The sequence below is a fragment of the Coturnix japonica genome, chromosome 3 (assembly GCF_054131305.1).
Source record: "Coturnix japonica strain WE chromosome 3, WE-NBRP24, whole genome shotgun sequence".
NCBI classification, from domain to species: Eukaryota; Metazoa; Chordata; class Aves; order Galliformes; family Phasianidae; genus Coturnix; species Coturnix japonica.
In genome coordinates, this window is record NC_140665.1 from 76986361 (window position 1) to 77104901 (window position 118541).

Below are 118541 nucleotides of genomic sequence, written 5' to 3' on the forward strand. Positions count from 1 at the left end.
CACAGCCTTCAGGCGTGTCAGCCAATGCTCCCAACTTCGCGTCATCAGCAAACTTGCTGAGGGTGGTCACTATCCCCTCATCAAGGTCGTTGATGAAGATGTTGAACAAGACCGGACCCAGTACAGACCCCTGGGGGACGCCGCTAGTTACAGGCCTCCAGCCAGACACCGCACCGCCAACGACAACCCTCTGCACTCTGCCAGTCAGCCAGTTCTCCACCCACTTCACCGTTCACTCATCTATCCCACGCTTCCTCAGCTTTGTTATAAGGATGTCACGGGGGACAGTATCAAAAGCCTTACTGAAATCAAGGCAGACTACATCTACCGCCCTTCCCCTGTCCACCCAGCTAGTGACATCTTCATAAAAGGCCACCAGGTTGGTCGAGCACGACCTCCCCTTGGTGAACCCATGCTGAGTACCCCTGATAACCTCCTTATCACCCAGTTGTCTGGAGATGGCATCCAGCACAAGCTGTTCCATCACCTTCCCTGGGACAGAGGTGAGGCTGACTGGCCTATAGTTACCCGGGTCTTCCTTCTTGCCCTTTCTGAAGACTGGAGTGACATTGGCCGTCCTCCAGCCTTCAGGCACCTCCCCAGTTCTCCAAGACCTCTGACAGATTACAGAGAGGCTCAGCAACAACCTCCGCCAGCTCTCTCAGCACCCGCGTATGCACCCCGTCAGGTCCCATGGATTTATGGACCTTAATGTTTCCTAGGCACTCACGGACCACCTCTTCCCTGACTAAAGGGGAATCTCCCATTCCCCGGTCTCAGGAACTTGCTTATTAAGATCAGAACTGTTTACTCCAATTAACGCCATTTAAGAAAATTTTAAAACTACATTGAATAAAGATTCGCATAAACAAGAGACTACAGTTCTGATTCAGATCCTGGAATATCCAGTAATACTCATTAAGAGTTGCCCATAATGTGTGCTATTTAGTCTGTCGTGATCCCTTAAAGGAGTAAAAGAATTGGTGAAAACTAGTCTAACTGCAGGCAAACCTAAGGGAGGCCCTGGGAACTCAGAAAAACATAGACGAGGCTCAAGATGGACAGGCCCACTTTATTTACTGCTCTGCAGACAGGCAGAAACACACTCGTCTCAGAGATCCCTCTCTTGAGTCAAGAAGTCAAGAGTGGACAAAGATTGAGATTTAAAGTGGACCTGATAATGAAAAGAATATTGCATCAACAAAAACTGAAGAAATTGAAGCAAATGCCACCAAAAAAATCAGGTTAAGAACAAGACGTGTTTAATCTGTAATCGCCCCTTAGGGTAGTACAGTATATGAAGCCAACTGCTTTCTCTGCAGTAAAACCCGAGGGAAACAAAGGAAATCCAGTCCGGCCACGCGCCTCAGAACAGGGCCGATGCCGCGGCCATGGAGGCCCAGGGCAGCTGAGGGGGGGCCGAAGGGTGGGGCCGAAGGGTGGGGATGGGGCGTCTGTGACGGCACAGCGCGTCACAATGCGGGGCTGGCATCGAGGCCAGCAGCGGGCAGCGCTGCTGCACTTTGGCCTGGGCCAGCGGTGAGTGCAGCAGCCGGGGGAAGGCTGCGCTGGGCCGGGCGCGACCTGCGGCCCGCGAGGGGTTTGGGAGCCTGCAGTGCCGGCAGCGAGCGCTCAGGGGAGCCTGTGAGCGGCTCTCTGGGCAGCCAGCAGCGGCGCTGGCCTCAGCCCCCGCTGCCTCCCAGCTCCCTCGGCCCCGCTCCTACCTGAGCCCAGGGGCTGTGGCTCCTGGACCCGCTCCCCCAGCCGTGCTCGAGCTCCCACCCAGCCCCACTGACCTCCCCTCTCTCATCTCTTCCAGATCATGGCTTTGGCGTTTTTCTTCGCCTTGTTGGCGCAGAGAGTGGCTTTCGTTGGTGATGAGTTGGACGTGGAAACGCTGGAACGCATGCGTGAGCGTGAGGTGTTTCTGCAAGAGCAGATGACACTTCAGTGGCAGCACGTAGAGAACCTGGGGCAGAGCTGGATAGGCATTCGAGCCTTGTCCTCTGTGTTGCCTTACCGGAAGGTCTGCAGCCTTCTTGAACGCATGCGTGAGGTGTTTCTGCGAAAGCGGATGGAAAAGCTTCCGCTTCCGCTTCCGCTTCCGCAATTGGAAGAGAGCAACCTGAAGAAGAGCAGGGTGGATATTCAAGCCTTGCTCTTCTCTGTGTTGCCTTACTGGAAGGTTTGCAGTGTTCTTTGCATTCTCTTCCTTTTTCTCTGGTTCATGTGGAAGATCTATAAAAGGTTCCAGAGAAGTGAAGACATCAGTGATGAGGAGAGCTCCATCAGTAAGCAGGAGCAGCAGGAGGAGCAACAGGTTGATGCGCTCTGGCCAGACCAAATTCATCGAGACAACTGTGAGCAGATACTCCTCCTATTTGGTCGCCTCATCAACTTATGCCAGTATCTCGTGTCAGATACTTTCTTTCCGGTGCCAGAGCGCCCCATCGGGGTGGGCAGTGCCTATGAAGGCTGGTGTCCCCCTGAGAAGGAACCCATCTTCTGCCTGCTTGTGCCCCTGTCGGCCCCCCGTGGGCACGTTTTCCACCTTGATCTGGGTGCCGCAGGGGAGCTGCCAGCAAGGAACTCCCGCATCCATGTAGATCTGGAATGCACGTGCGGGAGGGAGCCGGAGATGGGTATGCGGTGCTTCCTCCACACCTCCAAGGAAGAGCTGGGAAATCAGCACCCCAGCCTACTACGTGACTTCTGCGAGGACGCCTACCTAGATGTGGAGAAGACTGTCCGAAGGTTCCAGGTGCTGATCACACATGCCTGGAAATACATGCCTGAGGCAGAGACGTGCAGCATGAATGTGATGCCGTCCGGGCGCTCCTGCAGGATTCATCTGACAGACATCCACAAAACAGCCTGCGTTGTTGAGATTGTGTTTGGCGTCCAGCAAGAAAATACGGACATCTTTCTGAGCAGCCAGGAGACAGAGGCTGCTTTTACCCCCAGCACAACCTGGCCACAGAGTTGTGCGGTGGCTGAGGCAAAGTTTTTCCAGCACATAGCCACCCGTGACCAGTGGAACACTTTCAACCTCACATATGTGCAAGTGGGTGCCCACATCCTGGCGGGACAGACTTTTTCTCCCTACCAACTGAGGACAGTGCTCATGCACCTCCTGACTGACATCCCTTTGAAAAGCTGGCATGGGAGCTATTTCCTGCAGCGGATGGATGACATCTTGCACTACCTGTGCTGCTGTGTGGAGGAAAAACGCCTGAACCATTTCCTCATAGGAAATGAGGATGTGCCTGCGGAGATTATCTTGCCGCAGGAATTCCGAGCGTCCCGACCGCTCAACCTCCTCCAGCACCTGGTGCAAGATCCAGACAGTTATGAGCAGGCACTGCAGGAGTTGTGGGAGCTGCAAGATCAGCTCACAGGCCTGCTGTTCTATTGGAAATGAGAGACGCCCACTTGTCCTACAGACGAGCACTCTGGACATGGAGAAGACACCACTCAGCAGGCAGTCGGAATTGCTCCCAAATGTTTTCTCCACAACAAACCAACAGTGCAGTAGCCAGAGTGCCGAACTGAATATGCACAAGGGAGCAGCTGGTGTGAGACTACACTGTCCTTCCCTCACCAGCCTGAGGACCACCTGGGGAGAGAGAAGATGCTCAGCCTCCTGTACAAACTCTCCAGGATATGGAGAAAACTGCAACCTGGTTCCAGGAACTGGTGAGAGAAGCCTGGGTAGCTATGCCTCAACTGTCAACAGTGCAGCGCGAGTTGAGGCCCTCCGTCTGCTTCTGCAAGCTCCGGCTGACAACCACCTCTTGCAGAGTCCTCTGGATTGAGCTCAGGCTCAGGGTACAGCAAGAGGACTTGGACACATTTCTGTCCTTTGAGTAGGCAGGGGCTGTTGACAGCAGAAGCACGAGGAGGCCGCAGAGATGCGATGCAGCAGAGACTTCTTTGGGAAACAGCCGCTACCGCAGGCTACATCTGATGGATTTCAAAAGAAGCTGCTTACTTAAGGCAGCGTTTGGAGTGCAGCAAGACCATGAAGACATCTATCCGAGCAGCCAGGAGACAGAGACAGCTAGACCCATATCCTGGTAGCCACCGGCATTTCTACATATGGGACCACACGGAGTGAAGAAGAATCATCTTTGTCCACACTGAAAATATAGTTAAATATAGTTAATGTAGATCAGAAAACGCATATTATTAAAACATATACATCGATGCTTCATCGATGTATATGTTTTAATTAAAATTTAATAAAAAATTTATAAAAATTTTTTAAAATTTTTAAAAAAATTATAAAAATTTTTAAAAATTTTAAAAAAATTATAAAAATTTATAAAAATTTATAAAAATTAAAAAAAATTAAAAAACAAACAAAACTAGTGGTGTATGTGCCCTTCTTTTGGTGAAACTAATGCATCAGCTTTGGAACACCGGTGGATGGCAAGCTGAGACTAACAATTGCAGAAGCTAGCTTTAAGCTTGACTGTGTTCGTTAGACATTATTTTGGGGCTTTGTAACTTGGGTTCATGGTGAAGGCATGGCCAGGACCCCCTTTTCTGCAGAGCTGGCACTGACATCGGCAAGGAAATAAAGTAACACAAATACATTAATCTGACTTAAGGCAGGGTAAACCCATGTCATTGCAGCTGACTTTCCTCCCATTCATCAAAAATTCTGTAGCAACTAAGCAAATACAAAGCAACTAAAAACCGCCAGCTAGGCCAAAGACAGTAAATGTTCCCATGCTTTTAGCTGGAGAGAGAAGTAAAAAGTGTTGATCTGTAAGCCAAAGTAACACTCCTTTCTTCCTTCTCTATACAGTCCTTCACATGTGCCACCATTCTGTTGTAGCATCATGAAGGAAGTAATCCAGAAAGTGACATAGGTTCCTGTTAACCATGCCATTTCTTGATTCCAAGAATCATTTAACAGCCATTAGGAGGGAAGAAATTTTGGTTTTCAGATTTTATGTAAGACCACCATACAATTCTTGTCAGCAATATACATCACAGAATCACAGAATTGTAGGGGTTGGAAGGGACCTCTAGAGATCATCGAGTCCAACTGAAAAGCAGGTTCCCTACACCAGGTCACACATGTAGGCATCCAGGTGGGTCATGAATATCTCCAGAGGAGACTCCACAACCCCCCTGGGCAGCCTGTTCCAGTGCTCCGTCACGTTCACCGTAAAGAAGGTCTTGGGCATATTTGTGCGGAATTTCATATGCTCCAGTTTCTGGCCGTTTCCCCTTCTCCTGTCTCCATGCACTACTGAGAAGAGTCTGGCCTCGCCACTTTGTCCCCCACACCTCAGGTATTTATAGACCTGGATCAGGTCCCCTCTCAGACTCCTTTTCTCAAGGCTAAACAGACCCAGTTCCCTAAGTCTCTCCTCATAGGGGAGATGCTCCAGGCCCTTCACCATCTTAGTCGCCCTCCGCTGGACTCTTTCCAAGAGATCCCTGTCTTTTTTGTTCTGGGGAGCCCAGAACTGGATGCAGCATTCCAGATGAGGCCTCACCAGGGCAGAGCAGAGGGGGAGGATCACCTCCTTCGACCTGCTGGACACGCTCTTTTTAATACACCCCAGTATGCCATTGGCTTTTTTGGCTACAAGGGCACACTGCTGGCTCATGGTCAATCTGTCGTCCACCAGGACGCCCAGGTCCCTCTCTGCAGAGCTCCTCTCCAGCAGGTCTTCCCCCAGCCTGTACTGGTGCATGCAATTATTTCTACCTAGGTGCAAGACTCTACACTTGCCTTTGTTAAACCTCATCCGGTTTCTTACTGCCCAGCTCTCCAGCCTGTCCAGGTCTCGCTGAATGGCAGCACAGCCTTCAGGCGTGTCAGCCAATGCTCCCAACTTCGCGTCATCAGCAAACTTGCTGAGGGTGGTCACTATCCCCTCATCAAGGTCGTTGATGAAGATGTTGAACAAGACCGGACCCAGTACAGACCCCTGGGGGACGCCGCTAGTTACAGGCCTCCAGCCAGACACCGCACCGCCAACGACAACCCTCTGCACTCTGCCAGTCAGCCAGTTCTCCACCCACTTCACCGTTCACTCATCTATCCCACGCTTCCTCAGCTTTGTTATAAGGATGTCACGGGGGACAGTATCAAAAGCCTTACTGAAATCAAGGCAGACTACATCTACCGCCCTCCCCCTGTCCACCCAGCTAGTGACATCTTCATAAAAGGCCACCAGGTTGGTCGAGCACGACCTCCCCTTGGTGAACCCATGCTGAGTACCCCTGATAACCTCCTTATCACCCAGTTGTCTGGAGATGGCATCCAGCACAAGCTGTTCCATCACCTTCCCTGGGACAGAGGTGAGGCTGACTGGCCTATAGTTACCCGGGTCTTCCTTCTTGCCCTTTCTGAAGACTGGAGTGACATTGGCCGTCCTCCAGCCTTCAGGCACCTCCCCAGTTCTCCAAGACCTCTGACAGATTACAGAGAGAGGCTCAGCAACAACCTCCGCCAGCTCTCTCAGCACCCGCGTATGCACCCCGTCAGGTCCCATGGATTTATGGACCTTAATGTTTCCTAGGCACTCACGGACCACCTCTTCCCTGACTAAAGGGGAATCTCCCATTCCCCGGTCTCAGGAACTTGCTTATTAAGATCAGAACTGTTTACTCCAATTAACGCCATTTAAGAAAATTTTAAAACTACATTGAATAAAGATTCGCATAAACAAGAGACTACAGTTCTGATTCAGATCCTGGAATATCCAGTAATACTCATTAAGAGTTGCCCATAATGTGTGCTATTTAGTCTGTCGTGATCCCTTGAAGGAGTAAAAGAATTGGTGAAAACTAGTCTAACTGCAGGCAAACCTAAGGGAGGCCCTGGGAACTCAGAAAAACATAGACGAGGCTCAAGATGGACAGGCCCACTTTATTTACTGCTCTGCAGACAGGCAGAAACACACTCGTCTCAGAGATCCCTCTCTTGAGTCAAGAAGTCAAGAGTGGACAAAGATTGAGATTTAAAGTGGACCTGATAATGAAAAGAATATTGCATCAACAAAAACTGAAGAAATTGAAGCAAATGCCACCAAAAAAATCAGGTTAAGAACAAGACGTGTTTAATCTGTAATCGCCCCTTAGGGTAGTACAGTATATGAAGCCAACTGCTTTCTCTGCAGTAAAACCCGAGGGAAACAAAGGAAATCCAGTCCGGCCACGCGCCTCAGAACAGGGCCGATGCCGCGGCCATGGAGGCCCAGGGCAGCTGAGGGGGGGCCGAAGGGTGGGGCCGAAGGGTGGGGATGGGGCGTCTGTGACGGCACAGCGCGTCACAATGCGGGGCTGGCATCGAGGCCAGCAGCGGGCAGCGCTGCTGCACTTTGGCCTGGGCCAGCGGTGAGTGCAGCAGCCGGGGGAAGGCTGCGCTGGGCCGGGCGCGACCTGCGGCCCGCGAGGGGTTTGGGAGCCTGCAGTGCCGGCAGCGAGCGCTCAGGGGAGCCTGTGAGCGGCTCTCTGGGCAGCCAGCAGCGGCGCTGGCCTCAGCCCCCGCTGCCTCCCAGCTCCCTCGGCCCCGCTCCTACCTGAGCCCAGGGGCTGTGGCTCCTGGACCCGCTCCCCCAGCCGTGCTCGAGCTCCCACCCAGCCCCACTGACCTCCCCTCTCTCATCTCTTCCAGATCATGGCTTTGGCGTTTTTCTTCGCCTTGTTGGCGCAGAGAGTGGCTTTCGTTGGTGATGAGTTGGACGTGGAAACGCTGGAACGCATGCGTGAGCGTGAGGTGTTTCTGCAAGAGCAGATGACACTTCAGTGGCAGCACGTAGAGAACCTGGGGCAGAGCTGGATAGGCATTCGAGCCTTGTCCTCTGTGTTGCCTTACCGGAAGGTTTGCAGCCTTCTTGAACGCATGCGTGAGGTGTTTCTGCGAAAGCGGATGGAAAAGCTTCCGCTTCCGCTTCCGCTTCCGCAATTGGAAGAGAGCAACCTGAAGAAGAGCAGGGTGGATATTCAAGCCTTGCTCTTCTCTGTGTTGCCTTACTGGAAGGTTTGCAGTGTTCTTTGCATTCTCTTCCTTTTTCTCTGGTTCATGTGGAAGATCTATAAAAGGTTCCAGAGAAGTGAAGACATCAGTGATGAGGAGAGCTCCATCAGTAAGCAGGAGCAGCAGGAGGAGCAACAGGTTGATGCGCTCTGGCCAGACCAAATTCATCGAGACAACTGTGAGCAGATACTCCTCCTATTTGGTCGCCTCATCAACTTATGCCAGTATCTCGTGTCAGATACTTTCTTTCCGGTGCCAGAGCGCCCCATCGGGGTGGGCAGTGCCTATGAAGGCTGGTGTCCCCCTGAGAAGGAACCCATCTTCTGCCTGCTTGTGCCCCTGTCGGCCCCCCGTGGGCACGTTTTCCACCTTGATCTGGGTGCCGCAGGGGAGCTGCCAGCAAGGAACTCCCGCATCCATGTAGATCTGGAATGCACGTGCGGGAGGGAGCCGGAGATGGGTATGCGGTGCTTCCTCCACACCTCCAAGGAAGAGCTGGGAAATCAGCACCCCAGCCTACTACGTGACTTCTGCGAGGACGCCTACCTAGATGTGGAGAAGACTGTCCGAAGGTTCCAGGTGCTGATCACACATGCCTGGAAATACATGCCTGAGGCAGAGACGTGCAGCATGAATGTGATGCCGTCCGGGCGCTCCTGCAGGATTCATCTGACAGACATCCACAAAACAGCCTGCGTTGTTGAGATTGTGTTTGGCGTCCAGCAAGAAAATACGGACATCTTTCTGAGCAGCCAGGAGACAGAGGCTGCTTTTACCCCCAGCACAACCTGGCCACAGAGTTGTGCGGTGGCTGAGGCAAAGTTTTTCCAGCACATAGCCACCCGTGACCAGTGGAACACTTTCAACCTCACATATGTGCAAGTGGGTGCCCACATCCTGGCGGGACAGACTTTTTCTCCCTACCAACTGAGGACAGTGCTCATGCACCTCCTGACTGACATCCCTTTGAAAAGCTGGCATGGGAGCTATTTCCTGCAGCGGATGGATGACATCTTGCGCTACCTGTGCTGCTGTGTGGAGGAAAAACGCCTGAACCATTTCCTCATAGGAAATGAGGATGTGCCTGCGGAGATTATCTTGCCGCAGGAATTCCGAGCGTCCCGACCGCTCAACCTCCTCCAGCACCTGGTGCAAGATCCAGACAGTTATGAGCAGGCACTGCAGGAGTTGTGGGAGCTGCAAGATCAGCTCACAGGCCTGCTGTTCTATTGGAAATGAGAGACGCCCACTTGTCCTACAGACGAGCACTCTGGACATGGAGAAGACACCACTCAGCAGGCAGTCGGAATTGCTCCCAAATGTTTTCTCCACAACAAACCAACAGTGCAGTAGCCAGAGTGCCGAACTGAATATGCACAAGGGAGCAGCTGGTGTGAGACTACACTGTCCTTCCCTCACCAGCCTGAGGACCACCTGGGGAGAGAGAAGATGCTCAGCCTCCTGTACAAACTCTCCAGGATATGGAGAAAACTGCAACCTGGTTCCAGGAACTGGTGAGAGAAGCCTGGGTAGCTATGCCTCAACTGTCAACAGTGCAGCGCGAGTTGAGGCCCTCCGTCTGCTTCTGCAAGCTCCGGCTGACAACCACCTCTTGCAGAGTCCTCTGGATTGAGCTCAGGCTCAGGGTACAGCAAGAGGACTTGGACACATTTCTGTCCTTTGAGTAGGCAGGGGCTGTTGACAGCAGAAGCACGAGGAGGCCGCAGAGATGCGATGCAGCAGAGACTTCTTTGGGAAACAGCCGCTACCGCAGGCTACATCTGATGGATTTCAAAAGAAGCTGCTTACTTAAGGCAGCGTTTGGAGTGCAGCAAGACCATGAAGACATCTATCCGAGCAGCCAGGAGACAGAGACAGCTAGACCCATATCCTGGTAGCCACCGGCATTTCTACATATGGGACCACACGGAGTGAAGAAGAATCATCTTTGTCCACACTGAAAATATAGTTAAATATAGTTAATGTAGATCAGAAAACGCATATTATTAAAACATATACATCGATGCTTCATCGATGTATATGTTTTAATTAAAATTTAATAAAAAATTTATAAAAATTTTTTAAAATTTTTAAAAAAATTATAAAAATTTTTAAAAATTTTAAAAAAATTATAAAAATTTATAAAAATTTATAAAAATTAAAAAAAATTAAAAAACAAACAAAACTAGTGGTGTATGTGCCCTTCTTTTGGTGAAACTAATGCATCAGCTTTGGAACACCGGTGGATGGCAAGCTGAGACTAACAATTGCAGAAGCTAGCTTTAAGCTTGACTGTGTTCGTTAGACATTATTTTGGGGCTTTGTAACTTGGGTTCATGGTGAAGGCATGGCCAGGACCCCCTTTTCTGCAGAGCTGGCACTGACATCGGCAAGGAAATAAAGTAACACAAATACATTAATCTGACTTAAGGCAGGGTAAACCCATGTCATTGCAGCTGACTTTCCTCCCATTCATCAAAAATTCTGTAGCAACTAAGCAAATACAAAGCAACTAAAAACCGCCAGCTAGGCCAAAGACAGTAAATGTTCCCATGCTTTTAGCTGGAGAGAGAAGTAAAAAGTGTTGATCTGTAAGCCAAAGTAACACTCCTTTCTTCCTTCTCTATACAGTCCTTCACATGTGCCACCATTCTGTTGTAGCATCATGAAGGAAGTAATCCAGAAAGTGACATAGGTTCCTGTTAACCATGCCATTTCTTGATTCCAAGAATCATTTAACAGCCATTAGGAGGGAAGAAATTTTGGTTTTCAGATTTTATGTAAGACCACCATACAATTCTTGTCAGCAATATACATCACAGAATCACAGAATTGTAGGGGTTGGAAGGGACCTCTAGAGATCATCGAGTCCAACTGAAAAGCAGGTTCCCTACACCAGGTCACACATGTAGGCATCCAGGTGGGTCATGAATATCTCCAGAGGAGACTCCACAACCCCCCTGGGCAGCCTGTTCCAGTGCTCCGTCACGTTCACCGTAAAGAAGGTCTTGGGCATATTTGTGCGGAATTTCATATGCTCCAGTTTCTGGCCGTTTCCCCTTCTCCTGTCTCCATGCACTACTGAGAAGAGTCTGGCCTCGCCACTTTGTCCCCCACACCTCAGGTATTTATAGACCTGGATCAGGTCCCCTCTCAGACTCCTTTTCTCAAGGCTAAACAGACCCAGTTCCCTAAGTCTCTCCTCATAGGGGAGATGCTCCAGGCCCTTCACCATCTTAGTCGCCCTCCGCTGGACTCTTTCCAAGAGATCCCTGTCTTTTTTGTTCTGGGGAGCCCAGAACTGGATGCAGCATTCCAGATGAGGCCTCACCAGGGCAGAGCAGAGGGGGAGGATCACCTCCTCCGACCTGCTGGACACGCTCTTTTTAATACACCCCAGTATGCCATTGGCTTTTTTGGCTACAAGGGCACACTGCTGGCTCATGGTCAATCTGTCGTCCACCAGGACGCCCAGGTCCCTCTCTGCAGAGCTCCTCTCCAGCAGGTCTTCCCCCAGCCTGTACTGGTGCATGCAATTATTTCTACCTAGGTGCAAGACTCTACACTTGCCTTTGTTAAACCTCATCCGGTTTCTTACTGCCCAGCTCTCCAGCCTGTCCAGGTCTCGCTGAATGGCAGCACAGCCTTCAGGCGTGTCAGCCAATGCTCCCAACTTCGCGTCATCAGCAAACTTGCTGAGGGTGGTCACTATCCCCTCATCAAGGTCGTTGATGAAGATGTTGAACAAGACCGGACCCAGTACAGACCCCTGGGGGACGCCGCTAGTTACAGGCCTCCAGCCAGACACCGCACCGCCAACGACAACCCTCTGCACTCTGCCAGTCAGCCAGTTCTCCACCCACTTCACCGTTCACTCATCTATCCCACGCTTCCTCAGCTTTGTTATAAGGATGTCACGGGGGACAGTATCAAAAGCCTTACTGAAATCAAGGCAGACTACATCTACCGCCCTCCCCCTGTCCACCCAGCTAGTGACATCTTCATAAAAGGCCACCAGGTTGGTCGAGCACGACCTCCCCTTGGTGAACCCATGCTGAGTACCCCTGATAACCTCCTTATCACCCAGTTGTCTGGAGATGGCATCCAGCACAAGCTGTTCCATCACCTTCCCTGGGACAGAGGTGAGGCTGACTGGCCTATAGTTACCCGGGTCTTCCTTCTTGCCCTTTCTGAAGACTGGAGTGACATTGGCCGTCCTCCAGCCTTCAGGCACCTCCCCAGTTCTCCAAGACCTCTGACAGATTACAGAGAGAGGCTCAGCAACAACCTCCGCCAGCTCTCTCAGCACCCGCGTATGCACCCCGTCAGGTCCCATGGATTTATGGACCTTAATGTTTCCTAGGCACTCACGGACCACCTCTTCCCTGACTAAAGGGGAATCTCCCATTCCCCGGTCTCAGGAACTTGCTTATTAAGATCAGAACTGTTTACTCCAATTAACGCCATTTAAGAAAATTTTAAAACTACATTGAATAAAGATTCGCATAAACAAGAGACTACAGTTCTGATTCAGATCCTGGAATATCCAGTAATACTCATTAAGAGTTGCCCATAATGTGTGCTATTTAGTCTGTCGTGATCCCTTAAAGGAGTAAAAGAATTGGTGAAAACTAGTCTAACTGCAGGCAAACCTAAGGGAGGCCCTGGGAACTCAGAAAAACATAGACGAGGCTCAAGATGGACAGGCCCACTTTATTTACTGCTCTGCAGACAGGCAGAAACACACTCGTCTCAGAGATCCCTCTCTTGAGTCAAGAAGTCAAGAGTGGACAAAGATTGAGATTTAATGTGGACCTGATAATGAAAAGAATATTGCATCAACAAAAACTGAAGAAATTGAAGCAAATGCCACCAAAAAAATCAGGTTAAGAACAAGACGTGTTTAATCTGTAATCGCCCCTTAGGGTAGTACAGTATATGAAGCCAACTGCTTTCTCTGCAGTAAAACCCGAGGGAAACAAAGGAAATCCAGTCCGGCCACGCGCCTCAGAACAGGGCCGATGCCGCGGCCATGGAGGCCCAGGGCAGCTGAGGGGGGGCCGAAGGGTGGGGCCGAAGGGTGGGGATGGGGCGTCTGTGACGGCACAGCGCGTCACAATGCGGGGCTGGCATCGAGGCCAGCAGCGGGCAGCGCTGCTGCACTTTGGCCTGGGCCAGCGGTGAGTGCAGCAGCCGGGGGAAGGCTGCGCTGGGCCGGGCGCGACCTGCGGCCCGCGAGGGGTTTGGGAGCCTGCAGTGCCGGCAGCGAGCGCTCAGGGGAGCCTGTGAGCGGCTCTCTGGGCAGCCAGCAGCGGCGCTGGCCTCAGCCCCCGCTGCCTCCCAGCTCCCTCGGCCCCGCTCCTACCTGAGCCCAGGGGCTGTGGCTCCTGGACCCGCTCCCCCAGCCGTGCTCGAGCTCCCACCCAGCCCCACTGACCTCCCCTCTCTCATCTCTTCCAGATCATGGCTTTGGCGTTTTTCTTCGCCTTGTTGGCGCAGAGAGTGGCTTTCGTTGGTGATGAGTTGGACGTGGAAACGCTGGAACGCATGCGTGAGCGTGAGGTGTTTCTGCAAGAGCAGATGACACTTCAGTGGCAGCACGTAGAGAACCTGGGGCAGAGCTGGATAGGCATTCGAGCCTTGTCTTCTGTGTTGCCTTACCGGAAGGTTTGCAGCCTTCTTGAACGCATGCGTGAGGTGTTTCTGCGAAAGCGGATGGAAAAGCTTCCGCTTCCGCTTCCGCTTCCGCAATTGGAAGAGAGCAACCTGAAGAAGAGCAGGGTGGATATTCAAGCCTTGCTCTTCTCTGTGTTGCCTTACTGGAAGGTTTGCAGTGTTCTTTGCATTCTCTTCCTTTTTCTCTGGTTCATGTGGAAGATCTATAAAAGGTTCCAGAGAAGTGAAGACATCAGTGATGAGGAGAGCTCCATCAGTAAGCAGGAGCAGCAGGAGGAGCAACAGGTTGATGCGCTCTGGCCAGACCAAATTCATCGAGACAACTGTGAGCAGATACTCCTCCTATTTGGTCGCCTCATCAACTTATGCCAGTATCTCGTGTCAGATACTTTCTTTCCGGTGCCAGAGCGCCCCATCGGGGTGGGCAGTGCCTATGAAGGCTGGTGTCCCCCTGAGAAGGAACCCATCTTCTGCCTGCTTGTGCCCCTGTCGGCCCCCCGTGGGCACGTTTTCCACCTTGATCTGGGTGCCGCAGGGGAGCTGCCAGCAAGGAACTCCCGCATCCATGTAGATCTGGAATGCACGTGCGGGAGGGAGCCGGAGATGGGTATGCGGTGCTTCCTCCACACCTCCAAGGAAGAGCTGGGAAATCAGCACCCCAGCCTACTACGTGACTTCTGCGAGGACGCCTACCTAGATGTGGAGAAGACTGTCCGAAGGTTCCAGGTGCTGATCACACATGCCTGGAAATACATGCCTGAGGCAGAGACGTGCAGCATGAATGTGATGCCGTCCGGGCGCTCCTGCAGGATTCATCTGACAGACATCCACAAAACAGCCTGCGTTGTTGAGATTGTGTTTGGCGTCCAGCAAGAAAATACGGACATCTTTCTGAGCAGCCAGGAGACAGAGGCTGCTTTTACCCCCAGCACAACCTGGCCACAGAGTTGTGCGGTGGCTGAGGCAAAGTTTTTCCAGCACATAGCCACCCGTGACCAGTGGAACACTTTCAACCTCACATATGTGCAAGTGGGTGCCCACATCCTGGCGGGACAGACTTTTTCTCCCTACCAACTGAGGACAGTGCTCATGCACCTCCTGACTGACATCCCTTTGAAAAGCTGGCATGGGAGCTATTTCCTGCAGCGGATGGATGACATCTTGCGCTACCTGTGCTGCTGTGTGGAGGAAAAACGCCTGAACCATTTCCTCATAGGAAATGAGGATGTGCCTGCGGAGATTATCTTGCCGCAGGAATTCCGAGCGTCCCGACCGCTCAACCTCCTCCAGCACCTGGTGCAAGATCCAGACAGTTATGAGCAGGCACTGCAGGAGTTGTGGGAGCTGCAAGATCAGCTCACAGGCCTGCTGTTCTATTGGAAATGAGAGACGCCCACTTGTCCTACAGACGAGCACTCTGGACATGGAGAAGACACCACTCAGCAGGCAGTCGGAATTGCTCCCAAATGTTTTCTCCACAACAAACCAACAGTGCAGTAGCCAGAGTGCCGAACTGAATATGCACAAGGGAGCAGCTGGTGTGAGACTACACTGTCCTTCCCTCACCAGCCTGAGGACCACCTGGGGAGAGAGAAGATGCTCAGCCTCCTGTACAAACTCTCCAGGATATGGAGAAAACTGCAACCTGGTTCCAGGAACTGGTGAGAGAAGCCTGGGTAGCTATGCCTCAACTGTCAACAGTGCAGCGCGAGTTGAGGCCCTCCGTCTGCTTCTGCAAGCTCCGGCTGACAACCACCTCTTGCAGAGTCCTCTGGATTGAGCTCAGGCTCAGGGTACAGCAAGAGGACTTGGACACATTTCTGTCCTTTGAGTAGGCAGGGGCTGTTGACAGCAGAAGCACGAGGAGGCCGCAGAGATGCGATGCAGCAGAGACTTCTTTGGGAAACAGCCGCTACCGCAGGCTACATCTGATGGATTTCAAAAGAAGCTGCTTACTTAAGGCAGCGTTTGGAGTGCAGCAAGACCATGAAGACATCTATCCGAGCAGCCAGGAGACAGAGACAGCTAGACCCATATCCTGGTAGCCACCGGCATTTCTACATATGGGACCACACGGAGTGAAGAAGAATCATCTTTGTCCACACTGAAAATATAGTTAAATATAGTTAATGTAGATCAGAAAACGCATATTATTAAAACATATACATCGATGCTTCATCGATGTATATGTTTTAATTAAAATTTAATAAAAAATTTATAAAAATTTTTTAAAATTTTTAAAAAAATTATAAAAATTTTTAAAAATTTTAAAAAAATTATAAAAATTTATAAAAATTTATAAAAATTAAAAAAAATTAAAAAACAAACAAAACTAGTGGTGTATGTGCCCTTCTTTTGGTGAAACTAATGCATCAGCTTTGGAACACCGGTGGATGGCAAGCTGAGACTAACAATTGCAGAAGCTAGCTTTAAGCTTGACTGTGTTCGTTAGACATTATTTTGGGGCTTTGTAACTTGGGTTCATGGTGAAGGCATGGCCAGGACCCCCTTTTCTGCAGAGCTGGCACTGACATCGGCAAGGAAATAAAGTAACACAAATACATTAATCTGACTTAAGGCAGGGTAAACCCATGTCATTGCAGCTGACTTTCCTCCCATTCATCAAAAATTCTGTAGCAACTAAGCAAATACAAAGCAACTAAAAACCGCCAGCTAGGCCAAAGACAGTAAATGTTCCCATGCTTTTAGCTGGAGAGAGAAGTAAAAAGTGTTGATCTGTAAGCCAAAGTAACACTCCTTTCTTCCTTCTCTATACAGTCCTTCACATGTGCCACCATTCTGTTGTAGCATCATGAAGGAAGTAATCCAGAAAGTGACATAGGTTCCTGTTAACCATGCCATTTCTTGATTCCAAGAATCATTTAACAGCCATTAGGAGGGAAGAAATTTTGGTTTTCAGATTTTATGTAAGACCACCATACAATTCTTGTCAGCAATATACATCACAGAATCACAGAATTGTAGGGGTTGGAAGGGACCTCTAGAGATCATCGAGTCCAACTGAAAAGCAGGTTCCCTACACCAGGTCACACATGTAGGCATCCAGGTGGGTCATGAATATCTCCAGAGGAGACTCCACAACCCCCCTGGGCAGCCTGTTCCAGTGCTCCGTCACGTTCACCGTAAAGAAGGTCTTGGGCATATTTGTGCGGAATTTCATATGCTCCAGTTTCTGGCCGTTTCCCCTTCTCCTGTCTCCATGCACTACTGAGAAGAGTCTGGCCTTGCCACTTTGTCCCCCACACCTCAGGTATTTATAGACCTGGATCAGGTCCCCTCTCAGACTCCTTTTCTCAAGGCTAAACAGACCCAGTTCCCTAAGTCTCTCCTCATAGGGGAGATGCTCCAGGCCCTTCACCATCTTAGTGGCCCTCGTTATTGTGTTAAGTAAAAACAAAAAACAAACAACGAAACAACAACAACAAAACCCTTGAGAAATCCACATTCAGAAGAAATTTCAGTATGAAAGTTAAAAATTGTAGTGGTTAATAATTAAACACATCATAAATCTGTATTTTCTACTCCTGAGCAGTAGGAGGTTCAGGCCCTAATGTTCAGTTTACCATGATATTCATGTATTATAACAAACCTCTTAGAGACCCCACCAAAACACAGACCACACTGCACTTATAGAAACAGAAATGTGGACTCAATAGATTCTGACTTAACAAAAGATGTAAAGAAAACTTGGAACAGCACTCAAGTAAAGCAACAGAGAAGGTTTATTTTTTAGTGTTTTTACCACTATTCAGATAAGAGGCTATACAATCCCTGTGGAGGACAACTTCTGTTCTATCAGGATCTTCTAGCAGGCTTGAAGGAGGTTTAGGAGCTCCTTCTCATCACCAACAGGTAAGGCTCCTTCTGCTGCTGTATCTTTGTGATTGGCAGTGACTGTGAAGTGGTAACTCTTTTTCCATCCAAGTATCAGTCCTTGGCTGTGTATTCTAGCATGCTCACAGAAGTGCTGAAAGATTTGCCTTTGTATATCACATTCTTTCCTAAGATAGCTCATGTCTGATTGATTGTATGTTATGGATGAACAACGCACTGTGTACCTACCACATGAACAGGTACAAATAAGCTCAGTAAAAGCATCTCTGAACAGTGCTGCTGTTACTCTGATTGTCATGAGTATCACAGCAAGTGTCTAAAATCAGTGCCTGTATGACCATTGAGCTTTTAAATAGGATTTGGGTGGCTGCTTTTCAAGAGATTGTATTCTTGTGAAAGGTAGCTTTACTAATACAGGAGCAGTAATTACTTAAACTCAGTTCCTAACTATTATCTGCTAATAATGAAATAAGATGTTTCTGAAGTTGGGGAATGAATTAAGTTATATTTAGATAGATCCCTAGTATGAATGAGCAACAAGAGCTGGGCACACTAATGCTTTTATAACTGTCCTCATGCATCCTTTTCTCTCCCTTTAAAAATCTTGTTATTCATCTCCAAAGCCCTCTTCTCTTAAGAATGCTTTTATACTAACCTGGCAATCAGGCTGTTAATCTACTGTGTCTGTGACTTACTCTTGCTTAGCAGCTTCATATCTTTTCCCTTTACTAGTTTTGCCCTCCTTCTGTACCTCCCTACAATATCTTTTTAATGAGTTTGAACAGAATTAGATTTACTTTTTCCTGATCCTCAGTTACTAGACACAATAGTAATCATCAGGGATACCTGTGCTTCCTAAAGCAAATAACACGAAACATAAAATTTAATACAGTTGCTGACAATTATTTTTTTAATTTTTATGCAACTGTATTTGTCAAAGCCAGATGCTCCCAAGATGTTCCAAGTTTGTTCAGGTGATATCTCTAAACCTTGCAGATGTTGGTGCTGGTGTATGTGCCAGCAGAAGCAGCCTGAGTTTGCTTGGATAACACTGCCACATGCTGGTAAGTAAGGAAAAGTCCCAGCTGGCTGATGGGACAGGAAAAAAAAAAAAAAAAAAAAAAAAAAAAAAAAAAAAAAAAAAAAAAAAAAAAAAAAAAGCAGATGCACTTTAGGTTGCAAATTACTTTTACTTTGTGACAGAACACAAGGCAAAGCCTCAAATTGCACCAGGGGAGGCTTAGATTGGATAGCACTAAAAAAAATGAGAGTGTGATCAAGCACCAGAACAGTTGCTCACATCAGTGGTGGAGTCATCATCCCTGGAGCTATTTAAAAGACGTGTGGGTGTTACTCTTAGCATGTGACGCTTTGAACAACAGACTTGCAAAGTTAGGTGGATGGTTGGTCTTGGTGATCTTGAAGTTCTTCAACTTAGATGATTCTGTTTCAGTGATACATAATGAAACATATACAGTTCTGTATAACCATTTGTTTCTAGTAGTAACTGTAACTTTCAGAGTAAATTTGGTGAAATTAGCAGTATTTATAGCTGGGAAGAAGACAATCAACCACTAAACTAGTTTCCAAATCGTATGTGAATAAATACAGTGTTGATAGTATGCCTGGGAGGGCGGAGGGGGGAATAAAAATTAAAAGCAAAACAAAGCTATCACAGAACATTCATAATTTTTTCCATCACACTACTGAAAGCAGCAAAGTACAGGATTGCAAGGATCAGGGGGAAAGTTGAAGGAAAACAGATCCACTCTAGAAAAATTTACACGCTATTTCAGATTTAGTGCTCCTCCGTTTAGACAGCCTTTGCTGAAAAAAATTTATCCCCTAGTTATCTCAAGCTCTGGGATTTTCAGTATAAGTTTCATGATTCAAATACTAATTCAACATGGTTCCTGCTTAAAGGAGAAATCTCACATGCTCAAATATCAATATGGAGTGGTCACAGCAGGATCCTAGACGACCAACTGCTTCTGAAACTTTAATTACTAGATGGCTTGAGTTAAGTAAGATTAAACATGCTTAGAGATACTACTTTAAAGAAATGTTGTTAAAATAGATCAATATTGTTATGAAAACCACTTGAATTTTCTGGCAAATATTTGGGGTTTTTTTTTTGTTGTTTTTTGTTTTTTTGTTTTTTTTTTTTTTTGGATTGTTTGTTTGTTTTGAGAAGGGAGGAGAGGCGTTTTTTCTTTCCTAGCTTCCTATACCCTCACTTTAAAGGCATTGTATTGCAAGGTATTTTAAAGTTATAGGCAGGAAATAGAATTTCATTCCATATCCTCTCCCAGTATCCATGTATTCTTGGTCTTTCAATACCTAAGACACTATATGAAAACAGTATGGTGACTGTAAAACAGGCTCTTCATACTCCTTTCTTTGCGGTCCTGTCAGAAAAGGGTCAGGGTATGAAATATATCTTGTTGCAATATTTGTTTGGAAAGAAGGTTCCCCATAAACATTCCTTCCAGTGGCTTTCATTCCTAATGAAATGCAGATCTCTACACATCCCATCCGGACTGAATAATTTTGCTTACCACAGTACATATTTCCTTTCATTTTCTAGGGAAGAAAAATATAATTTTCTTCTCTTTTTTATTACAAGTGTACCTGAGTCCCAGTAAGAGTCAGGGTATGCCATTTTTACCATATTAGAAATGATTAAACAGATAATGATCATATATTATTACAACATAATTTTCTTGGGGTTCTTGTATTACCTCAATGCATACCCAAACAGTAGAAACTACAAACATGTTTGGGTGTTTTTCAATGACATTTTAAGAACAACTTCATACATTAAGATTTCTCTTCTTTCATTTGCACACATTTCTTCATGCTGGGGGTAAGTTCAACAAATACTTTAATAATATCTACTAAGTAGGAGAAAAATGAAGTTTATAGATATTCACTTTTTTTTTTCTGGTCTAAGCATTGTTTTTTCCTTTGGCGTGTTTCTACACTCCTGGATTAGAAAAAAAATAAAAAAAATAAAAGCACACACAAAAAAAAACCAAAACACCTAGTATTTTGCAATAATAAGGATGAAACTTTATGATGTCATGATTAAAAAGTAATTTTTTCAATTTCATTGCAAACCTTGATATCTACTTTCTTCTTCTGCACTATCAATTATTTCTAATTATAATCTCATCTTTCTCAGTATGACAATAATAAATGCTTTCTGCGACATTTTTTTTCTACTAAATCTGCATGCACTTTTGTTCAGTCTAACTGCACTATATTTTCACATAGGGGGTGGTGACACACTGGAGCAAGTTGCTGAAAGAGGTCATGAATGCCCCATCCCTGGAGACATAAAAGGCCAGGCTGGATGTTGCTCTGGGCAACCTGATCTATTGTTTGACAAACCTGCCCACAGCAGGCAGGATGAAACTAGATGATCACTGTGGTCCTTTTCATCCCAGGCCATTTTATGATTCTGTGATTCTGTGATTCTATAATATTTCCTTATGTTGCTTCAGAAAATGTCATGCAGTAAAGCATAAAATGTATTATTTAACTCAGAATATATCTCATCTAGCATGCACCCTTCTATTATCAATGTAGCCACTAAACCGGTAAAAGGAGAAAATTAGATTTATTTGTATGAGAAAATTAGATTTTTTAAATATGACCTGTCCTTTATAAAATCCACTGACTAGTTTTTGCCTTCCCTTCTAGCTGTTTATATTCTTATTGCCCTATCTTTTGTGGAGATATCTGCATAACTTCTTAAGTCATCGTCATGAGGCCAAAATGGTTGTGTAGTTCATGATTTTTTGTTTACTTGGTTTCATTATGCAAAGTTAGCATTATGTTTTTACTTCTCTTGTCATTTTTTCCTTCATCATCATTAGTTCTTTATGAAAAATGATTGCCATAACTATCTGGAAACACAGAGACACAGTCATGGATGCCATGAAGGCTACTCTCTATTTATAGCTGTGTCACACTGCTTATATACCAGCAATGGCTTCCACACAGGCTCACTCCATATACACAGTAATGCAACCTTGTTCCACAAAAACCTCCCTGGGTATCCCATTCTAGTGGCTGACCATTATTTTGGAGGTTATTTTTTTCCTAATATCCAACCTGAACCTCCCCTGATGCAACCTGAGGCCATTCCCTCTTGTTCTGTCACTAATCCCCCAGGAGAAGTGGCTAACCTCCACCTCACCATAACCTCCTTTCAGGTAGCTGTAGAGAGCTATGAGCTCCCCCTGAGCCTCCTCTTCTCCAGAATGAGCAATCCCAGTTCCCTCAGCTTGCACCCCTTAAGACCTGTGCTCCATTCCCATTGCCAGTTTTGTTGCCCTTCTCTGGACACACTCCAGGACAACGATTTGAAGGCTGAGGGGAGGCCCGCAGCATATTACAGAAAGTGCAGATTTCTGCTCTCTGTGACAGTGACAGGACCCAAGGGCATGAAGGTGTTAGGGGAGGGTCAGGTGGGGTTTTCTTCATCAGAGGTGGTTAGGCACAGGAACAGGTTCCCCGGGTTTAATTTTTAAGGAGATCTGTATGGAGTCATAAATTGGACTTGATGATCTCTATGGATCCCTTCCAATTCAGGATATTCTAGCATTGTGTAATTTTATGATTATATTATGTTAGAGTAAGTTGGACAAGACCCCTGGACTGTCAACTAAAGGTTCAAATTGGGGTTGGGTTCATCATTTTATCATGTTGAGCAAGGCAGTGTCCTGTCACGACATCAGAGAAATCAGAAATGGAAAATCTAGAACTTTTTTGGATAGTTGATCCAGGCAAAGCAAATCTTCATGCATTATGTATTCCAGATTCCTATCCATCTTCATCAGTTTATTTCTCAGATGTGAAACTCAGAAATTAATGACGTATTTTCACAAATGCTAAATACAAGAAAAAAAAACACCATAAAAACACTTCTCATAACTCTCTGGAAGCACACTTTGTTACGCATTCTTATCTTCCTCAGCTTTTTAAAAATGATTTCTAAAATGTAGGGAACAGAGAATTAAAATTTTAGATTACGTATTCAATTCTGAGCTACAAAAACAAAAAAACAAACAAAAAACCTACTTAGATAAATAATGCAAATATAAAGATTAAAATAATAATAATAATCCTTTAACAAGGAATCACATTTATAACAAACAATTCAGCTCAGTTCATCTTTCCTGTAACTGGAGAAAGATAATTGCTGACAACAAAAGTTACCCATAAGTTCAAGTAAAATAATTCCAAGTGCCACAATTTCAGATTTTTTAAAGAGTAATTGGCTGTTCCTCAGCATTGAAAAATGCTGAGTTTGTGCACTGTCTTCATAAACAAATATGTTTGTATATGAGCTTAGTGTGTTTGCATGTTTATCAGTCAAAGTGAGTGATCCTTATAGAAATTCTCATTGTGTATGTTAACAGAACAAATACCAGCACCAACAGGCTGCAATTCTGTGTATCCATAGCACTAGGAGGGATGAAGAATTTTGCTAATGCCATTTAAAGCTGATTACTGGAAACAATATACGGTGAAACCTCCATATTTCAAGGTCTGCAAAGCTATGTAACCCATGGAGAAAAGCATCCTGCCTACTCCCTCTGAAATCAAAGGGAATATGCTCTCTGATATTTTACCTGCTTCAGTTTTCCTCACATTGGTATACCTTAGGAATCACGACACTGTGAGACTACACATACAGCAGTGTTGAGTGAAACTCTAGTATCTCTCTTTAAGTCCTTCTCATCTTTTCCAAACCATCAAATCTCCCTGACACAGAACTCAGTGTATCTTCCCACTTTCAACTACAACCTCTGTTCCTGCCTTTTATCTCAGGTCATTTTCTCAGCCTCTTTGACAAGTTTGTTTATATCTTACACAAGTCCCAAATGTTTTTTTTTGTTGTTGTTGTTTGTTTTTTTCTGTTTTTTAATATTCAAATTGTAGCCATTTCAGCTCCATTCAGTTTAGGTTTTCAAGGCTAACAGCAACAAAATATCAAATGGTCCAATAAAGACTTGGCAGCTCTAACTTATTTGTAGAAGAAACAGACTTGCAAACGCAGGTATCAAAAATAACACTTCCAACTAAAGGAGATCATTTTATAAAGGGAAAAACTCATCAAAGAGGAATGTATCACTCTTTTATGGATTTTTAAAGGTATTTCATCTTGTTCTTGGAAAAGGATAAATAAGAATGGTAGAAATTTGGCAAATAATGGGAAATTGGAGAAGGTTTCCATTAAAACATAATAATAATAAGTATATATATATACATATATGAAAGAAGTGCAATATGTCTGACACGATCTTCATCTTACTATCTGGAAAACATTTTATTATTTTATTTTGCTGTAGGATCTGCAGCTGGGAAAAAAAAAAAAAAAAAAGAAGTCTTATTTTTAATTATAGAACTAAACACTTCCTGTAGTCACTGTTTCCTGTGGAAAAAAGATCTTTCCCTTACTTCAGAGAAGTTCAGCTTTATGTTATGTTCTGTGATGAATAAATATCCAAAATACTATGTTTTACTTGGAAGTAACAGTATAGGTCAGTATGCACAGCTGGGATTTTCTTCCATGAATCCTCTTTCTTGAAAGTAAACACATTTTTTCTGTAGGAAATGTAAACAAAAGGACTAAAAACCCTGTGGGTTCTTTCACAGAACTTGGTTGGCCAGGGAAGATGAAGTACAGTCTTTCTGTGACATGAAACTGTTTGGGATGTTAGGAAATAAACCATTCAAAGACTGCTTTCCAGGTGGAAAGCTATTTGATCTGAACTATAAGCACATACCAGAGAAATTTTAGTTTAGAGTCAGCTTTCCAGTGTGAAGCTGTATTAAGCTACTGGGACTGGTTACTGGAGAACAGTCATGAAAAAAAAAAAAAAAAAACAACCAAAAAAAAACATATATGAGAATGACACTGTACCCAGCTTCTTTCTTTTTCCACACTGCTCAAACTCAACAATTTGTGTTAAGATCTGCCTAGAACCATATTTTTCTATATACCTAGTAAACATTATGATTATTGATGAATAATTGTTTCCTTTTTTTTTTTCCCATCAAACAACTTAAGCTTTAGGGGGTCCCAATTAATCTTGTTAAATCTTTGAATCAGCCACATTTGACAACCTGGGTCCTAGCTGCAAGCTGGTCATTTCAAGAAGAATAAAGCAGCAGCTTAATGTAAACGACACAAGAGGATCTTATTGATGCCAAAAACATCTAATCTCTACATGACAAGCATATGAAAGTTCTGCAGCATTCTTTTTTCTTCAGCCCCCCATTGAAATCAAAAAGGGAGAAAAGCCCACTTCTCAAGGCTGTTACACTTTTTCAAAGTTTGGATTTCAAAACATCAGGAATTCCCACCTTTAACGTTTAAAATGTTTGTTTGTTTTAGGAGTGATAAGCAGGAAATCCTAGGAGGTTACTACACACTTCAAAAAACATCCAGGGGCTGTTCTTTAATATGATTAGCATCTAACAAGGATTTGAGCAATAAAATGATCAGCTAGTAAATTCCAAATTACACTCTATTTATTTACACAGGTTTCAAACACTGAAAATTTCAGGCCAGAGAAGGCCTACAACCTTGCACCACTCTGACTACTTACAGTACTGTCTGTACTGCTCTCCAAGAGAAGGCTGCCTCCAGCATGTTCAGAGCTCTGCTTCTTTACTTACAAAACTAATCGTCCGGTGTCTTTTAAGAACAGCTTTAAACTGGGGGCAAGACAAGCAGGTGAAAAATCTAGATACATCACACCTAGCCAAGGGGTGGCAGATGGACTGTTGAAGATTGGTTATTTATTATGACCCACAACACCAAGCTGTACTGAAGAAAATTAAGCATTATCTACAGCTGACAGAAGCATGAAGATGTTAAGAATGACACTGTGCTATAACTACCACTTGCAGTACCATGGCTGTAGTTCTTTTCAGAAAGCATAAAACCAAGTCTATGAAAATCATTTAACAACAAAGAGGGGATGATGCAGAGAAGAATCATAGAAATCACAGAAATACACAATTACAGAAAATATAGCTTGTTCAGAAAGATTTAAAAAATCAAATGAACAGTGTTAAGGGACTGAAAAAAACCACCAAGAGAACTGCCCTGAAAAGCTTTAGCCAAAGAAGGGATATTACATCTCCTCCATGACAGACAAAGGCATAATAAACTGCTAATGTGCTTAACATTCCAAAGAGAAAAAAAAAAAAACAAACGAGAAACCTAACCTATTAGAACTGATAGGTTTATCCAAGCTCAAGAAGGCAAAATGATGGCATTTTGTGTTTATTTTCAGTTTACTTTTAAAAATGTTCACAAAAACATAAAATGTGGTATAGCTGTCAGCTTTCCAACATGGGAGCCTTCAGGAAGAGTGCCTCAGACTCTTGTGAGTTGGACATTAAATACTACAAACTCCAGAACTGATGAGCAGGGGTTGTTCAGTACTTTTATTAGCATGTATCAAGTACTCAGAAGCAACATAAATGATTTCATCTGTTATTGATGTCAGTTCAAAAAAGACTGATTTTGTACTTCAGTATAGCTTCAGTTTTGGTGAGAAGAAAATGGCATTTACAGACCCAAATGCATGGATACTTGAAAAAGTATTATTGAGAGATATTGAGAAAGCATGTCAACTTTTTCTGGACTTTTCAATGGAAAAGTCTGCAAATAAGTTGCCATGGTATTCTTTGGGGGCTTTGATGAACAAGTAACTTAAGTTTACTAGGAAATATTACTGAAAATAACTACAGATGTGAAATACTGAGCAGACAGCATTAAATTAAATGTTAACATTTTTTATTTGTTTACATTTTAATTCAAGGAAATCTATAGATGGAGATTCCATTAAAACTCTTTTAACTCAGTCCGCAAGTCTACAACAAATCATTTAACCAAGTTTTGTCCTAATTTATTTATCTATAAAATGAATACTTTAATCTCCAGTCTTATAAGATTCCAGAAGTTACCTCATTTATCTTTTGAGAAAAAATTTGTATGAAATGACAGATACAGCCAAGAGTGTATAGCCTTTTTATTCTTTTTATTCTTATTTATTTATTTATTTATTTTTTAATATGTCAAGTAATCTTACACTGCAATAAGTCAACTTACTGTAGGCAAAGTTGTAAGTTTTATCTGTACTCAGAAAGTTTGCCTTCTTTGCAGTCATATTTTAAGGTCAGCACCTTAACACTGTCAGCATAATTTTTAAAACAATACAAGTAACAGTTTTTCCCAGTATGCTTCTCTGCAGGGTCTACTATTAGTCCAGTATTATGTTACTTGTCACAATATAATGAGTTTTCTGAGTGATGTGAGACCCTTACATTCTTCACATTCAGATTTAGAAACATTTTATTTTTGCAAGCACTTTACAGAGAGAAAATAGTTTCATTCGGTGTTGCTCTCACAGACTATTCATTGTATCCCACCAGCATTAAATACTGAAATAATAAAATTACTTCCACACTGTGTGTGAATATACACTCAGCTGTTTCAGTGAATAAACACTGACATTCAGGGAACTCAGAAATCTTCTTCAATCTTATCTGATACCTGAAAAAAAGCATCAGTGTTTCTCATTCTGTGTAATAGGAGAGGTACTAAAAGGAATATTGCAGGCTGCAGTTGCTAATAACATGTTCACAGGGACACCTATTTTACTTCAAATATTAAAAATGTAGACTTTATCCCTAGTTATCATTTCTGACAGTTTTCTAGTAGTGCTGGAACACATTTCAGCTGCATCAGCTCTGCTTTTGTACTGTACTTTTATAACATACACGAAACACACTATCTATGATTAAATATGACTGAGCCAAACACTGTTATGGTTTTCCCTGATAGAATTTTTTGAGATGTTGTCAGCCACTGCACCACTGTAGTAAGTGCATCCAAATACTGAAAGAGAAGGGAGCAAGAGAAGAGAGAGAGGTAACAAAAAGAGAACTGAAAGTAAAAATGGCACGTGAATATGAAGAGTGATCAAATTTATTTTGCAAATATCTTTTAGCCCAAGAGTATATAAGATAATACATTCATGTACTAGAGTGGGTGTAGTATATAATATGCCCATATAAATGTTTACTTTAGTTTAGTTGGTCCCACATCACCACATAATTGAATGTCACCCACATTTTTGCCAACCAAGACTAGAATAAATCAGGGCAAAATGAATAGTTAAATTATGTCTCCACAAAACAAACTATTCTTCAAGTGACCCATGGTGGGAGCATAAGTTCAGGCAAAATGGGCTCAGTTTTAGCTACAGAGAAAACTTATTATTTACCATGAGGATAGCCCAGCAGAGGACATTTACCCAGAGAATCACAGAATGGCCTGGGTTAGAAGGAACCATAAAGAATATCTATCTCTAAACCTCATGCTGGGGGCAAGGATACCAAATTGTTATTCTTAAAAATAAATGCTATTCTCAATTAACACATTATATTCCATGAGGACTTTTAAAGTCATTAACTAAATCATGTGTATTCCTACCCCTATTTCATGATCTTCCCAGGCACGAAGGTGAGGCTATTTTTGTGTCTTTTTATGTCATCTGCTGAGAGAAATCTCATGGATACCTCAGCTTCTGCTTACAAAATGTTCCTATCTTTCATGAACATAGAAGATGTCTTGAGCTCATGAGCATCTTAGAAACAAAAAGGTAACCATCCAGTTTATTGTATTTTTAAATATAGTGGTATTTTAAATCACTCTAACAACTGCTGAAATCAACTGTGGAACTTTTTTCTTTTTCTTTTTTTTTCCTTTTTTTTTGACTTGATTTAGACATTTTAACACAGCTGGTGGTTCTCAGTTTCCTTTCTTTTTGACCTCACTTTTGCAGGCAAGAAGATTGGAAAATACTAGTGGATGTATTTTATTCACTCAAATGCTCTGAATTCATCTTCAAAAGATGATAAGTGAAGTACAGCAAAGCAAAGATTATCCTGGGTTTACAGATAAGAAGTGATGTAATAAAAGAAGTTCAGACTGCCCAGATCTTGTGCCTTGAGCACAAACCTTATTTGAACTTCAGATATGATATTTCATTAACGAGGTTGAGAGGACTTCAAAGAAAAAGGATACATCAAAGCCACACTCTGGAAAAATACTCATATAGGGTACAGGGCTATGCTGGGTATGCATTTCTCCATATATCAGGGTTACACCATATCTGATATCTTCAGGCAGGATGTTATTAACTCTCAATATTTTTCTTTTAGCTCTCTTCATCTCCTGGTACTTACTGTTAAACTTGTTTCATCCCCAGTACTCTCATTCAGAGATAAACAAAATATCACTTTGGGATAAATAGGCACTTTTTAATTTTTTTTATTTTTAACAGATAAAATCTCTGCTAGTTTATGGACAGCTCGCACAAGTAACTGTTCACATGAGTGCCCTTACAGTCAAATTGGAATACAAACACCAGACCACCACAGTGTAAATACTACAGGAGAAGTGATCCAAAAGTAAAGTCTTGGACTGAAGTACAGGGTGTATTTTCTGAACCATTTGTGATTTTTCATATCCACACTTCAACAGTTATGGGTCCCATACTGCTTGCTGTTCATGATTTGGGATGATAAAACTATATTGCAGTGTTGTCTTTTGTGCAGAAAGTAAAAGGAATAAATGGTGCTTCCTTCCTGAGCAGAGCATTATTTGCTTTAATTACAGACCAGGCCCTCAGATTGCTAAGAGTGATGGGACTGCAAAATTGTTTTGACAATGGGAAAGCATATTTTTCATAAAATAAGAGTATAATTCAGGTGGGAGGAAACTTCAGTTAACCTCTAGTTCAATCTCCTGGTCAAAATAGTCATCTGAGATCAGATCTTGTTGTTCAGAGCTTTAACTAATCAGGTCTTGAAAACTTCCAAAGAGTAAGAAATAGGAAGAAATGCAAACTGGGCACATAGAGATGGGATCAGGAAAGATAAGGTGCAGATGGAACTGAACACGGTAGTGGATCACAAAAAATAAATCTAATAATAACTAAATAAAATAAGGACAAAAGGACTTCCTCTGATAAGTGAGAAGGGAGAACTGACAACAATAGACATGAAGAAAGTTGAGGTACTCAACAAGTTCTTAGCCTCAGTCTTCAATGGCAGTCAGTCTTCCCACATTTCTTACATTCCTGAACTTCTTGGCAGAAGTTAGGGGACTAAAAATTCTCCACTGTAAGCAAAGAGCAAATTCAAGTCCACCTAATCAGACTGAACATGTACATGTTAATGGGGCCAGATGATGCACATCCCAGGCATGACATGAAGAAAATAGCTGATGCAATTGCCGAGCCACTCTCCACCACATTCAAAAGGTCATGGTCATCAGGTGATGTGTCTGATGACTGGAAAAAGGAAAACCTTACTCCAGTTTTTAAAGGTAGAAAGCAAGACCCAGGAAATTACACACCACTGACCCTCACTCTGTGCCTGGAAATGTAATGAAACAGATACTTCTGGAAGTAATGCTAAGGCGCATGCAAAAGAAGAAAGTGATCCAAGACAGCCAGAATGGCTTCAGCAAGCATAGGTCATGCTTCACTAGTCTGGTGGCCTTCTACAATGAAGTGACTGTATCAATTTACAGAGGACGACCAGTGATTGTCAACCCAGATTTCTGCAAAGCTTTTGAAACGGTCTCTTCCACAGTTCATTCTTATCTTTAAATTGCAGAGGTGAGGATTTGAAGAAATAACTATTAAGGGGACAAGTAATTGGTTGAATGATTGCAGGTGTTGAGGTGTTGTGGTTAGTGTCTCTATATCCAGATGGTGTGTGCTGCTTGAAACCCAGAAGGATGCTTCAAAAGAGTAGTTGTCAGCAGGGTGAAGAAGGTGATTGTCCCCTTCTGCTCTGCCCTCATGAAGCCCAGTCTGGAGTACTGCATCCAGGTCTGAGGTCCCCAGCAAATGAAAGATGTAGAGCTGTTGGAGCAGATCCAGACGAGAGCCATGATGATGATTAGAGGGCTGGAGCCCTTCTCCTATTAAAAAACAAAACAAAAAAATGCTCTCAGGAGACCTCATTGCAGCCTTACAGTGCTAAATTGTCACTTACAAATATAAGAGAGACCAACATTCTTCTTAGTCTGATAGAGACAGGGCATGGGGAAATGGTTTTAAGCTAAAAGTGGAGAGATTTAGATTAGGGGTTAGGAAAACATTCTTTACTTGGTGTGATGAGGCACTAGAATAGGTAGCTCTGAGAAGCTGTGGATGGTTCATCCCCAGAAGCATTCAAAGCCAGGCTGGATGGGGCCCTGGGCAGCCTGATCTGTGGGTGGCAGTCCTGCCCTTACCAGGGGGATTAGAACTACACAATCTTTATGATTCCTTCCAAACCAAGCCATTCTACAATGATTAACTCCTATGTGCACCGGGAAGACTTTTAAGAATTTTACTTAGAAAACATTTTAATGAGAAAAATTATTAGAACTGGGCAATTATATTCATGTTTGGAAAGAATAATATTAAATCAAAAATCCCATTAGACAACCAGTGAAAGTAGAAAAACACAGAATTTAGCTAAGCTTCTTAAGTTTGCAAGGAGTATAATGGGGAAATGGAGAAACGCTTATTTTTAAGAATAACTAGTTGGATGGGAAGAAGCAAAATCTATACCCTGAAAACCTTCTTTTCTACTCATTTATTCAGACATATATGTGTAGAATAAATGAATGCATATTCACATTTCTACTGGTTTCAATAACACATAATAGTAATGGCCTACACTTTGTCACTGATTGTCTTTTTCCATATCTAAATGGAAACAATGTTTCTTGGTTGGAAATATGCAATGTGATCTCTAACCTAAACATCTCGCACAGATGCACATAATGTCTTTACCAATGGAATGTAATATAATTACAGCACTTCTCAAGTCTCTATAATCCATAATTAGAGAAGGTTGCATTTTTCAACCATTTGTTTTAGTTCTTGAACCCTTTTTCTCAGTAATATATCTCTTTGACATCTGGACACATCCCAAGAGTTGAAGTCCTGTCCTAAATCTCTGTCATAGACTAAAGGTACATTTCCATTGACTTCTCAGGATTTTGGATCAATACCTACATTTCAATCAAAGCCTGAAGTATACCATGTATTATGACTAAACTGTTGTCTTAGTCCCTCCATGAGAAGTCTTTGACTTTTTTTATTATTGCTTTTCTTGGATAGCTTTGTTAATCATGGAGCTTCTATCAGATACAGTTCCCTCAAATTGTTTCCTTCAAATTTCTTATGATTTTCTTAGTTTTCTTCACAATTACTTTCTAATTTGTAGCAACAAATTTATTACTTTCACAGAATCACAGAATCACAGAATATCAGGGACTGGAAGGGACCTTTAAAGATTGTCTAGTTCATTCCCTCTGCTGGTGATCACTTAATTGCCCCCACTCCAGCCTCTTTTTCCCCAGTTTGTATGCAGATTCTGCTCTGCCCCATTGCAAGTGAAGAATGTCAAAATCTTGCTCCCGTTAAGCTTCACATAAATAGTGATTGCCCAGGCCTCTAATTCGTCTGAATCTCTCTGCTAGTCTTCTCTGCCCTCAAGGGATTCAACAGCTTTCCCGTTTAGTGTCCTCCACAAACTTAATATGTTTTCAAATCCTGTATCCAAGTAATTGATGAAAACATTAAAGAAAACTGACCCTAAAATGGAACCCTGGGAACTTCACAAGTGACTGACTGCCAGCCTGATGTAACTTCATTTACTAAAATCCTTTGAGCCCAATTCATCAGCCGACTGTTCACCTGTAATATTATATATCTGTCTAAGTGTATACTGGAACATTTTGTTCAGAGAATACTGTAAGAAGCAATTTGGAAAGCTTTGTTGAAATCCAGAAAGTTTACATCAACTGCTTCCCTTGGTCAACTAGGTGGCTAATCTTGTCATAAAAGGTATCATCTTGGTATCATCAATGCATTTAATGCTATGTCGTGTCATTTTTCCTGCTATTAAGTAATTTTGGGAAAAAAAAAAAAAAAAAAAGATTGCTTGTTATTCTAATTCCACTCACTCATCACTTAGTTTTAGGCCTTTTTTTTTTTTTTTTTTTTTTTTTTTGGTATAACTAAGGTTCAGATCCCTCTGTACTACCACTATCTACCTTACTTTATGACTTGAGAAAATAATGCCAAAATTTGTATGCATTTCTGTCCATCTAAGCACAAGAGGAGTCCTGAAATATATCTGATAAAATAATGATTGTGAGAAAAGGTTACTATTGTTTGTAGTCTGGATCAGTCTTTGTACATGTCTATACAAAGTCACATCATACAAAATAGATCAAAATTCAAGGGCCAAGGTCCAACCTGGTGGTCCCATTAGAAAAAAGTAAGGAATTAGGACCAATGACATGGTTGGAGATAATCTGCAGACAAGCAGTCCATTCAGAAGACCAAGTTAACAGGGACAGAGTTAGAAACTCTCAGTGTTACAGTGTCACTCGGGCAGGAATTGGTACATCTGGGTTGGGCTGAAACAGGGTCCTGTGCCTTGGGCAGCAGTAAGGGGTAATCACAGTGGAGTCTTGACAGGGTTGTTACGGAGTTTTGGTGCCCTCAGAGTCTTTACAAACTGTCTAGCTTTATGGTATTTTCTTGCCTTTGACACATGTTGTTATTACCAACTATTACAGTAGTGTGCCCAGGTGAACTTCATTAGGTTCAACAAATCCAAGTGCAAGGTCTTGCACCTGGATCATGGCAACCCCCACTATCAGTACAAGCTGGGGGATGTAAGTACAGAGCAAAGCCCCGACAGAAAGAAGTTAGGGGTACACAAGATGGACATGAATAAGATGGACATGAGCAAGCAATGTGCCCTTGCAACCCATAAAACCAACTGTGTCCTGGGTTGCATTATAAGAAGCATGATCAGCATGTAAAAGGAGGTAATCCTGACGCTATGCTCTGCACTGATGACATCTCACCTGGAGTACTGTGTCCAAATGTGGAATCCTCAGTACAGGAGTGATGTGTGCCTGTAGGATTGCTTTCAGAGAAGGAACCAAAAAATGATCCAAGTGATGAAACACCTCCCCTACAGGTACAGATTGAGAGATCTGGGGCTGTTCAGTCTGGAGAAGAAGGCTCTAGGGAAATGTGAGAGTGGACTTTCAATATCAAAAGAGGGCAAAAAGAAAGAAGGGTACTGATTCTTTAGCAGGGTCTGTTGTGATAGGGTGTTTGCAGATGACACCAAGTTGTGAGGAAGTGTTGATCTGCCTGAGGGTAGGAAGGCCCTACAGAAGGACTGGATCACTGGGCTGATGCCAATGGGAGAAAAATCAACAAGACCAAGTGCTGGGTCCTTCACTTTGGTCACAACAACCCCAGGAAATGCTACAGGCCTGGGGCAGAGTGGTTGAAAGACTGAATAGATGAAAAGGACCTGGAGGTGTTGGTCAGTGCTCAGCTGAATATGAGCCAGCAGGGTGCCTAGGTGGCAAGAAGGCCAATGGCATGCTGGCTTGTATCAGAAATAGTGTAGCCAGAAAGAACAGGAAGGTGATCATCCCCCTGTACTCAACACCACTGACACCGCACCTTGAGTACTGTATTTAGTTTTGGACCCCTCACTACAAGACATCGAGGCCCTGGAGCATGTCCAGAGAAGAGCAACAAAACTGGTGAGGAGTCTGGAGCGGCTGAGGGAACTCAAATTGTTTAGTCTGAAGAAGAGTTCAGGTGTGACTTTATTGCCCTCTACCTGAAAGGAAGTTGTGGTGAGGTGTGGGACTTCTCCTAGGTAACCAGCAATAGGACAAGAGGGAATGGCCTCAAGTTGTGCCATTTCCCTGAAAGAGTGGTCAGGAACTGACTGTAGGTGTCCCTTTTCATTGCGGGGGAGTAGGACTGGATGATCATCAAGGATCTCTTCCGCCGCAGAAGATTTGGTGATTCTATTATTACTTGGATACCATATCTCCTTTAAGTCCTTGAGAAGTTATAGATAAATCCTAGAACTGAATTCTGAAATATATGTTATGGGCATAAAAAGTCAGTGCAGCAAATAGGCTCTGACAGCTTTGTTGGTACCAGTAAAGGAGACAGGTGATCTCTAGGATAGGCACTTCAGAAGCCCGGAAACTCAGATAGCTAAGGTATATTCTACAGCAACTCAACAGATAATCAAGCATCTACTTAATGGCATAGTATGAGCAGGACATAAGGATCCACAGAAGTCACCAGACAGTTTTCTGTTGGCATGGAGCTAGGAACCCAGGAAACATTTGTCACACAATTTGTCTAGTGAGACACTATCAGGGTTGGTAGACTGGCTCTCAGATCCTTGTCAGTCCACTGAGCAGACTTCCTGAACCTAAGATCTGAGAGACCCACAGACACACTTCAGGAAGAACCTGAGAGGTCTCTAAAGTCTCTGTTCAGAGCTGAAGCAGTCAGACTGACAACAAATCATAGCTCATACAGAAATCTTGTAACTGGTAGAGTTTTTTTCTGAACATGAAATCTTCAGGTTGTAGTGAACTAAAAATTTCCAATGAAAATGGTGATGCTATCAAAATTTCCAATTGGCTTAGCTGGATTTCTGTGTTTAACCTCAGTGGTTTGCCACTGATTACAGCCAAGGACCCCAATTCTGAATAAAGGCGGGTTATTTATGCAGTTTTCGCAAAGGAAATTGAAAATAAAATTTCTGAAATATATGACCATTCTTTTTACAAGCACACATACACTAGTAGAGCAAACATATGTTAACTTCTGAGAACTAAAAGCTGATGTTTACTTTAATTCAACTACGTATGTTCCTAATGCTGGTACAATGAATAAAACTTCTCAGTGCAGAAACTTTGAACAATAAGTTCAATAAACAATTATTCCTTATTTGAAAGACTAATAATGAAATTACTTCAGATTCTCATGTGACAGTATCTGGCATACTGTGCACTTCCCCAGGGCAAGGTACTTCTATTGGAAGATAAATTAAGTTGTTGATGCATTATCTTATTTCCTGTGGCAAAAGTTTTGCTCCTGGCTCTGAAAGCAGACAAGCCCTCACAGTCAGCTCTTAACTCCTTGTGGAATCTTGGCAGTGGTTAGCAGGGATTTTATTGTGCATTTCTTTCATACAGACCATTTCTACAGCATATGTAAATGTTTTATGAGGATTTAAGGACTAGGGAGCTGGCTGAGCTAGGAAAGATAGCCCAAGAAATGCATACGCTGATTCCAAAGCTTGAAGATGGGGCAAAGCTTCAATAGACCAGAGTTGTAGAATTAGGGTCCTTTTGTCCACATGATAGTGAATGCTGTTTACTTTGTAAATGAATGAGGTAGCTCACCAAGACACAAATAACAAGTGCAATTTTTATATCAGTCAGTGATAATTCTGCAGTGGTGCTTATAAACTGTTGGTGTTGCTTTGGCAAGCATATCTTCTTGCTTCCCAGAGGTGTTTGAAGTAACAGTGCTGGATTTTCCACTACCCCAAAGAATATTAATGTTTTAAAAACATCTCTAGATCTAGGCAGGTGAATGGGCCATATGTTTCTAAGTTGCTACACTCAACATGAGTCAGAACTTTTGCAATTGTCAGAAAACAAAGGGATGCCTTATGTAACTTAGTTTTATTTCCTGACTAGATAAGGTAGATTTTGTGAAATGATCTCTAACCAAAATATTTACTGTATTACAGCTGATCCAGGAGCTGTTCAGACATCTCTTCAGAAAATTTTAGTGTTCCATGCCATTTGTAAGCAAGACACTATCTCACTTACAGATTTGATTAAATGCGTCCTCCTCATCATCAAAGTTTTACTTGAACTCATGTCCCCAGATCACTATCAGATTTCTCATTTTCTGTTGAAATGCATTTTCTTCTTTGGGCCAATACAGAAATTTTAACTTTTAATTCACTTTTAATTTACTTAAATTTTTAACTTCTAGCTGACATCTCTTCTTCCACATGCAAAAATTCCCAATTTGTTTTTTGTATAGAAGAGATATAAAAAAGATCACAGAATCACAGAATCACAGAATTGTAGGGGTTGGAAGGGACCTCTAGAGATCATCGAGTCCAACCCCCCTGCCAAAGCAGGCTGCCTACACCATGTCACACAGGTAGGCGTCCAGGCGGGTCTTAAATATCTCCAGAGAAGGAGACTCCACCACCTCCCTGGGCAGCCTGTTCCAGTGCTCCATCAACCTCACTGTAAAGAAGTTCTTCCGCACATTCGTGCGGAACTTCCTATGCTGTACTTTCATCCCATTACCCCTAGTTCTATCCCTACGCACTACTGAAAAGAGACCAGACTCACCACTATGGCTCCCCCACACCTCAGGTATTTATAAACCTGGATCAAGTCCCCTCTCAGCCTTCTTTTCTCAAGGCTAAACAGACCCAGTTCCCTAAGTCTCTCCTCATAGGGGAGATGCTCCAGGCCCTTCACCATCTTAGTGGCCCTCTGCTGGACTCTTTTCAAGAGATCCCTGTCTTTTTTGTACTGGGGAGCCCAGAACTGGACACAGTATTCCAGATGAGGCCTCACCAGGGCAGAGTAGAGGGGGAGGATCACATCCTTCGACCTGCTGGACACGCTCTTTTTAATACACCCCAGTATGCCATTGGCTTTTTTGGCTACAAGGGCACACTGCTGGCTCATGGTCAATCTGTCGTCCACCAGGACGCCCAGGTCCCTCTCAGCAGAGCTCCTCTCCAGCAGGTCCTCCCCCAGCCTGTACTGGTGCATGCAATTATTTCTACCTAGGTGCAAGACTCTACACTTGCTTTTGTTAAACCTCATCCGGTTTCTTACTGCCCAGCTCACCAGCCTGTCCAGGTCTCGCTGAATGGCAGCACAGCCTTCAGGCGTGTCAGCCAATGCTCCCAACTTCGTGTCATCAGCAAACTTGCTGAGGGTGGTCACTATCCCCTCATCAAGGTTGTTGATGAAGATGTTGAACAAGACCGGACCCAGTACAGACCCCTGGGGGATGCCGCTAGTTACAGGCCTCCAGCCAGACACTGCAACACCAACGACAACCCTCTGCACTCTGCCAGTCAGCCAGTTCTCGACCCACTTCACCATCCACTCATCTATCCCATACTTTCTCAGCTTTGTTATAAGGATGTCATGGGAGACAGTATCAAAAGCCTTACTGAAATCAAGGTAGACTACATCTACCGCCCTCCCCCTGTCCACCCAGCTAGTGACATCTTCATAAAAGGCCACCAGGTTGGTCGAGCATGACCTCCCCTTGTTGAACCCATGCTGGGTCAATTTGACATTGCTGATGTCAAATGTTAAACTTACTTCTCTACAGTATACTTATTTTCCTGTTTAATATTATTATTTTTAAAGCATCATAGCTGTTTAAGTACTATTCTGTATGTTTTGTCCAGTTAAAAGCACTTTAAAAAACAGCATGCCATGAAGACAAATAGTAGAAGTATGGGCAACAACAGAGAGCTTTTACAAAAAAAAATAATAAAGGAAAAGATAACACAATTTTTATTAGGTAGTAATTTCAAGGTCCCAAAAATCAAGCATTTCTGTGTTCCCCGTCTAAAACATTACATTTCCCTTTTCTTCCCTAATACTCCTACTTCCATCCTTCTGTTAAAAAAAAACCTATCCATAAAAAGTAAGGAAGGAATGCTTAGGTACAACTCGAGTTATTCCTGTTTTCTTCTTTTTTTTTTTTTTCTTTTTTTCTTTTTTTTTTTTTTTAAGATTTTAAGCTGATTCGGAAGAGGCCTCTGACACCTGCTTGGATCATAACTGAGAGACTTGTGGATCTGTATCGGACTTCTCTAAGAGTAAAATTTAGACACTAGTAAGCAACAGAAAGTGGACACAAAATCATTAGTACATCAGAGGGCAAATGCCAGTTGTATTCCACTTTAAAGTTTAGAATGCTGTATTTCATTTGGACCTAATTTCTTTGTATTTTACTCAACCTCTTTTTCACAAATAAAATTGAAATGCAGTGTACAATTTCAGTTTCCACTAGTGAAAATCAAATTAGTAAATTGACTGAGATAACAAGAGGTAAACTGAGTGTATGATATCATTAAAAATTCCCCTTCACTGTGTTAGGCATTTCTACAATTGCTAAAATTTGAGTGTCTCTGTAGGAACTATAAAACTGTAATAGTTTCCTAGCAAGGAAAATAAATTCTTGCATCTGGTTTCTCTAATACTCATCTACATTTGCCTTTGATTAAATTAGGAACCATTGACTCATGGTCCCATTGTCATGGCTGCCTCCTTGCTTTATTTTTAGTATTAAGATAGTACTAGCAAGTTTTCCTATGCATTTGTTTTTGTGATATGATTTGAATAATGTGTGTAGTGCTTTAATATAAAATGCTATCAGAAAAAAAGTAATCACCCTTTAAAACAGGCATGGGATGTTTCAAGATCACAGAATCACAGAATCACAGAATTACCCGGGTTGGAAGGGACCTCAAGGATCATGTAGTTCCAACCCCCCTGCCTAGCAGGGCCACCAAACATACACATTTACTAGATCAGGTTGCCCAGGGCCCTGTCCAACCTGGTCTTGAACACCTCCAAGGACGGGGCATCCACAACCTCACTGGGCAGCCAGATAAGATAATGTAGAATTTGTGTTCTCTTTGCCTAGACGCCATAGAAGTGGGGGAAAGAAGGCCATTAAGGGAACTTCAATCAGAATCTGCAATGTTTTCATTAATTCTGAGAGTTCAGCTGTATCCAATAAATATAGACGTAGGCAGCTGCACTGAAAAACATCACAAGAGTTGCACAGGTAGAACTGTAGAATACTTTGGCAAGAGGCCTCATACTGACCTGGGATGACATCATATGACTTCCATTAAATCACTTCCACTTAACAGCGTATCATAAGGCTGAAAAAGTGTTTTCTTTGTACTGCATTGTCAAATTGTCCCAGTTTTGATAATTTTTTAAGATTCATGCAATGCCAGGTTTACCATGTGGTATTTCAAAGCACTAGTACACCATGCATTCCCTAACACAAAATTCTCATGGTTGGAGACTCTAGTCCAGCAAATTAGCAAGCACATTTTTAACCTTAAGAAGCCATGGAGACACTAATGAAACTCTACCAGGAGGCAAAGATTTTCTTCAGCTTGTTACTGGCTGTAGTCCCAAAGATAGGATGTAAAGTTCAGAGATGCAACAGAAGTTTGCATGTGTTTTAGGAAAGATTGGATCTGGTCCTTTTCATTTCAGCAATTTTGTGAAGTATTCCTTTCTGGTTTCAAACAAATTTTAGCTACAGGTTCTTAGCAGATTTAGAGGACCACTTTATAATGCCCACTTCAAGGCAGAACAGGATAATTGTTGTTTATGTAACTATGACTTGACTAAGGCTCAAGGAAACTATGTTCAAGGAGCTAAGAAAAATCTGAGAAGTACATTTGAGACCCACACAGAAAAAGAATTAACTAAAAATAATTATTTTCACTACCTATAATGAAAGAATTGTACTGCGCTTAGTGTAAGTACATATTGCATAATTCAATATCTTTCTAATTTAATTTGTTCTGAAATAATATTTTCATAATGAAACATAATGATATGTATTCACACAATCAGGCAGTAAAATGAATCCTTTTCTTCATTTAATCCTTCAGCTGAAAGCAACATTTTTCTAATATTTGTAGTAACTTTAGTACATCTACATTTGGAATTTTCTCTGCATGCAAACTGAAGATGTAAAATAGTACCCTGTATTAGTTATAAAGTAATTTAGGAAGACAGCTCACAACTTGCTTTGTATTATTGTTTCAGTGTCCTCCAAGGATATGACATAATGTTGTGATCATCTAACTGTATCATCAGCAGAAGCAGAACAGCACAAACCTTTAAAGAATGATAGTAGAACTGAAATATCCCCTGGGAGCCTGGTTCTCAAGACTGAAATCTGATGATAGATCGTATGATCACAACAGCAGCATTGTCCCTGTGGGAGAAGTTGCCATAATCATGCCTGATACATAGAGAATTGTGTTTGCAAAGGAACAATTCAGTTCTTAATTGCTCAGTGATTAGAATGTACAGAAAAGTGGAAGAAATTTTAAGAAGATGATATAATTCTCAAAAAACAGGAAACATCATAGCAATGCTGGAGACTGAATTTGAATTTAATGACAAATAAGCCACAATGTTCCAGACTGGAGAACTTCTGAGATCATTTTAAAAACTGTCAGTTTTCCTTAGATTAATTTTCAAATAGGAAGATTTTTTTTCCAGATTTTCAAGCCTTGTGCTACTGTATGGTCTAGGTTTCAAAATAATATACAGATATGATATATATGCAGATGTGATGTGTATGCCTACTATACCCTCAAGACCTTCTAAAAACACACCTGCTTTACCTTTTACTTAAATACAGACCTATGACTACTTTTGGCTAATTCCTTTGAGATTCTCCAGTAAATCTGGTGGAATAATTCCATTCTTACTGAAATGAAAGTGAAATAGAAAGATAATTTGTTTTCTGACAAGCAGTTTAAGAAGACAACAAAGTAACTTAGCTGAGTGCAGTTGCAGAACCCACTAAATTTGGCTGAGACAACAGCTCTCCGACAATGGATACTCTGAAGACAAAAGAGTTGTCTGCAGAAAACTAAGAACTGAGTATTTTAAAATTCACAAGGGATCTGGAACACAAAAAACTGGCATAAATTATTGAAACATGTCAAACCAGAACACTTAGATGTCTATTAACTTGTGGTACCCTGTCTTTGACAGGTATTCTTATTCATTGACATGAGTAGTTTACTTCTTTTCCCCAAAGGGTTAATATTTTATACTTTCTCTTGTTTCAGGTTACAGGTGCCATTTGACCTCAGCAGGAACCATGAAGAAGACACTCCCTGTGGGGAAAAAAAACACCAGAGGTGGATGTAGAGCAGACTACAAAATAGACTTTGCAATGATTTACAAAACAAAGAGATGCTGAAGTTTAGAGATCACTTTTTCACAGAAAAATCACTGGAAAGCTCGAAAGTTCCTGAAAGATCCAGTCGACGTCAAAACAGTAAAGCGTAGATACAGAAAGGGAAACAAGTCAAAAAACTGAAGTTCAGAATTGGTTATTTTTTCATAAATCACTCCTCTGCTATGTAGAAGACAACTGCAAAGAACTTCCAAGAAATCAGCATACGTGTATTTACAGTCAGGGTCAAAGCAAGAAGAAAATTTGCCTCCATTCTGGATTTTGGATTAAGTTTGTCTGGAAAAAGACATATATAAATGATTTCCCTCCCCTATTCCAGTTTTTTTCATTTTTTAAGTGTGTTCCAGGCATAAACATATTAACTGGCATAGCAATCAGAGAAGTACAATTAAATCAATAACATCTTTTTTTAAAATAATTTAATAATTTTAATCATTATTTAAAATCTGCCATGCCCATTCATTTTCTCCTTTTTTCTTTTTTTTTTTAAATCTCCTTGTAAACAAAATGATGAATATATCCTCATAGAAAAGTAACCTGGTGACGTGAGCAGCAGGGCTAACACACATCTTTCATCTCATGATTCTTGGCTGCCATTTGCAAGGGAAAGATATATAGCTGATGCTTTTATAATCTTAGAAATACACAAACTATTTTGCCTTGAATTCTGTTTACTAGTTTGAGAAACTCCTAACTCTTGTGAACTCTTACCAAGTATGATGGTATGATGTGTTTTGCAACCTTTGCATCTAGAAACCCTTCACAAATGCCCATGTTATATTTTGTTACTTTCCAAAATGACAACAGGCTGTGTTCTGTATTCATTCTGCACCTGGAATTTCCACTGACGTCAGCTGATCTGTAAAGCAAAATTAGAAAGAATAGTCTGACAACTAGGTAAGTAATTAGACTTCTTTCAGTGGAAAGAACACCAAGCTCACTTTATTTCTTCTGTCTTCATTCCCCCTACCCTGCCCCTAAATACACACACAAATATGTACATACTGCAAAATATACCCAGCATGAAATTGCAACAACATGATCGGTAAAAAAGGCAAAAATACTTTATGATAAACAGGGCTGTCTCCCTGTAGCTTATTATCTTTAAGAAATGCACTCTTAAATAAGAATTGGAAAGGCTCCTTGGATGGTGGATGTTTATAAATTAGGATGTTGCTTACTCAGAAGATTGTTTATTGGAGTCTTTAAGTCTTCCTAACAAAAATGGTACTCCAGACATTTCAAGAAAAATGTATATGGTATGAGATGAAGTTCCAGACAGAATCAGGCATGATCATTATCCTTGAAATTCCTCTCTAGATTTCAAATTAATAGTCTTTTTCTAAATGAATGACTGCCTTGAGAAAAAAAAAATATATATATATAGTATTTTTTCCTGCAACATTAAGTCTTTTTTTCATTATTTTACTATTAAGTTTCTTATAAAAGTGTACTTTTAAAAAAACTGAGAGTTTCTAGGAACTTTTTGTTTCACTTTCATTGGCAGAGGGAGTCCAATACTCAGAACAGTCACATGCCTGTTATGTTTTCCAAATCTAGTACCAGAAAAAACTGTAAATTCATTGGTATTTATGATACCAAATATTTAATCCTGAATAGCGTGCTAAAATTACTATTTTTATCACCATACAAATGTGGACACACAGAGCTATGGAAGAGAAATTGCATATATTTGCCTTTTTGCTAACTGCTGTTCTTTTGATGTTTCACACATTAGAATTTATCACAAGTAGAATTGCTTTCTCAAATAACACAAAATAATATGACAAAATAATGCTTGTTAACCATAAGTTGAGATCCATGATCATACAATGATTATATATTTATATGCAAAAACAAACAAAATATCTGTGGAGGAAATAGACAATTAGCTAGCTGGAAGGCCTTAAAAGTAGGCAATGAAAAAGCACAGTGTATAGTATATTAATATAGTACATTTTTATAATGCAGTTATGTCTTCCCAAATTTTATCATGGAAAGGCTCACTATCCCTCATCCCCCTTCACACCTAGGATAAAGCTCTTCCAACAAGCCCTGCTAGCTTTTCCCCAAGGACTCTTCTCCCCCTTTGAGAAAGGCAAATCTCAGTACCATGTAGGCCAATTTTAAAAAAATAAGAATAAAAATAAAAGTTCTGATGATGGCCCAACCATGAAGCCAGGTATTTAAAGATCTGATGCTTTGGTTTGTTTCTGTGTCTCTCTTCTCTGTCTTCTCTGTGAAGACAGAGAAGAAAAGATGGTCTGTGCATTCAGTTCCTTTAGTCATTGTCCCAAGGCCCTGAAGCCCCTTTGGATAACCCTTGACCCACACATACTACATCACGTCTCCCTTCATGGAAAAGCAGTGAGGGGTTGTGGTCTGTCAGCTGGTCCCTCACCTGAGCTCCAGGAAGAATCTCAAGCTGAAATGGTATGGTAGGTCAGCTGTGGTACACAGAAGGAAAATATATGTGCAGAAAAATGTAATAAGGATAACATTAAAGAGGAGAATTACAGGCTTACAAAGCACAAGCTGCAGTTAGTTATTCAGAGAGATTCCACTGAAATATTTTAAAAGTTATTTTTGTTTGCTGGTTTGTTTTTTTTTTCCCAAAGATTATATTCCAAAAGGCACAGTTTTGGAAGTGCTGCCTAACAACAACTTTTAAATTTCTTACACCTGAAGTAGACATAGGAGTTGTATTGCAGTATCAACCGTGCATATGTCTGTAGTTCTTCCATATTAGGAGACAAAGTCATACAAATTGCAGACAGCTTCAGTTCTGCTCTCAGGAGTAGTTCCTTACTGGCAAGGGGGTCTCACCAGATGCAGTTACTTCATTCATCTTTGTATCTGCATGAAGGTGTTATGTATTCTGCTTTCACAATGTTTGCACACAAAATTTGAAGTGTGCTTCCCTCTTGTATTAACATCCAGGCCTACTTCTCTCATGGCTAATATGAATAGAGGAATAATATACACAAAACACTAAAACACTCACACACTTCACTGAATAGGAATGGACTTGGATGTTTTGGTAAATAGTCTGATGATTTAAAGCCTTAAGCTATTTCTGATTTTATCAGTTGTTTCTAGTGGTAGTGAGACAAATTTTCTCAGTGAAGTCAGAAAATACTTTCCATCACCAAATTCAGCCACTAGGTCATTTAACAGCCTCTGTTCCAATCAAGACTATGGCTTTGACTCTGCCCCTGCTTTTTGTTCTGCTGGATCTTTCTGATCCACTGCACAGGTCCTCCTGCTCCTCCTCACAGGACAGCTGCAGTCCTTGCTCATTCCCTGACCTGCAGAAAAGCAACAGGACTGCATCTCTGACATGATTTCTGTTTGGTCATCCTCACCAGAAGGAACACAGCACATGTAGGGTTTAAGGCTTAGGATTTGGAAAGCTATTGTGCGTTTATTTTAAAGAACAAGAAGTGGAAGAAAAGTTTAGAGCTAAGATAGAGACTGGTGATATATTTTGTTCCTAGGGAGCAATCTTCATCTAAATTTTGAAATCAGGCTTTTGGTATTTTGGTGCTATATTATTTTTCCCCAGTAGCAGAAACTGCTTTAATACATCCAGTGTTAATAACAAACTTCATGAAATAGGAAACACAGCACACATTGTCCAGGCAGAGTTTACATAGATCACAGAGGCTATTCGGAAAGTAACAGAAATCAGTAGAATTAAAATGCTCCCACCTTGTACTGACAGCAGAAGGTTAAAGTTTCACCCAAACCTGAATTTCCCATGGTCTACCAGTTAAGATAACATTTCTGTGATGTCTCTTCTTTGCACTGTTTTTCCTCTAAAAAGCAACCATTTGTAATAACAAAAAGGCCAGGAATTCTTTAATGCTTTCAGGGTCAAAATGAATTTGATTTCAACAGAGCTAAGGCAAAGAGTCTTAGCCAGCTGGAAAAGCAAGCTAAGAAAATATTTTTGATGGCAATATGAGACAACCTAATACTTCCATTATTGCATGCTGGATTTACTGGACCTGCTGGTAGCCATGCCTTCCCTTTGAGAATGTCTTTAATTCTAACATGCTGACTGGAGGAAAGGAGGTGTCCCACATCATCTGTTTACATTCAGTGATTAACAAGAATGAGCAGCATCCTGTACTGAAATTATAATTAGACCATAATAAAGAAATGCTGTGAGGACACACATAGTCTTTTTTGAAAGTAAATTTTAGGGCTTTTACTGTTTCAGTGTGTGAAAAATTTGTAATAAGTGTACAGGATATCATATGTTATCACAAGCCCTAGAAAGAGTAAGTTTTTAGTGATTACTGTTTTTAGCTTCCTCTTAGAGAGGTTACTAGGAGTTCCAAAAGAGGGAGGGAAGACTCGTACCAAGTTTATTTTAGGAAGATCTAAAACTAATAGTTTTTATTTTCTTCATGCTATTTTTCTACACAAGAATTGGAAATGGAAAGAGTCCAGAATACATTTTTACATTAATATCAGCTCCAGAAATATCTTCTAATGCATGTTTCAATGCAGGGGATTTATGTATGTCCACCAATGTAAGCATCCACAGTCACTCACAGTCAGTGTTTTAATATCTGCATAGAGTAAGCCTCAGTAAATCAGATGGAAATTTTACAATAAAGTATATTAGACTGTGAATCTTTTACAGTAACAGAGAATGTTTGCATGATTATGAAACTTCTTTTCCATTAAACCTATCTACATCATGTTCTGGTAAGTATCTTTGATGTATTTCAGAACTTCATCCAGATGGAAGTTAAAACACTTACTCTTCCTGTTCAGGAAATACCACAAAAGGAATTAATGTAAGAAGGATGAGAGCTTCATTCCATTCAATGATAAGTTTTGAAACACCTTAGAAAATAGTCTTCATTGTTCACAAAAAAAAAAAGTCATCTATATCTCCATAGTAACATGCATGTCTAGACTTGAGTCTTCCATATACAAAGTCTGCACTTCATCATTAACCTTCTGGAAGTTTTATGGGAGTTGGAAAAAATAAAATAAAATGAGTTATTCTGCTATTTCAATCAGTCTACTGCTTTGATCCCTTCATTACCAGTGATATCTTTACATCAGTACAGTTTTCTGCCACTGAACTCAAAAGGATGAACATTTTATCTTCATTGGTAGAGCCTTGTTTTCTGCTTTATGCCCTCTACTCACTCTGTAATGCATTTATTGACATTTTTGCTACTGGTAACATAGCTTAATGTTTCTACAGAACAAGTTAAGCACCAGTAAGTTTGACTCTTTCTGCACTCAGGAAAGATTTTTCCAAAATAATACTAATTCAGTATTGTATTATGTATAGTACCAGAACTGCAGATGACGTCTTTTGCTGGGCCATATAGTTCAGTATCTATTCAGGATGATGCAAACAGCTGCTTTCTCAATCATAGTCATTTTGAATTGACAGGTGCTAATATTAGAAGGAGAACAGAGCTCATTTTATCCAACTCTACAAGTCTTCAGATTCTGCTGAATCAACTGAAGGAGTATCAGATACAGATATATGACTGCACACCAGAAACAAGATTTAAACTGACAGTGAATGTCTCACAAGTAACCAGCAGATAGGCAAATAGAAATATACTGATAACCTACAAAGAAGAAAAGAATAAAATTCTAGCAAGTGATTCCTAGCACAGCCTAATCTGTCCTGATCAACCTTGTTGAGAAATTTATGTATAACTTAAATTGTATGTATTGTTGCTCTTTTTTCACTTATAAAAAATGTTACAAACATTACAGAATCACAGAATTATCGAGGTTGGAAAAGACCTAGAAGATTATCCAGTCCAACCATCGCTAATACTTCCCAGCTAAATCATATCCCTCAAAACAACATCCAAACATTTCTTGAACACCCCCATGGTCGGCGACTCCTCCACCTCCCTGGGCAATGCATTCCAGTGCTTGACCACCCCTTCCAAGAAGTAATACTTCCTAAAGTCTAGCCTGAATATCCCCTGCTGCAGCTTGAAACCATTCCCTCTAGTTCTATCACTGATTACACGAGAGAAGAGGCCAAACCCCAGCTCACTACAACCTCCCTTCAGGAAGTTATAGAGAGCAATAAAGTCTCCCCTGAGCCTTCTCCAGGCTGACCAATCCCGGCTCCCTCAGCTGCTCCTCATATGGCCTGTGCTCAAAAAGTTTGTTTCTCAACATCAAAAAGAAGCACATAAAGGAAAAGCATGATACTAACAGGAGAATATCAGCACAGCACCATTATTTCAGCTGTTTTTGGTGACCATCGGGTTTTCTCCATCAGATTCCCTTTGAAATATGAAGAAATGGCTCATTAAGTTCTTCACTATCCAGGATTCTTTCAAACATCCCTGCATATTCTACCACAGAAGAGAGAAAAAATGATTGAAATGTGTTTAAGGTAACTAACACAATCCCAGCAACTCTCAAAACTCAAAAATCATGAGTTAGTTCTTTAAAGTCTTAGACCTGTCTCCAAAGTCTGATTTTGGTTGTTTTTTTTTTTTTTCTTTTTCCTCTACTGGAAATTAATGCTTCACTTCTTACCTCCCCAGAAAATTACATAAAATACTTTTTTCTTTCCAGAGCACTGGTCTACTGATGTCAACAATAAGAGAGTCAGAAAATTCTAATTTCAAAATACTCCATCTGTAGATGGAGAAATTACCTGAATAGTTCTATTATTTCCATAACTACATATATAGTGACACAAACTTGTGCTCTCAGGATTTACAGTCCTTTCTCTTGTTCCTTAGTTCTTTCTCTCTGTCTCACCGATTGCTAATCTCCAGATGCAGGATATGTTCATACTGTTTAACAAAATCAGAAAAAAAAACCAAACAGATCTTCCTAACACACCTTGGCTAAGACAGCAGCCAAGTCAACATTACAGAGGTTTTACAAGTTAAGTTAGTAGACTCAAGTTCAGTTCCTACAAAGTGTCATGGAATCTTAGAATCCTTAGATTTGGAAGGGACATCTGAGGGCCACCCAGTCCAGCTCCCTTGCAATGAACAGGGACACCACAGCTACATCAGGTTCCCCAGGGCCTTATCCATCCTCACCTTGAAAGTCTCTAGGGAGGGGGCATCAACCACATCACTAGGTAACCTGTTCCAGTGCCTCAACACCCTCACTGTAAAAGATTTTTTTCCTTATATCTAACCTAAATCTACCCTCCCCGGGCTTGAAGCCACAAGCTCTTATTGTTCATATAATTTAAAAGCCAGGTTACCTGTCTCAGCTGTTATTTCAAACACAGCTAGCTAAATTACACTTTGCTAGGATAGAAACATTATAAAACAATCACAGGAGTCCAGCAGCAGTCCCACTGCGCAACACATTCCAATGGTACAAGGCAAAAGCACAGGTTGGGAAAGCAGCAGCAGCATGGCCAGCCTTGGGCCACAAGCAGGTAGCAGGAGGAAGGCACATGGTAAGTCCAGGAGGGAGGCAGAAGAACTCTGGTAGCAGGCCCAAGAAAGTCCATCAGCAAGCAGGACTTCTGTAGTGAGGGATCTGATGGCAGACACCTTCATGTTCTTCTTCAGCATACAGGAATCATATCGTGAGGAATCTGATGACAGAAACCCTAACTTCAGCATGCAGGCATCCCATTGTGAAGAACCTGACATCAGAAAACTTAACATCACAGTTGCCAGTCCCTCTTTTATCCTCCCTTTTTCCTGCCTCTGTGACATCCCTGTGTGCTTGGGTAAGAGTAATGTGCATCATCCCCTGAGGTGGCCATCTTCCTTGAGATAAGCCTACACAAAATACTCCCTCCCAGCCATTCATCTGCTTATCTCTCTCTCATTACCCCTCGCCTTGTCCATCTGTGTCCCTCAAACAAAGGATTTCTTAACCCTTGACCAGGACTTGCTTGGACTTGTACATCTGTGTCCTTCAAAAAGCTTAGTCAATCAATGGTATAAAAGAATAATCTCTTACAAGAACCCTTCATACTCTTCTGAGACATAGATACTTCCAAAGTCTTTCATTAAGGAATGTATTGATAAATTTATAGCATGATGTGCAAGACCCATATTCTGGAACATTTTTATCAGATCCTGTCTTAGGTATTACTACTGATATTGCGTATGAGTTTGAAAGCATAACAGACAAAAAAGAAACTGGTATTCAGCTGGAGGATGGCTTCCTGCACACAAAAAGGAAAAGAACTAAATCATAATGCCTTGATCTTAAACACTTCCAGAGATGTAACATGTATGAGCACACATCCAGTATGCCCACAGTCTTTTAAAAACAGAGATACAAACTCAATTTTAATTTTAAAACTTACAGTCTGCACACAAAATACCCTGAGAACACTGAGTACCATGTTCTTGACATGCTTACATCAGGAGTTTGGAAGACTATAAACAATAAGATCCCAGGCTGTGATAAACAGAGAAATGTCTCAAGACAACTGAAAAATACTATTTCCTGGAGAGCAGCCAGATTCCAAGGTTGTTCATTGAATCATTAAGGTTGGAAAAGACATCCAAAATCATCTAGTTCAACTGTCCACTTATCAACAGTGTTGCCCCCTAAACTGTGTTCCTTAGTACTACATCTACACATTTTTTAAATCTCCAGGAATGGGGACTGGGCAGCCCATTACAGCACCTGTCCACTCTTTCAGAGAAAAAAATTTCCTAATATCCAATCTCAATCTATCCTGTTGCAACTTGAGGCCATTTCCTTAGCATCTGTAGTGTTTGCTAGAAAAGTGAGCAACAAAAAATGTGCTTATCCTCAAATATAAGAGTTAAGGTAGCCAGCTCAGCATGTATGTAAGGTAATGAACTAGCCAAGGCACAGGAAGGAAGTAAGATCTCTGTAGCACAATGAAATTTAGCAAAGAAGCTGTGAACTGGAAGTCAGTGGAATGATAAGCTATTAGATGCAGTTCATATAAGCATGCAAATTGTTACATACATTTAAAAATACTGGTTTACTGCTACCACATGACTGAATATGTTCCTTCTATAATAAGGGTGATTTGTTTTGGCTATTATTGCTCTTGGGACAAATACTTTCAATGAAGTTTCCTGTCGAGTCTGAAGGACTATTGTTTTTTTTTTCTCATTATTAAAAAGCCTACAATTGCATTTTTCCCCATGATTTTCCTATCACTTACAACGATTAGCTTAATCTATAAAGCTAAGCTTCCAAGAAAATATCACATCTGTATAAGACAAATCATAGCAAAACTAGACAGCAGTTTGAGTTATGACAGAACATGTCATGATCAAGTAGACCATTATGTGAAAAAAGTTTTACTGGGGGGGAGGGTGACAGGAGGAATATAAATATATATACAATACAATATCTAAGTTCTTCAGTGGTGTGAAACAATTTCTTCTAAAAATGATAGCAATAGATAAAGAAGGAGCATAGATGAATAAATGTTCTGAATCATTTACTTGAATTCATAGACAGGAAAAGTACAGAAACCACAATGGTTTTCCAGTACTACCTTTTAAGCAATTTGCTTTCCTTTTCGCCTTGGGTTTTAACATGATTACTTCTGCATTTCACCTAGAAAGGCCTTTGCTCATCATTGGATTTAATATGATACCTCTGAAATATATGCTGGCAGGCCAAGATGCTGCTCTCAGTTTACACTGATGTTAAGTCAAGTCACACATAAAGGTTTTTAACATCTTTAGTGAGTACAGGGAATTAAATAGCTCCCATATCAGACTGCATGGATAACTGTCAGTGCTTCAAATGCACATCAGCACTGAGGTTATAAATTACAAGATAAAAGAACAATGGAGGAACACTGAATATCATAATTTCAAAGTATGTTTTAAATTTCACACTCATCTCTACACTTTTAGAAACTGAAAAACATACCACATTTACTAAGTTATTCCAACAATAGTGTTATTTTTACAAACATTTGTTTGGCTTAATGAGATTAACACTGTGTGGAAAAGAAGGAGCTTGTCAGTCATAAAGTTCATCCCAGTTCTATGGCCTATACTCACATGCAAATGATTGTGTGAGCTTAGGCTGATAATCAAAACCTTTTTTTTTTTTTTTCTGGGGCTCCTGTAGGCTTGGTAGTTCATTAAGTAATATACTGGTGGGAATATGTATGCTTGTGTGCTTACTTTGCATGAAACTATACTTATTGGAAAATTTTATCAAATAAAAATGCAACACTGTACCTTCTAATGTGATCTATTCCCCTAGTTTGATACAGATATTTGTAAGATATCAACCACTGCAACAAACTTAAAGAGGTTTATGGTATTGCCTTTCACAAAAGATGACATCCAGTTTTCAAAATCTATTAAAGAAACATAGATATGTACCTCTACCGAGTGCTACTTACATATCCAAGTCTCTGCTCACTTTCTAATTAGGTCTAAGGTTCTCTCTTTCACATGGCATCCCAGCAGCAATCTCCAGCAGGTTACAGATCCTGCTTTAGTTGCAATTTAAACATTCATGAATTTCATGCCAAGATATATCAACTGACGGATTTCAACCATATTTTTTCAGAAGCTATGTTTTTTCATGACCCAATTCATCTAGGCTTTATTGCTTAACTGATGAATAAGATGGCTACAAATTTACACAAGGTAGACCTGTGAAACCTCTAATTTCCAGTTGCTGTAAAAATATGACTGCAACTTTGTTTCCATCGTCAATAATGGAAAGTGGTTACTAGAAACTGAAAATCTGAAATTTGGATAGAAGGTTGGAGAGATGGTTTTCACAAAAAGAGAAGGATTTAGGACCAATGTGCAGAAGAACACACACACACATGCACACATTATTTGTGAACTTTTTTGACACTTCTGGAATTACAGCAAATAGCTTCACTCTTTTTTTCTTCCTTTCCCACCCCTGCCCTCCGCTTCCCTTACCTCCCCTTTCCTTCCCCTCACCTCCCCTTTCTTTCCCCTCTCATTTTAATATTTTTTTTCACTAAACTCTACATTTTTTATGCATATAAAGATATTTCTCAGCCAATGGTCACTAGAAGTATAGGAAACAACTGAGGTCCAGTTTGATACTGCAAAATAAATGTTTATTAAATTAGGAATTAAAACAAAATCTTGTTGCTTTCATTTCTTTTCATTTCATCTCAAGTTCAGTCCTGAGAAACAATATGCTTTCAATGAATTGATGTCTCTTGACCAAAAACTTTTCTTTTTTAATATTTCTTCATTGCTGTAATTGTGAAACATTACCTCAAGCAACTCAGATGCATATCAGCAAAGAATCGATGACGGATTTCTTATACATAGGTTTCAGACAAAAGTGTGCATTAACCATGGGAATGATAGAATTATTTGGTTTTCTATTAATTGAATTTAAAGGGGGGAGGAAAATCTGAGACACTGTGCAAAGGATGATATGTTTCAGATCAGACTTCAAAGATGGCTTTGGATATTATAGTGAATGATTAAGCTGAAGTGGGTTACAGATAGCAGAATAGTCAGATAACCTAACTACTTGCATGTGTGTATTAGATACTCATTGGTAAGAGATGATTTTATCACTGAAATTTTATTTTCTTAGTATTGATTATAAAAACATCCTGGCAAGAATTAGGCCTGAGTCATGAATTAAAGTAAATGTTTTTTCTGACAGACATTTCATCCTGCTTTGATTTTTTACTATGCTTCTCAGCTGTGTGACAGCATCATTTACTGTATTCATTATTATTAGTAAATAAATCCCACTCATTAATATAAAAGTGATGAGGTAATTGAATAGCACAACCTGTTTGCCTTTAGGGAAGCAAGTAATGCCTAAGTCACTGTATTTTTCAAGATTCAGGGGATAAAACCCTTGCATTGAAGTCAGCAAGAGCTGAGCAAGAATCTTATTCAATTATTAAAAAAATCATCAACAAATTTCATATTTCATAAGTGGGCTGATTAATACTGATTTGTCAGAAGCTATTTAGTAGGTAAGGGAAGTGACTGTGGCATGGAAAGCAGAAAATCAGGACTAGAAAAGAAGGCAATAACTGCCATACAGGTTCACTGGTGCTCCTATATGGCAGCCTCAGTGTCCTGCTATTTTTAGTTCATAAGTTCAGGTCAAGAAGTACTCAGGCTAAAACCATACAGTGACCCATATAGCCCTCAGTCTTATTTGAATGTTTCTCCTTCTTTTTGCTATTCCAGTCTTTTGGCAGACTCCTATCTATAAAGATAATGGAGTCAGAGTTTTGAGTTTGCAAGGGTAGCAGAATTTAAATTTAACTACAAGAGCAAATTTATAACATAGAATTAATTAAATATAATTAAATAAATAGAATTAATTAAACTATAGTCTAGCCCAGGTATTTTCTGTCCCAGGATACCTACACAAAAACATTTATAATATCCTGTTGTTTATCATGTAAAGTCACGTGAACTACTTCTTTTTACTTTTCTTTTCTTTTCTTTTCTTTTCTTTTCTTTTCTTTTCCTTTTTTTTTTTTTTTTTTTTTTAAACGTATTAATGGTTGCCACAATATCCAGGCATAGGAGAGAGAAGCCTTCCTAGGAATCAACCTGGCATATCCTGTGGTGGAATATAATGTTTCTGAGCTGTCTCATGAATTTACAGTAGCCTACTGCTGTGCCGGCCTTTGGTCATGTCCAAATGCTTGGGCTTAAACTGTGAGGTGGTATAAGGACATAATCTGAAGTCCTTTTAGATGAAACCAATATGTTCTCTATGGTCCAATGGCCATAAAGGCAGACTTACTTGGAAGTAAAATCTTTTTGAAATGCACATTCTGGATGTTAGGATGTAACTACCTATGATTTTGTACTGCAAACCCAATCCTGTTAAAGTAACGTGGTTTGCTATGTAAGAAAATCCTAAACCCTTGACCTCCAGGGCCCAGTGCAGCACAGGGACACGTTCATAAATATCAGTGGGACAACATGTGAGATGCATATTCATGCCAGATATAGCTGGCAGATTGCACTGTACTTTATTACATGTTGCCCAGAGTACTTCATGTCCTAAGAGTTATTTTCATTATTATCCACACTGTAGAATCTCTGCATGTCTAACGTGCATGATAAATATTCTGTTCATCACTAGTTTTATGGGTTGAGTTAGATAGAATATTAACATTTCTACAGAAATCAGTAGAATGTTCTTATGTTGTTAATCTAGTGTTGTGTTCAACATTCTTCTGAGCTTCTTAGTATTTTATTGTATTTTCATAATATCATCCAAAGTAGAATAGAAATGCACTTCTGCAAATTCTTAAACAAATTTAAGGAAATCAGAAAGAAAAGTGACAGAACATTCATTTCTTCACCAGAATGTGTTGGTTTTTTTTTTGTTTGTTTGTTTTTTCCCTTGTGTTTCATCTTGTAGCACAAGGCTGTTGTTGCCCAAACTGTTCAAGCTATAGAAGGCATTTATCCATACAACCTGCCGTTCTGGTTTCTTTGCAGTGGAGCTCAGAAGGTCAGACAGAAATGCAAAGGGCAATCAAGGACATAAGCCTTGTAAAATACACGTAGAAGCATATTTGCAGAATTACACATTATCCTGCTAATACTTCAGTGTAGCACCTTCTGTTCCCACCTTTCCACAGAATGACTGAACAGCTAAGGTTGGCAGGGATCTCTGAGTCCACCTGCCCCAACTCCTGCTCCATCAAGGACACCCAGAGAAGAGGTCCCAGGAACACATCCAAGTGGCTTCTGAAGATCTCTGAGGAGGAAGTTCCACAGCCTCTCAACATCCTAATTCTCCACCATTTGTAAAGTGCCTCCTGATGTTTAGAAATAAATGTCTTTTTATATTATTTTTCTTCTTCTGTTAAGAAATTGATTAGGGAGAGGCCATTAGCTTACCTCTGGAAAGATACCTGAGACAGCAGTGTAGAGAAAAGGACCAGGATTTAAGCATTACCTTGAATTTTCTCCTTTAGAAGTACTATGTTGACACATAGGCTAGGGGCACTGTTAACCAATCTGGTAAAAGACTAGCTGAGCAACTTCTTCAAAACTCATGTTGTATTTCTGGATATTCCATTATTTCAGATGAAGTCAGGCAGCATGCTGTACTTCTTTCCAAATATTGACCAGGTTCTGACTGTACTCCAGCCAGCTGGCTGCACAATGGATCACATGTTTGGACTGGCAGGTTGGAACAATCCACGAGGAAAATGAGGGGAACTAAATGCTGGATAGGAAATTAAAGCAACACAGCCGTGATCTGGCCTGTACCTTGAAGAAGTTTGGATTTGGCTGCTCACACAAAGGAGATGGTGTGTGAGGGGAATCTGATACCATCAACAGCCACAGATAGGGAATGGCTTCAACTGGTTATGCATTTTCCTCAAACCCAGATGAGTATCAGTGCACTACGTGTCATCTTTCAGGCCACACTTGTCCCAGACAAGATCTGTTTACTGAGAATGAAGTAAAAATTTGACACAGCAGGAGAGCATGCACATGAACTCCTCATGGTGTGCAGCATCATTAGCAGTCTCCTCATGTAAACTCTGACTAGGAGCTGTTACAAAACAAAGCAAATATTAGCAGTAATTAGGAAGCTTAAAGAGAATTATTCGCATCAGCAAGACTCTTTCTCTGAGCTCATAGGAGACAGTCATAAACCCTGCTGATTTCATCCAAATCAACAGAATAGCAGCTAGAAGAGGGAGCAAAGTAAGAGGTGAGAGATCAAGCTGGAAAAAAAAGGCATGGCTTGTAGAAGGACTGGAGAACACAGACCAGGAGATCCTAGGCCGCACCATGGACAGTGACTGATTTGTGAACTCGCATCTTTGGCTGTCTCACACCATATAAGCAGCTACACTTGCAAATTTCCCCTTCAGCTGCCTGCAATCTATGGGAGATACTTCAGCTTCTCTGGCAAGCAAACATTTGTAGCTCACACTACCACACCATTTACCATGGTAAACCCTTGGGTAGCTTTTCTTACAGGTTACCTGTGCTTGAGTGGCATGGCTTGTAATGAGTGAGAATAGTAGTGATGAAAGCAATGTAGTAGTCAGAAAGCTTGAAAGGGAAGAACGTATGAGTTACATTTTGATAGTTTTATTGGTCTATATAATGTAACAACTTTTATATATGAGTATACTGAAATTAAACTGAAAAGAGTTGTTATGGCATTTCTGTGCTGATCTAAAAACCTTCAGGAATAAGTTAGATGTCAGAAAAATATTCAGACTATCCATCAATTAGAGGGCTGCCAAAATCAAGATAGAAATAGAGCTGAAGACTGGAGTTGTAGCATTGTTTAGTTTTGTTTCGTTGTACCTTGATAGCTTGTGAAATTTGCCTACTAGTTCTAATAGAAATGGAGAAATGTTTGTTCCATTGTATAAGGAAGAGATTGAAAGATTTTCCCTTTCACTTTAACTACAGTAAGTTTGGAAACAGGATATACAGCACAAGATCTGCAAACTTGCCATTCTGGATCAAACTCAGCACTTATTATTTTAGATGGCAGCCATTTCCAAAGACTCCCTCCAGGGTCATGTCTTGTACAAACTTGGGGAGGAGACAGCTCCTACTGTGAGGGATTTACCAAGTAAAAACAAAAATAAATGAGCATGGAGAGGTTAAAAGTCCACCTAGCCCTCTTAGCTGAACCCATTGCAAGATTTGTTTCTGTTCTTTGACCCTTCTTGAATATCTAGGAGAGAGACAAGAGGAAAAGAGAGATGCAGCAAAAGGGCTACAATTGGACAAGTAAAGAGGAGAAGAAAATGAAGAAGGAGAATACTCTTACTATACTTTTATGACCGTGTTAGGCTAATCTTTGCTGATGCAATGGTAGAACTGAGCCTGAAAGACTTACCCGTAAAAGGACAAAGATTTGGTCATAAAGCTTTTTTCCATGCTCCCAGGATATTCAGAGCATCGCATGCCAGTCCATGAATTTCAGCATTCTGATTGAAATCAGCCATGCACTATAAAAAGATAATAAATTTGGACTTTCACATTAAGAATTCTTTACATCAACAAAATATTAAAAGCACTCCTGCCATGTGCCTGAGATGCCATAAAAACTGTATCAACTCAGAACTGACATAACCTTTTCTACAGCAGCAGATATGAACTTAAAGGTTTATTAGTGGGCATCCATTTGCATAATCCTGTAGATTCAGTTTTTATTACAAATAAACAAACAAAAACAAACAGAAATTAGAAGTAAATTATTTGCTTTTCGCAGCTATTTTAATATTACTTCTGTCTCAGTGCTGAATTTCCAATATGCCTCATACTAAGACTGCTATAAATCATTTAAAATTAAAAGTAGCTGGCAAAATAGTCTTCTAAAGAGGTGGGTTTGCCATGTCTAAACTCAGTCTCCTCTTCTTGGATGTCATTTCCTATGCAAAGGGATTTTGTATCATTTGTGCTTTTCTCCTTAAGACTAACTTGCCAATGGTATTATGTAGCAATAGAGCCCCTGAAAATGAAATAAGGTATTTATCCTACCCTTAATGTATTTCATTTTATGCTTTCAGAACATGGAGTAATAGCTGCTTTTGTAGTTAAATGAAAACTCTGGCTGATGAGACTGAAGAATATAACTGAAGTATTTTGGAGAAGACTAGATGCAAGAAAAATATATGTCCTTTCTTTTCAAAGACATTGTTCCTCATTCTGATGAATGATTAGTTAATATTTGTGATGATTTTTGTTGGTAATTATATTCTGATCCTAATTATCTTTAACTGAACATTGGCATACTACGACTTGTACTTCAAGAAGCACTACTAATAACTCCATCAGCTACATTCCTAGATAGTGTTTATTATATATACCAATAGAAAAACATTAACTGAACACACATCCAAAGAAAACAGTAGTATTACTTGAGCTACAGTCAGAACACAAAGAACAGTATTTGGGTTTGAAGGTTACCGAGGAAAACTGGAATTTAGTTTTCTTTTTTTGACCTAAGTCTCTCTCATCATTGCATTATCTCAGTTTATTAAGATGCAGTCATACAGTTGTCAATAAGCACGGCAATGATAAAATCTTATCTTCAGCAAAGACATGTGGTCAATAAATCAGTCAGTCTTTTTCGCTATTATAGAAGTATCAAGGAAATTTGACAGGAGCTCTGCGAACTCCAGCAACATTTATGCTCTAGCATCAGCACAATATTGCAACCACTGGTAAAAAGATCTTAATATCTCCTTCAAGAATGTAGAGAAAATAAAAACAAAGTGGCAATATCTGGACAGTGTTTGGATATAGTCTGTGGATCTTTTTCAGCTATGAATAGAGCAAATGAAAGGCAAAGAGATTACACAGGTATGTTGACCTTGTTTGATTTTATGGTTTCATCCATGTCACACTTTGATCATGCAGTATGTATTCTAATGTAATTGTTCTGTGCTGATGGTTGTGTAGGCATTCAGCTTGTCCAACAATCACATGTGGGAAAGCCCTCACAATATAAACTGAATCCAGACTACTAATGGACTTTCACGTAAATAACTTTCAAGAAATATCATATAAACCAGATGTGCCATCTGTGTGACTGAACATACTCTTGATTAGAAAGAAGACATCCTTAAAAAGGCTTCAAATTGCATCAATAAAAGCCCTGTTAATTCTGCTGTTCATTCTCTTTTCATTCAGTTCTGAGGAACTGCTTTTATGTAACCCAAGCATGGTTCTCTGCTTTAAAAGAAGCAAACTTTACTGAAGTTAGACTCTTTCTGCTGGGTTAACCTAATTTCTTGTGTGTTGGGAGAGCAATGGAAAATAAAGGTTGAAAGAAAAAACAAACAAAAAACTGATGATCTTGGTGCAGTGTAAAGTGGTAGATGAGAAAAAGGCTGTTGATGTAGTCTACCTAGACTTCAGCAAAGCCTTTGATACTGTCACTCATGGTGTTTTCCTGGGGAAACTGGCTGTCCATAGCCTGGACAGGTATACCCTCCTTTGGGTAAGGAACTGGCTAGAAGGCCGTGCCCAATGGGTAGTGGTTAATGTAGTTAAGTCCAGCTGGTGACCCATTACAAGTGGTGCCCCCCAGGGGTTGGTGCTGGGGTCCATCTTGTTTAGTATCTTCATTGGTGACCTAGAGGAGGGGATTGAGTGTACCCTCAGTAAGTTTGCAGGTGACACCAAGTTGGGAGGTGGTGTCAATCTGCTGGAGGTTAGGGAGGTCCTTCAGAGGGATCTGGATAGGCTGAATCACTGAGCTGAGGTGAATGGGATGAGGCCGGGTCCTGCACTTTGGCCACAGTAACTCCATGCAGTGCTATAGGCTTGGGGCTGAGTGGCTGGATGACTGTGAAGAGGAAAGTGACCTGGGGGGGTTGGTCAATGCTTGGGTGAACATGAGCTGACAGTGTGCCCAGGTGGCCAGAAAGGCCAACGGCATCCTGGCCTGTATCAGAAATAGTGTGTCCAGCAGGAGCAGAGATGTAATCATCCTCCTGTACTCAGATTTAGTGCGGTCTCATCTCAAGTACTGTGTTCAGTTTTGGGCTCTTCACTACAAAAAAGACACTGAGGCCCTGGAATGTGTCCAGAGAAGGGCAGAGAAACTGGTGAGGGGTATGGAGCACAAGTCTTATGAGGAGCAGCTGAGGGAGCTGGGATGTTTAGCCTGGAGAAGAGGAGGCTCAGGGGAGACCTCATTGCTCTCTATAACTTCCTGAAGGGAGGTTGTGATGAGGAGGGGCTTGGCCTCTTCTCCCAAGCAACAATCAGGACTGCAAGTTGTATCAGAAGAGGTTTAGACTAGATATAAGAAGGAACTTTTTCTGTCAGAGTGGTCAGGCACTGGAATGGCCTGCCCAGGGAGGTGGAGTAGTCACCATCCCTGGCAGTGTTCAAGAGGCATCTGGATGAGGAGCTACGAGATATGGTATAGTGGTTTGTTGTAGCTACAGTAATGGGAGGACGGTTGGACTAGATGATCTTGTAAACCCTTTTCAACTTTGTGATTCTCTGAATCTATGATTGTATGAAAGTGGGCTAAAATGCACTTCAGGCACTTCCTAGTTATTTTAATTTTGTAAGTGGTTTCATTGATTTTACAAAGCCATTCATATTCCTGAATTATTACATAAATGGTAAGTGCATTAATGGACTGGAACATAATCATTTGGTTTCAAACAGTTCAGTATTCAGAGTTGGAGAAAAGCCAGAGAGAATTTGTGATTCATGAATGTTCATCAGCAAAATTGTTTTGTTTATTTCATACATATCAATTCTTTAAACCCTAAAAAATATTATTTCATAGCAGTTAAGGAATTGTTTAATTAAGATATTAAGAGATTTTAAGGACACCAGCAACAGCTTGCAGCAAAGGACAGAGATTATCAAAGTGAGTAAGTTGTTAAATATGCGCTTTTATGACCTCTCTGTTGATTCTTCTCTTTCTCTAGGGAAAAAAAAAAATCAAAGCATACAAATATGTTTTCTCAGCTAAAGTCAGAGGCAGAAGCACAGTACTCCCCTAAATCATGATCTGTTTAGTCTGTGACTCTCATCTTTTTTGTCAGTTTGGAGATGCTGAGTTTTTGTTTTTTCCAGCTCTCATAATGAGACTTCTAATGCAGCCTGAGGCAACTGGGCACTCAAATGCCAATGAATGTCCATGACATTGAAAACTCCTTTGAACATTCTACTGCAACTTTCTTTTCCATCTTCCCATTTGTTTTTAATACTCTGTGTTTTTCATTTAAATTAGCCAGGTCACAGAAGTATCCACTCCCTCTCAATGATTACCAGACAATCGGAACGCAATACAAATCTAGTGGCTTTGATGCCTGTTAGAATCTTCCCATCTGTGTAGCACTTTAAAACACACTGTCTGTGGATCTGTCATGCCAAAAAGTGCTGCTGAGGAACTCTTTACCCTCTAGCAAGTAAACAACTGGACAGTCGTAACAAGATATAGAATACTGCTTGAAACGAAGAAAAAAACTTTGGAGGCTAGAACTGGTTCTAGTTTAATGACTAAAAGAATTCTAAGGCACATTATAGGAGATCTTGTCAAAATAACACATGAGACTTATGCAGCTTTATGTGAACATGACAAACTGGTTGCCTGTAATAAAACAAATTTGGGCTAGAAAGGAAATGCTGCTGTTCTAAAGCTGGGAGTGTCAGAATCTGTAATGTCCTACCTACTAGCTAAGAGTTTGGAGATACAATAAAAACGATTTGTGTTTTTTCAGTTCTTCCAAATACACATAGCCTTTTTTGTTTAATTAATATCAAAGTATTCTGTACATTATACTCCAAAACTGACAATATTTTCTGAATATTTTCTCATGCAGGACAACCACATGGGAAAGTTCTCTGAGCCAAGCAAGTATTTCATTGCTACTTTGCTTACAGATCTTCTTTATCAGGCCACTCAAAGGTACTCTTCTGCAAGATGGACATTAACACACAGTCTTAAAATCTACATTTAAAGTTAAGTGTAGAAGCAGTATGAAAATACCCCTGTGATCACTTCCACATCTGTATTAGGATCATGTTTTTCACTACCAGCAGAAGGATAAGGAACAGAGCCAAGTTCTATTCTCAGTCACCAGTGCAAATCCAAAGTATCCTCATCAAAATCAGTGAACTTATTCCAGATTTACACTCCTGGGTCTAAAGCAGAGTTCAAGCTGCCTTGTTTTAATATTTTTCAGTTAAGAAAAAATAGAATGTCTGGCTTTCTAGAACTCTGGAAATGTGAGCTTATGTTCTGCCAGTTTAACAACAAAAAATCAGATTCTTTTGTGTTCTTTTCTTGAACACAGATACAGAGAAATGACATTGACTCCAGCCAGCCCCACACTTCTGTTGCCAGAAGTCAGAAGTGCGTTAACTGTTGTATTTTTGTCCAAATATATGTATTAATATGAGCTTATCAGCTCCCCAGGAAATTCATCAAGTTCTTTTTGTAGTTTGAGATTGACTTTCTTGGAGAAGTTCAAGACTATTTCCTCTAGCTTTTCCTTCTCTACTCCACCAAATTAATAAGCTTGGTAACTTTTAAATCCCATAGCATAATGATTGTGTTTCCTTGTTCTGTGTGGACAGTGCAAATGTAGACAGTCTCAAAAGGCTGCGCCATTAACCATCAAGCATTTATTTTGCTCTCCTTGATCATAATGTCCAGGGAAAATGCTCTGTTTAGGAAAGAACGGTCATTAAGTGCTAGACGTGACAATCTGAGAATAGAATGAAGCTACGTAGAATTTCCTTGTATGTTTTCTCTTGTACCAAAATACCCATGGAGAAATGAGAAGTCGGAAAAGTCTGTAGAGATGTATAAAGTCATCTCAGGCATCCAGCCACAGAAATCTCTGAGTGTGGGACGTGACAGCACAGGCTAGCCTGGAACAAAACTACCTCATTGCTAGCACAGGTCAAAGAATTGTTGCAATACTAAAAAAAATCACAAGCATGTAACATTCAGCAATCAGACCAGACAGCAAAGGAAAGCGCACTGGTCTGCTGGCGGGAGAATATCAGATCAGCACAGAGGAAGCTGGGCCCACAGGATCCCTATATGTGATCACATGGAAAATAGTAAGACTAAGCAGCAACTTAAAGAAGCCAACCCAAATAGAAAGCATAAAATCAGAGGTAACTTATACAGAATACATAGGAATTTATTTCAACAGAAATTTAAAGTTTAAAAAAAATAAATAAATAAAAATGTTTGGGTGTTTTAAATGGAATTGCCTATTTCTGTTGAAAAAGGCCAGTGGTTGTGACTGAGGGCTTTAGTATAAGATCTGAGTTAATTTTCAAGAATACATTTTTTATTGGCTGAACAGCTTTCTAGAGGAGAATTGTAGAAAATCTCGTCATGCCGATGTCAGTGAAGAATATCAATGATTAACAGGTAACTACTACATGACTGACAACCTTAAATAATTAATAGAGCTGGGGGTTGGGGCAGGTTGTAACATAGGAGCACTGGTTAAAACAAACTTTCTGAGGAAGCCTAGAGGTATTCTTTATATGGTAAGACAATGTATATGTTTTAATTGGAAAATTTGCCACTATCTTTTTCTAAAATGCCACCCTTAGTTAAAGTAAAAATTATTGTAGTACAAAATGAAACCCATGGGGCAGAGGCTGTAATTCCAGGTGAGATCACAGGAACTGGAAATGCTAACTGAATAAATAGCACTGTAGAGCTGAATGAAGAGAGGGGAAAAGGGCTGGAAAGTCATGGCTTGCTGACGTGATGAATGCCACTCTCTGGAAAATTCACATAAGGGAGCATTACCAATCCAAGTAACTAACTGAGCAATAGTATCTCATATTCCAAAATATCTCAGGACATTAAGGTCACTTTTTTCATTATTCTACAAGAAGGAAAATTAATTCTCTGGCTTAGATTGTGAGGCCTGCATTTCAGACAGCCTGCAGGCCAGGTCTGGCCCACAGAACATCCCCCACTGCTCACCAGGGATTAGACAACATGTGCCTTTACACTATGTGCTTCCCAGCTGGTGCCAGTCCGAATATTTACATCTCCTAACCACTGGCTGGCTTATAAGTAAGTCCTGCACGTACTGCTCCTGCCAGGGTACTTGCATCTCCTTGTTGGCTGCTTCGCTCTGCTTCTTCTCCCATATTTATCCCTCCTGGGCAGGATATCACACACAGTTTCACAGGCCAAGCTAGCCAGAGAAAGGGGAAAGGGAAGACATTTGAGAGAATGAATTAATTGGGAACAGCAGCAGCAGGAGTTGTTTGGATGAGTGTAGGGAAGTAGAAGAATTTAGCAGTCCCCAAGCTCATTTGAGATGTAGCCTTCTGCATTAAAAACGTTTCCTTCTCCATAAGGATTTGTTCAATTTTGTGAAGTGGCTGCTTTGATTTGAGGGAGTATCTTGCGTTATAGGGTAGTTAGCTATCATCATCAGTACAAATAGGAGCTCTTCAGAAAAAGCACACACATTATCAGAGATTCTACATGATCCCAAACAGGGGGAAAGACTTTACTAGCTCTTCTTTTTAAACAATTGAAAAAATATTGTTTTTGAGTAATTCCAAGGTGCAACAAATGTAATTAGGGTAATGCAAAGAACCTGAAATGTGAATCAACAGTTGGTTTTCAGGAGGAAACGAATCAGTTGGGAATTCCTGCTTCAGCAACCAATGGAAATTGAGCCAGTTCTTACAGAAGTCTGTCCAGGGAAAATTTTAAACTATACATGGAAGGACTTATGAATAGCAAAATCATAAGTCAGATCCAGATGTTGGAACAGCAGTATGGACTGTTTTGTCTATTGCTTTATATGTGGGGTTTTGCTTCCTGGTCTTACAGAACACTGTTTTATTTGTTGTACAAGCACAGAGGTGTATTCTTTAACAAGTAAGGAAGTGACAGCACAGTAGTCCAGGCTGAGCGTGTAAGGTTGATCCCTTTTTGCTCAGAGACTCCCAAAAGTGCCTGCAATCCCCATGGAAGGGCCTGGGTGAATGGTTGATGGTGACACTCCTGGCAGACTCTGGACTACTGAATGCCTATTCCAGGCCCAAACCTCATTCTATGCCTTTACATTAACCCCAAGAGTCTTCAGTAAGGTCTGCTACACTGGCATTGCTAATCCATTCCACATGGTAACTACTGCCTTTGCTTCAGCAGCAGGAGAACAAAAGGACTGGTTATCTGGCTTATTGTACAGCTCCATGGGACTTGGAACAGAAAAGAGAGAGAACAAGGAAACCTTCAGGTGTTGAACAGCAGCTGACTTTTATTGTGACCTTCCCAGCTATCAAGTAGAAACAAAACTTTGGGAACCCCTACTTTAATTCACTTTCCTCCTTCCAGAGGAAAAAGTTCACCGATTAAGGGGGTGTTTCCTGCCAGAGAAGAACAATGAGGAGCCAGCAGTAGGTGAGGAGCTGTCTCTCTGTGCTTCTGCCTGAAGTAAGTACATATTTCCAAGCTCGTGCTCACATCCCTGTGCCAGGGACTCTGCTGGCTGAGGCTAACACACTTACAACGAGAGGTCACACAGTACAGATTTCCATCAGTCAGCCAAATGCATTTCACAGCATTTACGCCCAGCTATTATTTAATATCTGCTGCCAGGAGCCACCTTGTCTGTGCTGACATCACCCTGTCAGGCTTTTTACGCTTTCTTACAGAAAGAATGACACACTCCAGCATGAACAGAGACACAGTGCCAAGAAACAGACAGTATAACTCAGGCTCCTAGATGGGCTTCAGTAATTTATTTCTCATTCAGCTTCACTTTTACAACTTTTGGAAGAATGCTTTTGAGACTGAGACTTCAATATGCAGATTTTCTTCTCAAAAAGCACTAAAACTTATGACAACAGACTAAATAATTTCAAGTTGAAAAAAAAAATAAATCAAGTATTTCAGAATATGTTTCCCTCATAACACAATCAAGATGTGTGTTGTCATGACAGACTTTCCTGTCAATACTCTAAGTCAGATTTTCACAGCAGTGCATTTGGTATGCCATTAAAAAAAGACTTTTTAGTTGAAACTGAAAAAATGTAGTTCGTATTCTGACAAAAAAGATAACATTATTTTAACAATTTACAAAGCTGCTGCTAGGTATTATATCAAAGAAAACAACTCAAGCAGAAGCCAGTTGGAAATACAGGTTATTTTGTCAAAATTTATATATAATTTTAACAACAACTCAGAGCCATCTGGAATCTGGCAAAGTAGTATAAAAAAAATTATGGCCAAGCTGATTTTAATTTTCCAAACAGGACAGCAAATGTCCATTGCCACTTGGTACCTTTCCACTTAATTCCTCAGATTAAACGTAGAGGTATGAGTCAGTTAAAGACAAGAGAGTGCTAGTTACATCCTACACCCATATTATAGTTAATTCTTCAATTTAATTCGATGTTGCATCCTTCTGTCATTAGAATCTATGGACATGGGAGCTCAAGGAGATTTTGCATCCACATCTCAGTAAGTTTATGGTTATTAAGTTTTGCTGTTTTCAGTAAAAGTGAAGGAGTAGCAGGTGGGAAAGAAGGAAATCCAAACATAACATGAGAAATATGGGGGGAAAAAAGCTTATTAGCAAATTTCCAGCACCAATGGAAAGAGCTTTCAGTAGCCTCAGAGTGCAACAAACTATTTTGGCTATTCATGTCAATGGTGTCTTCTCCTGCCATTTGACATATGCCTTTTCTCAGGAACCTTTTGCCACAACATTTTCTGAGTCAGCAGTGTAACTCCTCTGCTGCATATCATCATACAAGCACATAAGGAAAACTGCCAGTAGTATAACTGCTCTCCAGCAAGAGGGTAAAGGTCCTTTAAAATGCAAGTTTGTTTGTAGAGCAACAACTAATTGTTGCCAAAATACTACATTGATTTCAGTACAGCTGAATAAGTTATTTGACTAAGTAAGTGTATTTTATAGAAGCTTATACTGCATTATTTTCCCACATTAACTCTATAGGTCTTTAATTCAAAATAAGGGTAGTTTAAAAAAAATAAAACTGTGAATTAATTAAAATAATAAAATGTAACTCTTCCTCCAAAACAGAAAGTGTTATTATTTTTTTATATAAAAATTAAATCTGAATACTAATCTGAGGCAAGGATGAAATGTTCCTGCCCCAATTACAATTGCTGATTTCAACAAAGCTGTTGGAATCAGATGATCCTTAAGGTCCCTTCAACCTAAGCTTTTCCAGGAAAGCTGAATTCTCTTCCACCATGTCTGAAATTGTCCCTGGAAATCTATTAATTCAAAACCAGAATTTCTCTTTAAAAGAGGTCTAATTTTCAACCTTAAATCCACTTATTATAACAATTTTACACAAACTGGTTCTTCTTCTATACTGGACAAAGACGAAACTTTGACAATTATTTTCCGTTAAATTTTTTATATTGTAGTCATATTTTTTATGATTTCATAAACTGGATATCTGCAATATTTCTTCCTCTTTTCATATGTGAATGGCTGCGTATGTAGAATAATGCTTTTTCCTGTATTGTGATTCTATTCTTACTTGAAAGGACTAACATTTTCCTGCCCATAAAATATGTCTGAGTCAAGATTTTAATGAATTTATACACTCTATATAAAAGTTTTGCAATATTAGTAAAAATAACTTTTCAAAGAGGTCATAAGAAAATTTTTATTACAGAACTATTTTCTGCTTATAGCCAAAACAGCTTGGCTATAAGTGCAATGTTACCATAAAGAAGGAAAAAGGAAAGGTGATAACTAAGGCTAAAGTAAATGTTTGAAATCAAATGATAAGAGTGCTTACCTCTTCATCAGCGCTATTTGCTCAAAGATCTAATGACCTGAAGAGGCATAAGTGGAGAGTAGAAAGCAGTCTGTTAGACTGGTGATAATCTTTGGAATTTATTCCCTAAAGTTGTTCAAGATTCTAAATCTGTTGCTTGTTTGAAGTTTTATTTGAAGGTTAATGCTTGGGATGTACCCTTTTCTAAATATTTGTGTGTTTGTACTTGCTTCCAAGGTTACCTCTATTTTATTTTTAAAAACAGATTAACTTGCAGTCTGATCTAAAATTCACTGGAATGAATGGAAAACCTCTCAATGACTCCATTAGCATTTCAATCAAACCTTTAGAGAACTTTCTTCTTACAGAATCACAGAATGGCAGATGGGAAGAGACCTCAAGGATCATGAATTTCCAGCCCCTTCTCCCCACACAGGCAGGGCCACCAACCTCCACATGTAATACTAGACCAGGCTGCCCAGGGCCCCATTCAACCTGACCTTGAACACCTACAGGGATGGAGCATCCACAACCTCCCTGGGTAGCCTGTTCCAGCACTTCACCATTCTCATAGTAAAGAACTTACCCCTGATTTCCAGCCTAAATCTTCCCTCCTTCAACTTGAAACTATTTCCCCTTGACCTGCTGTTATCTACCCTTTCAAAGAGTTGACTCCTCTCTGTTTATAGGCTCCCTTCAGGTACTGAAAGGCTTCAAATGAGGTCACCCTGCAGCCCTGTAGCCTTCTTTCCTCCAGTCTGAACAAGCTCAGATCAGACCTTTACAGAGTTTGTGTTGATGCTCTTGCAATCAAAGAGATTTATAATAGCTAAGCATCTGTTTTGACCTCAAGCTCAGCCTTTCCAAAACCTAAATCCTCATAATTGCTTTGTGAGCATTTCAGCTATACGCTACTTTGGAAAACACAAGAGAGTTTGAGCAACAAATACAAAATTCATTGAGCTTGGTCAAAGAGAACATACTGAACTGTAAGGTATCCCTGTGGATACTCCTACAAATTACTGTAGCATACCAAGCCTATCTTTTTGTCAGTGGAGGTACATATAGAATAAACTAACTACTTTGTCTCAGTTGCCAGCATAGATACAACTTCTGCTGCTCTGTAGCCTTGATTTCACCAGGAATGCTGTTTTGGAACTATTATCGCAGTATCTGTGTAGCAGAAAGAAAAGAGCAAAAGTATGATCCTTTTGTTATTGCTTATCTCTAGTTTAGACACTTCAAGTATCTATTTTCAAATTTTATCTCTTTTAAAGGGCATTGTTACATGGCATTCTTTTCCTAAAGACAGATGCTTGGAACTTTTCAGTACAGCTTAGCTGTTCATTCAGCTGAAAAGGAATAACAGAAAGGGTTGACATGCATTATTTAATTTCAGAAGTATTCTCATTTCAGAGGAATTTACACTGAGTCAAGAATTTACATTTCTTCGTTTATACACTGCAATTTCTAAATGAAAAAACACAACATAAAAATAATTTTGTGTTATTAACTCTGTTCTTTTCTATCTTTGTAAAAACACAGCAATAATTTAGAGTAAAATAGTTGAAATCATAGTTACAATGTTTGAGAAAAGAGCAATCAATTCAGTGAATTATAGAGTTCCAGGCATACATTAGTTTCTTTCTTGCCAAAGGAACTTTGAGCATATGCACCATTCACTTAAATGTAAGACAGTAAAAATCAGTTCACTAAGCCAGAGAAATAATGGTATGTGCTTTACGTGAGAGTCTTTAAAGTAGCTGTACTTTTGCTCAGCTTAAAAAAAAAAATTGTACTGTTGAAGTTTTATGTTGAAATATGTCTAACAGTGAGGAACCACTATAATGACAAAAATATCTCTGCTTTAGACTAATTAATGTGGGAAATGCCTCATTTCTATAGACCCTATTTTAAAACTTTGACAGTTAAACAAGGGAAGTCATTTTCCTGAAAAAAAATGAAAAACTGTGGACCATGCAATACTTTTGGAAGGGCATATAATCAGTTCCTCACCAGAACATTTAATTCACACCAAAACAGTTGATAAAGTTCATCAGTATTTAGAAAGCCTTATTTAGAAATTAGAACATTCTGCAAATTAACAATTATTTGCTTTTAAGACCTGACCTAAGACGAAAGAAAGATGTCACCTTGATCACACAAGAGGGTGAAGTTTTGGTGGCATATTTTACAGACTTCACCTATTTACCACTGGATCAAAGCACAGAAAAACAGAAAAATTACAGTCTTAACTACAAGAGGCTTTTTGGATTTCACATTTAAGATGTCCATGGTCAGTGCTAGCTCAGTAGTAATGATAAAGTGACTTGCACTGCTGTAAATGTCACCATTTTCTCATCCCTCAGGTCTACAGAAGGAAACTCAAACAGGAAGAAGCTGAAGTTGGCAGGGGAAAGGCACTGTTGTGTTAGAACTAGAGAAGCACTTTTGGCAGTGGAAGTGGAATGGGTGTAGATGTAGACACAAAACCAGGTCCACTAATACCTGGTTGGGCCAAGTAGTTTTCCAGTTCTGGACACCATGAAAGGGAGGATGATGCTTGATATCTCCACTACAAATCTATAAAAAACTGTGAGATAGGCATGTTCTGGACCCATCTTCTGGGTGTATGCAGGAGTAACAATGGGGAATAGAGGTCTCTGGGAGACGCATGTTGAGTTCAGGAAGCAGCAGGCATTGGTATGCAAGACACTTGGCACACAGTTAGGAGAACTTTTCAGGATGCCTGCACAGCACCAGCTCCTTTTGTTAAATATCTAATACTCCTGCTATTTCTGAACAGCCTTACATACACCATGTCTTCTAGTTCCTTTATACAGTGTGTTAATCCCCCTTTATCTACTCTTGAAAATGTTTAAGCTTCCTTCTTGTCTCACATTGCACTTTTTTTTCCTTCACTGGCCCAAATCCCTATCAATACTTTTACTAGTTCCTTTTCTTCTCACTTATTTACTTCCCCATTAGGGAAGGATGATTTGTTTACATTGGAGACCATGATTATTGGTCTTTATTTGTTACTGAACTCCATTTGTTTCCAGGTGAACACTATTAACGCCATTTGTGATGAACTCATCTCACCACAAACATACCCAATTTCAACCTCTTTTGGCAGAAATGGCTAATCAGAAACCTGCTCATTCTCTGCCATGGGATTCTGTCTTTTTACAGACAAACGATACAGATTATATAACACATCATCATAAATGGGAAGGTTTAAGTTCCCTCAGTAGAGAGAACTTTGCAAGACATTTGGTTTCTTTCTGTCTCAGACAACGATTAAAAACTTCAGGGCTTCTCAGGAATTCAAAAATACTTGGGGAAAATGTTTTGGCTATGCATTTAAACAAGAAACTCCGTGTTGTTCTGAAGACATGAATCAGGACTGGGCCAGATTCCAGTGCAGCTCAAGAAATCTAGAGTAAGAGATAGGTGAGGCATGTTGCTCATGTAGACTGTGTTTTCAGATCATTTCTTAATTTTTAAGTAGAAAAAACTGTCATTTATATCATAGACCTGCCTGCATTAGGATGATTTTTCCATTCTGTATATAGCAGTAAGACACTGGAACTGCTAATCTGGAGAAGTGAAATTTTGCCATATTCTGCCCAGTTCTGACATGCTTCTTCCATGTCAAGGAGACTTCTATTGACTATCACTTGCAAGATGCCTGCTGTCTCAGTCTGCACTTGTCAGAACTGTTCAACATGATGGAAGAAAGCCCTGAGGGGGAAAAATAATAGAGGATCATGCATGCCAGGCTCTGCCTATTAGTGCAGATACATGCTGGTAACTTAAGGTCAGGAAATAGCAGGCACCCATCATGAGTATAATTGTGTCTCACCTTTCCAAGAAGCTGTTGCTCAGAGCAAGACGTGTCACAATTTCCTTAGAAAAAGAAGATGCAAATGGAAAAATCATTCAACTGAAGGTATTATGTAGCAAGCTTCTCAAGCCTGAACAGCTCAAATTTTCCCAGAAGCCTGTCTCTTTGAATTGTTTTTTAAACAGTTCACCCTACAGTTAGATTAGTTTATTGCAGTCTTTCCCTCAAAAGTTTAATGCAGTAACAGAAATAATTTGAGCATTGTGACTTATCAGTGTAGAACTTCTTACATCAGATACTGAAGTACTGTTGACATTAGTGAAAAAGTCATGCAGTAGAGCATAATCTTATGTTCTAATGATATGCTGAATAAAAGTCACTTAATGGTTGAAAAAAGCAACAGTTAGAATATCTTCCATTTCATTTCTCTTTGAGCAGAAAATATTTAACAGACACTTGTCTGTTCTTATGGGAAGACCAGTAAATATAGTGCTCAGGGAAAGCTGTATAGGTGTATGCATGCAGGTGCATGCATCCTCTATGTATCACCTGAGTCTATATATTTAGAAATAATATAAATGCATAAAACAAAAAAGAAAGTTGTGAAAGACTGTATTTCTTAAATTGCTTACAGTTACATTAACAGCAGCCTGAAATTAACATCTACTGCAATAGTTGTGCATATTTAGATATTATAAGAAATGCCAATACCTCTGCTGTGGAGAAAGGTTGAGGGAGTTGGACTTGTTTAATTTTGGAGAAAAGAAGGCTTCAGGAAGCTCCCATTGCTGTCTTCCAGTACTCTAAGGGAGCTTACAAGTGGGAGAAGGACTTTTTACATGGTCTGACAGTGATAGGACAAAGGGTAATAACTTTAAACTAAAAGAGAGGAATACATTTTTTACTCAGAGTGGTGGAGTACTGGAACAAGTTGGCCAGGGAGGTTATGGGTACCCCATCCCTGGAGATATTCAAGACTAGGTTGGATGGGATCCTGGGCAGCCTAATCTAGTGGTTGGCAATCCTGCCCGTAGCAGGGAGTTGGAACTAGGTGATCTTTAAATTCTCCTAACCTAAGCTATTCTACAATTCTACGATTGTATTGTAATTAATGTCATACAATTCAAATCATTGATTATTCTCTCTCAGTGTTAAATCCCCTTGAGGTACGCACTGGACATCCTCATCCTTCTGCATTACCCACCATATGCACAAAGCTACTTGAGGAAAAGTAATTGTTTTGCCCCTGCACTGCCAGTTGTTTTTCTTCCATTTGCCACCATCCGTGAGTCAGTACAGAGACAGAGTGCTGGCCACTTTTCTTGTTCAATAACATCTAAAGCCAGCTGGATGGCTTTCACTTCTGCGAACTGTCTCAATATACCCTCTCCTTCAGTAGTTTCTGCAGCTTATTGTGTAGAACTCCATGTATTCCACATCTGATGACTTCTCACAATGTGACAGGACCCATCTGCAACTAAGGCATATTTTCTGGCAGTTTATTATATAGTTGATTCTCTTGGCAATATTCCAAAAATTTTGTCTTTGGGCCAGGCCATAATCACTTCTAAGATTCCTGGACAATTGGAATTCCCTATCTGAGTCCACTGTGTGATTGGTGAGACCCACTTATTCCAGACAGCATCAGTTTCATAATGTGTGGAGGGAAGCCACCCCTCTGAACATCCAGCTCAGCACAGGCAGTCAGGGTGCTGAGAGGAAATGTGCTTCAGTACAAAGCACTTCCAGAGAAGCTTGGATCCCTTCATATGTTGTCAACATCCCCTTTTCAATGTGAATGTAGAAGGCCTCACATTCTCTGGATCCTCATCTCAAAAATCCCTGGGACTGGCCTGAAATAAACGTTCAGACAAATTTTTCAATGAATACCGTAACTTCACATGATTCAGATCTGAGTCTACTATTAGCATTTTTTATAGTATATCCAACTATTATTGGCAATGTCTGGGTTGCTTTCCTGTTGAAAAAAAAGTCATTTAATCCCTTAGGCTCACTTCATTTAATGAGATAATGCTCAAATAAAGCATTTTCAGATTTCCAAGTAACACAAGTCATCAAATACTATTATCTGGACCACTTCCAGGTTATATATTGTCACTCTTGAGCATGTCTGTGGGTGAGGTTGTCTTTGATAGCCAAAGCTCATAACTGATTGGTTTGCTGTATTCAAACTGCAAGCTTAACTAATGACCACAATGACAGCAAAAACAGGAAAAGGGTTCAAAACATGCATAAAACAAGGAGAGTGCTCTCACGTTTAAGATTCTGAAGCAGAAACAAGAGTTTCAGGATGTTTATACATGCAGGCTGAGCTACCACAGAATTAGTGAGGAAAAAAATTAAAAACAAAAAACAAAACAAAACACAATGAAACATAAAACAACTTGAAACATCTAATAAATTAAAGTACATAGTGACCTTCTACCTTCAGCAAACTTATGTTCTCCTAATTTATGAGTCAGAGCCATTTCTCTATTTCTATAATAAAGAATATTTGGATTTCATATAATGGAAACAGAAAATTAAGGTTATCACAGATATATGATCCAAATGTCTATCTTTTTATTAATTAGTATGCTGTGTAATTGATTTTGCACAATGAGAAAACTTACAAAGCTTGCTTCCAAATAACCGTACACTACTGAATGAGCTCTACTTAATAAACTTTACTTTTATTAAATACTACAAACACAAGTGGTGTTGCAAACTGACAAGACAAACATTTTGTGTATGAGTTTTAGAACAAACGAGGGATAAAAATGTGGTTTATTTAAATTCTAATAAAAATAATACAACTAATGTGAAATAGTTAAGCGAAGTAGCTATAACAATTGTCTCTGTTTTCTGAGACAAATGCAGAACACAGCAAACATATTGATTAAGGCTGCAGTTTCATCTGTCCCAGTAACCCATATCTGACTGAGTAGTACATCTTAAAGGAGAGTGTAAGAAGCAAAGCCTATTAAAAGTTAGATAGCAGCATTCTCTCAACTTCAGATAGTTGAGAAGTTGAGAAGTAGTTGGGCATTTATGCCATTTTAACAACTTCAGTGCTATCCCATACTGAATACTACTTACTTTTGTTTCCTAAATAATAAATAAATAAATAGTATCCCTTCCTCTCACATCTGAGTATACTTTAATTCTCTTTTTTTTTTTTTTAAAGACTTCAGAGTAGAAGGTAGATTCCCTCAGATTTTCTGCAGCTACCATGGACACAAAGAACATATTTCATTATTCTATCACAGATGACAATATCTTCTTTATACCTCATGCTTCTGCCAATGTTCCTGTTTCCAGTGTTTTAAAAATCCACCAGCACCATATAATTTGTCTTTATGGTATAGCAATTTGCTGCACTACATCTCTAATTTTTGCTCTCTTATTTCCATCATTTGGACAAAGGATATCTCTTCTATTGCCTCAACTGAATATTTTTTGTTTGCTTGGTTGATTCTCTAAGAGTATTTTTCAGCTTACAACACAGATTTATTTTGAGTTTTGAATATTAGTTTTAAATATCTGTCCTGCTATTCATAAGCTGTTAATTGGCACACTTATGTATCTTTTTGAAATGTCTATTAGTGATAATGTGCCCTTTACTGGATGAGGAATTAAATAATGTTGTGGTATTTTACTTTGCTAGTAAAGTAACTACAGGTATTACAAACATCTATAATTTTCACATATTTCGATTTTTGTCTTTGCTGTTCTCTCTGGAAAAATACCTTAATAAAAATATTAATTTCTTTCCTGTCAGAGAGGATTTTCCTTCTTTTACCTGCAAAAACTTTGTTTTGCCAATTCCCTCATTCACATTACAATCTCTTTGTAAGCTATTTTCATGAATGTAAGACATGTTATCATAACAGGAAACTGAACCAAGAATGCAGTACAACATCTTGACTAAAATGAGATCACAATGTGAATAAAAACAGGCTCAAAGTGAAACAGAAACTTAAAATATCAGTCAAGAAATCTATAGTGTCTGAATAAGTTTCTGGAAATCAACATTGAAGATAGACTTTAATCCTTTCTTTAAGTGAAATATCTTTGAAGATATTTGAGTGCTGAAATCCTAAAAGCAAGTTTTCATACTGTGACCTTAGGTCCAAGATCTTCTTGGATACAGGACTGGGATCATCATTTACCTCATAAGAATACGTAGTAGTATTGATCAAAACACCTAAAAGTGAAGATTTGACAATTTTCATTTGTGTAAAATTATATCTGTCATTCTTCAGATATCTAGGTCTCTTATAAACTTGTACTCTCTTAATAGCACAATCTACGGGGTTGTTCCAAACTGAGGGCAGCTCATGTAATGGTCTGTTGGCAAATAAATTCATCTTCACTAACTTTCCAGAGGTTCACTGAAGCTTGTCATGGACTAGAATGGCTTTCACTAAGTCTTGGCTTCCATGATATCCTCCTCTTGTCATGCATCTTTCTGAGACAAGAGGTGGAACAGCCTTGTCCTCCCTCTCTTTCTATAGCTTGAGTTTTGCAGTAATTCTGCCAAAAAAAAATCTTCCTTCAAAACCTTGGAATTAGAGGGCTCAAGGATTACCTTCAAGTCATTCAGATTATCTGTCAGAGGTCTTTACTGGACAGCCATAAAGTGGAAATTATTTGCTTTTGTTAGCAACTAGAAGAATAGTCTATATTTTATATGAAATAGAAATTGATGTTCATCTTTTTTCAAAGAAGACAAAAAACTCCAGATTTACAGCATCTCTTCTGAAAGACTGGGAACTGGCATAGAGATACCTCATTGGAAAAAAAATCTACACAGCAAGCAACCACTTACTTAATACTTATTTGCCACTAAAATTAAGAAGCATTTATCTGTATTTCCTCTCAGCAGTCTCTTTTGCTTTTCCTACAAATGAAGTGAGAATTAAAATTAAAATCCAAAATTAAAATGATTTTTAAAAGCTATTCTTCTACTGTTTGGAATAGATTTAGCTATTTAAAATAATAATAATAATAATAATAATAATAATAATAATAATAATAATAATAATAATATGGAAACAAACTGTTGGATTCTAGTTCTGAAATTCATGGGAGTAACAGTACCACAAATGTCACAATAGTCAAGATATATTTATTCACCATCAACATGATCTTGAGCCTACCTTTCAGTTTTGAAAGGCATGCTTTAGGCTATACTGTCCTGCCTTGCTTCAGAAATATTATTCTGAGAACAGGCTAAATGGTTCCGCATATACTGCTCATTTTCCTTAGTTCCAAATGATATGCCAGGTCTTTCCTACTTACTGTGATGACACGAAGTATTACATATGTCTAGCAGAGCTGCTCATTTTTTTCAACTCTCATTCCTTAGGAAATGGTAATATCCAACACATTATAAAGTGGAGTTTTAACAGTTTACGGCTTAAAGTTTGATAACTCCCATTTAGAAAAAGTCCACATTCTTTCCAAAATGACATTCTACATTCACACAGATTGATTTGTAGAATACTCGCATGTGTAAGTTGTTTACTACTCCAAAGCTAATTCAAGAATAGCTGATATCTAGTTGTTTCCTATACGAGACATTTCATTAAAGAGGAACAAGATAAGCATTTACCTATAGAAAAAGAAGATGAAGAATTGCTTCGTTCCATTCTGCTGTCATTCACACAGATACACAAATAAGGTCTGATCCTTGGCTTCTGCTGAAGTCTCTTTGTGATAAGAGTGCTTACATGAGTCATTACCAGGCATAAAGCCAGAATTATTTAGTGTATCCCCCAGGCTGCTCTAAGACATGCCAGGAGTAGGTTTGGCTTTCAGATCTGGAAGCAGAATACTAATTTCAAGCCACTTTTCTCACCCCCTCCCCTCATCGTGTCTGGTAAAGGACTTGTCTGTTAACAGCAGCTTCTTTCTCTTCCAGATGGTAACTACTAAAGTACACAATAGGAAAGTGGGAACATAGTTCTCACATTTTCACTGATGTTGTAAGATTAAAAATCTTCACATCAGACATACAAAACTACCAGCTCAAGGCAAACAGTAACCTTGCAAATGGATAATATGCTTTTTAAATGCTACATATTTCCTAGAGATCTAGAATAGAATTGTAGCACAATTTGAAAGCTTCACGGTGGCTCAGGGCCAGATTCTCAGCCAAAGTCGAACAGCATAGATTAAGCCTCAAGAGCGTATACAGTTTGTTTACATTTCTTGTATACTTTCTCAGAACTTCTCCATATCTAGTAAACACAGGGTGTCAGTCAAGATTAATGCAGCTGAGTGGAGTCCACATAAACAAACATACACATATACACACACACAAAGAAAAATAAATAAATAAATAAACTCACAGTTATTACTTTGGAAAAAATTGTTAACGAATGAACTAATTTAAAATGAGTGAAATGAAGCGGCTATTGAGCTACCACCTCATTTTCGGCTGTACAACAGTAAAAGGAAATCAAGTGTGATGAAGGTGTCCAGTTAGAGAATTGGTAGAGAATCAGAGTGTATAAAGAGGCCAAGACACTTGGGATTGCAAATGCAAACTAAACAGCTGCATGCTTGTACTTTAAACTAGCCTTCAATATATCACTGGTTTTGGCAGACCCCCCCGCCTTCCCTTTTCCCTCCCCTCCCCCAAAGAAAAAAAAAAAAAAAAGTAATAAAAAATAGAATTAATTACTCTAGAAGACATCTTACTAAGTTCTTTGGCAGGGTAGATGACTAGGTGAATAAACGAAAGCAGTACATTTCAAGTACATTTCGTAAGACTTTTCAGTACAGAACATTTCAGTATAGTACATTTCAGTATGTTTCATCAGACTTTTGACACTGCCTTATATATCATTCTCATAAGAAGGCAAAGGAAATATGATCTAGCCAGAATGAAATGAGTATAGAATGGTGGAAAAATTCTCTCAAAAGTAATACTAAAATCAGAGAACATTTGTTGTAAGACTAGTCAAAGATTTGTTGTCATCCAATCCAATCAGTATTTTAATTATCTTAGATTTTATTTATTTAACTCAGTTACATTTTAACTTACTTCACCCAGTATCGTAGTAGTTATCTTTGAAGTAGGAATGATGGTGAAAAAATGAGTGCTTGAGAGTAGACTAGGAAGATTTGCAACAAGATTACAGTTCCCCATCTGTCTGCACCATTCCTGGGAGGAGGTAAAAGAATCAGGAGTAAAGCTGAGCTGCAGAATTATAGTTGTTGAATCATGGAATGGTTTGGGTTGGAAGAGACTGTTAAAATCCTTTAGTTCCAACCCCCTGCTATAGGCAGGGACACCTCCCTCTAGAACAAGTTGCTCACAGTCCCATCCAGCCTGGCTTTGAGTGCTTCCAGGGAGGAGCATCCACAGCCTCGCTTGGCAGCCTGTTCCAGTGTCTCACCACCAGTAAGGAATTTCTCCCTAATATCTAGACTTAATCTGCCCTCTTCCAATTTAAAGCCATTTATCCTCATCTTGTCGCTACATACCCTTCTGAAAAGTTCATCTCCAGACTTCATGTATGCACTCTTTCATGTACTGGAAGGCCACTATAATGTCCTCCCAGAGCCTTCCCTTCTCCAGTCTGAACAGCCCCTGCAATCTCAGCCTGTCCTTGTAGGGGAGGTGCTTCAGTCCTCTTACTATCCTTGTATCTCTCCTCTGGACCCGCTCCAACAACTCCATGTCCTTCTTGTGTTGAGGACTCCAAAACTGGGTGCAGAAAGAAAAGAGGTAGTCAATTTTAGTCTATTTCTCACTATTCTACCATGTCATTAACTGTCTATAAATTAAACTTCCACATATGCAGTCTATTTTAGTTACTGGTGTAATGCTAATTGGTTTCTCTTGATCCACAAGTGGTTTTTACTCCCTCTCTCTTACTGAGAAAATGGAGAGCACCTGGAAGCCAGCCAAGATTCACCACAGAAGCTTTTCAACAAAACCAGTAAAATTCAGTAAAATAAAGTGTTTCCTAGGTTGTTTTGTCAGAGAATCCAACGCAGGGCATGGCAGGTGAGTATTTGAGTGCATGCAGCAGAAGAAAGACCTCTGGCAGGTCCAGTTCAAAGATAATCCTTGAAGGAAACAGGTTGTTCAAGTACAGGTTGGGACAATCCAGATGATAGTAGCAATAATGCTCAGAGATTTAGAGAACGTGGTTAATGAAGACACTGGTATTGATTATTTGAAAAAGACAAAGAGAACGGGATCACTTTTTTTCCAGTAGGTCAAACATGCTTGGACTGTAACCAGCTGTTTTCTGTAGCAGTTTGACTGTTATTACTCAGATACAGCAACTGTGCAGAATAAATTGGTACAGTTTCCAAAGAAAAAGATCTTGTGTTGAATATAAAGCAAAACTTACAGCCAGCAAGTTGGCCAAAAAATAAAAGAAGCTGCTAGTCTGCTTTAAAAAGCATTTGGAGATTTTTAGCAAGTTCGCTGTTAGTACGTTCAGAATCCCTGTATGCAGACACCTGAGCTAAGCAATTTTCTTATGGCCCCTGAACTAATTCTGTCATCCCCAAAATTTCCAATGATTGTGCATGTCTAGCCATGCTTATAAAAATCAGCTGAATACTAGCTTAATTTATGAGATTCCCAACTTTAATACTGAAAAAATGTAACATGTAGAAAGATAATGATTTTCTCAATATCTCCTGTTTTTACACACCATAAGCAGATATTTCTGGCTTCAAATACAACATGCATTCCCTTTGTGATGTGTTGCACTTGAATTTATACCATAGAAATGGTACTTATATGTACTTATATGCATTAATATGGAAAATAAGAAATTCATGAACAATTTTCTTCAAAGACAGTAAAATTAAGAATACTTCAGGAGCTGGATTAAGGCTATGTTCTTAATAATATTAGAACTTCTCTATAGTAGTTACTTATGGTTGATGGTTAAAAATACCACCAAGTCCTGTGCTAATTAATTAAAGAATGTGAAGTAATCCCAATTCCATTACATAGAGAACATAAAGTGTTTGTTTTGTTATTGTTTTGAATAACTCTAATAAGTTTAAGTTTTATGAGTTCTAGGAATTCAGAAAAAATATCTGATTTTACACATACAATACATTACACTACACAGCGTGCTAATGAACTTACCAATACCCATAAAACTTCTTTATTTTGAAACTATGTGCTATATTTTCTTGGCTTTAGGGCTGTGTTTGAACCAAGTAAAAATAAAAGAATAACTGATGATAATTTCAAAATCCAATTCTGCGTATTATTGGGGCCAGTTATTGTGTGTTCTTTTTATGGATATTCTGCATCAACTCTGCAAGTCTTTTATGTTCTCAGAATTCTAGCATGTGGTTGTTCATTTTTCCTATGTACTTAATCACAATAGAAGAACTGCAATTTTAAATATAGAAAGAATGCTGGATGAATTTGGCCTTTCCATTGCTCCTGAAAACTAAACTGTTCAGGATGTTCTTTTCCAAGAATTGTTATATGTATTTATTCAATAGGATTACTTAAGTCATTATAATGGCATTCCACACCTTCAGTGTAAAAGCTTATACATGTCCTTCCATGTGACGTAAGTGGAACAATAATTATATGGAGTATGTGCTTTTGATGAGAAGTTGAAACCTTTGGAAAGACCTTAAATTAATACTACTGGCTGAGCAATTTACCTTAAGTCAAGAAGGGGCACTCTGCAAGATATTTACCCTTATTACTAGAGTGCTGATGGAGCATCCTTACCTAGAATTTCAGATATTTAAAATACTCAAGATAATGGTTCAAATTGCTTTTCTTTCATCCTTTCCTGGGAAGACAAATATTTTACCGATTCTAGCTGGAATATATGTTTTTTCAGCAGGATATGGAGAACAGAGAGGAATTGCTATGAAGGTCCAACAGCCCGGAGCTGGGCAACTGATAATAGAATCATTGAATCACAGAATGTTATAGTTGGAAGGGACCTTTAAAGGTCATCCAATCCAACTCCTCTGCAGTGAACAAAGATATCCATTGCTAGATCTGTTTGTCCTGAGCCTGCTCCAGCCTGACCTTGAAAGTCTCTAGGAATGGGTCATCCATAACACTTCTGGGCAACTGTTCAAGTGCCTCACCATCCTCACTGTAAAAGAATTACATACAACTTAAATCTACCCTCTTTAAGCTTGAAACTATTTGCCCTTGTCTTATCACCACAGATCCTGCTAAAGAATCTATTCCCTTCTTTTCTGTAGCTCCCTTTTAGATATTGTAAGACCACTTCCTGGAGCCTTCACTTCTACAGGCTGAACAGCCCCAGCTCTCTCAGCCTGCCCACACTGGGAGATGTTCCATCCCTTGGATCACTTTTGTGGCCCTCCTCTAGAAACACTCTGACAGGTCCATGTCTCTCCTGTACTGAGGACTCCACATCTGGTTGCAGTACTCCAAGTGAGGTCTCACCAGTGAAGAGCAGAGGAGCAGGATCACCTCCCTCACCCTGCTAGCCATGCTTCTTTTGATGCAGTGCAGGACACGGTGGCTTTCCAGGCTTCAAGGGCACATTGCTGGCTCATGTCCAGCTTGCCTTCTACCAGTACCCGCACATCCTTTTCAGTAGGGCTCATACATCCTCTGGATGTACTCCAACAGGTCCATGTCTCTCCAGCACTGAGGTCTGGAGAAAGATGTAAGTCCAGGCAGGAAATATGATGTCAAAATTCACAGCACTTTATAAGTCAACATTTTTTATCCTGTCTGCAACTACATGTGCTGTGCTACAAAAGATACATATGTATAGCAGTTGTAGCAATCTATACATTTTAATCTTGTAGTCAAAAAAATGGAATCACAATTTTTATAAGTTTATAAATCACTATCCTCTAAAAATAATTTTTAAAATAATCTGGTTTAAACAATGTAATTTTGTTGTTCTGGTAGCCTCATTTACCAGTGTTCTCAAGTTAGACACTATGGCTACATTTACACAAGTGAAAAGAGCAGTGCCAGGGAACATTTCCAAACATAAGAACTTGATCTCCTGCATGGTTCCAGGCAGGTTTTGGCCAGACAACCTTCAGCTCTCCCACATGAGTCCTGGGCAGAGCCTGGGAGCTGGCTTGGGATACAGTTCTTGCTCAGCAAACACCTGGACACAGACACCTGCTTCATAGGGTAAGAAAGTTAAAGAGGTGGGACTTGGCCAGACTGTGCTGAATAGCCCTGTGGCAGATGACTGTCCTTGGCTACTGCTAGCTTACTAGCATAGGTTTAGCCAATGCTTCTTGAATGTCATCAATAGTTAATCTATACAACAAGACCATTTTAATAGAAATGCTGGATTTTTGTCAGGAAACAAAGAAATAGCAATTAGTCTAGACCACACTTTGCAGGCAACTTTCCTAAAAGAGAAGTGTCCATATATGATGTGATGTAGAAGGAATTTAGACAAATTATCACAGAGGAAAGGACTGTGCTTTGAAAAACAGGACAAACAACCTACGTTCAGATATGATGGAATACAGTGTTTCTTCCTCTGTCTCACTTCAGACAGATTATTTTTCAAATACACTTATGTATCCTTGCATATGTAAACTGGGTACACTGAAGAAATTAGGTTCTTCTTGTATTCTTCTTGTAGATGGAATTTCAGGAACCCTAATATGGTTATAATAAATCAGAGTGGATATATCCTTTCTACTTACCATGGCAACATGACTTCACTGTCCTTCAGCACTAAGGGAAAATATCTTTCCTGTAGTGTCTGAACACAGCTACTACCCGTAACACTGTTACAATAGTGCTGGGAAAGAAACAAGTAAGTTTTGCAAGAGGAAATCAGCCAAGATTGTGTTTTTTTCATATATGGAGGAATATTCTGTGCTTTTTCTCAAAGACATACCACCAACATCCACAATGTCTTGATCAGAAATTCCAGATGTTTCAAGAGTTGTTTTAAGGGTTCTGTCTGTTTTACTCCCAGGGTTCATTCTTTTGATCATTATCTTTTTTTAAAGCCCAGAATAAATGTATAACTAACTCCACTGCACTTCAGAACAGCTTTATTTTTGTTTTCAAAAATATTCATAAAATGTCTCCCAAAACATTATGCAAACAGAACTAAAAGTATATGGCTGAAAGGAAGATTGTACAGAAGTACAGGGAAGCTACTATTAAGAAAATGTTTTTTCATTGTCTCTGCATGTGCCAGATAGATTTTTGCCTTTCACTGATTTAAAGACAAATCCTTCAAAAATAAGGGCCAGTAGAGTCTAACCTGGTGGTCTAATTGTTTGGTGATTTGCACTGTTCTTCTGACAGGAGAGAAAGAAAAATTTTCTATGCAGCTCCCTAAGTCAGATGGATATGGAAATGTCACAGAAAGTGAGCAGGAGGTAACAATTTCCTCTATACAGGGAATTCTTTTCTATACCTCTCTTTAATAAGAACTCATGAGAAACGCATAACCAAAAATAGTATTCAAAGGAAAGAATGTCCCAGAGCCAAAATTCACAGCCATATTTAAGCAGAATCAGATGAATCAGAATCAGATGAAGAGCACTGTGTTAACATGATCAAAGAAGGTCACGCAGACATCATTTTAAGTAGCATTAATCACTGTGTCATTTTAGCAGATTGTCTTCATATATTACTTGTATGAGCAACATGGGGTTTATGTGTTTCAGTCAGGCAATACATTTCTCTAAGTGACACTAAGGATAGTAGAAAGCAGTATATATCATATATCTCAGCTTTAGTAAGACTTGGGAGATTTCCTTCCTGAAGTGAGTTAGGGGAATAATCTTGGAAGTGAAATAAGGGAACTTGGCCTGGATTAAACGATTACAGGGTGCTGCAAAATTTGTCTGAAAACAATATTCAGACAGAAGATTCAATATCAAAGTAAAAGCATGTACTGAGAGTAATTATCATGTGGCCAATACCTTCACACCTTAACCATAGAACCATAGAACAATAGAATGGCTTGGGTTGAAAGGGGCCTTAAAGCCTATCCTGTTCCAGCCCTCCTTCTGTGGGCAGACTACCACCCACCAGATCAGGCTGCCCAGAGCCCCATCCAACCAGGCCTTGAACACCTCCAGGGACAGGACCATCTATAACTCCCTGAGCAGCTGTGCCAGGGCCTCACTGCCCTCTGAGTTAAAAATTTCCTCCTACTAGCTAACCTGCTGCAATGAGGTCTTCCTGAAACCTTCTCTTGTCCAGCCTGAACAAGCCCAGCTCCCTCAACCTTTCTTTCTCCATAGGGGAGGTGCTCCAGCCCTTTGATCATCCTCTCTGGACCTGCTCCAACAGCTCCACATCCCTCCTGTGCTTGGGGCACTCTCTAAGACTCAAGCTGTAGTGTTAGAAAGCAGGTATGCTTTATTATCAGTGCTGGATGTGTGGGGGATAAACTCCTCCTGTAATGCATGTCTTGAAGAAAAAGATCTTCTGCTTGAAGTAAACGAGTAATAAGATCAATTACAATGAAGAAAAAGATGTTCTAACAGTTCAGAATCAGAATTATTGTCATCCAACAACAACAAAAAAGCTTTCTTCAAATCTGAGATGTTTGTATATTCCTCTCTGGATAACAGCTTAGCCTTTCCTCTGTCTGTCATCTTTCTAACCTAAAATATTTAACATTTGAAATATAGTAAGCAAGGCCCCCAGCTGATTGTCATCACCTTTGTTTGTCCTTTCATGCCCTCAGATAACTTTACCACAAAGTAAAGACTAATTATATGCAAATGACTATAGTTGCAGTACTAATTGTATTAAGAAGTCTGTTAAGGCTACAATCCACTCACAAATCTCAAATATAGCCCCAAAATATTTTCACTTATCTGCAAGAATTAGAACTTCTGTTCCCCAGGGTACATTCCACAAATTTTATTTCAAACCATTTGGTGCAAAATATTGCCAGGCTGGTGACAAGAACTGCTGTTCTGAGGGGCTGCAGATCTTTCCCTATGTCAGTTCTCTGGCCATAAGATAAACAGAATACACAGGCAAGTCAGATAGTTGCATATTTATGCCAGGGTTTCAAATTAATTACATGTCAGAGGGGCATGTGAGCTATATGGAAATTCTGGAAGCTGGTAGCCCCATAAGGTGTAAAAAAGACAGACAACATCACAAGATTTTTGCAGTAAACCTTTATTAATGCTTATGCATACACTACATGAATATGAAGGGGAAGGGGAAAGGGAAGGAGAAAGGGAAGGATTTTTCTTGGTCTGAATCATGGCAATAGCAAGATTACCAAGGTATTAAAAGATGAATACAATCTTTGATGTATGAGTGCAGGCCAGTATTTCAGCCATTACCTTAAAAGCGGAAATCCTGCTACAAGTGTAACATACATGATATATAAAAAAAAAATAAAAATAAAATAAAATTAAAAAAAAAAACAAATAAAAAAATTGCTTCCATTGGAACAATCACTTGTGAACTGAGTGGACTTTTTTTCAGTTTATGGAGCTCACATCCTTACTTTTTCACTGTGAAACATCAAGAAGGTGCTTTCAGAAAATACCTGCATTAAGGAATTCCCTTTCTCCTGTAAACAAGTCAAACGCCTGCCAGGACTCCCCTGGAAACTGAGTGATCTTATATTTAACACTTGAATTTGTCCAGTAATTAAATTTTCCCAGAGGAACCACAATCACTATATTATAGGTAATTTCTTAGGCAGAAGTTTCCAAGATACATTGCTGAGTCAATACTTTCTCATAAGACATTCCAGAAGTCTGTAGGCTGTGTCAGTTAAACCAAACTAGTTATAATAGTGTCTCTCTGCTGACGTCCTATGCTATGAATCTGTGGGACATCTTCCTCTGCATTTATGTCTCTTCCATTTTCCGTGCCAGTGACCATATCTATTTATCTTCCTAATACTTGGTCTTCCAAAGAAGCAAAGCCGATGGACACTGTGACCTGAAACAAATTATCACAAGAAAAAGACTGAATCTTAGAACAGAAGCCAACAGTGAGGAAATAACATAATGGAAGCAACAACTGCATTAAAAAGAAAAGACTATTGCACATTTCTAGTCCAAAAGAAACATTTGGCTAGCACTTATGACTATGATGAATAGTTAATGAGGCATTCACAAATGGGTAGCCAATTCTGTAGTCTTTAAGTGATGTGGGCATTTGAATAATAGTGGAAAGTAAATGGGTGAATGTAGGAAAAATACTTTTCCTATAGTGAATTTATTTTTTGCTATATATAAAGCCAAAATGAGAATTTTTTTCTCTTTTAGCTGTGTTTTATGCTCTGTTTGTGTCATCTTTTGACTGATTTGATCTAAAATTTTGCCACTGATTTCACTGATATATGAATTCAAACTTTAATTATATATATTTATCTGGAGGTTAATAATGTATAGTATTTCTTAGAAATAATTGTGTTTTAACCTGAAAATACAACAGTTTGGGAGATATATTTTTCCTCATCATTGTCTTTATAGGGATCACACTTCACCATTAATTCCTCTTACACTCACATACTTCTCTTCCCTACACAATTTAATAACCTACTGCTTCTATTCTACTTTTCCTTCATCTTTCCTATTTGTCTTCATACACAGCTCCTTCAGTCATATTCTTCTCCCTTGCCCTTTTTTGCTTTTCATGTTCCCATTTCTCTCTGATGCTCCATCCATGTGGAAAACAATACATTCCAGCTCCATTGCTCTCCCAGTTTGCTCAGGGTCAATAATTCTGTCTTTCTAATAGCATGTATCTGATACCACCCTTCCTCTCAGATTGTTCCTACAAACCATCTCCTCCTAACTCCAAACCCTTTTTGCTGACCATGTTGACACTACAGCTGTGCCAACTCATACCAAAGGTTTGATATTCTCTGGTAATATTTCCAGTTGTCTTCCATCTTGCAGTCCAAAACTCACAGTCAGTGGAAGCATGTGCCTTATAGCGTCTTCCTCATTTATCAGAGGGCGTACAGTCTCCTTCAACCTTCCAAATGAGAATGTGCTTTTGAGATCTCATTCTTCAGAAGAGTATGGCAAAATGACAATTAAACATTTTTTCCTGTGGCAGGGCAGAGCCAATAGGAAATGCAATTAAGTCAGAAGAGTGACAAGTTGTAACCTCAGGAATTTGTCAAGTGTCCTGTAGACAGCCTGGATAACTTCAGTGGTCTCATCTATCACACACTGACAAGATTTGCATTTCCAAAAAGACTGCATCAATACTGACTCATACAAAATGCACAGCTTATGTGTACAGTAGGAACTAGGTTGAGCCAAGGACACAGCAGACATCTGTTTGTGCCCACAGACTGTGTAATCTTCCATCACCTTGAGAACATACAGCTGGATCCATAAATAGCAACTGTGTTTCTCTGGTTCTGTTTCCCTTTCTACATCTTTAGCTGAATCTGTAGAATACAGATTATACTGCTAATCCCATTTTGACTGGCCAACTTTCAGATTCCTTTATGTATGTATTTATTTATTTATTTGTGTTCCTTTATCTGGTACAACCCCTGTCTGTGGTCCTTCCCAATGTTTCTTATCATTTCTATGGAACATCCTTTTGACCCTTCCTTCCCTATCAGAGAGGTTCCCCTCATTCCTTTATTGTTCCTCTATTACTCCTTAGCTGTTCACTAAGCATCTTAATAACCTATCAGTAATATTTCCTGCTACCCTAGCACCTGCATTTCAGAAAGTCTTTTCAGAGTTGTGCGTATCTGTGTATATGCTGCCCTCTCTTTTGTTCATGCCTTTTAACAGTGCTGTACTTTTCAACTAAGAATGTCGTTTACATTGCCTAGTAATATCAGAAAAGTCTTGCAGGATATTGTATTTATACCTGCCTTATTTTTGAATTCCAGGGTGGTTTAGATGAGAAGTAGATGTCTAGTCACTAAAGTAAAATCTGGGATTTTTCAGGCTGAAAAAGTAGCTATTACTGAGGTTTAAAAAGCTTGGGATGAGAGAGCTATTAAATTAAGAACAGTCAGACTACATCTTTGAACAAGGCAACAGAAGTCCACCTGTACGTTTTCATCCTGTTCTGTGCTTTTTCTGGCTCCTTCTCTAAACCTTTGTCATAAAGAGGCCATGATTATCTGCAATATTATCCGGGAAGAATAGCAATTACATTGTTTTAACATCGTTCTGAAATTGCAGTTTTTTCTGTAGGTCATGTTTTAAATTGATTGGAAAAAATAGTTTCTCTGTAACATAATTAATTAGTTTATAATGTTAGAAAAGAACAGAGATGAGAAAATACCTCACATTCAGATGCTTCTAAATCTACTTATACTTTACCCAAAACTCGGACTGACATATTTTAATATTCTGACAAGTTATCTTGTACTGATGTTGACCTTCTTTTGTCATTGTCTTGAAAATAAGCCATAAAAAAACCTATCCACAGTCTTGAATTTATATTAAGATTGCAATAAATCTTAGACACCTCCATTCTGGAGATGGAAAAAGTGATTAGATCATCCCATCCAAGTGCCTGCCAATGAAGGAATATTTTCTCCACTGATTTATAGCCAGATTGGACAAATAACTTAAGTGATGGCTTCCCTTCTGAGAACTACTTCAGGAGTACTTCAAGAGAACAGTACAATAAAAAATATTACGGAAAATAACAAGTGTACTTTTCCAGAACCTATTTCATATCAGAAATATCTCATCAATCATATTTGCAATATATTGAGTATATATATGTTAAACATATTGAAAGTAAAACAAACCGAAACTTACAAGGAGAAAAGAAAAATGAGTACAAATTTGAATTAGCTTTATATAACTCTTTTCCACTCAATATGTTGTAGAACAGAGTTGTAAATCAGTTCTAACTTCCATTCTGGAATCAATCTAATAATTTCTAGTAGGTTGAATTGCAAGGAGATGGAAATTACAATACTTACACAAAATATTCCTAGTCTGAAGATGGTGTTCTGTCTACATTAACAGCAACCAGTTCTGCAATGGGATTTTAAACATTGGACACCCTACACCCATTCTTATGTGCTCTAATGTTGTCAGAGTATGGTTTCATAGTTGGATTAAGAACATCCAAATTCCTGATGCCATTGCAAGGAGCAGACCCCTTTCTTCACCCACCTTTGAACACATTCCTGAATGTTGCCTTTTGGCAGCCATGCTAGCTTAAACTGCGTCATGTTCTCGGATGGGACAGAGGTTTGTATGTTGCCAAGTTTTGGATTGTTAATCAAAATAGTACTGATAATACATTGATATTTAGTTGTTGCAGAGGAGCCAAGGATTTTTTTACTCATGCTGTCCTGTCATTAAGGAGACAGGGTTGCACAGGGACCTGGATGGGGACACAGCTAGGACTGCTGATACAGACTGGCAAAGGGCTATTGCACACCATATGATGTCACGCTTAGCAGTAAAATGAAGGGTTAAAAAGTTCAGAATGATGGCATTTGGAGGTACTTGCAGGGAAAGTTAAAAGACGTACACATTTAATGATGTGTATAGAAGAAATCAACATTGCTTCCCACATCTCTACAAGTATTTCTTTCCACATTCAACAGAGCAGTGGATAAATTCATAGTTAGTAATGAAGTATATATAACCAGTTTTCTTTTGTTAAATATTACCAATTATTTTCCCAATCAATGGCTGATAAACAGCATGTGGATTTCTGGTTCTTAAGAGCAAGAAAAAACAACAAAGAAAATTAAAAACTCGGAAAAAAAATCGTGAATTTGCCTAATGAGTTCTATCTAATGCAGTCTGATAGTGGAATCCATACAGTTTCACAGTTTGTTCAGACCCATTATTCATCGTATTTCTGGCACAACTTTATATACTTTTTGCTTAAAGCACTTTGGGAAACTAATACTACAGTTAATCTTGTGTGTTACAATGAAAACCAACAGATGTTATCATCATTTGTTTTTAAAAAAACAGAAAAGGGTCCAAATCCACACTTTAACATGAGCCCATTTCAGGGCTGGTTTCACGTTCAGCTCTGAAACCAGCTCTAAGTGGATGCCATTTTTGTATGGAGATTCAAACAGAACAAAAAAAAAAAAAAAAAAAAAAAAAAAGCAGAATATACCTCGAAATACAGTAATACAGTTTAAATACATTTATAAGCATAATTAGATGGAGCTCACAATAAATCTCATGAAAATAACTTTGGGTATTGCTGATTAAAGTGAAAAGCAATCTCATATTTTCACAAAGATCTTAGGGGTACTTCAACTATCTACTGCAGCATTATTTTTCATTATTTTGCTCCTCCAGAACAAAAGCAAGTTCTCACAAATCAGGGTCCTTCTGAATACTTTTTTAAGAACTATAAAGCTCATGCTAAATATGATGGCACATTTCCTAACTGTTTAAAAGTTGGGGATAATATGGTCTGTTTATTTTTTCATAGGACTCTGTTGAACTGCTATTTATTATACTGCTCCTAGACCAAAAGCTTCCAAAACAGGTCCAGATGCTCAGTGTCAGCTGTGACCTTCCATTGGTCATGAATGTATTCCTGAGCCCAAAAGCATGGAGGTCCTGAAAAGTCATCTTTTTCAGAAATAGTAAGCATCAGATGCATGCATTAAACGTTCACATCTCATCTGTTGGAGGTAAGTGAAAAATTCTGTGAAGTTTAATTGAAGTCCTTTTATTTTCATGTCTCCAAATAACCCTTCACCTGCATGAGAAACAGCAAGTCTCTATGTGTGAAGCAGTGAAAAGAAATGACAAGCATTATATATTCATCCTGCTGGAAAAGCATTTGGGCAGACATCATTCTTCCTGACTATGGCTATTTCATCATATACTACATACTAGGTTATTACTATTGTTATTATCATGAGTTTTATTTCTTATCACATCTGCGGCATTCAGAATAGGAAACGGGGAGATAAAATCTGCAGGTGTCATTTTGCTGAAATTCAATTTTTTTGTAGGATTCCTGTGCAAAGGTTTACAGTTCATTTTGTTTTATAAGAATTTCCAACTCAGAAAGTCTGAATCTTGATACGCCTTATGAGCAGAAGTGTTGTAATGCATGATGACTGACAAATGGACATTCATAACTCACATAATTTCTCAGCTGAAAACCAAAGAAAACATTGGGTTTGCTAGAATGACAACAAGTACATCTTTTTGGTCACTTTCATTTCATCTTGAAGAGGAACACTGCCCTCATGGCTTATCTGCTACCAGTTAGCATTTAACATTTGCTGAAGATTGACTATAAATATATTACAGCAGATATTGCCCTTGGATTTCCATTGATTTCTTCATATGTGTGTCCATGCCACTGCTACTTAATATTCTGAAGCTGATAATTTTTAATTCTGCACTATGTGCATTAGCTTCTTTGATTAAAAGCTCCACGGACATGGGGAGGAGTGCAGAAGATCAGTGATAAATGAATAACGCCCAGCCCCATCTCCTCCCAGACTCATTCCAGGACAGCATACAGCCCAGTAACTAAGCCCATCTACTGACAATATCCACACACCATGCATGTATGTACAGTTCTACGGAAGGTGTTGAGGTATCCAAATATAAACCACATGTACCATCACAGGCCTGGTATTCTGAAAATCACAACAGTTGAATACATGACAGTGGCTCAGAGCTGCTCCTCAACATTGAGCAGTCTTAGATAGATAGGACAATGAAAATGTCAGAGAAGCAATCTCAGAAATGTTTGAATTGGAGTTCAAATCCACTGAAGATCAATGTCTTCCATGTTTTGCCCAGTGAAGACTGTGAGCAGCTCTCTTTTCTTGGTGAAGACATCCATCTATATGACCTCACAGTGAGGAAAGACTTGACTAACTCTTACCTGTGTTGACTATACACCATCCCTAACTACATCTTCAAACTCTCTGCTACAAAAGTCTTAAGGTCAGAATTCAGAGGACTTTGTTTCACAGTTTTCTCAGAGATAGTGGAGCATTAGGAATGTAAATTTTAGCAGTGTTTTTAAGCAATAATTGTTTTTCAGAGTTGTATGGACTTCACAGCTATCGTTCTTGCATAGATCATCCTTGAAGTCTCTTCACAGATTTGTACTAGTCTCTCTAAAAAAAACAAGGAATGTTGATTTAGGTTTGACCTGCCAGCCATAATCACTTCTTTCTGCGAGCCATTACTTCATGTGGATAAAAAGGGTGAATATGTTTTACATAATGTCAGTGGCACTACAGTTGCAGAATTTGGAGGGCAAGCCATGGAAAGTGAACATTGACAACATACGTGGGATTTAATTTGTCCTGCATTTGCAATTAGCAAAATACATGCCTACAGCATAAAATCCATAACTGTCCTCATGCTTGAGCAGCTATATGATAAATCATAAATCCTGTACCATGTTGTTCTCTGGTTGCTGTTGCTGTTGATTCCCATGGAAAGGCAGTGGCACCTTAGGGAGGAGTGCTGCTCTATTTAGGTACTTTAAAACATTTCCCATTCATCTCCAGACAAGTCAATCACTCAAAGGGACCAAAAAAATTAATACGGTAATTTATCAACTGCATTTGTGCACAGCCACAGTCAATATCTGCAACTGCTGCTTGTGGCTGCTATTTGTGATCGTTGGTTTCTGAGGTATCTTCAGATAAATAAATAGAATCAGTCAATAGGCCTTTTCTCAAAAACAACATATACAAGTAAGTCCTGTAATACTAAGAATACAACAAATATTTTAAATCAGGCCAATCAAATAATATATGGTCTGTCACCCTACTTCTTCATCTGACAAGATGTTTATAGAGTAATGAATATTTTGAATGCCCCGAAAAAAAAATAAAATAAAATAAATTAAAAAAAGAGAATAAGGATTGCTGGATTATCAAACTACAGAAAAATGTCTAATCAGTTCATCTTGTTTCCCTAGAGCTCTTTTAGTCACAGTGCTTTTAAGATCTTTTCTCAAATATATTACTTTGGATGAATTTTTGAAGAAAATGGAATTTTAAAGGGTAGGAAGAGCCAGATCTGGATGTGATGTTTGTTTGGAAAAGAAAACGATCACCAGCTGTGTCTGCTATTTCAAATGCTTTAAAGGAAACTATCTTTAACTCACACAACAGGTTTGCATTGGGTACCCTGCATGCATACTGCTCTCTGTATCTGGTGGGGATCATAAGGATGACCATATCACACAGTTCCTCACAGCACTCTGCGGGAGACTTCAGCTGTGTTTCACAATGCATTTTGGAGCTTCTGTTTTTCTTAGAAATAGATGGAAAACGTGAAAACTAGGCCCTGTATTCAAAAATCACCATGTTTCTATGTTCTTGTATTTGGAAAAAGGAGATAACTAGGTCTTTTGTTTATGCATAGGGGCACTTGAGTCTTTCCAAGAAAGGCTGAGAACTGGATTTGTTTAGCTTGGAAAAGAGAGGGCTCCAGGAAGACCTCATTGTGGCCCTCCAATACTTGAAGGGAGCATATAAACAGGAGGGGGAACGGCTGTTTTCAGGGGTAGTTAGTGATAGGACAAGGGGGAATGGTTTTAAACTGAGACAGGGTTATGTTTTGGTTACATATTAGGAGGAAGGTTTTCACTCAGGGTGGTGATGCACTGGAACAGGTTGCCCAATGAGGTTGTGGATGCCCCATTCCTGGAGGCATTCAAGGCCAGACTGGATGTGGCTCTGCGCAGCCTGGTCTGGTGGTTGGTGACCCTGCACATATGAGGGGGGTGAAACTAGGTAGTCTTTGTGGACCTTTTCAAGCCAGGCCATTCTATGATTCTACGAATCTATGATTTTACTGTTACAACATCAGCTGTATCCTGGCTCCAGCATGGGAAACATCTACCAGCTCTCTAAAGAAGTTGACCCACGGAGCACCTTCTGGCAGACTGAACCGTGGGAACTCTGCCTCATGCCTAGTGCAGACAATCTGCCTGAGTAAGAATTTCAGCAGCCAACGTGTTATCAAACATGCCTGAACTCTCCTTGTCAAGGTATCAAGTGCTTCAGCTGGGCCTTCAGTATGGTTTAAGGTTTACACCGGGAATGACAGATAAAACCAGTCTTGAGAGTGTCATCACTTAAGAGTTTGACCAGAACAGAAGACTTTTATACGATCCTTGGACTTTGTATACTTTTTGTTAAAAGATGGACAGCATTTCTCTGCTGTTATATATTTCTTGCAAGGAGTTACAGACTCTCCGTGCAAATCAGTAGCACTTGATTCTCTGGTGGCCTTCAGGGAGCAGGTCTTTCTGTTTGCAAACATCTCGCTATTTTTTTTCGATTACTTGGCCTATGCAAAGCAGCACGTGCTAGCAGAAAAATGAGGACCTCTCAGAGGAATGAATTTATAATACTGAGCACACGCAACTGTTTATTTACAATACCTAGATCATGTTAGCAGAAGGTCTTTAAAGCATGTAATGGAGTGCCTTTTCATTACTGGGAATTATATCTGAAATTCAGTTTCTGTTGTAACTGCTGATAGATGCCCAAAATATCATTGGAAAATGTTAATCCAAAAGTTGTGCATCCTTTTTAGGAAATGTTTGGGTTACAATTCAAAGGTGATTTATGAACTATAATGTAAAATAAACAAGAATGTTTTTGAAGTATTACAATATCACTCCATACTGAAAAGAGCAAGGAAACTGAAATACAGCAGTAAGTCTTTCACTGTAGAAAGCCTGTTCTTTCAGTTTTAGCACAAGAGAAAATTATCTTCCTCCAGAAATCCCTCATAGGCAAGGAATATGTACCTATACACGTACATACATTAATGTGGTTACGGGCCATATTTGCTGTGGGATTTTTCTGCACACATGACAAATTAGAAACATATAAGAAAAACAACAGATGAAATTTAGTAAATCTATTCCTGTGAGTTTCAGATAGTGGTGTGTGAACCTCATTCTTTGAGCAATTTATTAGCACATTTCTCAAGTTTAGGGAAATGATTTAGTAGTAACATTTCCACAGGCTTGTTCTATTCATTCTGCTCTCTCCAGAATCAAAGTATTTTCACACCTGCCTCATTCATGATGCAGAAACTTTGCATAGAGGTATCAGTCTTACTGTATAATTTATCTGCTGCAGTTACAACTGAGGTCATTCCAAAAAAACATATTAGAAACATACGAAATACTGGACAGAATAACAGGAAAATCAGAAAACACTGATTACTAGAAATCCTAACATCCAAAACTATTCACACACTTTCCATGGTCTACTATTTTTTTCACTCATTGTTAAAATAATACTGCTCATAGTGTTACCTTGTGCCATTTAGACGAGAAGTAAGACAAGATAGAATCATTTGTGTTTTGAAGACAAACATGATTCTCCCTCACAACAGTCTTTTCAGGTTTATACTGTTAATGTATCAAAACCCCAAATGGTGCCATAAGACAGGGAAAATTGTTAAAAGAAAATGCAGGTTCTACAAATTGTATAGAAAGCAAAATGCATAGAATCAATAATGTGAACAAGTAGTGACTTTAACATAGGTGTTCTAGTCTAGAAATAAGCCAGGTTTGCCTGCCAGGTGCTCCTCCAGCAGATATTCTTTAAAACAATTAAATAAATAAACAGACTAAGTACAACACTGGCTGGTAACTTCTTTTTTTTTTTTTTTTTTTTTTTTTAAATAATTAACAGATGGAAATATAATATTAAATAAGCACAAAGCATAGGGAATTTTAAAAACAGAGTTACTGAGCAACCATCAGTGCTAGCCACAGAGGCAGCAATGAGGTAAAATTCAATTAGCCAAATTACTCAGACCAATGGGGCCCATAAGAATGTAGCTCCATAGTACATATATTCCATCCATTCTATGCTCTTTTCTTGTTTTGATTCATCTCAGCACTGGATGTGTATGTGCCCCTGTCCTCTGGGTGCAACGTTGATTCAGCTCTCCAAATGGCTGCCAAATTAATTCAAAAGGTTCCATGCAAAAATGTGTTGCCAATAATTTAATTGTATTTCATTATGTTTTTGTCTTGCAAGTTGTGTTCCCTCTTAACTTCCAAGATTCTCTGGAGCTTAAGTACAGAAAAAATGAGTGTTTAATAAGTGAAAAGTGAAATGAGCATAGATACTCCCAAACTCAAAGCAAATTATGTGACAAACATTACCCATTGTAGCAGAGGCATCTATGGCTTTAACCAAGCCAACAACACCATGAGGTTCTACTTGACTCTTAAAAATATCATATTCAAGCATTTATTCAGGTCGTTTATGACAAGGAAGACTTGGTGGGAGTAAGGTGTCTACTTTTCAGTGTGACTGCAGAGGTTTGGCTCTGTTCATTGCTGTAAATGGCTTAAAGAGTAAACACATCCCTCCTTGATTAATACAAACTGACTCCTCTTACAAAATAGAGCAGCCTGGAAAAGTCAGTTACATTAGGACAGGAACCTGCAAAATAGAAGAGCTTGAAGAATTCAGTCCTGCATCATTTACAGCTTGTAAAATCAAGGCCTGAACTTAGCCAGGACAAAAGTGTAAGAGCACAGAGAGGTTCAGAGCTGTTTTGGGAAGAAATGTAGTCACTGTGGACCATCAAGATGAATACATTAACTCATCTGAAAATGAAAAAAAGTTTTTAAAAGAACAGATGGAGGCTGTGATTATCAAGTTTATTTTGAGAAAATTAGAAGTTTGAACATTGCAGTTTTACAAGGTCATCAGTTTTGTGTAACATTTTTTCACCCTGTGTTTAAGTATGTATCAAGTTGCTAGTGGCTTGCCACAATAGAATGTTCCCTGTACATGGAAGACACACCAACTACTTTAGCTTTCTTCATGGCATTCTCAGTGCAAATGCAGTAAAGCCTTGGTCAGCTTAGTCACACTGTGAACAGCAGTAAGCAAATAAATCATGAAGTACAATAAAGCAAATAGAATGAAGTTCATTTGCTAAGTAAACCACCACCAGAGCGGAAATAACAGTTATTTATCTGATGTAATGGCAAAATCAAAATAGACTAGAGATCTTCTGTTACAGTAATTCCTGATCCCCACAGAGTCCCTTAATGAAGTAATTCTTGTGATTTCTGGCTGCTGATGTTTTTAGGAATTACAGCAAGTATACTGATTGAAGGGTTCACAAAATAAATCATGTTCTGTATCCTACAGCACAGGCTACATTTATAATCAATGTGATCATACTCTCAGCTCCAGATCTTCCAAGTCTCTAAGCAGGGCAAATGGTCACTGTCTTCCATAACTGTCTTTCAACCGAAGCAACCAGGCTCCCACTCAATGGAAGCCAGAAGACTGAGGAGCCCTGGGTAGAACCAGTTAGAGAGTCACTTGTGGCTCATCCCATTTTTAATTATCAATCAGCTATCCAATATGTACTGGAGGACATCAGAAAGTGTTGGTTTTTTGGGTTTGTTTGGTTTTTTTTTTTTGGTTTTGTGTGTGTGTGTGTGTGTGTGTGTGCGTGTGAGTGTGTGTGTTATGTTGTGGGTGAATAGATTTTCTATGAAAACACCAGACTGTCCGTCTATGATATGCTTGCTATGTGTGACAGCACATAATCACTCTCAGCAGCCAAAGAACCCCCTTCCGTTCTTGATGCTCATGTTACTGCACGACTGCAAAAACATTCTCTGACCCAATATGTTCAGCAAGTGAATGCTTGGCAGAGGGGTGTCCTCCCTAATGTAAGACAGGACAGAGGGAGACAGAGATGTTCTTTACAAAGGAAGAATAAAGACATTCCGATATGGGAGAGCTAATCCCCAGGCAATGAATTTAAAGGAGTTAAGAGAGGAGTAGGATGGTGTCAGTCTGCTCCTACAGACTAAGGAATGTCCTCACTCACCTGAACTTCTGGAAGAGCTCTATCATCCATGAAGGCTGAAGGGAAGCATTTTTGCCCAAGGGCAAGTCAGGAATGGATAGGAAAATAAGTAAAATGCAATATCACGCATATTTTTTTCTCTAATCTCTGCAATGTATAATGGTTTCCTCAGAAATAAATGACAATAAAAAGTTAATTGTGCAGTTTAACCTGGATTCTTTGTCATCAGTGATATTAAAGTTCTACAGTTGTCAGTAGAACCTGATAATTCACAATATTTCTATTGTGACAATTCTCTCAAAAGAGTTAACAAAAATTCTACCAGTAGTGTTTTCATCTGTGTTTACTCTTAGTTGTGTTTCCCTGTTTATCTGTTTGGCTATTTCTCACAATTAAACCAGTCTTTTATCATATTGCCAAATTGCCTTTAGCTTGTTTATCTTCATCTTGACATCATACATTTTTCTTTATGATTACTCAACTATAATCTCCAAGATATAAACTGATTTTTATTGTCTGGAACAGAGAATGTAATATGAAACAGAGTGAGAAAGAGAATCCTGTTAAGACATATCTTCAAGATTTTGTTGCCAGCTAAAGCAGACTATACCTAAACAAATTCTCTTCTAGTTTCAGTACAGTGCAATTTAGGGCATTTCATTCAAGTAAATGCAGAGCTTCCAGAGAAGATCTACAAAAGATGCAAAAAAGTAAGAAGGATAATTTTCAGAAGGCGCACGGCTAAAGAGCCTGGATGTATGTAATCTGGAAAGGAGACATGGTTAACAGTTTTCATATACATAAATCTGCTTTAAAGAAGATAGAAATAAACAGCTCTCCACTGCGAACATGAAAAGAAGTCATCAGTAGAAAACCCCCAGAAAGATATATAAATTATCACTTCAATCAAGTTTAAAAATGTTGAACTGAACTAACTCTACAGTCAGGAAAGCTCTGAAGATCTGAGAACAAGTGTAAATCACCTGAATCAAGGATGATATGAAAGTCCATTTGCCTGAGGTTAGCCAAGCAGATGGCTTAAATAACCTCTTGAAGAGTCTTTCAGAATAATCTGATAAATACAAAATCAAAGAACAGCTAAACTGAGATCTCGCTTCTGATATGATATCTTTTCATGTCCAGATTATGAGTTCCTTTCTCTCAAACCACCTGTTCTCCGCAGAGCAATGTGAGAAATAGCATAAATGGAGCACAGCTGAAACATTTTTTTCTACAGTCAAAACATAGCAGAGAAATTCATTTCCTTCATTGTTCAGTAATAGCAATAACAACATTTTTTCAAACAATATAATAATGATTTCTCCAAGTTTTTAACTTCTGCTTGTGATGAAGTAAAATGTCTTTTTTTTTTTTTTTTTTTTTAAAGATCTACAGGGAAATTTATTTTGATGGTAATTTTAATAACTAATATATGACAGTTGCAATGTTTAAATAGAAGAAACAGTAGAGGCTGTTTTTTTTTGTGTTTTTTTGTTTGTTTGTTTGTTTTTTGCTGTGTTTTTTTTTTTTAATTACCACAGGGTGTGAAAATGAATCCATTTTTGTCTCACTAGTTTACACTTACAAAACTAGTAAGTTACCAGTTTACACTTCAAGTTTAAATTTCACTAGTAACTTACTAGTATACACTAGTAGGAAAACTAGTATAAAAGTATAGTATATAAAGTAGGATGGGTCTGTGCACAGCTACAAAAATTAACATGACAGAGAGCTTTATCAAAGCTGTTCTTCCCTGTTGAGCAAGTGCACATGTGCTTTTCCCTTCTTCCTCATTATTAACCATGAAGGAAAAATCATGTGTGTCTTCTTCTAATTATTATCCTTTCCACGGGATAGAAATGTTACTTATGAGGAAGTTGAATGTTTTTTGTTTGGGTTTTTTTTTGTTGGGTTTTTTTTTGTTGTTGTTGTTGTTTTTGTTTTTTTAACATAATATTTCCATTCACAAGGCAAAAACAATGTCTCTAGCCTTTACATTTATACATGCTGAAAATGAAGTTCCTGGGTTTGGAGCTACTCTGAATTTACACATGCATAACAGAGTGAAATGTAGTCCTTCAATCACAGACAATCTTTTAAGTCCACTTTTGTTGCTCAGTTTAACCTCTGGTCAGTTTGTCAAAAAAAAAAAAAAAAATCTGATCTGCTGGGAAATGTCTTATATTATTGCTTTTCTGTTTAACAGACTCATGATTTTTAGGCACTTGACAGAGGGACAATTAGAAAAAAAGAAAAACAGATTTGTGTGCATGTATGTAGATTACCACACCAAAACAGCCTATGGAAAGACAACTAATAACTACACAGTGTGACTACAGTGTAATCAACATGATGGCTACATGCATTACAGGATAATGTTCCTAAACTGAAATCTAAATTATAACACATGGAATTACGTCAACAGATACTTTATCCCATGAGTAATAGTTTCTTTACCAGCAGAGACAGGGCTGGCACAAAATACCTTTTGAGGCACCACAGGTCTATGAACTCCCCAAGGGAGGGAAGAAAGGGATTCACAGGCTAGGCTTTGGCAGGGGTAGAGTGGAACCCAGGATCAAGTGATCCCCTTCCAACTCCCATTTTTAGGAGAGTGTTCATCACCACAAACTGGATCCCAAATTAGCCAGACACTTACTTGGTGGCAGCTCTCCTCGGGCAGGTGTCCTTATCACCAGGTTGTCAGAGCACTGTCTTTTGCCATCCAAGTGATGGTCTCTCTTCTTTCCAACACAGCTCTTAGTCACCCTCTTAAGAATGCCTAGCTGGAGGCATGCTCCCACTACACCACAAGACTTCCCACTTCAACACACTCTGGAGCTAGAAAGTCTCTCTTTTCTTCAAAGGTTAACTTCTGTGAACCTCCTTAATACAGACATCACATCACCTCTGAAAGAGCTTAATTCAGTTTGTCAGATGAGTGAACTGTGTGGGGAGATGATATTTCGTTCTGTGACCTACTTTCTCACCCTTTACAATTGAGACAGATCACATTGACAACTGCCAAGTCACTGAGGATCCAGAATTACAGAGTCCCAAGCAAGACTTTAGGATTTTTTGGTGGAAAAGAGCTCTAGTGTATCTTTACTTGACACCAGCTCAGTGATTCATCAGTCTGATGAAAATGATGAAAAATAGAAGGTGCTTCTGGAAGCTGTTGTTTTTATGAACTGTTGTCATGTTGCCAGTTTGCAGCATTAGAACCAGCAATTCTTGAATGCCTTCTCTTAAGAAATACAAAATTATTTACAAGAAACCAAATAGTCTACTTCATTACACAGTCCAGCCTCTATCAGTTATCATCTATAAAGAAATTGTGTAAGGAATTGCTTTTAGCTTTCATATATAATGAATCCATTGAGATCTGCTCTGTCACTTTTGCCAAACAGCATCCTGCACAGCGAGAGCTGCAGAAAAGTCCTACTTTGTCTTGATGGAGAAATCCCTGGGTATTTGACCTAAACATTGTACTGAAACAGAACTAAACTGCAGGACAGACTATATGTCCATAGAGCATAATGAAACACCATGATTAATGCAAAGGCAAGCAGCAATTAAAAGGTTTCTGTTCTGCTGTACTGAGGGGGAGGGAGGAAAAGGGAAAGGGGAATGGGAATGAGAAGGGGAAGGGGAAGGGGAAGGAAGGAGGGGGGAGGCAGAGGAGGAGAGGGAGGGGAAGGAGAGGGGAAGGGGTTGTACTTCAGTAGCACATGTTGTATGAACCCAAGCAAACACAAAAGAACTGCAAGATTATAAACATTACTTTTGAATGTGGTTTGTTACACATTCCTAGAACTACTGTGCTTTACAGTGATATGTGGGATTCTTTTATTAAATTTTAGTACATTTGATTATAACTTTGGAATGGAAATAGCATCCAAGCTAACCCAGACATACTTGTTCCAGATTATCACATGTGCACATTCTGAAGTCACACGTATACACAGCAATTTGGTGCAAACAGCTTTAAAGCACAGAAATGAAGCTTAGTGCATTTTAGTTGAACTGGAATTGCCATTAAGTCTTCAGAGAACAGTTTACATGCTCTGTTTTACAGCAGCAAACTTAACAAGCATTTAACACACAAATAACTGTTCTAAGAAACTATGAAACCCTTCTTAGGAAAAAAAAGAAAAAAAAGAAAAGAAAAAAAAAGAAAAATAGAAAAAGAAAAGGAAGAAAAAACCAAAACCTTATACCAGACACTAAGCAGATCTTCTATGTAGCATGAACTGTAAATCTGGATTTTGTGCTTGCAGGAGATGCAACACCAGCTTCCTTCTGAAACTGCAGTTTCAGTCTGTCTGGATAATTATTAACTGCTGATTCTTCTGTAAATATCTCAAAACCAATACTTTCTAGCTTCTGATAGTGAAAGGAACTATTTTTATGTCTGCCAAATTTTGGATAGTAAATCTACCAGTTTATCAAGTATATTAAAGTAGGGAAATGCTAATGAAGATTAGAAGTATTTTAGGTTTTGAAAAATATGCAGTATTTCCTTCTATTTCTTCTTCCTTGAATTTCTACAAGGAGGGTTGTAAGGAGGACCTTACAACTACAGGCCCGTTAGCCTGACCTCGGTTCCAGGGAAGGTTGTGGAGCAGATTGTCTTGAGGGAGATCACGCAGCAAGTGAAGGACAACAGGGGGATCAGGCCCAGCCAGCATGGATTCATGAAGGGCTGGTCCTACTTGACCAACCAGACCTCCTCCTATGATCTAGTGACCTGTCTGGTGGACAAAGGAAAGGCTGCTGATGATGACTTCAGCAAAGCCTTTGACACTGTCGCCCACAGTATTCTCCTGCAGAACCTGGCAGCCCATAGCTTGGACAGGTACACCCTTGGCTGGTTAAGGAACTGGTTGGAGGGCTGGGCCCAGAGAGTGATGGTGAATGGAGCTAAATCCAACTGGTGATTAGTCACAAGTGTTGTTTCCCAGGGGTCGGTGCTGGGGCCTGTCCTCTTCAGTATCTTTATTGATGACCTGGATGAGGACATTGAGTGCACCCTCAGTAAGTTTGCAGATGACACCAAGTTGGCTGGAAGTGTGGATCTGCTTGGGGGTAGCGAGGCCCTACAGGGGGAAATGGACAGGTTAGCTGGGCTGGAGCCAATGGGATGAGGTTCAACAAGTCTAAATGCCGGGACCTGCACTTTGGCCACAACAACCCCAGGCAGCGCTACAGTCTTGGGGCAGTGGCAACTAGACTGTGCAGAGGAAATGGATCTGGGAGTACTGATTGATGCTTGGCTGAACATGACCCAGCAGTGTGCCTGGCAGTGTGCCTGGCATCCTGGCCTGTATCAGAAACAGTGTTGCTAGCAGGAACAGGGAAGTGATTGTCCCCCTGTACTCAGCTCTGGTGAGGCTGCACCTTGAGTATTGTGTCCAGTTTTGGGTCCCTCACTGCAAGAAAGACATCGAGGCCCTGGAACATGTTCAGAGGAGGGCTACAAAGCTGGTGAGGGGTCTTGAGCACAGGCCTTACGAGGAGAGGCTGAGGGAGCTAGGATTGTTCAGCCTGGAGAAGAGGAGGCTCAGCACAAGTACCATAATGCACATGAGGCAGACTTATGTGTTGTGCTGCTTTATATGTGATATCTACTTTACAGGGCAAAACAGAATGCCTGACAGTTTCTTATTTTGGTAACACTCTGTTTTCTTGTCACTAATTCTATCAATCTCCACTTCTTTGAAAGAGTTCCCAACTTCCATTTTACTAAAATGAGACAAATCTTGAACACTGTTTAAACAAAGCATATATCAAAAAACAAGCCCAGCATTACTGAAATATTTTTGTTTTGTTCAGTCCAGTTATGTGTCATGACATCAACTGCAAACCTAAAACAAGATTATCAGTCTGTGACTAATGCCAAACTAGACGAGATTTGTGATCTGTTGAGTTTACAGATATATAACAGCATTGAACCAACAATATAGTAATAGAGATGGATGAGCAAGCCCTTTTGGGGCTGAATACAAATGCTGATGCAGACTTCAGACAGACTGCAGGTCACACAGCTCCTACACTGAACTTTCTTCAGATGCTTTACTCAGTATTGACCCACTAACAAAAGGATTGCCTTAGCTTTCATATTTTAACTCATTAACTCATTCCAGTCGAACTCTGCTCAAACAGAAGAGCGGTCAGCAATCCACTCATTGCAGTTTTGTGATCACATCCCCTGAGCTCCAGCACAGATACTTTCTGTTTCACAAGGGAGATGGCATTGGAGACCAAACAGTGGCCCTGCAGTCTATCTAACAGCAAAGTCTCCTGCATAAGAAGCAATATTCATCCATGGTGTAGTTAACTTTTTTTGGCTCAATCATAAAGATTGACTTGGGTAGATTTGAGAACTAGGCCTCAACTGTAGGCTCATTTTCCTATCTTTTGCGTGATGAGGAGTGGAACAACATTACTTCCAGACAATTTTGTTGACAATGTTGAAAAAATCTAGGTTGGTTTCCCAGTGCATCTGAAAGCATTTATGTGCCCTCCGAAGCTTTTACGCAACTGTACTGGAAAACTCTTAGCCTTCCCTACCGTACAATTATTCCATAATTCTGTCCTTAATTGTCTTCTCTGGAGCTTTGTCAACAGACAAACAAAGTTGAGAATGTAGAACTCAGAAAGAAAGAAATTTTTAGACACCTTTGAAAGAGCTGTTTTAGTCATATGAAGGTTAAAGAATATGTGTATTTCCATGAAAGGAGAAAAAAACTAAATCTCTCTCAAGTAATATTTCACCCCTTCATATTAACTATAGGTTTGACTGGTAAGTGGGAGTTCAAATGCTATCTGCAGCAAACCGTGAGTTTGCAAAAGCCAAAAAGTGGCTCTGATAGACAAGTGACATTTAAAGCAATTGGAGAAAATAGGAATGGTATAGAATGGTAAAGAAGATATCTAATTTTTAAAAGACTATTTACCTAAGAGTATTCTATGAACCTCACTAAAATTACTTTTTCTATATAGGGAACTGTTTTTCTTTGTTACATCTACAGGGATTTAAATGCATAATATTTGAAGTTTTTCTCACACTCTCAGTTCCTATACCACAAAGGAACTTGGCTTCAGATTCAAATACCTAAGTTCAGATGTCTGTATATGAGCATCCATATGTCAGCCAGCTGTATAAGCTTTCCAGAGACAACAGAGTTCGGGTCAACTTAGTCACTGGAGCTTATGGAGCCCTTCATGATGCCCCAGAGTAAATGTCAAGGGCATTATCAATTTACATAAATTAAAACACTTACTTCCTTTTGTAAAATGTCAGGGAAAGCATTCTGCCTCACTTTAATATGCCACTCCACAAGGACCCAGGTCTTCCATAGCCAAGCAGTCCTGTGTGATATGCTGTGTGGATGCCTCTTATACCCTAAGGCATCTCAAACAATGGAAGATAGGCAGTCATATTTAAGTCTTAGTGCCTAGTCACCATACTCCACTGATTTCACAACAGAAACTCCTAGTTCGCATAAAGGCACCCATATTCATGCATATAAAGTGTATGAATCTCAGGCAGTGTCAGACCTCCTATCTTGAGAGAATGATCTGTCTCTTCTATACCATTCACGAATCTTTTGATAAAATCTTTTACCTTTTCTTGCCATATGTTAAAAACAGAAGTCAGTAAATTATTGAATGCACTCCCCATAGAATGAAAGAATTGGTACCATAAAAATTATTTTAGATATTCAATATCCAGGAGAAACCACTGAATTTTGTTAGAAAATGTGATAGTTATTTTGTAATGAGATTGTTTTAATTCTACCAAAAATATGCTTTTTCAGAATATTGAGTCAGAACACTTAGGAAATGTCAGACTGTAATTAAAAATGTTCTGTTCATGAGAACAGATGATTAATATGTCCCTGTGGGCAAACTATGCTTCCGATAGATAAAATTTTGTAATGATTATACCAGTAATCACATTACTAAGAATGCTCTTAACTAGAATCTATGAGAAAACAAAAGGTTTCGATCATTAGGAAATTGATACAGAAGAATGACTTTTCCACTTCCATTAAGACTTAAATGAACACACACATTACTGCCAGAAATAAACATGAAATACATGTAATTTCTAAGCCTACGCAAGACTAATTTAAAAATCTACTCCATAAAAAAAAAGTGTTAGCTGAATTATAAGTTCTTGGAAGTTGATTCACTTAAGTAACTTTGTGGGGATCAGCACGCAATACCCACTGGAACTGATATAATGGAACAGTAATCACTGGATCTCCTGCCTGTCCAAAATGCTGCACTAAAGGCCTTGAAAGCCCAGCTTTATTACATCAAAGCTGTTAGTCCAAGCACTTAGCCAATATTTTCTCTGCCAATTCCATTACCAAGTTAGTCACTCATATCACTCCCCAAAAAAAGAAAATCTGGATAACACCATCTCAGCGCAGGTTTTCACAAATGATAAAGTGGTCTTCTGTAGACTTTGCCATGTGTGTGTGCATAAGCCGTTCTTTCCTATCTATCTAAGTAAAACAGCGTAATTAGTCCTAAAAGCAAAAAAAAATCACTGTGGCAAATAAAATAAGCTTTAAGCTTTTGACACAACTCATTCCCACTTTTTCTCATGTGTCTCACACCAAATGTATTTTGCAACAATGCTGAGTTTTGTTCTAAGATCATATGTGAGAACTGTGGAAGTCTTACTTTTCCTACAGCTCAGCAGAATAGTCAAATTCATTAAAAATAAAAAAATTTAAAAAATAATTTAAAAAAAAATCTATACCATTTCAAGGTATTATCTGAAGGCCTTTCAATAAATGGTTCCCTCCTTCATGGAAAAGGAAAGCTTACAACACTGAGAAGTTGAAATGAGTGATATTGCTACCACTAATGAGAACAGTACAAGAATCCGGTCTAGGACAAGGAAATGAATGATGAAAGATCAGTGAAAAAAGTTGGTCTGGCACTATTTCAAAACCATCATCTTGAAATTTTCCTGAAGGATAGGTAAGGCTCCAGAAGGCTGGTAAAGGGCAAATCAATGGCCTGCCTTTAGCAAATGAGGAAAATGGGAGTCACACAATTAGAAATCAGTCAGCCTCACCTCAGTTCAGTAAAAAAAAAAAATTATTTGAAAACATTTTGAAAACAGCAAGGTGAGTCACCATCAATAGTGCTCTGACAGATCTGTCTCATTTCCTCCTACACAAGAAGTTTGAGCCTTATAGATAAAGGAAATCCAGTCAATGTTCTGCATTTTAACATTCATACACATCCTGGGTGTGTTCTACATCACATTTTCATATATAACTTATAAGTAAATACATAATGCACAAATTATAAATAAGTACTGCAGCTATTATGTAAAATCGTCTGGGTAGACAATACAAATCTATGCTTAGATCCATTCAGTAGCACAAACCATATCCTTATTAATTTACTTCTCCTTCACAACTTTACTTCCTTTATTTAATTTACTTCCCCTTTATGGCCATATCTATGGTGCTTATTATTTAGCCTAAGCAATGTCGGGTCCATGGCAACCTTGTCCATGCTCATATATCTAAAGCTGCACAGATGATGTCAGGAAGCAGTTTTAACAGAAAAGAAATGGAAGGTTAAAATGACCCACAAATTATGCAAGTTTACTTTCAGTGTCATCCACTCAGTAACTGCAAAAGACAGGGTGGTCCTGATGGAAATATCTCTTAAGTTCACATCATTGCAGCTTGGGTGCTACTCCAGTGGGGGGGCCCGAGGGCAATGTGACCCAATGCAACATGAGATTAGACAGACATGTTGGCTAAAGACCTCAGACTAGATCTTTCTCATCTGGGTAGAAGCACCTTATATCATATCTTCCCTTGATACAGTTAGTTTTTCAAGCCTTTATTTGTCAACCAATGGAAGCCAGTTAATGTAATATTTTTTTATTTCATCAAAAGTTTTGATACTATTTCTCCCAAAATGTCCAGCCTACAGATAAAGAAAATATAATGTGATGGATGAACAATTGGCTGCTGGGTCAGACTTAAGGGGTAAGTCATGCTGGCAAATGGTCATTAACAGGTTTCCCCAGGGCTCCATTTGAGTGCCAGTTCTCTTTGATGTTTTCATCAGTGATTCAGATGCAAGACTCAAAAGTATACTAAGAAAGTTTGCATTTAAGACTAATCTGGGTGGAACTGTTGAATGCCTGGGGGTTAGAGAGACCTTGCAGAGAATTCTGACACACTGGAGAGCTGGGCAATCACCAACGGCATATAGTTCAACAGAAGGAAGTGCCAGATTCTGTGCCTGTGATGGAGTAACCCCACCTCTGTGTACAGACTGGTGGATGAGGGGCTGGAGAGCTTCCCTGAAGAAAAGGATCTCGCTGATGGCAAGTTGAATCTGAGTCAGAAATCTACCCTGGCAGCCAGAAATATGCTGGGGTGTACCAGGCCCAGAGCTGCCACTGTGTGAGGGAAAGGGTTGTTTGAGCCTTTCCTTACTGTGTGCAGGTTTGGGCATCAAAATGTAAGAAGATCATAAAACTGTCAGAGAATGTCCATATGAGGAACATTCCTCCCTTGGTGGAGGGTCCAGAGGGCAAGACAGCTGAGGTCCTAGGGTTCGTTCAGCCCAGAGAAGAGGAGGCTGAGGAAAGACCTCAAGATGGCCTACAGCTTCTCCCAAGGGGAGTGGAGAGGTAGCAGTGAGTTTTGCTCTTTGGTGACAGTGATAGGACCCAAGGAAATTGCATGGGAGATAACAGTCTCCCCGGGGCAGTGGGCATGGCCCCAAACTGCCAGAGTTCAAGGAGAGTTTGGACAGTCCTCAGACATAGGTTTGAATTTTGGGTGGTCCTGTGTGGAGCCAGGAGCTGGACTAAATGATGTTTGTGGGTTGTTTCCAACACAGGATGTAGTATGATTCTATGATTTACTTCCTTATTGCCTAATCTTGATCCCTTTAAACCTTTGAAGAACCTCAGCCAGTATCTCATGCTGCTTTCCCAAGCTATCCTCACTATACAGAAGCTTTGTGGTTCCACTAGACCCAGCTGGTTCTAAGACATGAGAGCATATCAAAGAGATGGAAACTGAAGCATAAGTAACTACAAACTATATCTTTTTTCTTTCCCTGGAGCAATGCTTTCTGGCAAAAGCACCATTAACTCCTGGCTTATCACAAAACTACACATTTTAGGTACTGCACTATATTTATTAAATATTATATATTTAAGAGAACTGTTATTAGCAACAACAAATAGCAGCTCAAAAAATAATGCAGTTTTTTTGATTGGTTGGAGTAGATAATTCTGTTCTGCAAGCTCCTGTCCTAAAATATTTAGTCTCCCTCAATACCTTATAACTCTGTCTACCAGACATACATATCTCATACCAAGCTGCCAATTCCCATGATAAGCAAGGTGAAGGAGCAATGGCATGCATGCAGATATAGTCATAAAACAATGTTGAACTATGGCTGATGCCTGTTTACTTCTGGGATCTGTAAAGCACTCCATGCTTCACAGTTTAGTCATAGTCCTAGTGATTATCCATTTTTGTATGTGGTGAATACACATAGATTCACTAAACAAATCAGAATTATAATTCAGGTTGTCTGATTCCCATATGACTGAAGATTGTAGGGCAGTTGCAAGAGTGCCTACATTAATTTACATACTCTTCAGCTCATTAAATATTCAATACTTCAGTGTGCTGTATTGTTCTGTGGAAGATAACAATAAGCCAGAATTCTACTCATCCTAAATTTAATCATAACATTGAGTTTTCTGCAGTAGAAAATGTCAGAACTTTCCATGGCATTCCTTTGTAACTATTCAAATTAGCCTCTCAACAATCATTCAACAAGGTCTATCCTGCTTTGGATACATCAGTTAAATTACACTGAGGCTCCACATCAATCCACACTGTAGTTTTGAATGCAATTAAAAAAATGCCTTGTTTTAGAATTTAGGCTAGAAACGAAGATGCAAAAATAATCTTATATTCTGATGTTACTGAAATCATTGTGTTACTGTGTCATTAGCAGCAAAAGCTACATTAAAAATAGAGAATCCCATAAGTAACAGGAATAAAATTTTAAAACTATTCTGTATTAAAATTTCTTCTACTGTATGGCTGTATTTTATAGGCTGTATTTTAAATACATAAATACATTTAAATCCATAAAGTGGATGCTGGTGGTACAGCAGTAGAGGTTGAACCTTCCCACCAATGTTCCATTATGTTTTGTTGCTGTGTGACAGATGGCAGTGTAGAGGCAGTCTGGCAAAATGGCATCTGACATGAGAGTGCATCTGAAGCAAAGGTGAGTCGCTGAATTCCTCCATGTGGAAAAAAAGGTAGCCACTGATATTTGTTTATGCTTGCTGAATGTTTACAGAGACCAAACAGTGGATGTGAACACAGTGAGGCAGGGGGTGGTGCATTTCAGACAGCAACAATAACACTGGCTCATCTCTCCACTGGTGCAGATTGTTATGAGCACATTATGCAGGCTTCTCCTCATCACTATTGAAAATGCATAGTTAATAGCAATGACTGTATTGAAAAAATAGTACTTTTTATCTGAGAATCTGCTCTACCAAATAGCATACTCCTGTTTTGATCTGTTGTAGTTTTCACAGGAGGCATTATTTTCAAAGCAAACTACATACATCAAATAAGAAACATACGTTTTTCTTTGTTTCATAAAAATATTTTTCATATGACTATATTTCATTTCCATATGTTTCATAAAATATTCAATAAACATACAACTTAGACATTTTTTCTGTGGTTGTTCAGAAAAAGCAATAGAATATTTTACAGATATCAGGAAGACACCTGCTGAGAATGCTTTCTTGTTCTCAAAAATAGAAAGAAGAGATTGAGACAACATAGGAATAAGTATTTCTCCAATTCTCTGATATTAATGCCTTACCCAATGCATCAGACTCTTTCATAAGAATTGAGAAATATGCTGGATAGGAATTCACTGATTCAGCAATTAGTTATTTGTTTCCATAGATGGAGCACACAGACCAAAGACTCTGATCCACGCACATTTATTTTTTTTAATGATACATTAGGAACATTTATTTCTATCTGGATTCATTATTTTACTTTTTGTTCCCAGAATGAAGGAATAAACTTGGTGTGGCCCTTTCATTGCAATGACAGGACAGTCTGTTCTACATAATATAAAGGGGGGCCTCCAGGCACTGGGAAAAGAAAATACCACAGTGGTAAATTTGCCAGCAATATAGATCAATACAACTGCAATGAAAAAAAATGTTCAAGTTCAAGCCAGTCCCAGAGACAGCAGGCAGAAGGTGTATATTCTGAAATAAAATGTGACTGAATTCTCCGGCCTTGAATACCAGGCAGAATTAACTGGATCACTTAATCAATATAATAATCATTTTTAAGCATTTCAGGTGAGCAGAAATGTGTGGAACGGTGTTAGCCACCAGTTATCATTTCAGAAAACTTAGCACTCTGGGTACATCTATGGGGTGCTGGTGTGAAGAGAATCTTTGGAAGCATGAGAGCAGATCCAACATAAGCATTTTTACCATCATTTCAAGGTATGTTTTAGCTCCTTCAGTTCCTGTTACAGCTGAGATACTGCAGAAATCTTGGAGCATTTAAGGATACTCCTCATTCTTGATTCTAATGCATGACATTCTCGTTGCCAGTATCTTAAGTAGATCCTGTTTTTGCTGTACATCACAGTAAACATGGAGCTGGCTTAGCCATAAAAATGAAAAAGAACTTAGGAAGGCACACATACACACACACAAAGGATAGTAGGCTACCTGGCTCGTGGGGAGTTAAGATGAAGTACTCTCTAGAAGGGGCCCTGTCTCATTAGCAACAATGAAGAGAGTCTGAACAACTAATTTTCAGTGGATATTTTTAGATGTCTGGAAACAGTGAGATGAAACCCACATCCTGGGGTTTCCAATGAGTCTGTCCTTGTTCACCAAACCTATGCAGGAGAGACCTAAGAGAGATGTATGATGGGACCCATCTCACTGCTGAGAGAGCAGTAAAACTGCAAGAACAATTAAGTAATATATTCCCTTCTGCCAATTTTCTGTACTAAAGCTGAAACACAACTCAAGAGCATCACCAAGTGACTAAAATTTACTTCAAACATAACTGCATCACATATTCTACGATTTCCCTGTCTGTATTTTTAGACATTTCCACCCTTTCTTACTCTTTTTGATATTTTGTAATCACACCAGTAACAAATATTCTCAAAAGAAGCTTCCTCTGGCAATGTTCACAATGCACACTTAAAACAGAAAGACAGGGCACCAGAAGAATGCCTCAGCATGTCAGAAAGCTAGTAATACTAATAACAATAAATATTAGTAATAATCTCTCGGCGCTTGAAAGCATTGCAACACTGTATACAGTACTAAAGCAGGTATCAGTTTCTCATGTGGTTGGCTGGGAAAGTGGAAAAAAATCAAGGAGAAACTCCCAAATTCAAAGGAAACTCCCAGAGTATTACTCTCTCACCTCTAACTAATTCTTCTTTGCTGTAACATTAGCTTGGCTGCTTTCAACAAGTAAAGAAAACTTCAGTAAATTGACAGAACATTTAATGGAAAATCTGTGGAAAGCTGCCTCATGCATGTGGGCAGTTCAGTTTCCTCTCCATTAATGCTGCCTGAGGGAATCAGCTAGCTGCTGACTATGTTTTGACCTCATCGGATTCTCATGAAGTCATTCTGTGAGAGCCTAAAACTTTAACTACTCTGTTCTTAATGGAAATTGCTTGTGTTGTATGTTTGTTGATGAATAATTACACAAAAGAATCCCAGACCTACAAACTAAGTTAATGGCAAGAAAATTAAATTTTGCAAAACTACACCTCCCTAGCTCAGATGGTCTAAAGTATTTTCAATCCTTATACAGTAAGCTTTGCTTAATAATGCCAGTTTGAAAATGTATGTCCTTGACAAGGAAAAAAACCCAACAGTACAAAGAAATAAACAAAAGAGGAGCAAAATTAAGTTTGTTGGCTTCGTATCTTTCTAATTTTGTATGAAGCTCATTATCTCATCCTTTCCTTTTCTGTTAAAAGCCGTTGTGAAACATAAAACTTTTGCACTAGATAACATCTTTACTATGAAATATTTTATCATAGCTATTTACCAACTCCTGCCCATCCTCAGATAATCTAACCTGAAGGCTGAACAAACAATGTTACATGCAGGTGTTAGAAGAGAAACCAGCCACACCAAGCAGAAGTGGAGAGGACTGTTTAGATGTGAGAAGTGGGCTGCTGAGTTCTCTGGGCAAATGAACCTTGAGATACCCTGATGGCAAAGCTTGACCTACTATACTTGACCTACTAAATGACCTACTATTTAATCTTGAACACTGGAAGGCATGTTTCATAATCATCTCACACAGGACCATAGAATCCTTAGAGTTCAAGAGGACTGTTCAAAGTCATCCAGTTCAACTCCCCTGACATGAATGTGATACCCACAGTGACATCAGGTTGCTCAAAGCCCCATCCAGTCTAGACTCCCATGTCTCCAGGGATGGGGCATCCACCACCTCTCTGGGCAAGCTGTTCTGGTGCTTCACTACCCTCACTGTAAAAGATTTTTTCCTTTTATCCAACCAAAATCTTCCCTCTTTATGTTTGAAACCATGTGCCATTGCCCTATCACAACAGACCATGCTAAAGAGTCTGTTCCCTTCTTTCTTATAGTCCCCCTTCAGATACTGAAAGACCGCTCTCAAGTCTCCCCCAAGCCTTCACTTTTCCAGTACAAACAGCTCCAGGTCTCTCAGCCTGTCCTCACATGAGAGGTGTTCCTTCCCTTGGATCATTTTTGCAGCCTTTCTCTGGATGCACTCCAACAGGTCCATGTCTTTCCTGTCTTTCCAAGGACTCCACCATAACATATCACAGAATCACAGAATCACAGAATGACCCGGGTTGGAAGGGACCTCAAGGATCATGTAGTTCCAACCCCCCTGCCTGGCAGGGCCACCAAACATACACATTTACTAGATCAGGTTGCCCAGGGCCCTGTCCAACCTGGTCTTGAACACCTCCAAGGACGGGGCATCCACAACCTTCCTGGGCAGCCTGTTCCAGGGCCTAAACACTCTCCTAGTGAAGAAGGAGAGAAGAAGATCTGTAACCATGATGCAAAATTCGCATTGTCTTTGTATTGTAACTGTCTTGTAAACGTTAATGATGACTCTCAGCTCAGAAGCTACAATCCCCTTAGCTTGGATTGAAGGATATTTAAGCTAACTTGGACTAACTCAGATCTGCCATGTGCTCCAAGCATACCCACAGAATTACTGTGGCTCAGCTGACACGCAGTAACTTGTCAAACTCCAAGGATTTTGTTGCTTGTCTGAACCCTGAGGCTGCTTTGCTCTGACCTACCTAGTCAGGCTTGTGAGGAGCTGCCAGACATATCCTCACAGAGAAGGACATTACTCATCCCACATGCTAAAAATGGAGGGGGGATGGAAGGGGAAACATCTTTTTCACTTCTCTTCCATGTTCCAAACAGAGTGTACTGAGAAAATCCTCTACATAGAAAACACAATTGTTGAACACTATGAAATCACTTGGTATCCCTCTTGCTTCTGATTTAATTAACTCAGCTGGACTTCACCATCCAAACAGGGAAAATGTTGGCTAAAACATGTTGGAAAGTGAGAAACGAATAAACAACAGTGAGAAATCTGCAAAGTGCAAGCAATCATTGTCCAAACTCCCCTGCACTGTCCCAGCAACTCTGACTTGCAGCAGTTTGCCCTAAGGCTGCCAATAATGATGAATTTTGGCAATCCTCAGTTATTTTTATATGGCCAATGCAGTCTCATTCATTTCTTCGTATGACCTTCTTAGATTGTGTGTCACAATCTCCCATTCTTAAAATTATCAGGAGGAATGTTGTTTCCTGGAGCACCGCTTGTAAAATAGAACCTTGCTGAGCAATGCCCTGGCAATGGAAAATTCATCCTCACATACTATTGGCCCGGACTACTATCAAACGATAATGATTTCTTATTGGATATGATTAATAAGGAGAATCAGTAATATGGATGCTACACATTTTGTTTCAGGCAGCATTTTGGATCTGAATGTTAACTTAAATTCACACCTTGAAGAGTAATCACAGTCTGTCAAACATTGCTTAGGGAAAGGGCAAAGTCTGTAAAATCTCTCTGTTTTGTCTTACATCTCTCTCATATCTTTGATGATTAGACTCAAAAGTCTAACTTCAACAAAAGGTTACTGCTAGTTCTTTTCATGTGTCTTTCCAAGTATCTAAAGACAGATTGTCTGCGCAGATAACTGACTTCATTCTTGAACATCTATCCAGATGCTTCTACCTCTTTTTCTCAGTAAATGGATACCAATATTTTTTGTAATTAATATCTTAGTGGGGTGTTGAAGCTTTTGCATAAAATGTTCCATTTCATCCACCCTGCCTCTCCTTTCTGCCTCTGCAGTCCACAGTATCATGTCCTGCCTACAGGTACATGAAATTGCTCTAGGCTCAGACAGAAGCTGTTTGCAGCATCTGGAAGTAACCTGTTTTGTACTTACCAGCCCTAGAGCCAAGCCTAGAAGAAAATTACTTAGAAATATGTATTTGACCAAGCCATTTTTAGTCAAAAGAAGAACTCAAAGTACTTGTGTTGAGAAAGTCTGCTCCCAGATGATTTAACACAAAAAGTCTAACCTTGTTGGCTAACTCTAAGAGGAAATGTGGATTTTCAGTGCATTCTACTAATTTTGAAGCCAAAAACACTGCCATTTTCCAAGCAGTGGAGGGATCTGAATCATTCTGTGAGAGTAGTTTCTCTTGACCCTCTAGGCTAGGGCTCATGCAAGAGTGAAAGTGCACAGGGAAAGAGCAAGATTGGGTTTCCTCCCCTGTTGTTTTAACTGCTTGATTATTATGTTCCTAAAGACCTGAGAGAAATGATTGTCACTGACAGCCAGTTTGAAGGCCCTGGATCAGCTGCAAAACAAAGAAGCCTCACCTGAGAGGTCACGGCTCATATAAAATGGAGCAGTTACAGGGAAAATGCAACCAATGGTTTGAAGGTAAGTGTTAGGTTAGAACAAATTCAACAACAGTTTTCCAGTGAGCCTCTTAAAATATATGTTCCAACTTACGAATAACTACAGAGGACCAAAGGTGTTGTATCATATCTTCCAGCATACATCATATGTTAAGTCTCCATAGGCAGATTTCTTCAATTTTCTTTGATCTCTGCTGTCTGGAACACACTACACCTGTGAGACAGACCCCATGTGGAAAGCATGACTTGTAAATGAAAGCCAAATGTGGTTGGAAATAGTGTTTGCAATTCAGAACATGTATTGCTTTAGTGCTTTCTCCTCGACTTTTGCTCCTGATTTCTATAGGCTCCCTGTGAGTGAGTTACATGTGTATGGCTTATTAGGTCTCATTACTGACAATCTTCTTGGCACTGAACTTGAGACAACACCAAGAGACTGAATTTACTAGCTACCTATTTACACCTCCCTGCTATGCCAGCCACTTGTCTTGGCTATAAAAAAAAAAAAAAAAAAAAAAAAAAAAAAAAAAGAAGGCTAATTTGTACAGCTGAATCACGATGACCTGATGGGGGAATACAAGTTTTCAATATTTGTAATCAAGTAAGTTCTGCTCATTACCAGCATAAACTCACTGACCTCCCTCCTCTCTCCAGAGGCCATCACTGTGAAGCACGGCTTGAGGCCCACCGCCTTGTAGAACAGGAGTCTGTTTAACATGAAGAACTACATTCTTCATCTTTCAATCAGGTGAGGCCTTGAAGTTTTACGACTGACTGGTCTGTTCTTTTTCTTTCTTATTTTGTCCAATCTGCAAACACAAATTGGATATACACAGTTACTTTTGCAAAGTCAAAGGTAAAAATCTCTTTCCTCATAATCCAACCCACACACACACACAGAAAAAAGTAAGAGCTATGAAAGCCCAAATTCATCTGCAAGTATTGAGCACATATAAAATAACTAAAAACAATTAAAAAATAAAAGAAATAGGTTATGACCTTTCTTAAGACAGAATTTCTTCTGTGCTTAGTGAAGTCTCAGCTGAGCATCAAGAAAAGACTTGAAGCTGGATATCCAAGTAGATATTCTAATTATCCTGTTACTGCTGTGTGCTATTCAGAAAAGTCAGCTTGCTGTGTAGAAAAACCTGAAAATCTGAGCTGCCCTTGTTGCTATTGTCATGTGTGTCAGTGGAAGGGAGTATTGATCCTTTGAAAATTCAGGTTCTTATTCAGCAAGAGAAATATGTGAGAAGTCCTTGGGTTTTGCATTTAGGAAAGTGCGGTTCTGACCTGCGGCCTAAATAATTACTGCCACTGCATTCACTGCTTGAGGTAAATCTCATGTGTTTTTCCTGGAAGACAAGCAGTACTGAGGAAGGCATAATCAATACCAGTGCAGACACAAGCAGCAGTATATACTGTAACCGTCTAACACCCAGACCACAGCATTTAGAATTTGATGGCCACATTTTCTCATGATATAAATGCCAGAAATTCCACAGAAGTCAATTTAGGAATGAAAGTCAATGCAAGCAATTTAAGGCATCACAGCATTAGCCATAAATGTGGTGGGAAGAATACCTTTTATCTGTAGGCAGTTATCCTCAGTGACTTCTTTGGCATTTGATTGCAACACCTGCACTGCAAAAAGAATGACTGCTGAGAGCAAGAGAATCTTTTTTGGATGACATATCTCATAGAATACACCCCATTTGTATTTATGTGTGGTTTTGAGTGAGAAGAATGCTTACTTCAGCTGCATGAAATATTGCAGAAAGACATTTTTTGCAGTGCAAATCCGCATCCAGTAAATAAGGCGCCTTCTGCTCTATCACCAGAAAATCAGTACCACTGTGAACTGAAGGGGGGACGAAGGGGATTGTTAAACTCTTGTTATATGCTATTCAGACATTGATTAAAAGTTTTTAAATATCTGCTGAACCAAAGGTCAGTCGGGGGTTAGATGTGGTAGTGGAAAAATATCCGGCTGGCATAGTCCATGGAATGTGTTGCAATCACTTTGAACAACTTTGGAAATCTAAAGCTGAGGAATTTTATAGAAATTAAGAAGTTACTGGCAGCATTTTTAACAGAAGACAGCTCAGTGGAAATATTCTCATC

General features: G+C 39.6%; 2 long non-coding RNA genes across 4 annotated transcripts; both read right to left on the minus strand.

The window, feature by feature from the left end:
• Window positions 1-26338: 26338 nt before the first annotated feature.
• On the minus strand, window positions 26339-77456 carry LOC107312039 (uncharacterized). Of its 3 annotated transcripts, none has more exons than XR_014944882.1 (5): window positions 77198-77456; window positions 57337-57448; window positions 42232-42379; window positions 40422-41437; window positions 26339-30563 (listed from the first exon to the last, which is right to left on the minus strand). It is a non-coding gene; the product is annotated as an uncharacterized LOC107312039 (long non-coding RNA). The 3 variants fall into 3 exon arrangements; XR_004306798.2 differs by lacking the exon at window positions 77198-77456 and adding an exon at window positions 67755-68503; XR_014944881.1 differs by lacking the exons at window positions 40422-41437; window positions 42232-42379; window positions 77198-77456 and adding an exon at window positions 67755-68496.
• Window positions 77457-86017: 8561 nt separating this feature from the next.
• On the minus strand, window positions 86018-118121 carry LOC146761512 (uncharacterized). Its single transcript, XR_014944883.1, has 3 exons — window positions 118002-118121; window positions 117055-117226; window positions 86018-86494 (listed from the first exon to the last, which is right to left on the minus strand). It is a non-coding gene; the product is annotated as an uncharacterized LOC146761512 (long non-coding RNA).
• Between the last annotated feature and the right edge of the window lie 420 nt (window positions 118122-118541).